At 40.3% G+C, this 144,179-nt stretch overlaps 1 protein-coding gene across 1 annotated transcript; it reads left to right on the top strand.

The window, feature by feature from the left end:
• The first annotated feature begins 47,813 nt into the window (after window positions 1-47,813).
• On the top strand, window positions 47,814-125,746 carry LOC124619399 (ribosomal oxygenase 1). The gene is made up of 9 exons (XM_047145754.1): window positions 47,814-47,945; window positions 49,324-49,438; window positions 69,775-70,009; window positions 70,092-70,520; window positions 70,602-70,815; window positions 104,167-104,416; window positions 124,983-125,103; window positions 125,216-125,429; window positions 125,528-125,746. Exons 1-9 carry the CDS (start codon window positions 47,886-47,888, stop codon window positions 125,579-125,581), a joined length of 1,692 nt encoding a protein of 563 aa, XP_047001710.1. The 5' UTR covers window positions 47,814-47,885; the 3' UTR covers window positions 125,582-125,746.
• Window positions 125,747-144,179: the final 18,433 nt, after the last annotated feature.

Below are 144,179 nucleotides of genomic sequence, written 5' to 3'. Positions count from 1 at the left end.
ATTGCTCGTGGCCTGATGCTGATTCCCACGAGAAGTTAGATGAAGAGTGCATCTGCACTAAATCATTATTAATTGTAATCAAGCTGTATATATTTAGATGTGTGGTGTTTGTTTTTTCAGACATGTCCCAAAGAAGATACACCATTCATGATCCTGCAGCTCTAGGTATACATGACAAAACTGAAATGAATTCAATGGTGACAAGTAGAAATTTGTGCCAGACCAGTACTCAAACCTGTTCCTGCTTTAAGCAGGTGGTCATCCTAAGCACTTTGGCTATCTGAGCACACTTCCTATCCAAACTAAATTCTCAGTTTGTCACACACTGCATACATAGCATCCCTTGTCCACTGCCCTCTCTGGCTGCACTTACACACTGATTCCCACAAGAGCTCAGACAAAGAATTCATCTGCACTGAATGACCATTAATTGCTATCAAGATGTACAGTATATATCTATATGTGTTGTGTCCATTTTCTTGAACATGTCTGAAAGAACGGACACCATATATAAAATTTTGTTGAAGATATTGAGGAAGCTGAAATGATTTACAATCATCTTGCGCTTCAGTTCTTCAAGAATTTTTGATAAGATAGTTAAAGGGAAATGGGATGGTAGTTTGTGACATTACTCTCATATCACTTTTATCACCTTTTTAAAAAGAGGTATCACTGCAGATAGTTTTATTCTACAGGTGCAATTCCTTCTTGCAGAACTGTATTGGATATGATGCGTAAGACTGGACTTGCATAGTTATAACAATATTTCAATATTTTACCAGAAATATTGTCCATGCCAACAGACTTTTTATTTTTAATGATTTAATTAGCCTTTCAATCTCATTTATTGTAACATGAGATCTGTGGGGTGCTTTTGCTAACAGGTTTCAATAGAAGAACAATTGCTTTGTCCTTAGATCCTTTACAGCCAGCCTTCACTGCTGCTGTGAAACATGTTTGTTCAAGAGTTCTGCAACCATTTCAGTTTTCTTTAGCATAATGTTAAATTGTTTAATTTCTGTGTGTTCCATGTTCCATGTTTCTTTGCCAGTTTCCCTGTTCATCACATTCCAAACGGTTTTTATTTTGTTTTCCACCTCCTCAGTTTCAGATTTTATGCACATACCTTCATTTGTTTATTTACTTATACTGATCTGATTAGCGACATCAAGCCCTCTATTACATTGGACCAGGGTTTCACACATAGTCACCCAAGAAATAACAATTTTAATATGGCAAATAGTATTAAAATGATTCGAATGTCTGAAGTGGCAGTGTGAATAAATAATGCTGACTACGAACTAATAAAGTTAATACTGGCAGTACATGTATTAGTACAGTTTCTGCCATTAATGGTGATAATAATAACAATAATAATAATAATGATGATAACAGCAGTGACGGTAGTGCTGGTTAGACCATCAGCGAGAGCACACCTCTAGTTCCTGCTACTAATGAGGCGAGTACACCATTCGCTTGTTACATATTTCTACGAGCTACAAATAGGAGCGACTTATTTTCAGATTTCTGGGTAGTTACTAGTTTATTTTTGTAATTTCTTGTGTGTTTGAATGCTTACTAGCCACAATCTTTTATTTGAATAACAGTGTAGCGTACAGTACTGCTGTTGCTATCGACTGTTGTATCGACCCTCGTATTGTACAGACTTTTGTTTGTTTGGTTAGAACAGTTCAGTGTCAGTTAAAGCATCAGTGAGAGAGCACTTCGATTTCCTGGTGCTAATAAGGCGAGTACACCGTTCGTTTGTTGCATATTTTTACGACCTTCAAACAGGAGCGACTGCAGTAATGGATAGGAACTGTGACTGTTGTGTACGTATGCGAGCTGTTGTGTACGTATGCAAGCTCACAGCTCCAGGCTGCTTTGGCTTCCGTCACACAGCTTGAGGCAGATGCCAAGGGGCATCACTGTGGGGAATCAAATGCGGGGATGCGAGGGACGTCGAGCACATCCCACATGTCCTCCGATCGGTCTACTGTTGTGGCCACTCGGAGTACTGCCTGCACTGAGGTTGACCCCTCACCCGTGGTGGAGTGGGAGATCATTCTAACATCTGGCAAGCAGCGAAAAATTTTCCGAGGGGCCGATCGTAGGGCCTCCCCGGTTCGTTTGATGAACAGGTTTTTTGGCGTTGTCTGTGGCTGACGATGTCTCTGAGCCGGATGCAGTCGTCCACCCTGTTCCAGAGGAAGCTTCATTTCCAGAGGGTGGGTTTACTGGTAGTTGGGAGCTCCAACGTTAGGCACGTAATGGGACCCCTTAGGAACATGGCTGCCAAGGAGGGAAAGGAAGCTAGAGTGCACTCTGTGTGCATTGTGGGGGGAGTCATTCCGGATGTGGAAAGGCTGCGTCTGGATGCCATAAAGAATACAGGGTGCAGCCAACTGCAGGTGGTGGCTCATGTCGGTACCAATGACGTGTGTCACTTTGTATCAGAGCAGATTCTGTCTGGTTTCAGGTGGCTAGCGAAAATGAGACTGCCAATATTGTTGCTGAGATTAAGGCGGAGCTCACCACCTGCTGCACCGTCGATAGAACCTACAGTGGTCCTTTGGTGCAGAGCCGAGTGGAGGGTCTGAATCAGAGGCTCAGGTGGTTCTGTGACTGTGTAGGCTGCAGATTGCTTGACTTTCGACATTGAATGGTGAGTTTCCGGGTTCCACTTAATAGGTCAGGGGTCCACTACACACAGGAGGCGGCTAGACGGGTAGCGGGGACTGCGTGGAAGGGACTGGGCGGTTTTTTAGGTTAGAAGGTCTCAGGGAACCACACAAGGGACGTCCGTCTAAAAGTGGGCAGGTAAAACATAGTAAAGCAGTTGTAGAAACAATTGGTATTGTAGTTGTAAATTGTCATAGCTGTATTGCGAAAGAATCAGAGCTCCAAGCATTAATAGAAAGCACTGAAGCTCAAATAGTTGGAGGAACAGAGAGGTGGCTAAAGTTGGGAATAAGTTCAGCCGAAATTTTTTCAAACAATCTAAGAGTGTTCAGAAAGGATAGATTAAATACAGTTGGTGGTGGAGTATTTATTGCTGTCAGAGGTAGTTTGCCTTGTAGCGAAATTGAAGTAGATAGTTCGAGTGAAATAGTATGGGTAGAGGTTATACCTGCCAATCGGACAAAACTATTAATTTGATCATTTTACCGACCCCCGACTCAGAAGATATAGTTGAGCAGTTCAAAGAAGACTTGAGTCTCATTTCAAATAAGTACAACGCTCACACAATTATAGTCGGTGGTGACTTCAATCTACCCTCGATATGCTGGAAAAATTATATGTTTAAAGCCAGTGGCAGGCATACAACGTCATCCTAAATTGTACTGAATGCTTTCTGAGAAAAATATTTTAAACAATTGGTTCATGAGCCCACTCGAAGCGTAAATGGTTGCAAAAGCATACTTGACCTTTTAGCAACAAATAATCCTGGACAAATAATGAGTATTGTGACGAATGCAGGTATTAGCGATCACAAGGCAGTTGCTGCTAGGCTGAATACTGTAACACCTACAACCATCAAAAAGAAACGCAAAGTATACCTATTTAAAAAAGCTGTTAAAATGCTCTTAACGCCTTTTTTAAAGACAGTCTTCACCCCTTCCGATCTGATCATGCAAGTGTAGAAAAGTTGTGGAATGTTTTCAAAGAGACAGAATCGACAGCAATTTAGAGATATGTACCACACATATTAATAAGTGATGGTAGTGATCCCCCATGGTACACAAAACGGGTCAGATCTTTGTTGCAGAAACAATGAAAAAAGCATGCTAAATTTAAAAGAACGCAAAATCTCGAGATTGGTAAAGTTTTACAGAAGTTCGAAAAATAGCTTTTAATAATTTCCACAACGAAATTCTGTCTCGAAATCTGACAGAAAACCCAAAGCGATTCTGATCATACATAAAGCACACCAGTGGCAAGACGCAATCAATGCCTTCACTGAGCAATAACAATGGTGAAGTCACTGATGACAGTGCCATTAAAGCAGAGTTATTAAACACGGTTTTCCGAAACTCCTTCACCAAAGAAGACGAAGTAAATGTTCCTGAATTGCAATCAAGAACAACCGCCAAGATCAGCAACATAGAAGTAGATATCCTCGGTGTAACGAAGCAGCTTAAATCACTTAATAAAGGCAAGGCCTCCACTCCAGATTGTATACCAGTCAGGTTCCTCTCAGAGTATGCTGATAAAATAGCTCCATAATTAGTAATTATATACAACCACTCGCTTGCAGAAAGATCTGTAACTAAAGACTGGAAAATTGCGCAAGACACACCAATACCCAAAAAGGGAAGTAGTAGTTATCCGCTGAATTACAGGCCTGTATCACTAACGTCGATTTTCAGTAGGGTTTTGGAACACATACTGTATTCGAACATTATGAAGTACCTCAAAGAAAACGATTTATTGACACATACTCAGCAGGGTTTCAGAAAATATCTTTCTTGTGAAACTCAACTAGCTCTTCATACTCATGAAGTAATAAGTGCTATCAACAGGGGATGTCAAATTGATTCCATATTTTTAGATTTCCAGAACGCTTTCGACACCATTCCTCACAAGTGTCTTATAACCAACCTGAGTGCCTACGGAGTATCACCTCAGTTGTGCGACTGGATTCGTGTTTTCCTGTCAGAAAGGTCACAGTTCCTAGTAATACACAGAAAGTCATCGAGTAACACAGAAGTAATATCCAGCGTTCCCCAAGGAAGTGCTATAGGCCCTCTACTGTTCCTGATCTATATTAACGACATAGGAGCCAATCTGAGTAGCCGTCGTAGATTGTTTGCAGATGATGCTGTCATTTACCATCTTGTAAAGTCACCAGATGATCAAAACTACTTGCAAAATGATTTAGATAAGATATCTGTAGGTGCGAAAAGTGGCAATTGACCCTGAATAAGGGCCAGCCAGAGTCGCCGTGCGGTTCTAGGCGCTACAGTCTGGAACAGAGCGACCACTACGGTCGCTGGTTCGAATCCTGCCTCAGGCATGGATGTTTGTGATGTCCTTAGGTTAGTTAGGTTCAATTAGTTCTAAGTTCAAGGCGACTGATGACCTCAGAAGTTAAGTCGCATAGTGCTCAGAGCCATTTCAACCATTTGAACCCTGAATAAGGAAAAGTGTGAGGTTATTCACATGAATAGTACAAGAAATCAGCTAAATTTCGATTACGTGATAAGTCACACAAATCTGAAGGCTGTAAATTCAACTAAACCCTGATGGATTACAATTACAAATAACCTAAATTGGAACGATCAGATAGATAATATTGTGGGTAGAGCAAACCAAAGACTGCGATTCATTGGCAGAACACTTAGAAAGTGCAACAGGTCTACTAAAGAGACTGCTTACACCATGGTTGTCCGCCCTATTCTGGAGTATTGCTGTACGGTGTGGGATCCACATCAGATGGGACTGACAGATGACATCGAAAAAGTACAATGAAGGGCAGCTTGTTCTGTAGTATCGCGAAATATGGGAGATAGTGTCACAGACATGATACGTGAATTGGACTGGCAATCATTAAAACAAAGGCGTTTTTCGTTGCTACAGGATCTTCTCATGAAATTTCAATCATCAGTTTTCTCGTCCAATTGCGAAAACATTCTGTTGGCACCCACCTACATAGAGAGAAATGATCATCACGATAAAATAAGAGAAATCGGAGTTCGCATAGAAAAATTTAAGAGCTCGCTTTTCCCGCGTGCTGTTTGAGAATGGAACAGTAGAGAGACATCTTGAAGGTGGTTCATTGAACCCTCTGCAAGGCACTTTATTTTGAATAGCAGAGTAATCATGTAGATGTAGAAGAGATGTGATCATCATAGATATAAAAAACATAGGCATTCATAACCAGTTCCAGGAGCCATGAGCTTCCGCGGAAAAAAGCTTTACATGATAAGATCTATGTAATTAATAATTGGAAATATAAGTGTTTTGTACAAGTGTGGTTTTCAGGTCAAGAGCGAAGAGCTTTTAATATATTTGTAGGGTGTCTTGCACATTGCAGTTACATGCTTAGTAGAATTTAAATTTTCATGCTAGACTCTTTGCTGAAGGAGAGAAGTTGATATTTGTCCCATTTAGGGTTAAAGGTAGTGGGGATTCCCGATATTTCAGGCTGATGAGCCTAGAATGACCTACCAGTACTGCTTCTTCTGGATGAGTTGAGGTTTAACCCAATATCCTGTGCCTATTTTTATTGTGCACACAACTTGATACCGGAATTCTTCATAAGCTGTCTTCAGGTTTATCAGTTTTGCACTTAGGTACAATTGGAGGTTATCAGCATACATGCAGAATTTGCGGTAAGGCAAAACTGATAACACATCATCTACATACAATGGAAAACGTTTAGGATGTAATACCAAGCCCTGGGGGACACCTATGCTACTTGCCTTCATTGTGACTTTCTGGTGCCAGACATGATCTTTGCTGGTGAGACAACAGGTATGAGCTAAATCATTGCACTGCATTGGCTGTTATGTTTGGCAAGTAAAATGTTGAAGTGTGAAAGGCTTTGCTGAAGTTTGAAAAGCATATGACATTTCTGTACATCCATGGCAAACTTCAGGTCATCCATTATATTTACTAAGGTTGATGTTGTGGCACGATAATTATGGAAACCTGACTGATATTCGTCTAGTGTGTTGTTTGTAATTATGTAGTTTGTTAGCTGGTCATATACCACATATTCTAAGACCTTGGACAGTGCAGGAAGAATGCAAATAGGTTGGTGATCAGAGGGTGCCATAGCAATGTCCATTCTAGGTGGTGGCTTAACTAGTCCCTGTTTCAAGGCCTTCAGGAAAACACTTGTGGTAAAGGACTAGCTGAGGATATCTGGGCTGTAGAGGATCAATAATAAGTTAATCATTTGGACTTTGATGCCAGCATGCCCAGTAGATGCTGATCTGAACGTCTTTTTTGATGTTGTGGCAAGTAACTTGCTTTAGATAGAGTTTTTTGTGGCTGCAGTCGTTTACCCCCTATGAAGCAATCAAGGAGGCCTTTTTCGTTTGTGGTTCAATTGTGGTTGTAGATAATGTGAAGTACCTGCTTAGTTCTTTGGTTAAGAGAATAGGATCAGGTACAGCTTTTACTTCGCCTGTACCACGAGCACACAGGTTTTTCCATAGGACAGCTGGTCTATTTTTGTTGTCGGTTAATGTATGGGCTTGCTTGAGTTTTGCATCTCTCACAGCTTGACTGATTCTATTGCATATTTGCTTGTAAGTAACATCATTTTCAGGTGTAAGGAGTGGTTTGTTTGCTTGTCGAGCACTCTCTCTAAAATTCATGAGCGGTTTTATTTCTTCAACTAGCCAAGATGCAGGTTTCTTTGCAAATATTACTATATTACAAAAATAAATTTACGGAATAAAGACATAAAGCCGGACGCAGTGGCCAAGTGGTTCTAGGTGCTTCAGTCGCAGTTTCGAATCCTGCACCCAGCATGGATGTGTGTGATTTCCTTAGGTTAGTTGGGTTTAAGTAGTTCTAAGTTCTAGGGGTCTGATGACCTCAGATGTTAAGTCCCATAGTGCTCAGACCCATTTGCACCAAAGACACAAAAATAAATACACAAACTATAGACAGCCTGAGTTGATATGTTTCTGGCTCCTAAAGTGCAGCCATTCGAGTTTATCTACCTGCAGACTTATCCAGTTCTCGGTCCTCACACTTATTCTGCCACCGTCTGTCCACACGTTTTCTAGCCCAAATCTCGAGACCAAGTTGTTCAAAATCTGTAGTCTTTCAGAAGTGAGATCTTCGCATATTGTCAGAACTGATTTGGCGAGTTTCTTCTATGCCCTGGAGATTTCAGATCCTTTCCTGTGCATCACTAACTTCACTATTATAAATCTAAGTATTGAAGATTCTGACATCTAATACTTGCTCAACATTTTTAATATGATCTAGAGTAAATCCTTCTCCTTTGTTGTATTCTTTCTGTAACTTCTATTTATCACCTTCCATACTTTTCTTAATCTCATTCATAGTTAGTTCTCTTCCTAAAATAATATTTGTGTGATATGTTAATGCCACTGTTATTGCTCTAGGACAAAAAAGATTGTCATTATTATTAATTCTTGTGACACACCTTTTAGTCTTTATATCATCAGCAAATTTTTTTTATTTTTTTACCCTTACCACCTCTGCCTCTAGAAATTACTGACATGTGTATATTAAATGTGGTGTCTGCTAGGCAAACAGACTCATTACATGATAATATATCTCTGATCTTATTGCACAAAACTTGAACAGATTCTTTGATATTATCTGATGCCTTATATCATGTAGATATTGGATAAAACATTTTTTTTTGAGTTTGTAACTGTTATATTCAACTTATCTCTTTCTGTAAAATTGACTCTTTTAAGCTGCTTGTACCATAGAATTGAGTGATTTTGGTACATAATTCGTTTCCTCACTAACAGTATCAAGTTTTTACTTATATTAGCATCATTAAAGAAAATTTATAGTCATCAGTTCAAGCTTTAAATCTTTCATTACATTTGGATTTTTCTTCTTTAACATCAAATAAATCCTATTTAGGCGATTTGTCCTTTTTTTCTCCCCAAATAATTTTCTTCGCAGTGGATATATTTGATCAAGTCTCACTATTTTTCTTGGCTTGGTGGGTGGGTTTTCTCAAAAACGTTACCATCAAATATGTAAAAGTAGTTTATATTAGGCACTTGTTTGATCTTGATCTACTCATTTGGAATAATTTTTGATGAAAAGGAAAATACTTTATCACAATCAAATTTATTGATAATAATATATTAGAATTCTTATCATTTCAAATTTGTTATAAATTATTCTTATAATATTTAGATTTGACATAGTTTCCACATACACACAGAATTCGTTTACTATTAGACATATTTTATTATACTCAGTAAGGCATTCTTTTCATGAATTTTTTTATTTGACATTTCCATATTTGTGTGAGAGAAAGTTAGCAGTTGACTTATCCACTTCACAGATTTCACACTTTCCTGGATTTAATTGCTTCCATTTACTAAGACACTTTTTCATTTGTGTAAATCAAATTATAGGACTGACAGCTAAAACAGTTTAAAAATAAATTATGCACTTTCTCCATGTAATATGAACTCATTTTTCTGTTCTCAATAAAAGTTTTCTTAAATAAATAAATCCCCTTCCTTGTTGCTGCACACTAGATACTTGTATGGATGAAAAATCTACGCTTTTAACTTTTTTACTGTCACTTGCATTTCTACTATGTGTTTTTCACTTCATTTATGAGCTTTTAGTACAATATACATTTCATGAAAAAGAAATTTGGATATATAACCACTTTTAGGAACACATTTAAAAATATTACAAAATTAGATCTAAAGTTTTATATTAAATGTAGTGAAAAATGAGATATTAATTACTAGGATTTGTCAGTGAATGGAAAAATTTCCCACTGGATTTTAAAACAGTAAAAAGATAAAATAAACTATGGGAAAATTTCAATATTCACTTCGAATTTGCCTAAAAATATTTTATCTAATATATTTTTCTATATAAATAGAATTAATTGTAGATCTCATCAACTACAACATTACATATAATGGTCTGAGTGCACATATGATTATTATAGAATGTAATAATCGTTGGCTCAAAACTACAGATGTTGCAAAACTTTCAGAATTTGCAAATACAAGAAACAGAATATAGATCATGTTAAAGAAAAATATAGTTTGAAGTATACGGATTTTAAGGGTAACAGTTTGTTACTCTTGCATTCAGACAAAAATTTTTATTAATGAACCTGGTCTACATACATTAATCATGAAATCAAAAACGAGGTAAGGAGAAGACATTCAAGACTGGTTTCATGAAGAAGTTTTACCTTCAATTCGTAAATATAGGGAATACCAAATTTTTAAATAAATGAAATAAATGTACCAGAATCAACAAGACCAAATTACTCACTAGGAAAATTTAAATAAAATACGAGATCACATACGAAACTTGCATGGAATAACTGATAATGCTGAGTGAATAATACAGGGAAAAAACAAAGAAAGAGAAATAATTTTACCATGCGTTGTACTTGAGACAACCAATTAAAATTTAAGACCGTCTTTCGTTCATTTAAACTTAGTAGATGACACCTGGCAGTGTAATTATTATGTTATTAGAGTACAAAGAAGAAATTTGCAGAAACAGTTGAAGAATACTAGATGTAAACATACAAATTTTAAAGAAATGTTAAGACTTAATTATGATCCCAACTCAATAAACTTGTACCAGAGAATGAGAGAAAGATTGAATGCTATTTGTTACCACAATTATTTTAATCTTATGGATGGCTACACACAAGAAGAACTGATTAATGATATAACAAATTTTCAACAATAAAAGTGAATATCCAACTACTTTTTTCAAAACTAAATTTTATATAATATTCTTAACAATTTTATATACATCTCATAAACCAAACATGTTAAAACCATCTGATACAATCAACTCAAATTTAAAATCCTCAAATAATTCTGACCTTATATCGTTTTTGTTGACTCTTATTTTAATATCAAAATATACTTCATCTTCTATAATAAAACATAACTAGTATTTCAATCAATACCAAACAATTTCAAAATTTTTTATAACAAATTCCATTTTTATATAAAACAGTTTTTATATATTTATCTACCCAACGTGAATTATCAAACCCCAATCATTTAACACATGCCTTATCTTCATCCTTCCTCAGGACCTTCTCCACAAAACAGACAGCAGGATATTTTATCTCATGCAAGTCTTGCTAATAAAAATTTCCATTCACTATTTCTCCATACAGTGCCTTCAATTTATATGTGATTGGATAAAAATGAGTAACACTTTCAATTTCAAAAATTTTTGTTGAAAAATACACTGTGTCTCCTTTTTCAAAAATTCATTTAAGTTTACTAATTCTGACTTCCTTTCCTTTTTTTAAGTTTTGGATTATCATGATCACAATTTGCTCATAACTTCTATCATTAACTTCTGTTGGCTTCATTTCTGTTGATGAATGTTTTGTGTCATTGTATTCATAACTAATTTTAGAACTATATCTATCCATTTATAATTTTCTTGTAACTCACATTTTTTCCACATTTTATCTTTCATTAGTGTGTTAAGTCCTTCTGCAAGAAATGCTTTTATTTCTGAAAAAGTTGGGTAATTTTAGTGTTATATTTTTTCATGATTTCTTTTAATTCTTTATTGTGTGGTTCATTTCCATTATCTGTTTGCTGATATCTTGGTGTTCTTACTGTAAATATTTCTGATATTTCTTTCAAGTTCCCAGAATCCATTTTTGTTAGATCAGCTTGCCATACATCATCTACTGAATCAAACATTTCTTCTTTTAAAATTTTTTCTCATTGGTTTATGTAGTTCGTTTATAATTTCGTCATGAATATTCAGGCAGCGACTGCTTAAGCAGTCTCTGGACTGTGTCCCACCACTAACAAAATTTTTTAAATGAATTTGCTCTTTTTACTCTTGTACACTGTGCAAAGATCTTCAATACTCTGTCTGCAATTTTTAGCTGTTAGTCTGTGAGGATTATGTCTTTTGTTTCAGTAAATTTTCTGCACTTCAAGCACCAGATATTGAAATCCACTTACATAGATTAGAAATTTAATAAATTTTAAGTTTGTTGTCAAATATAGTTAACTCTACATCTAGTGGTACAGTTGTAACTCTATCTTTTATCTTAACTGGCAGAATATTTGATTTGTCTACTATTTTGATTGATTACTATTTCTCTACTTCATATTGCTTATCAGATACACTTAGTGTAATAACATAAAATTCAAATATCAGTCTTTGTTAATATTCTCACCCACAACAATAATTCTTTTAACCTTGATAACGTATACGAAATTGTGCATTTTTTGTTCATATCCAGTCATAAAAGTAAATACAATTATTTGTCTATCATTTACTGTATTTTCTAGTCTATTAGATCAATCTAAAGCTAATGTAAAACTTGTATTTACGCTATTTTATCTTTTTGTCTGGCTGCATTATAGTCGTTATTGTCATTAAAATGTTATGTAGTGCCATAATTAGTGAATTGTGTAAAAATACTTCAGTATTCAGTTTTGCTAACAAGATTGCCTAATTCATATTCTAAGTATTGTTTAAATCATAACCATTTGCAGGATATTTTATATCCACCAGTCATCTAACTTTTACTCAGTAACACTTTTAAATGCTTTAAAAATGTTTTATAATTCGTTCTGAAAACGCTTAATGACATTCTCTATTTTTACATGGAGTAATGATTTTGATTCTGCATACATATCAAAAACATCACTTAGACTGTGGTTGAATGGATTATTTCTTTTTTGATAATTCATTGAAAATCTTTGGTTTTTGATTCCAATTCTTTTCTATTTTTTCTAAGTTTACTTTTCAGTGTTTTTTACATTTATCTTGCGGCTGTATGGGTGCACCTTATTTTACAAATGAGCACATATTATTTCATTAAAATTTTGTATTCTCTTATCAGTGAAATACAAGTCATTTTTTCACAAATAGTGGTGGTTAGTGTTTAACGTCCCGTCGACAACGAGGTCATTAGAGACGGAGCGCAAGCTCGGGTTAGGGAAGGATTGGGAAGGAAATCGGCCATGCCCTTTTAAAGGAACCATCCCGGCATTTGCCTGAAACGATTTAGGGAAATCACGGAAAACCTAAATCAGGATGGCCGGAGACGGGATTGAACCGTTGCCCTCCCGAATGCGAGTCCAGTGTGCTAACCACTGCGCCACCTCGCTCGGTCTTTTTTCACAAATATTTAACTGGTTGTTTTCGTATAGTACCAGCAAATGATCAATACAATTTTTTTTATTATTATTCTTATAATAGCATATACAATGAGTGATGACATAATCAGATGTATCTAAAGTATACTTTTTGGTTTATTAGGTAGTTCATCAATTATAAAAATGGCACAGAAGTGTTTAATATTAAATTTCAGCAAATTTTTTGTATCAAAATTACTTGATGCATTAGGGTCCATATCGATTATTTTTGGGAAATTTCTCCATAACTAAAATGCAGCTAACAGTGATGGAAGAAGAACCACCTTCATGTTTTGTTACCCCTAAATTTTCTTTATTTTTTGTTAGATATTCAGCAATTTGTTTTACATTAGACATACCTAATGTTACAAGTAGATTACCACCAGTTTTTTTATCACCCTGATGAGCTTGTAAAACTTCATTTCTGTGTCTCTTTCTTTTTTCTGTATCAGTCAAAAAACCATCAGTACTGTGTAACTGATCATTATTGATGTAATTGTAATTATTTTTGTTTAGTTTTTCCACTAGTTAGCATTTATACAGATAAAAATTTTTATAAATCCCAGCCATTATCATCTATACCCATTCATAATTTTCTCTTTCCATACATTATTCCTCTATCTACAGTTGCAGCTAATTTCTTTCCTAATGTCGGATCAGAAGCATGGACTCTTTCTTTTGCAGATAGCTAAAATTCTTTATGTGCTTCAAGTCTTTTTTCTAAATCTTTATTATCTCTGTAAGCACCTTCACATCTATTGTAAGCTTCATCTAATGGATTTATGCCTTTGTCATCTTATGCTAACCTTTTATCTGCCTTAGTAAAAGATCCATAGTATGCATAGCCTAGTAGATACTTCTCTGGCATTGGTATATTATTTAAAGTCCAGTTTACTAATCCTTTCTCATGCTTTTCACTTTTCAAATATGTCTGTGTTAAATTGTTCAAATTTCTAATCAGGTATGGAATTCCTTTTGGATTATTGATTATAAAATCGTTAAATTTATTTATTAGGATAAGCATTATTTCAACTTTTCCATTATAATAATTTTCGATTTCTGTTACTTCTTTGTCACGAATTATTGATAATCTGGCAGTTAAATCTCTAACACCACTCATCCAGATATACTCAAGTGGTATTTCTGTATTTCTTTTTTTATCTGGCATTCACCAAAACTTGATTCTAAATCTGCTTTTAATTTAGGGAAATAAATATCAACAATTTCCTTTATCAGTCTACTATATTTTGTACCTCTACTTGATTTGATTTGATTGTTGTTAAAAAAGCGAACTGGTCCTCATTCCAAAATTTATAACGTTTATCTTTAAAATCATCAAATTTTAAATCGCCACAAACAAATTCATGAAGTATGTGACTTAAATTTGCATTATCTTGTTAAAAAATATTTTAAAAAATTTAGGTTATCCCATACCAATTGTTATGATTTTTTAATATACCTGAGCTAAACATAAATGGTCTATTCATTTACGTCTAGCATTAGAAAAATATTCTCTAACTGCATCCTGATTTTCAAGAACGAAATCGTCAAATATAACAACTGAGTTATCTTCACATTCATTGAGTGGTACAATTTCATCATTATTTTCAGTAAAAGTAGCAATTTTTATCTTTTTATATTCAGTTTTTTCATCTTTTTATAAATTCTGAGTATTTCGATTGACTAAAGCTTTTGAATAAAGACACAAGCGATTTATCTTATTCCAGTTTAACGATGCTGGAGCTAGAATATAATTCAATAATTAATGCTGTTTCTCCACAAGCTTTAGGTCCTAATAATTCCACATTGAACAGAATTTGGTAAAAGCTTACGATGTTTTCTTTTTATTTCTTCTCTTGGAATTCTTATTTTTGCTTCCCAATCAGTTGTCATTTAATGAAATAAACTTGTATTAATATTACATGAGTCACCTATTTCCACTAAGTGGTGAGTCATCTCTTTTTAAAAAAATATTGACTGTACCTATATGTGAAAGTTACATCGATAACTATTAAATTATTTTGCGCTAAAGAAACAATAGAAATTCCTGTTGGCTAATATAGTTTAAAAAGTTAAGAAAAATTTATTCATTCAAAAAAGCCAAATATTAACATTAAGTAGATGAAATTTTAAATGGAATTGTTATTGAGAGCGATGTTAAATTATGTTGGAAATAAACGATAATATAAGAAGTGTGCTTTGTTTTATTGATCAAGCTATTGAAGCTAACAAAAAGCTGTTGCTAATTACTACCTAAATGTATTCCTTTCGAATTAATTAACACAATTTCTAATTTATCTGATTGAATGTCTGGTGAGTATACTGGTCATTTTCACTAAGAAATCAATATTATAGCTTCTTTCAAGTCTAATGCTGAATTTGGTGGACCACTAATTCATGAAACACGTTATCCTGTATTTATTCCAATTTTTGTTCCTGTTCAGGATTTATAAATAACTATAACCAATGAGCATGAGAATTTGATTGACTTCAATGGTGCTACTTTATAAGAGCTTAATAAATATTTATCTTTAATAAATAATGAACAAAATAGAGAGCTATTAATTTTACCGATTCCCTGTGAATGTGAAAATTAAGAATAACCTAAAAGCTTCCAACAAGATCACAGAGATTAATACAAATATTGGAGATGGTTGGTTTCATATGAGTCATGCTTAACTGTGGATGCTCATCTACAGTTAAATTATAGGAGTTGATGGTATGTATTGCCCTACATGTGATGGAAAAATCACTAAAAAATGTATTGACAAATTTGTGGCAATGCTGTTTGAAATTATCACCATGAAGAAACAACATTTTATCTACAATGGAACATCCCTTTATTTCTTCATCTGTCCTTATGCAATTGACATCGTCTCCAGCCAATGTGTTAACCATGGAAACTCATATCTTCAATAACTGTAAGATAAAAAGTAAGAAAAATTGAGTCCTTTATTCTTTATAAATATATTGGTGGATTTTTCAAAGATTATAAAGAAATTATTTTTTTGAAAGGAGATTTAAGAGTAGTTTTTACGTGGTCTTCAAGTGCTGAAGATTCCATTTATCGATGGGCTGACCATAATTGAACTTGTGTTGAAAATGTAATCACAATTCCTATGGAAGGTACTGTTGTGTGTTCCTGTGATTAGATATGAACCAGAACAGCCACTCAAGCTAAAGTAAGAAAGACAAAAAATTTCGAAGATTCCCATAACTTCCATTGAACCAAAAAGCATAGAGATTGCTGAATTGAATGGAAAGAGAAATTTTGAACTAGATGTCACCAATTACTATAATTCTGTAGAATTTGATATGCCTCATTTCATCTTCATTGTTTTCCATACAAAAAGGAACAATAATTGACCCTTGTTCGATCACATCAAATTTCACAATATCTATATAGAGAATAGAATAAATGGAGTTTTTCCTAAAGAAGTATGGAATCCACGTCCACCAAATAATTATCTGAAAGCATATGAGGCTTTCCTACATTTTGAGAGAGTCACACTATTGAATACTAATGCCAATAGAAGTCCCTTCAATTTTATTGAAAATAATTGTATACATACAATAAACATGTCCAGGAGCATGAATGAATTAACTACTCAGAAAACGACAATAAAGCTGTGTCCCAAATTCAGTAATAAAATTTCGAATGATACAATTGCTTATGTAGTCAAGTATGGCAAGAAAAATTTCACGCATGGTGCTCAGCATAGAATTTCGTGTGAAAAATTTTAATCTTAATAAATTTTTAATCTATTTAAATGGAGGCCCTACTAATAAAGCTCAATAATGCAAACAGGTCTAATTCATTTAAAAAGATTAGTGAGTTAGAAATAAATAATTTATATTACATTACAGTCTGTGAATATTTAAAAATTAAATATGGTGAAAAAAATTGTCTTTGTCTCAAGCATGATAATAAATTTAAAATAATTTCGCCAAATAGATATTTGGAATTAATTAGTGGTTGCGAATTTCAATTTGTTTAATATGGAATTATTAAACTGAGATGTAAGGGAATGATTAAACACAAAAGTAATGATAATGAAATTCAAGATCCGAAATTTTCGGTTTAATTGCAATTGGCAGCCACCATCTGTTTCTGTTACTATTTTTATAGTTTTTTAGCTATCCATTTTTAATATTTTTGGTCAATAATTAATCTTTTTGTTAATTTATGACAGTGTATGTAGTATATAGGATGTTGTTGATTCTTATGTAGGCGATATTGTTTGCTCAGTAATTTATGTCATAGTCCACTCTAGCTGCCCACTTAGTAGACAAAAGTAAAAGTCGATGAAGAAATTTAAGTGAGAAATTCAACTATAATAATGGATAAAAATACAGTTCTTTGTGACATTATTAGTCACATAACAAAAAAACGTAATGGGTATAAAAACAGACTCTACTTATTGGCTGATAGGTATTGTTTGATGTGTTTGTATACATACATTTTTGCTAGCCAATAAATGTTGATGTTCTGAAACGTTGTTTCACTTCTGAGCATTTTACCACACAAAACTGATCAATAACATATGTTATGAAATTTGCTTCGATCATTAATAAACTTTATTGTTGTTAGTTCCTCAGTTCCAATGCTATACTTCAATTTTTTGTATCATGGATGGGACTCGTAGCCTCACTTTCACTGTTCAGTACTGTGCTAAGTGTACTGACATGACATTAGAGACATTGTGAATACACCCTGATGTGATTGTGCCTTTTGAATGCTCCAGTGAATTTTATAGTGCTGCTGTTTCTTTGGTTCATTACAAGTTCTGAGAAAACTATATAGTATCTTTCTTGTTCGACTTTTGGCAAGCATTCTGTTCTCATTTATTATATTTTAGCTATTTGTTAAAATTGTACATGTAGCTATTAAAATAGAAAGAATATTTCTTGTATGCATCTGTTAAATGTACAATTACACAGTCAGTAACACTACTTTGTTTTTGATGTGCAATGAGGCATCTATTCTAGAACTTTAGCCATAGATCTGACAGCTACCTCTTGTTACCGTGATGAAGGCTCTGGCTTGTTTAGAGCAGGCTACATTTTCTCACTAGAAGCATAGCCTGCTCTACACAAGCCACAGCCTTCAAGATGACAACACCATGCAGTTGTCAAATAGGCCTCTGTATTCACAGAATGGACTTGTCACTGCACATTAAAAAAAGCTATTTTACCCTCTGATATATGTAAATGTACATTTAACACATGCACACAAGAACGAAATACTGATATCTTCATATTAAAATATCCACAAATGTCATTTTTACAAGTGTCGAAAATTATAAAACAAGAAAAAACATTGTCCAAAATGCAGAAATCAAGCACTGTGTATGACAGGATGCGCCATGTGCTCATACATGAACACAATTTCACGATTAACGAATGTGCACACGAATGAATCAATGATATTATTCTCATTTAAATGGGCAAGAATGGAATTTTAACAAATGATGAAAATTATGATACACAAAAGCTAGACACTGTGCTGCTGTCAAGTATAGTGAAGAATGTACGTATGATATGCATATATTTAATGCATCAAAAAATTTCTTTTCAATGGCAGCAAATGTAAACGATGATGATGAATTGTTTTCATATGTTAAAGGTAATGTGCAAAAAATCATATGTAATATTATTATACAATTGCTTAATTCAAAGGCCCAGGTGTTTGTATACCCAGAAACAATTACTGAAAAGGAAATCTAAAACATTTTGGAAAGCAGAGCAAATGTACAGTGTGAGCACAACTTTCATTTAAGTGGTAGGATAAGGTTTAGTGTGGAGTTGTTGAAAATGGTATATATTTCACCTTACGCTGGTTATTGCCACAGTTCTTTTGTCGCAATAACCAACAGGTAAAAATTAGAACCATATGTACAATAACAAGGTATGAGATTAGTTGAATATATGTGTATTTGATTTACTTTCAACTCTACTATGTAAGGAAATAATTTTATTACTGTCAAACCTGGCTACAGTTTCAGTTTTTAAAATTCCTTTTACTGCTCTAGAAAAATAATGAATTGTTTATTACAATATGGTAAAGTTTTCTCTTCCTACAATCTTATGAAAATTTGCACAAATGCCCATAGGTCTTTTAATCACATTTTCTGCAACCGCATTTCATTTCTCTTATGACAATCTGGCCCTTGATTCAGTGTACTTTCATTAGGATCTTTCCCAAACTCAGATGTTTGTCAGTTTATTTAAATAATATGGCGGTTTGGGGAAAATTCTTCAAATCGCATCTTTACATAATTTTGATCAAGTTCTTGGGTAATACTACTTCTTGGTTAATACTACTCTTTTACTTGAAAATCATCAAAGGTACTGTTATTAATGCACTTTTCTTTGAAATGTTTTGCATAGACCATGGCTCTCTTGGAAATTATCCAACATTTCCTTGGAATTGGTGTGTGTATGTCTGTATCTGTTGAGAACCAGAATACTACAGTGTAGCTCTTATCGTCACTGTCTCAACATCCGTGTGTGCATACTGGGACAATTTATCTGTGTAGCATGAGAAAAATGTTATTTAATTCACAATAATACCCATTTACATTAATTAAAGCTGGGTCCCCACAGGTATGAATTTCTTATACATACATTCCCTTCCACATCTCATATTAGTCAGCTTAAATGTGGAAACACTCAATTCAACTTCCACACTGTTATGCCAACTTACATGATGGATACAAAAGTTGAAAGGTGTTCTACTTTCTTGCATTATGTCGCTTCCGCCATCATCACATAAAGCTTCAGCATCTGCTGAATGGTGGGTTTGCTCTCATTTTGCTTTGATTTGTTTGATAGCACAGATCTAGAATCGTTTGTTTCTGTACATGAAAAGTTAGCATAGTACCAAAATAATGGGCTTACATGAGGGATACGAAAGTTAAAAAGTTTTTTATTTCTTGCATTATGTCGCTTCTGCCATCATCACGTAAAGCTTCAGCATCTGCTGCTGGGTGGGTCTGCTCTCATTTTGCTTTGTTCGATGGCGCAGATCTACAATCGTTTATTTGTGTACATGAAAAGTTAGCATAATACCAAAATAATGGGCTTAGTCTTCAATTTAGTAAATAAATACTTTATAAAGTGACAAAATGTTCTTAGAAAGTGTGATAGGGAAGTCATTCAAGCATACAGCAACTCTTTATAATCACTTATTTGTAACGAAGTAACACACCATCATTTGAAATGACAAAGTGGATTAAAAAGTATGTAACTGACAGTTGAACTTTAAGAGGCTGTATTATTGCACAACAATTAACACTGTAATGGTATTTTTATTTCAGTATAATGATCAAAATTTTTTGCTTGTCATTGAGTGTAAATATTATGGTGAAATGGAAAATTTTTGTGACTTAAGAGATTTACAACTGCTATTGATCTTCATTAAAATTCTATGTAAGTATAACACAGGTCGAATTGCAGCTATCATTGAATAATGATCGTTCTGCACAATAGTACAAAGTTTGTTTATGGACTTAAGTGCCAAACTGGTAAAAGAAATGTATAATTATAAGTCTCTGTGAGCTATCAGAACCTTGACTAACTCTAAAAATAAAAACAAAGCTGAACTGTTGAGACAAAAACCTTTCTGATATAAGTTCTGTGTATTGCAGATAACTTAAAAATTTAGTAATAGTGCTGTTCCTACAGAGACAGAAATATGGCTCAAAAAGATTTCAGAGTTGATTTTATTTATTCAGAAATGTTTTCTGTGTGTTACACAATACTTGACAGATAACTCCCTTATTAGCATATTGGATACTCCCAAACGATTCCTACAAGATACTCAATTCCATCTCTGGAATTTGTGGGTCGGTTTTTTCTTTGTCAGCGGCACTATAAGCTCTTCAGCTATGTGCTGCACAACTACTGTAAGAATAATATCCCTTGCCACCACCTAAGTAGCATATCCACCTTCGGTGCGTGGAAACGCTAATCTGCCTGTAAATTTAGTGGTGGGCAGATGCACATGTAAAAAACACATACCTGTGGAAACACAGTTTCTCTTACAACATTTTGCTAACATGTTGCAGCTATGCACTGTAGTCTGTCTTCACACTATCACAATATCTCTTACGTAGAGAGATCAGAGGTCTTTGGACGTCTAGGGGGAATTGCCTCAGTATATGTTGAAGTTGAAACGATAACAAATTGTATTTCCCTGAATAAAGTCTGCATCGTCAGCAAGCCGTCTTCGCAGCATTGCCACTTGTCATGCCTCCAGGTTGTGTCAGTTGTACCAGGAAGCTTCATATGTACTATGTTTACATGGGGCTCCCAAAATCGGACTTTGTAAATCGATTTCACAAACCATTTGTGGTTGGTCATGTAAACACTCCAGAATCGATTCTGGAAATCCATTTGTAGCTGCTGGTTTTCCACTTTCACAACACATTTTGTTTCCCATGTACAAGTAAACACACAACCACTTTTGAATTGTGATTGGATTGTCAGGTATGCCTTGTTTTCAAAATATTCGACTAATTCGAATGGGGTATCTTGTTTACCATGCAGTAGAAGATTAGCAGATATACTGTAGTAGACTGAGTATGAAACTGACTATCTCCAACATTTAAGTGAAGAGAAACAGCGATTGTCCTGACTAAATCAGAAACTGGAACCGCTGTTTTTCAGACGCCATATTTAATTGGGCTAGCAAATTCGATTCAGATCTAAGTATGTAAACGCAACAGCGAAAAACGATTTTTGAAATACAGTTTCCATCTTTTGGAAGATTATCGCATGTAAATGTATTGATGATGATATCGATATGAGATCCTGTTGCAAACAGAAACAAGCAGGTTAGAATAAGCATCTCCTTGGTATGAAACATTTTTAAGGGCGCTCCACACTTTCAATACTTATTGACAACACTAGTTTTCAAACCTTCATTATGATGACGCAACCTCACACTAACAATAATACTGACAAAAACTGTCAGTTGACAGCACGGTTTTACAACGTTAAGATGTCGAAAACCCAAAGGGAAGTGTGTGCTGCAATTTCATTAGCTATCAACAGGAAATGTGTCTGAATGGTTGAAAGAAGGAATTGCAGGTCACTTTTTAATTTATTGACTGAAATCAGAACTGCTGACCCAAAACATTTCATAAATTATTTTCTAATGCACCCTGTATCACACACCAAATTATTAATGCTGATATGAGATAAAATAGGGAACCAAAGTATGTTAATGAGAGAGGCAGTGGCAGTCAACAAGAGATTAGGAGTAACTTTGAGATTTATGATGACAGTTGGGTCATTTTAATGCTTGAAGTTTAGTTCTGTGATATCAGCAAACTCAATTAGCAACATTCGATGCAAATCTGTGATGCAATTATATCTGCCTAGGAAGGATATGTTCAAACAATAAAAATTAAACCTTTGTGATAATTGGGTGAAACTGACATGCATTTTTCAGACCTCTTACTATTCATTGCCGATAGGTGTATAACGTATTTTTTCTGAGTCGAGGCGTTTCTCAAAATTGCTATGTAATTCAACAGTTTTCACTACATTTTCGAATTAAAAAAGTGAGCAGTGTCATAGAGCCTCCTCCATTAATAATCTTAATGTGGCACATATGGTACAATGGATATCCTTGCACATGTCTATAAATATTGTTTTGTCTTAGAAGACTACTCATAATGTGTAGGAGAGAAAGTATGCTGACTCCCCCAATTGACTGATTCTGCCCTGAGGTGTCAGTTCCTCTGCTTGTGACTCAAGGAATCACACCTTAAGGGATCCTCACAACTTCAACAATATTATCAAATCGTGAACATATTGACATTTTGAGGGAACATATTGATATATTGTCAGTACTAGAAATAGTTCTTCAAACTATTGTTAGTATTATTAATAGATACTGAGTGTGTGAGGTCAAGTATTGACGATTTTACAATATTCTCCGTTTAGATGTTGACAGAGTATCATTAACCAGCCACATGGTGTAATGGTACACTGTTTACATTTCCAATTCGGTGTTTCATCACACCTCAGATTCAGTTTTTAAATAGTCCATAGTGAGTAGAAGAGGAAGTGTACAGACTCCCTCCATATTATCATGGGTAGCATGAGACAGGTTGACTGTGAACTAGGAGTAGCACTACCGCTTCAGACTCAACTTGATGCGCTTCTGCTTTATGGGATAGAGTATTTCATATGCATATTTTGTGTGTTTGCTTATAGTGTTGTGTGTGAAACGTTGATAAGGGTTAGTCTGTGGTTACAAAATGGTGTTAGGACTTCTAATTACTTGTATTTAAATAAGAAAAAGAAGAGAAAAGCACACATGCAAGTTCCAGCATGCAGATCTGTTTGCACAGAAAATAAAGGCAAAGCACTCCAAGTGACAAGGAAGCGGTCACATGTGTTATAAGGATAATGTTTGTTTTTAATTATTTTCTACTTAATTAAAAGAATAGTTGTTACTTTTGCATTCCGGGAGTTAGAAAAGTAGCAAGATCCATTAATTATCGTGAAAAACAGTCGAATAGCACTGATTCTATAACAAATCATTCCTGAAGCAATGCTTTCATATATGTTTATATTTTCAGCTTATTCCGCTGAAACAAGAGATTCCTGTGAACGGTCTCAACCCTAATTTTAAAAAGACCCAACACATTCAGTTATGCTCATCTAGAGGTACTACACCAATGATAAGTGTAACACGTGGTGAGGAAATAAAAAATAGGCTGGAAACTTCAAAATTCTTAGGGGTCCATAATGGTAAGAATTTAAATTCGAGAAAAACCCATTTTGGTACTCTTAAAACATCTTAGTTCAGTCACATTTACACATAGAATCATTGCAAATCTTGAGAAGAGACAAATGAGTAAGTTGACATATTTTGCATATTTTCTTTCAATAATATCATATAGACTAATGTTCTGGGATAACTTATCTTTAAGAAAGAATGTCTTCATTACACAAATACGTGCTGTGAGTATAATATGTTGTGCTCACCCATGACCGTCTTGTAGACATCTGGTTAAGGAATTGGACATTCTGACTACTGCTTCACAGTATATTTATTTCCTCATGAAGTTTGTTGTAAATAATCCACTACTGTTCAAGTGGAACAATGACATACATAATTAGACAACCAGAAGGAAAAATTACATTCATTACTCCACATTAAGGTTGTGTTTTGCACAAAAAGGGGTGCACAATGCTGCAACAAAAGTTTTTGATCATTTACACAGTGATATAAAATATCTGGATGACAGCAAAGTATAATTTATAAGAAACTGAAAAAGTTTCTCCTTGAAAACTGCTTCCATTCCGTAGAAGAATTTCTATTACTGTAATGTGTAAAAGGGTGGTGGGTAGAAACTACCGAAATTACTAACTCAAATCTGTATATCTTTGCTTTTCTTTCTGCAAAATAAATTAGAAATGTTCAAAATGTAACCATATGTACAAATTAATTTGCTATGTGAATTTATAATTATTTCTTCCACATCATTACCATCTGCTGTGCAAAATGATCCATGGAACATGTTACTAATTAACTAATTAACTCATACACTGTGAAAGTGTATTCGAAATATGGAGCAGAAGAGCATGATTTTCAAGTTTGTTCTTACAATAAATTGTATGGAGTATATTTCCCTAAATTAACTGAATCAGTAAGTTTCAACTAAGTGTAACTGAATTGCAGTTCTTGTTGGAATATTAGTTCGTGAAAAATCGGCACACATATGTGCGTATTTTCTACTTGTAATAATTCTCAGTTGCTTCCACAGAACGCATATTTATTCCATATGCTCATCTGATACATTTTAGCAAATTTCTGAGATGTTTCCAAAGGAAGTGACAGATCATGCTGCATACAATACCTGCATCATTTGTGCGACTTCGTTTTAAGAGTAGGATCCCAATAACAAACACACTATAGTACTGCATTGCTTATCAGTTGTCATCTCCTCGATATTTTGTAAACTATGTACGTTTCTTACAGAGTTTAGAATGACATAGGCCTCTTTGAGTCGTCTTATGCTTTAAACTGCAGGCTGCTTTTGCAGTAGATTTATAGGTACTTCCTCATTCTGTGTTCTCAGTTTACACAATTTCCAGTTTCTTGCACTTTTGTGTTCTTTTTACTGAAGGTACTGCTGTGTCCAGCATTGGTTTTTTCTGTGTTTTCATGGACTGAAGCCACTTTGGCGCACGTCACAACTTCCTCTCGTTTACAGTATTGTGTGCTACACCTGCTCTTTTGCGAGTGTTTTACTGGTAATTTTCTTTTGTGCAGAATTTTAGATCAGGCCTAGCAAGGCGTGGCTCGCGTGATAATCCCCTCCATTGAGCGCTTCTCCCTCTAAATACTACTCTGGCGGTGTCGTCACGGCCTTTGGCCGCAGTCTTCCGTTCGTTTGTTTATCAGCAATCGAGTGAGGCAGTGCCTCTTCGACTTCGAAGAGGCATCGCGGTTTCGTCATTGTGCTTGATCTAGGCGTAATGTTCAGATTTACTCTCTTTAACGCTATTGTACAAGTTGTTTTTGTGTTTATTACTGTGGCTACAATTCTAGTTTTGATTGTGGTTATTTCTCTGGCTAAAAACATCGAAAAAAATAATACTGGAAAGCTTGTTTTTCATGTGGAGTGCGAGATTAACACAATTCTGATGAAAAATCTCAATGTTTAATATGTAAAAAATGCTTGAGTCAAAACAAAGGCAGAATACTTACTTGACATTTCTCTTCACACCATGCAGTAATATACTGGTGTTAGTGTTATGACATTAACTTTAAAAATTAGGTACAAGAGTTACCTGAACTATCGAATTCTAAAGAAAAAAATTCAACTACATTGTATGCCTTGTGCTTAAAATTAGCAAAACCTTGGAAATGCTTCAGCAACAACTTACACGTGAAATAATCTGCAAAAGAAATGGCAAAAGCGTTTGTATTGATGATGCCACAATACATTTTAAAACAGGTGCAATGCCACGTAATACTGTGAATTCATGGTATGGGACATAACTTAAAAAATAAACAGAAATTTAGTTGCTAACTAATTTATTTTTTATGTTTGACAAGAGTACCGAACGAACAGATGATAGTCAATCATTAATTTATTGGCGTAATGAAGGATGACCTTTCTGTATATGAAAAGTTACTCGCTGTAGTTCCAATGCTCGGAAAAAAATTATTTGAACATTTTAACTGCAGTTAAAAAGTGTGCTGATAAAACTGGTGGTTTTAAAAAATTCCCTGCAATTTGTACCGATGGGGCACAAGCTGTGGTTGGTAGCGTAAATGATTTCGTTGGTCAATTAAGAATGGACGGAGTAGTTTAGTTTTTCATTGCATTATTCATAGGGAAGCACCATGTGCGAAAAGTCAGACTGATGTCTGCAAGGAAAGATGTAACGAAAATTACGAATATAATACGCTTTGGAAATCCATAACTATTTCATCGAAAATTGGAACACTTTTTCGAAAAAGTTAACGCAGAATACGTAGACATACTTCTTCATTCCGAAATTCGTTGAATCAATACAGAAGGATGTTTAACTCAGTTTTTTTTCACTTAGAATACAAATTTTCAAGTTTTTAAAGAGAACTAAAATCAAATACTAAAGAATTTGAAGATGAGCTGAATTATTTCACTTTTTTATCAGAATTAGCATTTCTAACAGATTTTAACATCATTTCAGTAATCTGAATCTACATTCGGAAATTTGGCCTTAGGTGTGAGTCTAAAATGGTTCTAATGACTCTGAGCACTATGGGACTTAACTTCTGAGGTCATCAGTCTCCTAGAACTTAGAACTACTTAAACCTAACTAACCTAAGGACATCACACACATCCATGCCCGAGGCAGGATTCGAACCTGCGACCGTAGCGGTCGCTCGGCTCCAGACTGTAGCGCCTAGAACCGCACGGCCACTCCGGCCGGCGCTTCGGTGTGTGCCCGAGGTCTCTCGGTGCCCTGGTTCTCTGGTGCTGACGTCGTGGCCGTTGCTGGTGCAGGAGTTGCTGTTGCTGGACCAGGCGGTGGTGTAGGACTTGCTGTGTCCAGGCCAGGTGCTGCACGAGGCTGTGTATGTCGAGCGTCAGTGGCGGGAGGGGATGGATGGCGGCTCGTTGAAGACGTATGCGCGGCTTGAACCTGTCTACTGTAACGGTAGTTTGCTTGCCATTGACCAGAATATTCAGAGTGCGATCTCCTCTCTTGACGACACGATACAGCGCAGTGTATAGTGGTTGTAGGGCCGGTCTAACGCCATCAGTATCCAAAATCATAAGTGTGCACATATTGAGGTCTTCGTGGACAAACGTGGCAACAGTTACGTGTCTGGACGGCTGTGGACGTTGAATCTTCTTGACATGACCTCTATGGCTATGGCGACGGTAGATCGGGCTGTGGAGACACATCTACAAATTCACCAGGCAGTCGTAGTGACTATCAATGCACCAGTTCTGCAGAGGAACTGACCAGTTCTGGTTTGTACATATTCCGTAAGCCAAGTAGAACCGTCGGAAGAGCTTCTTTCGACCCGGCGGCGTGGCACATTAGAACTGCTTTTAGTGTTCGGCCTAATGTTCTATCATTCTGTTGCTGGCCTGCTGGTAGTTGGTTGTTTTGTGCTGATTCATGCCACAGAATACTGCCAACTTGGCGAACAATTTCTATTCGAACTGATTGCCATGGTCTGTTGTAAAGTGCAGAGGACAGCCAAAACGTGAAACTCAGTTTAGCACGAAGGCATGCGCCAAAGTTTCTATGGAGATGTCATCCACAGCTACCGCTTCTGGCCAATGGGTGAATCGGTCAGTCATTGTCAGCAGGTAGTGTTGACCATTCGAAGGCGGTAGTGGTCCCACGACGACCACGTGCAAGTGGGTGAATCAAGTAGTATTGTCGGAACAGTTGCCGATCGGCGCACATACGCGCTGACTGACCTTGCAGCACTGTCGTTGTAAGCAACATCACGTCCACTCAAGGCAGTCTTTCTTCATTCCTGGTCATACGAAGCGATCTGTGACGAGGCGCAACGTACATCGCGCGCCAGGGTGACACAGATTGTGTAAAGATTCGAAGGCGTTCTTCCATAATCTTGCTGGTGAAAACGGCCATGGTTTTGCTGTTGGGCCGCCACTGTGGCCGAGTGCTTCGAGGCGCTTCGGTCCCGAACCGCGCTTCTGCTACGGCCGCAGATTCGAATCTTGCCTCAGGTATGGATATGTGTGATGTCGTCAGGTTAGTTAGGTTTAAGTGGTTCTAAGTCTAGGGGACTGATTACCTCAGATGTTAAGTCCCATAGCGCTTAGAGCCATTTGAAACATTTTGCTGTTGATACATCACAGTATAATTTGATCCCAGTGCCAGGAACGTCGAAGAATTGCAAGTCTAACGACGAAGTTCTTTCTTATAACAGCTCTCGCAGTTCCTGGTCGATGCATTGTGCTTTCGTGAGCTCTGAGTAGTCAATGGCGGAAATGCTACTGACTTGGGACAGACAGTCTATTATCACATACTCGATCCCGGATATGTGTTTAATGTCCATGTTGAACTGTGTGATAAACATAAGCTGGTTATGTTGCTGTGGCGAACTGTTGGCGTTGTTCTGCCGAAATGCATACATGAGCAGCTTGTGGTCGTTGAAGATTACAAACTCACTGGCTTCTAGTTAAGGTTGGAAGTACTTGATTGCATCGTACATCGCTAACAGTTCGCGGTCATAAACGCTCCACTTCTGTTGCGATGTTGACAGTTTCTGTGCTTTTTCTCACGTAGAGGCTGCCATGCATCATGCGATGCTGCAACACAGCACCCTCCGCCACCTGGATCGCATCTACCACCAATGCTGACGGTGCTCCTGGGTCAGCGTGCTCCAACAATGCAGCGTCCGCTATCGCTTATTTTGCTTGTTGGAACACAGCAGTTCATGCGGTCTCTCCCAGTTATATATATGCGTTCCCTTCTCATTTCGGATCTGCGAGCACAGTCGTTAATGGTTCTTGAATTGATGCTGGCCGTGGTAGATGCCGACGAAAAAATTTAGCATCCATAGAAATCGTTGCAGCTCCTTAACTGTGGAAGGCTTGGGGATTCTCAAAATCGCTTCCGCTTTTTCAGATAACGGTATGGGGCCTGATTGGGCAGTGCAGTGTGTAAAAAAATCGGTTTGTAGTTGACCAAAAATATACTTCACTGTGTTCAGAACAACGCCATATTCGTCCAGCCATTTGAAAACTTCTATTTGATGCTGGCGATCTTCTTCTGGTGAGGCTGAGAATACCAATACGTCGCCAAGGTAAGAGAAACAGAATGGCAACCCTTGAAACACTGAATCGATAAATCTCTGCCTTGTCTGTGCTGCGTTTCTGAGACCAAATGTCAAACAGCTCAAACAGTGTAATTATAGCCATTTTCAGGAAGGCTTCCTTGGTGACGGGTATCTGCATGTATGCTTCGGTGCAACCCAACATACTGTACGGGTGAACACCACTCAACACTTCGTTGAAATCGCAGAGTAACAGCAGTGGACGACGATCTGGCACTGTATGGGCTATAAGTGCTCCGTAGTCGCTGCAAGGGATCAATGCACCACACTTTTTTGGCAGCAGATGCAGCGGTGAAGACCAAGGACTTCTGGACAGTCTCGAATCATACCGTCGAATTCTACCTTTGCAATTTCTAAGCAATCCGGCAATAACCATCGCGGCCTACAAGATATAGGGGGTCCCACAGTGTGTTCAAAAAATGGGTTGAATCCTTTGAGAGGTGTCAGTACTCATCAAAACAAGAAAAATACGTCCAATAAATATGGGGCTGGAAATGCATACTTCCCGCGATACACAAGTATTTACAGGAGGTTTTCACCACAGCGTCCATCCATGACAATGCACTCCTCTGCCCTCTGGTATAAGAAGTGATGCATCCTTTGAAATAGACCCAGCTGTTGTACCTGCTGGCACACACTGAAGATGCGACCCTGTAGTGCCTGCATGTCATTGATTGGTATGGTGTAGACCAATTCCTTCAAGTGTCCCCAAGGTGTGAAGTGTAACCCGCCCCCCCTCCCCAACCAGTTCAGAAATCCTGAAATTTCTGTCTCAGATGTTTGTGCACATTTTGACGAAAGTATGTTGGTGTGCCATCATGTATGAACCACATCTGTATTCTTTGCTGCAATGGCACAGCCTCCAGCAAGGTAGGCAACACATTAATGAGAAAGTCCAGATAATGCACCACAGTTAACCTTTGCGGTAGTATGTATAGCCCTGTTAATCTATCACCAAGTTTCCCTGTCCATTCATTGATTGAGAATCGGTGTTGATACCCTCTTTCCTGAATTGCTCGGGAATTTACATCTGCCCATACATGCTGGTTATGGAAATTCACAAGACCATCTCTTGTGAACCGTGCCTCATTATTAAATAAAATCTTGAATGTGAACAGTGGATCTGTGGCACACTTCTGCAACAGCCATTGAAAGAACTGCCATCTACCATGATCATCCTGTGACCTTAGGGCCTGAACGTGCTGTAGATGATATGGGTACAAAAATTGTTCATAAAGTAACCTCCCCCTCCAGATAAGGGAGTGAGACAGCCCTTCTGCTGCTGCTAATCATCGCACACTGGTCCCAGCGGTTTCTTCCACCGAACGTAGCACACACCCCTCCATGTCAGGTGAGCAGACTGTGCAGGGCCTTCCATTGCAAGTCATGCGAGGTGTGAGGGTACCTGTGTCCCTCAGATGCTGGAAAACTCTGTCAAACAGCTTACCCGAAGGCACTCTGCGCTGTGGATATTTTTCAGTGCACAGGACATGGGCTCACAGGCTAGTCCATTTGATAAACCATATCAGAATGGCACATCCGCCATTTCACTTGTCGAGTGGTGAGTTTCCATTGCTAACAAGTGGTGGGAGAGAAAAAATGTAAATGTACTACACCATTTACACGTACGAACAGCGCAGTAACAGTAAATATATAATTTAATCCGCATTTGGAAGAAGGTAAAACTCCACGATACGTACACAGCGTTGACATCACTGTACAATAAGGCACACAAACACGACTCGAACCACACAATTGATGCAGTTCACCTAATGGTAGGTAGAATACTGTGAGTAAGACATCATAATATCCTGCCGACACATTTTTGAGTAAACTCAATCTTTTTTCGCTACCCATTTGAATTGCATCCTCTCCTTCATCATTGGCATCATCAGTGTCCTCTTCATATTCCATATTGTCTTTAATTTTACCAGAAGTTTGTCAGTGTTGGATAAATAGTAACAAGTGTTGGTAGTCATAAGTTTTCGTCCCACTATCTATACATAATATGTTGCAGGTTGCTCCTAACTCCGCTTCTGAGTATGGTGCGTCAATGAATGGTGCTTCACCAGACCGTGACTGAAAACTAAAACCAGAATTTCTCTCAAGCGTTTCCAATGTCTTCTGTCATCTGTAACTGTTCCAGAAAGTAATTTATGTGGATATTTGATGGTTTTAACCGGGGCAGAGGTTATATTTTTATTTATTTTTCCGATTTCATCCAACGTTGCCATTTTTAGATTTTTTTCTCCTTTTTGTCGGCTGTTTCTCCTTCCGTCACGCTTAAAATTTCTCATTGAGTCGCTCTGCTACTGTAAATCGTCGTTAAAATGTGAATCATCGTCATAAACGCCAAATGACCAGAATTACATGTCGCTGCATCGTCGCAGGCGAAACGGCGCTCAGAAAAGTTCGTCGTAAATGTCGTAGATTAGGCAGGAAAAGTGCGTCGTCATGTCCCAGGCGTGCCCCTAAAATTTGTAGGAAAAACGTTGCTGATGTTCATGAAGAACTATTTATTAATCTCCAAATAACAAAATTTGGTACTGAACTATGAAAAGAAAAAAAAATTAATCAACAAACTCGTTTTTTTACATGAGTACTGTTTCTCGGTGAACATACAAAATAATTGTTCACTATTGACCTTCTCTGGCGTGTCACCAATCTCGTCAGCAGGGAAATCATTAAACCGCGCATCTGGATCCCACGTTAGTAATATGATCGTAGACTTTTTGTCTAATACAGGATGGAGCAAGGAATTATGCCTAATTTTAAATTGGTACTGCGGAGAAAGAGACAGCGATGGAAGAGCGGGGATGGACTTCAAGGTCAGGGTGGCAGTGGACTTACACGTTAGTACCGTTGACAGAACGGTATTACACTATCATATTTCTATCACAAATAAATATAATAAAATATTAGTCAAATTTCTTTGACAGAGATCTTTGACGTGGCACTAAAAAGGGATATTATACTGTCGTCATATTTTTTATGAAATTTCACGATGACGGATAATAACCTGTCATTATGCGCTGCAGTTGCTAGTATCACAATTGCATTATGTGTGTATTTGGAAGAAAAACGGCGGAAAAAAGGAAACATACTTGGATGTAGCCATAGGCATACATCGAGATAATAAAAGCAGCCAGCAAAATTTGATGTGAGAGCTGCAAGTGGAAGACATCAACTCTTATATATAAATTACTTACGAATGAATGAGAATGTATTTCAGTATTTGCTCAGTAAAGCGGCTTCTCGTATTACAAAACAGAATACTCTCTTGAGAAATATTATATATGCAGGACACAGGCAAACTGTGACACCTGTATGTCTTGATACAGGAGAGAGCTACTCTAGTTAACAACACAGCACTCGAATATCACATTGCAGATTAACCAAAATAATTTCAGAAATGTGTGAAGCAATTTATGAAGCACTGAAGGGGGGATATGTAAAGGTAAATAAATGTTTAGTACACTACATGGGCAATAAGAACTATTTTTATTTTTGAATAATTTAATTAATGGGGTTAGTGTTCCACCAACTACGACATTAATGAAAAGTACGAAACAGATGAAGCGCTTATTAACTTCTGGCTCCCAGAGTTCAAAAATAGACAAAGTAGAAAGGAAAGCTAGGAAAGAATTTTTTATTTTACAGAGTGACCGCGTCCTCTATTCTGGCTTGCTGAAAAGCTGACTGGATGTTTCCAGATGTGGAGTTGGATGGCAGTAACTGCTTGTGGATATATGTCGCCTGCAACATATTCCACCTGCCCATCAACACACAATTAATAGCATGCACTGTGCCCATTGCTCACCCTCTCCACCCTAGACGAAGCAAGTTTGAGTCGAAGGAGCACACCTACTTTGAAGCCATGTTTACGAACTCATTACAGAGGCCTCAATAGCTGTATCGACACCAGCGCTCAAAGCGGTTGCATTTCACGTTGCAATGAACAGAAGACGAACGACTTTTATCATCAAATCTACGGCGAGGCCCTAGATTTGATCATATTTATTTGACAACAGGCGAGACCAGCGCTCCAAGCGGTTACATTTCACGTTGCAGTGAACAGAAGACGATCGACTTTTATCATCAAATCTGCGGCGAAGCCCTAGATTTGATCATATTTTTTGACAACAGGCGAAATTTTACAACGTTCCCTATTACACCATCAGATTTATTTGACATATCAACTTTGACAGATATGCCAGTGTAATATTGGCCTTAGTAGCAAACATGGTGTTGTGGAACAGACAATGTGCTTTTACTGTTGAAATCTATTTATCCGAAAACTGGTCCATAGGGCAGTACAGCGTGCTACGAGTACTCTATATCAAATCCTCCCTTGAAACCGTGTTCCTTACCATAAATCGATTCTGTTATTGGTAGTGAATATTCGTTGATGTGGCTATGTTATGAAAAAGAGATCTGGAGCCCGCAGGAACACAGAACTCCTGAAAACATGTCGTGTAATAAGGTCTGTATTTCAGTCCCCTAAACGTTCTGTTCGCAAGCGTCTGTCTTTGCTTGCACTTTCTAGTCGTACTGTGCGTCGGATTCTCTGCAAAGACCTCCAATTTCATCCGTATAAAATGGTGATCGCTTAAGAACTGTCACCACAGGACTGACAAAATTGACGTTCAGCCTGTGAAGATTTGACTGAAAACGTTCCTCAAGATGCGCAGAATTTCTTCAGTGATGAAGTACACTTTCACTTTCCTGGCTGTGTTAATAAACAGAATATGTGTTATTGGAGTTATGTTAATCCTGGGGAAATTCATGAGAGATCTCGTCACAGTGATGGGGTCACAATCTGGTGTGCAATTAGTGCGGAGGAAATCAGTGGACCTTATTTTTTTGAGGATAACAACCATGCTATTACCGTCAATAGTGGATAGTTTGCGAACTTGATCCAAAACATTTTTGAACCACAACTTCAACAAATGCCTATGAAACTCGTTTCATTTCAGCAAGATGGTGCCACAGCCCATCTTTTGAAGAAGATCTTTTTCAGTCATTTGATCTGTCTGTTTAGCAACATTCCATGTCCTTCATGCTTGCCTGATTTAAGTCTGTAGTACTCTTTCCTTTCGGGTTATCTCGAAGCTGAAATTTATAAACACTGTCCAAGGACCCTGAGAACCTTGAAGGATGCTATACACAGGGGCCATGTTCCACAACAGACGCTCTACAGAATGATGCAGAAGCTTAGAAACCGTCTGCAGCTGTGTATTGACAACGAGGGACACAGTGGCAACTGATCAGAGGAGGCAAGGGTCAGGCCTCCTCACTTCAAAAAAAATGTGTGTGTGTGAATTCATAAGGGACCAAACTGCTGAGGTCATCGGTCCCTAGACTTACACACTACTTAAACTAACTTAAAGCTAAGGACAAGACACACACCCATGCCCGAGGGAGGACTCAAACCTCCGGCGGGAGGTCCTCATTTCACTGTGGTAAAAATATGATAGTAGAAGTAGTAGTAGTAGCAGTAGCAATAATTATTTTACTGTAAAACTTTATGGCCTTTTGTCAATGAGCGCAAAAGACATTAGCTTGTGTTTTTTCTTCTAAACCACCAGCACAACAGAGTAAGTCAAAGTGCGAAAGCTTAACCCTAATCTAAAGCCGCCCATTCGTAGCCCGACTATTGCACCAACTTGCTCACTGACCCATTTGATTGTGTGTGGGCAACGGCGACTGCTTCGCGGACTCTAGGCCTGCCTGCTCTGATGGAGTGTGGGCTGGCAGGTAGAGCTTGGCCAAGGAGGCCAATCACATGCCGGGCCATCTGTGAATGCTCAGTTGCTGTGGTAACCTTGATGTCGTTACTAGTAACGGAAAAGGGGGAACAGACTGTCGCAGCTGTGTTATTGCGTAATTCCATGACAAAGGAGGCCAATAACTGTGGTGCCACTGCTGTAGGTTGTCTTGTGTGCAGTAGTTTTCTCATGTGCAGAGAATATGGATGGAGCCCAACCTTGTACAACTACTAATGTAACGCTTTCGAGCGACAAAATCGTTACTGCAGAAACTGACGTTTTCAAGGAGATATGAAATTGAATGACACGAAATTTTTAAGAAAGGACGTCCAACACCGGCACTGCACCTTCTTCCGAAAGATAAGTCCAAAAACATGTGCATTCCAAATTCCATGGTATGAGCAGGACAAGTGGTTATGTGCTAGCCACACAAAAGGAAAATTATTCTACTGGCCATGTTTGCTCTTAAGCACAAGAAAAACTGTATAGTACGCTCAAGATTTCGACGACCTGAAGGCTCTGTGTAGAGGTTTAGCATGGCATGCTTCTTCTACACCACATCTAAGTAGTTTCATTGCACATAGAAACTATCCAAATAACTGTTTAGTATTACAATGAAATGAATACCCCCAGCTGCATACAGGCGTTGATGTAAGTGAATGGGGACAGTTGAAAATGTGTGCCCCAATCGGGACTTGAACCCTGGATCTCCTACTTACAAGGCAGACGCTCTATCCATCTTTTTTTTAAATTGTTTACCTCATTTTGTTCTATATCGTTCGTGGAATTTATTCGGGTCGGACGTCCGATAACATTCGCTTAGGTTCTTCGTTGATCCGTTCACTCAGTTTTTTTTATTATTGTTACAGAGTGTAGCCAGCCCTCTGACCGAACACGCTGAGTTACCGTGCCGGCATCCATCTGAGCCACCGAGGACACAGAGAAAAGTGCGACTGCAGGGACTTATCTCTGGTACGCCTCCCGTGAGACCCACATTCGCAAGTTATCGTCCCGCACTATATTCATAGGGCCCCTGTCCATTATACTCATTACTCGCGGCTTTACTGCCGATTCCCATAAGAGTTCGGGCACTGTTTGTGCATCTGCACAGAAGAAGATGGTCAAATGGCTCGTCAGCCTTAACTATATATATATATATAGATTTCGGATTCGAGTCCTGGTCAGGACATGCATTTTGAACTGTCCTCGTTGACTTACATCCACGCCTGTATGGAGCTATGGGTATTCATTTCATTGTAATTTCATTCTAACGAGCTGCTGGTCTGAAAGAACAGATACCATCTTCATATAGATATAGTTAAAGGCTCACCAACCACATGACCATCTTCTTCTGTGTGGATGCACAAACAGTGCCCTAACTCTTACGGGAATCGGCAGTAAAGCCGTAAGTAATGAGTATAATGGGCAGGGGCCCTATGAATATAGTTCGGGACAATAAGTTGCGAATGTGGGTCTCACGGGAGGTGTGCCAGAGATAAGTCCCTGCAGTCGCACCATCCCCTGTGTACTTGGTGGCTCAGATGGATGAACGTCCTGCCCTGTAAACAGGAGATGCCAGGTTCGAGTCCCGGTCAGGGCACACATTTTCAACCGTCCACGTTGACTTACATCAACGCCTGTATGGAGCTATGGGTATTCATTTCATTGTAATTTCATTCTAACGAGCTGCATGGTCACTGATGGTATTTGTTCTTTCGAACATGTCCGAAAGAATAGATACGGTACCATCTTCATATATATAACTGTTTAGTATTTCAAAATTACTTAATGAACATCACAAACTGATGAAAATCAGCCACAACAGTGAACTGAAAGCTAACAGAGACATCATGAAAATTCTGACTGATGTCACAAGTCTTTTCTGGTAGCTTTAACATGTCATGATGACAGAAGATTCCCTGAATCCCAGAAATTTCAGAGAAATTTTTATCCTCGTGTTAAACAGAGAAGACGAGTTGAAAGCACACTAACAGAAAATGGGATATTTCCATGGATTTTTCAAAAACTATACAGAATGTATTGATTGAATGTATACATGAGGAGATTTGTGACTATGCAGAGTGAGTCAAAAAGGACTTTCCAGCTTCGAATGACATAGAAATTTATTGAGATAACTCATAGAATCAGTAGATGTGTCCTGTTGTAGGAAACAACCTCAAGTTTGATTCATGTAGTGTATTAATACCCTGTTCGGCCACCAGGAGCGCCAGAGTAGTCCACAGTTAAAATCGCTACTTTCACTGGTGTGGAGCGTGCTTGCTGTGCGTCGGTGTGTTTAGGTTTCATGAAAGGATCTCTTCATCAACTATTCGGCGCAAATTTCGCACCGAAGACGCTAAAGAACCTGCAGACAGGCCTACAATTTACCTTTGGCACAAGAACTTTGTTGAGATGGGTTTATCACTGCGATTTAATAAATCACCAGGTCGCCCGTGTACTGATGGTTATGTCGATCAGTTTAGAGAGAGCCTTGCCCACAGTCCACACTTTTTAATTCTGCAGATCGGTGAAGATGTCCTTGTGGGATGGTTCGCTACCAGTAAGATGGTGCACCGCCTCATTTCCTCACAGAAGTTCGAGGTGTCCTTGGTAATCGCTTTCCAGGTCGGTGGATTGGCCGTGAAGTGCCAATTGCATTGCCACACCGCTCCCTAGACTTGACACCACTGGATTCCTTCCTCTGGGATTTCATTAAAGACCGTTTGTCTGTTCCTCCCCTACCAAATAGTTTAGCCGACCAAAAAAATCGAGTCTGTGCTGCCGTTGCACAAATTACGCCCGATTTGCTGCAACAAGTGTGGGAAGAAATTGATTACTGGTGGGATGTTGGCCGCATCACAAATGGTAGTCACGTTGAACCAAAATGACACTTGAAACTCTGACGTGAAACTTGCTGCTGTTTGCTACAGAATGACACATCTAATGATACTGTAAGTTATCTCAATAAATTTCTATATCGTTCCAAAGCTGTAAAGTCCTTTTTTCCACCCTGTATACATTCAAATTTGGATAGAACCTTATTTTATGTCTGCATTGTGGACAAAGCAACAGACGCTTCAGACAAGTCCCATTGCTCTATTGTTGCGGAACTAGTACATTCCATCTGCGACATTTAAGAACATTTTCTTAGTTTTCATGATTTTAGTGAAATTACAGGGTTATTACAAATGATTGAAGCGATTTCACAGCTCTACAATAACTTTATTAATTGAGATATTTTCACAATGCTTTGCACACACATACAAAAACTCAAAAAGTTTTTTTAGGCATTCACAAATGTTCGATTTGTGCCCCTTTAGTGATTCGGCAGACATCAAGCCGATAATCAAGCTCCTCCCACACTCGGTGCAGCATGTCCCCATCAATGAGTTCGAAAGCATCGTTGATGCGAGCTCGCAGTTCTGGCACGTTTCTTGGTAGAGGAGGTTTAAACACTGAATCTTTCACATAACCCCACAGAAAGAAATCGCATGGGGTTAAGTTGGGAGAGCGTGGAGGCCATGACATGAATTGCTGATCATGATCTCCACCACGACCGATCCATCGGTTTTCCAATCTCCTGTTTAAGAAATGCCGAACATCATGATGGAAGTGCGGTGGAGCACCATCCTGTTGAAAGATGAAGTCGGCGCTGTCAGTCTCCAGTTGTGGCATGAGCCAATTTTCCAGCATGTCCAGATACACGTTTTTTTCGCAGAAGAATAAAGGGCCGTAAACTTTAAACCGTGAGATTGCACAAAACACGTTAACTTTTGGTGAATTGCGAATTTGCTGCACAAATGCGTGAGGATTCTCTACCGCCCATATTCGCACATTGTGTCTGTTCACTTCACCATTAAGAAAAAATGTTGCTTCATCACTGAAAACAAGTTTCGCACTGAACGCATCCTCTTCCATGAGCTGTTGCAACCGCCCCAAAAATTCAGAGCGTTTGACTTTGTCATCAAGTGTCAGGGCTTGTAGCAATTGCAAACGGTAAGGCTTCTGCTTTAGCCTTTTCCGGAAGATTTTCTAAACCGTCGGCTGTGGTACGTTTAGCTCCCTGCTTGCTTTATTTGTCGACTTCCGCGGGCTACGCGTGAAACTTGCCCGCACGCGTTCAACCGTTTCTTCGCTGACTGCAGGCCGACCCGTTGATTTCCCCTTACAGAGGCATCCAGAAGCTTTAAACTGCGCATACCATGGGCGAATGGAGTTAGCAGTTGGTGGGTCTTTGTTGAACTTCGTCCTGAAATGTCGTTGCACTGTTATGACTGACTGATGTGAGTGCATTTCAAGCACGACATACGCTTTCTCGGCTCCTGTCGCCATTTTGTCTCACTGCGCTCTCGAGCGCTCTGGCGGCAGAAACCTGAAGTGCGGCTTCAGCCGAACAAAACTTTATGAGTTTTTCTACGTATCTGTAGTGTGTCGTGACCGTATGTCAATGAATGGAGCTACAGTGAATTTATGAAATCGCTTCAATCATTTGTAATAGCCCTGTATAAGTGCTGCTGCGTTATTTACTGTGCTGAGTCACGTGTTTCGGATTCATGATACGGAGAATACACTTGTTGCCCACACCTATGATGGTGCTTCCGTACTGGCAAGAGAATTAAATGATCTGCAAGCTAAGATCGGTGAAATCGCCTTCCAAGCTCTTTTTACCTTTGTTTTGCACATCGTTTAAATTTACTTTTGCAGCAGAGCTGTTCATGTATAAAACCAATAAGGATTTCGTTCTGCACATTTCGGGGTATTCCTGATTTCTTCCACGGTGTTCCAAACGTATACAGCATGTCTGGACAGTATTGTTGGTAAACGCATTCTGTCGAACAGAGGAAAGATATGAAACTAAAACGCCAGAATATTATCTAGCGTTCACGAAAACCGTTCGGGGCTAACTGAGATATCAAATGCAATAATTGACAGGCCAGACTCTAGTGCACTGCCTACAAGAGAAGCCTGTGGTTTGAAAAATTGCGCCCTAGACTTTGACTTCGTTTTCCTTCTCTCTATTTTTCAAATAATATTATTAAAGAGTGAACTGCTTTGCAATATTCTTCAGAAAAAAAACAGTGATGCGTAGTTCAGCAACAATGCTGTCTCAGAATGCATAGCTTACATGAAAAACTTAAATGAAGATAAATTGATCGACTTCTACAATACTGCCCATTAAAATTGCTACACCACGAAAATGACGTGCTACAGAAGCGAAATTTAACCGACAGGAAGAAGATGCTGTGACATGAAAATGATTAGCTTTTCAGAGCATTCACACAAGGTTGGCGGCACCTACAACGTGCTGACATGAGGAAAGTTTCCAACCGATTTCTCATACACAAACAGCAGTTGACCGGCGTTGCCCGCTGAAACATTGTTGTGATGCCTCGTGTAAGGAGGAGAAATGCGTACCATCACGTTTCCAACTTTGATAAAGATCGTATTGTAGCCCATCGCGATTGCGGTTTATCGTATCGCGACATTGCTGCTAGCGTTGGTTGAGATCCAATGACTGTTAGCAGAATATGGAATCGATGGGTTCAGGAGGGTAATGCGGAACACCGTGCTGGATCCCAACGGCCTCGTATCACTAGCAGTTGAGATGAGAGGCTTCTTATCTGCGTGGATGTAACGGATAGTGCAGCCACGTCTCGATCCCTGAGTCAACAGATGGGGACATTTGCAAGACAACAACAATCTACACGAACAGTTCGACGACATTTACTGCAGCATGGACTATCAGCTCGGAGACCATGGCTGCGGTTACCCTTGACGCAGCATCACAGACCGGAGCACCTGCAATGGTGTGCTCAACGACGAACCTGGGTGACGAATGGCAAAATATCATTCTGTCGGATGAATCCAGGTTCTGTTTACAACATCATGATGGTCGCATCCTTGATTGGCGACATCGCGGTGAACGCACATTGGAAGCGTGTATTCGTCATCGCCATACTGGCGTATCACCCGCCGTGATGGCATGGGGTGCCGTTGGTTACACATCTCGGTCACCTCTTGTTCGCATTGACTGCACTTTGAACAGTGGACGTTACATTTCAGATGTGTTACGACCCGTGGCTCTACCCTTCATTCGATCCCTGCGAAACCCTACATTTCAGCAGGATAATGCATAACCGCATGTTGCAGGTCCGGTACGGGCATTTCTGGATACAGAAAATGTTCTACTGCTGCCCTGGCCAGCACATTCTCCAGATCTCTTACCAATTGAAAACATCTGGTCAATGGTGGCCGAGCAACTGACTCATCACAATACGCCAGTCACTACTCTTGATGAACTGTGGTATCGTGTTGAAGCTGCATGGGCAGCTGCACCTGTACACGCCATCCAAGCTCTGTTTGACTCAATGCCCAGGTGTATCAAGGCCGTTATTACGGCCAGAGCTGGTTGTTCTGGGTACTGATTTCTCAGGATCTATGCACCCAAATTGCGTGAAAATGTAATCACATGTCAGTTCTAGTATAATATATTTGCTCAATGAATACCTGTTTATCATCTGCATTTCTTCTTGGTGTAGCAATTTTAATGGCCAGTAGTGCAAATTTCAACTAATTTGCAAGCTGAAGGCTCCATGTATAGAGCTGAAATGATGGCTGAATGCACTGGCAATCCATTGATGTCAAAATACTAACAGACATACTTCGAGGTATTGGATAATACAGGGTGTACATAAAGTCTGGGAACTTTTTTAATTATTTATTGCACAAGAATTGAACATTGTACAGATGTCATACATACTGCACTTTGAACAAACATTCGATATGCAAACCATGAGTAACCCGGCAGATGTCAATAAGGTAATCGAATTCTTGCTATACCCGTCCCAGCAAGGCTGTAGCAGTCGCTTCCCATATTCTCACCCGGAGCTCTGCAACATCACATGGTACATGCGGTACGTACACCAGATCTTTAATGTGTTTCCACAAAAAAAGTCACACGGAGTGAGATCTGGTGATTGGGGAGGCCATTTCATGAAACAGCTCACTCCGCACCTGAATTCGCCATGTTTGCGACTAGCACTGACTATCGGCAAATTACCGAACTACACTGTGGTGTTATATATTCTCTTCAAAGTGACTCATCTGTGATATCTGTACAATGTGTGGTTCTTGTACAATAAATAATTGAAAGCATTGCCAGACTTTATGTACACCAGGTATTGTAACACAACTTGAATCAAGATTTTCTCATTGTGAGAAACTTCTCTTCCTTAAATTAGGCAATACTACTCAGTTCGCCCTTTATGGTCAGCATTTCCCTGTAAACAGGGTGGATTCATTATTAGAAACATATAGTGTCTCCTTCAGTAGCTCGCAGTTGAATGTAGAACTGAAGACTTTTTTATTCCCAACATATGCATTTCACTCCAATGGCATACCAATTATTTCCTTAGAAGGGGGGGGTCAAGCAAAACCATTTACTGATTTCGTCTTTCAGCAAAACTTTTAGGAATACATGCACACCGATAGTGTGGGAAGGTGTGTTAGGTAACCAGCACTGTGTTGTTCTACAGAGAGAAACAACTAGTTAACACTAACATGGACTCAGTTTATAGATATTGCTCTTGAAAGCAATTTCGTTGCTTTAATTTTTATAAGGACTTCATTTATATGAGATGACATTTGTCCTGCTTTGTTTTGAAACCATCTACAAAAAGGAATTTATGTTAACCCATTTACTGATTTCGGCTTTCAGCAAAACCTTTAAGAATGCATGCACACCGATAGTGTGGAAAGGCGTGTTAGGTAACCAGCACTGTGTTGTCCTACAGAGAGAAACAACACGTTAACACTAACATGGACCCAGTTTATAGATATTGCTCTTGAAAACTATTTCGTTGCTTTAATTTTTAAAGAGACTTCATTTCTCTGAGATGACATTGCTCCTACTTTGTCTTGAGAGCATCTACGAAAAGGAGTTCATGTTTACCCATTTACTGATTTCGTCTTTCAGCGAAACCTTTAAGAATACATGCACACTGACAGTGTGGGAAGGTGTGTTAGGTAACCAGCACTGTGTTGTTCTACAGAGAGAAACAACTCATTAACACTAATATGGTCCCAGTTTATAGATATTGCTCTTGAAAACTATTTCGTTGTTTTAATTTTTAAAAAGACTTCATTTATCTGAGATGACATTGGTCCTACTTTGTTTTGAGACCATCTACGAAAAAGAGTTCGTGTTTACCCATTTACTGATTTCGTCTTTCAGCAAAACCTTTAACAATACATGCACACCGACAGTGTGGAAAGGTGTGTTAGTTAACTAGCACTGTGTTGTTATACAGAGAGAAACAACACATTAACACTAACATGGACCCAGTTTATAGATATTGCTCTTGAAAACTATTTCGTTGCTTTAATTTTTTTTTTTAAACTTCATTTATCTGAGATGACATTGGTCCTACTCTGTTTTGAGACGATCTACGAAATGGAGTTCATGTTTACTATAGATTGCAATATCAATCGGCCAGAGAGAGACCCTTTGTTAGCATTACTATTTTACAAACACTGTGCGTCACATCTTAATAAAAACAAAACATGATTTGTGTGAAAAAGAAGAAGACATTTTTTTTGTATTTAAATTAAGAAATTTTACATACAGTTTCCAAATGTAGTTTTCCTTTTGGCAGTTCTGGAGACATATTCATTCATGACATCCATTAAGATAAATTTTTCTAGCCCTATATTAATGAATGCAGAGGAGGAGTAGATGGGTGAGTCTCGACTGAGTCAGTGTTGATCTGAGGCAAGTTTCAAGTCGTCTCAAGGCGCTGAATGACCTCCCAGAGGATGCTGACGATACTGGAACTGTCAGAATCAAAATGCACCCCATACCATCACGCCGGGTGATACGCCAGTATGGCGATGACGAATATATGCTTCCAATGTGCGTTCACCGCGATGTCGCCAAACACGAATGCGACCATCATGATGCTGTAAACAGAACCTCGATTCAGCTGTAAACGTCGTCGAACTGTTCGTGCAGATGGTTGTTGTCTTGCAAACGTCCCCACATGTTGACTCAGGGATCGAGACGTGGCTGCACGATCCGTTACAGCCATGCAGATAAGATGCCTCTCATCTCGACTGCTTGGGATACGAGGCCGTTGGGATCCAGCACGACGATCCGTATTAACCTCCTGAACCCACCGATTCCACATTCTGCTGACAGTCATTGGATCTCGACCAACGCGAGCAGCAATGTCGCGATACGATAAACCGCAATCGCGATAGGCTACAATCCGATCTTTATCAAAGTTGGAAACGTGATGGTACGCATTTCTCCTCCTTACGCGAGGCATCACAAAAACGTTTCAGCGGGCAACGCCGGTCAACTGCTGTTTGTGTATGAGAAATCGGTTGGAAACTTTCCTCATGTCAGCACGTTGTAAGTGTCTCCAACCTTGTGTGAATGCTCTGAAAAGCTAATCATTTTCATGTCACAGCATCTTCTTCCTGTCAGTTAAATTTCGCTTCTGTAGCACGTCATTTTCGTGGTGTAGCAATTTTAATGTGGCCAGTAGTGTATTAAGCAGGTGCAGAGGATAACTGTTAACAACGTAAAGAGACAGCAAAACCAGTTTTTTACAGTTAAGATTTCTGCTTTAACTGTGGTGCTCCTCTCCTAAAATCGGCGCACTGGCTACTCTGTAGTAGAGATGGGGGATGCACTCTTGAACTAATTCATAGAGTTGAATCTTTCAAAGGAGTGAACAATCAGTGATTCAGAAAAAAAGAACGGTAGCTCCAAACGTTTCCGACGGCAGAGAGAGAGAGAGAGAGAGACGGAGCATATCAGCGGCGCCTCTGCTGGTCACAGCACAGTGCACGCCACACAACACAGCCAGCGCCGGCCTCTGCCCTGCTTCTACCTTGGCTGCCTGCATTGTGCAGTGCCCCATTGGATTTTGTGTTTCACATATGCCGTGCCGTCTCTGTGCGTCGTCTGCCGCGCGCAGTGTCTGGCGCAGCTTGACTTCGCATCGCACTCTGTCGGCGATCGTTTCAGTCGCACGTCCTGCCCTCTGGGCAGTTGATGCGAGCAACAGGACAGAGAGCCACCTAGCGGATAACATAGGAACTACTTGCAACAACCTGCTCGCAAGAGAACAGACGATTTGTCTCGGAGCGGGTGAGTTCACCGCTCCCCCCACCCTCGGAACTCGCCCGCTCAACGCTCACTCCACCGTCTCGACTCTAGCCAGAGCGTTGAGCAAAGCGACTCAGGTGTCACTCTGGTCTCTGCGGTCTCGGCTCACGCAGTAATACAGCTCGCGGCTCGACCTGCTCGACTCAGCGGCTCTGCATCGGAGTTCGCCTCTACTGGATATTGTTCTTCGTAGTAATACCGCTACGTATATTACATTATTATGTTATGTATACATCATTTGTTTTTATTTTATTTTTATTTGTTTAAACTGATTAGATTAGGTTCCTGACGACTCCTCTTACTATAGGATTTTTATTATGGACACTCGAATTTACGCTTTAATTACGAGCGAACCGATAAACGTATCGCAAAATGTGATACACCAATATTTTCCTTGTTTTATTCTGCGTAAGGCTATATGCAGCACTTTCGTTTCACAGTCAAATTTATAGTTTTTTTCTTATTCTGGTACGGATTTTGCGATTTTAGGCGTGTTCGGAAGGAAATGTTCACTTTAAAAATATATGGCTTGCGATGTATTTGTATGAGGTTAATGAAATTTTAATACATTGTAGCCAAATATATTGTTAATGTAAATCTGAAGTTACAACATTTTCCGATCACCCAAAAAACCACGATAGTGCAAAATAAATCAATAATCAAAAACTTTGTCATATCGTGGAAATTTCAATAAACAATAGAAAATTCTTACTCATTATCTGTGTTACTTCAAAATAGGATCAAATAAGATCAAAATACAGGTATAGTAGTGGAATAAACCAAGTTTAAAGGGCAATGTGCCTTCCATTTATTTTCTATTGTAAATGAGTGGTGAGTCATGAAAAAGAGCTAATTCATTTCAGGGAGTGAACAGTTCTGATCCGATCTCTGAAAAGAACAGTTTTGCCCATCTCTACTCTGTAGTTCGCCCGTACGACTTAGGCCTTACGCCTATACGACCTGAGGACCCTATCATCTCAACTACTGTTCGAAAGTGCTGTGCAGAATTTGTTACACATGCATACAGAGGTCCCATTAGGAGCCAGATTGAAAAATGGGACGAGGGGAGAGGACAGAATGTAGTAGACATTATAAGATGCTTCGTCAAAAGCAAAACTGGTGCCAACAAAAATAATGATCCTATGTTTCTTGACAGCAACAGTTTATTCACTGGCTCTGCCTGTAGATCTAAGAAAACTCCAAATTAATTTTGAGGGGGGGGGGGGGCAGAAACCGTATCTCACCCTCCACACAGTTGAAGCAGTGGTGGGGGGGGGGGGGGCGACTGACCCTCTTGCACCCTCCCTCCCCCCCCCCCCCCGCCCCCGATTGATATGGCGTGGTTTCACTCTCTCAGTTTGGGAAACATTATCAAAAGAATGATTGTGAATGAAATGGACTAAATTCTTCCAGAAGCTTTCAAACTATTTGCCTAATTGTTACTATTCCTGCAACAAGTGTTTCAGTTGAAAGGAGTTTTGCTTTCCTGAAACGTGTAAAAAACTTATTTGAGGAACAGTGTGGCCTATAATTGCTGATCAGCTCTTGCGTGTACCTCTACTGGAAAGTCAGTTCTGAAATGCTTGAAGACCAAGACACATGGTATGACGATGTCATCAAAAGATTCGAGAAGAAGGACTGTCGAGTTAACTTGTTTTACAAGTAACAGCGCTCAAACGCCCAATCTGCCAGTAGTAGTGGTGGTGGGGATGGTCGTTAGAAACGTTAGGTATGCACATTTCAAAAGAGAAAAAAGGGGATTTTCCAACTTGTTTCTCCAGAATGTAGGCCCATGATCCGCTACTAGAGGGACGTCACTTGCGGAATTTGGTCTCCAGAATCAAAACTTAATAAAATTAAACTTCCAACTGAACTTTATTGAGGTAATAAATAAATTTTTCTAGCATTTTTCGTTTCTGTTTTACTAACTTTTAGCGCTAGGGGAAATTCCCTACCCTACCCTATATCTTGACGCTCAGGGCACCACACTTCATATTTTTATTCAAATAATCTTTAGAAGCGGCATTCCATATACTTTTATTAGTCTGTAATCATCTATAAAAGTCAGCGAGCTTCCTTTGGAGACAACAGTCTTTATTGCACATAAATTGCTTCACAGCATAACCTCGATACGGTACACTGGAAAATCACACATGGGCCCCATCTGCCTGTCGTCTGCTAAAATGCGCAAAAATTTCCACCGACAGAGGGAAGCTAGGCGTTTCACGCATGGTCTCCCTTTCCAGTAAAGCACAAATGCGCATGTGTTGTTCCACTCCTGAAAATTTGTGCGCATGTGCACAGTTAAACACGAAAGATGCGTCGTGCGGACGAACCTATGAACCGCTTACAAATTGAATGTGAGGTATGATACAAACAATGGTGAATTAAAAACTTAAACAGTGCACAGCACACTAATGCCGTGTGGCTGGTTCATGAGAGTCTGTCAACATCTAAATGCAAAATATTGTCAGACCATCAATACTTGACTTCACACGTTCAGCATGAATTATTTGAGGGGTTATAATACTGCTCGTCAATATTTCTAGTATTGGCAACAAGTAAATTAAGCTCCATCCGACGGTCAGTACATTGACAGTTTTACAATATTATTGAAAGTGAGAGGACCCCTGATGTGTATTAGTTTCGACCATTTAGTATCTATGGTCGAAGTGTCCTAGCTATTTTTGAAGATCTTAGGACATTTGTTTGCACACTAAAACAGCAGGACCGCGTGTTGTTATGGTTCGGAGATGGCACCTGTGGACGTGAAGAGAGCGGTGTCAGCTTTTTCTGTTTACTCCAAAAAGAATGTAGGTTACTCAGATGAATGTGGAAGTCTGTTGTTTATATGACTGGATTTTTCAAGGCAGTGGATAGTTCTGTAAATAATGTTGAAGCTTATAACTTTTCTGTTATGCGTTCAAGTGATCACAGAAATAATACCACAAATTTAGAACCAATAACAGTGCTATTAACGATCATTCAGTGGTAATTAAGCAAAACTTGTATCGTGAATGTATTTCAAAATTCTACCTTTCGTACAGAATAATTCCGCAGGGAACTCTGTGCTAGTTGTCAATCGTTCACCTCTCCAAGATTTTATTTAAATTTACAGTCAGCGCGCACATGATTTGAGTAGATATCAGGCTTGTTTACATAATCGTGTTACTCATTTATTGTCTCAGTTTCATTTCCCAGTACCTTTAATGAAGCACCATAATTCATATCCGTTTGCAATAGTGGCTGTTAGTGAGTGATACAGTATGTGATTTCAAAGTGGAACTAGTTTATTCTATATATAATTAGTTGGAATAATTTTTTGAGAGGGGGAGACTACAAAGACAAACCTGGTGTTCTAGAAATGCCTCGAGAACAACTGTTTGCAGATAGATTACATATCATGGTTAGTTTCATTTTTCTTCACAAATATTTCTCATTTTTTAAAGAAATGTCTGCAGCGCCCTCAAGGGATTAACATTAAATGGGTACACATCTATTGAACAACTTTCCAGATGTGTTATAGTGATGTGATGAAACTTAAGACTAAAAGGACTTTGTTGGGCAACTCTAGTGAAGGGTATCTTCACAGAAACTCTCTTACTTTTAGTTTATTTTATAATAAAACTTAGCCCTGTAATACAGTTATGTGTTTTAATGTTAAGTTATTGCATCACACATAAAGAATGCACATATTCAGATTTTTCCTCATTCCAGTGGCCCACTCCACAGAACCTGTGGAATATGATTGGTCTATTCTAAAATATTATCATGATCTTCTTCATAATGTGTTTTATTGACTGTAATGCAATAGTGTAATGTCAGCTAGGGTAGTGGAAAAGTCAGTTTTCATTGAAACATTCCCAGGATATGAATTCACCATTCTTACCTCATGATGTAACTGTATTACAGGCAATGGTATTGGCTTCACATGAATATCTATTTTCTTTGCTGTAATACCATCCCTTTAATGGGGTGCATGCGAAGGAGACATAGATTTACATCTTTGTGTATTCTCTCTCCCCTCAAATTTTTGCAAGGAACTTGGACTTGGTATAGGAAATAACGTATTTACGTGGGAACTTTTCTTTCATGACCTCATTTCTACAGAATATAAATGTGAGATTTGTTGCTTTTCTTACAGGCACTTACTGCCAATTTCTATAAAACATATAAGTTTTCAAATTTCAGATTGTGAAAAAGAAGAAGAAACTAGATGTACTTAAGAAAGACAACAAAAGACTAGAAGTGCCAAATCAAGATGCCTTGGAAGACATCTCTGTAATAACTAAGAGGCAGTCCTCTGGTAGGTATGAAATACATTTGTGTATATTTAAGCGCCACCATTATTTGAATTTGAAGTTCTGATAGCACAGTAAAGTGAAAAAGTGACTGCCAAGATTGCTCAAACCACAACAGTAAGCTACTTGGGCCGTATTAGGCGTGGTTCTGTGAGAGGTGGTATGCCCTTTCCTTCTCTGACATGAAAAATTAGCTGACACAGCCACTGTTTGTCTGAACTCTCTAACTTGGAACTTCAATCACATGTTGAGCAAGCTAGTGTAGTAGTTGCCTCTGTATACATCATAGAGGAGTGAGATTAAACCCTCTTCTAGTTATCTAGGTTTTTGTGGTTTACTGGACAAGACAGGAACCAATTTTCCATTCCAAGTTTGTGCTGTGATGACATCATCACTGAGACATTACAATCTTACTTACTTCCGTTGTCATTTAATATTTTTATAACTAAAGTTAAGAATAGTGGCTGTGCAGCCTGGGCACTTTTCTTGTATGTTACATAAGTCTGCAGTGTGTCAGTTTTGTGTAACTAATGTGAGGATAGTTTTAGGCAAGAAAGTGAGCAAGATATATTCTTTATGACTTGATGAAATGTAGCTGTAAACTTTTAATTGCTTCAGATTGTTATTGTTGAGCAATTTGCAGTGTAATGGGAATACAGTGGATTAATATATGCAGCCCGTATTTACCAGAAACAAGTGAAAGTGTGGCAAGTACACTGCAAACAGTTAACAGTCTGATGATATTTGTTGTTCTGTTTCACACAATGGAACTAAAAAATGGTACAAATGGGTGTGAGCACTATGGGACTTAACATCTGAGATCATTACTCCACTAGAATTTAGAACTACTTAAACCTAAGGACATCACATACATCCATGCCCAAGGCAAGATTCGAACCTGCGACTGTAGCGGTCGCGTGGTTCCAGACTGAAGAGACTAGAACCACTCGGCCACAGCGGCCGGCCACAATGGAACTGATATGTAGCATAGTGAAAGGTGGACTGAAAGGTGTGAGGTTAGTTGTGTATTGTTTAAGCTAGTCAATGTACTATCATGAGAAACAACTTCGCTATAGTTACTGAATAGTTCAGGTAGTGATTCAAAGGAAAGTCAGTATCAGGGGTTACACACATTTCTTATTGCTCTCCATTGCATGTTTGGCTTTATATACCATGTGACAAAATTATATTCAATGCAATGACAACATACACTATGTGATCAAAGGTATCCCGACACCTGGCTGAAAATTTGTGGTGCCCTCCATCGGTAATTCTAGAGTTCGATATTGGTGTTGGCCAACCTTAGCCTTGATGACAGCTTCCACTCTCATAGTCATACGTTTAGTCAGGTTTCTTGGGGAAAACAGCCCTTTCTTCATGGAGTGCTGCACTGAGGAGAGGTATCAGTGTCAGTTGGTGAGGCCTGGCACGAAGTTGGCGTTTCAAAACTTCCCAAAGGTGTTCAGTAGGATTCAGGTCAGGACTCTGTGCAGACCAGTCCATTACAGGGATGTTATTGTCGTGCAACCACTCCGCCACAGGCCATGCATTATGAACAGGTGCTTGATCGTGTTGAAAGATGCCATAGCCATCCCCGAATTGTTCTTCAACAAGCAAGAAGGTGTTTAAAACATCACTGTAGGCCTGTGCTGTGATAGTGCCATGCAAAACAACAAGGGGTGCAAGACCTCTCCACAAAAAACATGACCACACCACAACACCACCGCCTCAGAATTTTACTGTTGGCACTAAACACGCTAGCAGATGACGTTCACCAGGCATTCGCCATACCCAAAGCTGCCATTGGATCGCCACTTTGTGTACCATGATTCGTTACTCCACATAACGTTATTCCGTTGTTCAATCGTCCAATGTTTATGCTCCTTACACCAAGCGAGGCATTGTTTGGCATTTACCGCCCTGATGTGTGGCTTATGAGCAGCCGCTCAACCATGAAATCCAAGTTTTCTCATTTCCCACGTAACTGTCATAGTACTTGCGGTGGATTCTGATGCGGTTTGGAATTCCTATGTCATGGTCTGGACAGATGTCTGCCTATTACACATTACAACCCTCTTCAGATGTCGGCAGTCTCTGTCAGTCAACAGACAAGGCCGGCCTGTACGCTTTTGTGCTGTATGTGTCCCTTCACATTTCCACTGCACTATCACATCGGAAACAGTGGACCTAGGGATGTTAAGGAGTGTGGAAATCTCACGTACAGACGTATGACACAAGTGACACCCAATCACCTGACCACATTCGAAGTCTGTGAATTCTGCAGAGCACCCCGTTCTGCTCTCTCACAATGTGTAATCACTACTGAGGTCTCTGATGTGGAGAACCTGGCAGTAGGTGGCAGCACAGTGCACCTAATATGACAAACGTATGTTTTTGGCGGTGTCCAAATGCTTTCGATCACATAGTGTATATCTTGTGAACTACTGGGATTTTGACTGCCATTTATTTGAATAAATTGTGCATTCCATGGTTATTTTCCAGTCAGTATTTGCTACATCGGATCTGGCCACTCCTAGACTACTTACAAGTTCTGGTTGACACACACCGTTGTTCATATCACATTTCATGTTGGGTGCTATCAACACTGCCGTGCAAAAAATGTGATAGAACCGTCCCCATTCTAGCGTCTTACTGTTATTAATTACGAAAAGTTCAGTCAAGATGAAAGTCACTTTATAATTTGACAATGAGGTATGTGCCAGCCATCAGGGCAGGATTACGCTGTTGTGTAATGAAAGGAAACAACTGTAATAATCTGTGTGCACCATGAAGTCAAATGTGTAACAAAACAACATATATAACTACTTACTCGATATTCATTTCCACACAGAAGAAGGAAAATGAGAAAATAAAAATCAGAAATGCTCTGAATTTCCTAGATCTCATGTAGTTCCCCAGTGTACCATTGGACAGAATAAGGACTGATCCTCAAACCATTTGTGTGTTTGGATCAACTTTGTCCCACCAACTCACATCACTGAAATACTTTTGATGAAGTGCATAACAAGCACAATATTTTAAGTTGTCAAAAACAAATCTGCCATCAAACCACACTGATTTCTCTTTTGATTAGATTAGATTAATATTTGTTCCATAGATCATGAATACGACACTTCATAATGATGTGGAACACGTTAGTTTCTGTACATGTCACAATTAAATTTTTTCATTGTTGCAAAATTATAAATGTGTATCAAAAAGTTTGTCTATTGAGTAGAAGGAGTTGCCATTCAGAAATTCTTTTAATTTGTTTTTAAATGCTGGTTGGTTATGTGACAGATTGGTAAATGAATATAAACTTTTGTGGCAGTATAATTCACCACTTTCTGTGCTGAAGGTAGATTGAACACAGACTAGTGAAGATCAGCCTTTCTCCTAGTTGTAGTTATGTACATTGCTATTGTTTTTGAACAAGGAGTGATCTCATAAGTGAATATTATATTTCAAAGCTCCTGTGAATACCCGTTGTATATGTTTGCAAGATGATCTTGGGTCAGCTCCAGCTGTTATTCTGATTATATGCTTTTGTGTAGTGGGTTACCCCAAGATATATTGCCATACAAAAGCAGCGAGGCATAATAAGCTAATTTACTGCTATGTTTATCACCAAAATTTGCAATAATCCTAAAAGCAGCTGAACTCAAATGTTTCAGTAAATCATCAGTGTTTCTTCCAGTTCAATCTCTCATCAGTACACACACTCAAAAATTTTGAATATTCTACCTTAGCTACAGACTCGTGTGCAAAGTTTATGTTTATTAATGGTGGTGTGCCATTTAATGTACATAACTGTATATGCTGTGTTTTATCAAAATTTAATGAAATATATTGCTTACAGTTTCCTCAGTTATTTTTTGTTGTTGGCTGTGGTCAATATATTTGTAACATCAGCAAAAAGAAGTAGCTTTGAATCTTTGTGTGGGGTTTCTCCAGGAACATCATGTAGAAAATTCCTCACACAGTTAGGAATACTGACAGCAAGAAGTCAGTACATATGCTCTCTGATGAATTTTGTCATTAAACTATGCTCATAATGAAATAAATTGTTCATACCACAACTATAACAGTAGGGGTAAAGATGATCTCCATTTTGAACTAAAAAATTGTCACTTGTACAGAAGAGAGTAAAGAATGCTGCTATTAAGACTTTTAATGCACTGCCTAATTATATTAAATGTACAAGAGAAAAGGAAATGCTATTCAGATGTATGTTAAAAAATCCTCCTTAACCATCCACTGTACTCCTTAGATGAATTCTTTTCCAGAAATAATTAAAAGTTCCCATATACAGTTTTAACGCACTCCTTGAAGAAAAAGATATATCTTGTTATTCATGTGTTAGATGACAGATACTATACTGTGTTAATCTCAGACAGTGAATTACAATGCTAGATAAATGTTAGCTAGTAAATAAGAAAAAGTTATATTATCGTACTAAGTTGTTATTATTCTGTAGTATTAATTGTATTTTTATAATTGTATTGACATGCTCCACATCCAAGTGTATTACTTGCGTGTATGGATCCGTGGAATATGCATACTAATTACATAAATAAAATTATAATTTAGCAAGTCATTAATGTATGCACTGATGGGGAAAAACTCCCCAACATTAAAAAGTAATTAATGCTGTAATGAAACTCCAGGAATACAGTTGACTAGATGACATATTTAAATGATCCATAAAATTTCTGGCATGCTGCCGCATAAATTTGACTTCTTCTTCTGCTTTTCATGCACCCACAGTTGGCTTCATTTGTAATGCCTAAGTGCTGTGGAGAGTACCTGTTGGCTTCAAAAACTCTTCTCAAGTGTAGAAGCTCTTCCTCCAAACCAGTCCCATCAGCAATGATGTGTGCTCTGTGTACCAGAGTTTCGAGTACACTCATTGTCTGCAGAGGTTGGTGGCAGCTATTTGCACATAAATATAAATCCTCATGGATCGGTTTTCGATATACTGCGTGTCCCGAAGTGCCATCATCTTTGCACCATACTAACACATCCAATAATGGAAGGCACCCATCTTTTTCAATTTCCATCATGAACTGAATTTGTCTGTGGATGGAATTCATCATGGGACCACCCTACAAATGTGTCATGAACGTACCTCCAAAACAGTGTGGGCTTCAAGCTAGCAGATTTCAGCATCTTCTCTTCAAAGTCCTCCCTAAGAAAGTTGGCTAGCAAAGGCGAAAAGGGACTACTCATGGCAACAATGTCAGTGTGTACATAAAATTCGTTATATAATAAAAAAATATGTTGAGGTCAAAACACGTTCAACCAAAGCTGAAATCTCTTTATCGAGAGTTTTTTCAATGAGAAACAGTGATGCTACATTGAAACTGATGAACATATCAGAATTGCACAGTTTGAGTGATTTCAGTTTGCCGATGAAATGAACGATTGCCAGGTGCAAGTCTTTTGAGGTGACGCCACTTTGGTGACTTGTGTGTCAGTGAGAATGAAAGAATGATGATGAACACTATATAAACACCTAGCCCCTGAGTGGAGAAAATTTCCAACCCAGCCGGGAATCAAACCCGGGCCCACTGGCATTAAATGCTGGTGCGCTGTCCCCTCAGCTACAGTGGCAGACAGTTTGCCAATAATTCCACAGAGATATGTATGTCATGAATGCATTTTCGCACCAGGGGTCTTAATAATTATGCTAAGTGTTTGCACAATCATAGGTAGGAGAGCCATTGTTACTCACTATCGGATGCAGAGGAACACCATTCTTGTGAATCTTTGGAAGTCCATAAAGTCTTGGAGGAACCACACAACTTGGTTTCAATCTTCGCACAACTTCTGGTGGAAGGGAGGTGGTGTTCAGAAACGAAGCAGTCTTGGTTGGTGGGGTCTTTACTAATCTTCCAGTATGTGCTGTCACCCAGAAAACTGTTCATTTTATCATGATAGTCATCATGTGACATTAAAACAGTGGCATTTCCTTTATCAACTGGAAGAACTACCATCATGGTATCCTGGCAAAGTTCACGTAGTACAGCCCTCTCTGCCACAGATATGTTACTTCTTTGTGGGCGAGCCTACGTAACTGCTCGACAAGATTTGCATCTTATTTCTTATGCTGAATCCATAGAAAGAGGATGAACAGCTTCTTGAAAGGCACTGATGAAAGCTGGTGTTGGTAAAACCTTCGATGTGAGTGCAAAGTTCAGTCCTTTATTTAAAACCATCATCTTATTGTCATCCAAATATTTATCCATTATACTAATGAGGGAGTGTCGAATAACGGTTTCTAGATGTGAAGACGTCTCAAACCGGCTAAACTTTTCCTTCTGTCTCGATGTGTGTACCTCACAAACCCAGTCTGACTTAGCCCACGTTGTACCATCAATCCAGTGCCATGAATTGTAGGGTAACTCCACAGATATCCTTAGATGTAGGTGATAGTTGTTCCAAAACCAGGTTCCGTTAAAGATGATTTGGTGCTTTGGAAGCCTGGGGTTTACAAGATCCCCCGTGAATGCAACCATTCATACATCGGACATACGACACGTACTGTCCAGGAGAGGTGCACAGAGCACTGCATGTACACCCGACTCTTACAACCTAATAAATCAGTGGTGGCGGAGCACTGTATTGACGCTGGGCACACTATGGTGTACAGTACCATCACTATTTTAGCCTCAACTTCATCTTTCTGGGACTCAGTTGTGAAGGAAGCAATTGAAAATCGGTTGGCAATCAATTTAATTAATAGAGATAGTGGCTTCAGCTTGGAAAAATCATGGACTCTGGCAATTTCTGTAATAAAATCACAAAGACGTCGTGACAGTTCAGCTCGCAGCGATACATCGGTGCCACCTTGTGGATCGACTGCGCAGCCGTAGATCTAATTCCATGCATATGTCATACCTCTTTGCCGCCAATCAATGTCTCTGGTGCCTTGTGCATGTTTGGCCGCATGCGTAGTGGTGCGGTCCGCTGGTTTAAAAGGATGGAGCAAGTGCTGGAGCGTCAGTCACCTCAGCTAACTCTGAAGGGGGCTGGACGGTATTCAGCCAAAATATTAGAAGAAGAAGTAGAAGAAGAAGTCGAATTTATGCAACTGCACACCCAAAATTTTATGGATCAGTCTTTGCAGCACGAAAATATGAAGACATATTTAAATGATCAACATTGCAAGATCGCAGGTTAATGTAAGAGCATGATAAGCCATTGCAAATTTGAAATGTTGGTATACTAGTAACTAGTATAACCATTAGAATGTCGAATGCAAGCATGCAAATGTAGATGCATTATGTTGTACAGTTTTCAGATGCCAGCTTGTATAGTGGAGTTCAGCACCTGTTGCACTTGGTCGACCAATAAAGGGATGGTTAATGCAGTTTGTGGATGACACTGGAGTTGTCACCTCATGATGTCCCACATGTGCTCAACTGGAGCCAGATCTGGAGTTCGAGCAAGCCAAGGCAACATGTCGACACTTTAGAGCATGTTGGGTTACAATAGCGGAATGCGGGCAAGTGTTATTCTGTAGGAAAACAGCCCCTGGAATGCTGTTCATAAATGGCAGCACAACAGGTTGAACTACCAGACTGCTGTACAGATTTGCAGTGAGGGTGCATGGGATAACCATGAACATGCTTCTGCTGTCGTACAAAATTGCGCCCCTGACTGTAACTCCATGTGTAGGTCCAATATGTCTAGCACGCAGACAGGCTGGTTGCAGACCCTCAGCTGACCTCCTTCCAACCAACACATGGCCATCACTGGCACCGAGGCAGAACCAGCTTTCATCAGAAAACACAATAGACCTTCACCTTGCCTTTCTGTGAGCTCTCATTAGACACCACTGAATCACAAATAGCAGGGGTTTGGGGCCAGTGGAATGCACGTGACAGGGTGTTTGCCTTCAGAGGTGACCTTGAAGTAACCAATTTGTGCCAGTTCACTGTGTCACTGTGATGCCAACAGCTGCATAGTTGCTGCTGCAGATGTGATATGATGCACCAGAACGATATACCGAACACAGTGGTCTTCCCTCTCAGTATTGCCATGTGGCCATCTGGAGCCTGCTCTTCTTGGGACTGTACATTCTCATAATCACCGCTGCCAGCAGTCATATTCAGTGGCTGCATTTCTGCCAAGTCTTTCTGCAGTATCACAGAATGAATATTGAGTGTCTCGTAGCCCTATTACACGACCTCATTCGAACTCAGTGAGGTGTTGATAATGGCATCTTTGTCCCCGTAAAGGCATTCTTGACTAATATCAACTCACCACATCCAATCTCAGAGGTAAGTAACACTCCCTACTGTTACAACGTGTATTTAAAGGGAACGTGATTTGCATCCTCAATGTGGTGCTACTAGTGCCACTCTTATGCGACTGGCACAAAATTTGAACGATGTAGGAAAAGACAGATTGCTACTTACCATACAGAAGACATGTCAAGTTGCATACAGGCACAATTAAAAGACACTTGACGTGTATTATTTATGATATATAGCAAGCTGTCTTTTCATACATTGTTGATATTCTCACCTGTAGTTTCCATGTTTCGATTGGCTTAAAATTTGAATGGATATCATCTTTCGGATGTAGAAACACACCTACCAACACAACTTTATCTTTGTGTTGCAATATAATTTATTTACTTTTCTGTCAGTCTGTTAAGAACAATAAGGGACCAAAGACTAATTCGTGTGGGACCCCATTCTTGATATCTCCCCAGCTTGAAGAATCTGCAGATCTTTGCACATTATATGAACTTTCTATTTCAATATTGTGCACTCTCCCAGTTAAATATGAATTATACTGTTTAGGCACTGTCCCAATTGGATCGCAATGTTTAAGCTTATCTAGCAGAATTTCATGATTTACACTATCAAAAGTTGTCGAGAGATCACAAAAAATCCCAATGAGCGATGTTCAGTTATTCAGAGCATTTAATTTTTGATCAGTGAGAGCATACATAGCATTTTCTATTAAAAGGCTTTTCTGAAAGCCAAATTGATATTTTGTTAGTAACGTATTTTTATGGATTTTTTAAACTAGTCTTGAATACATTACTTTTTCAAAAATTTTGGTTAAAGCTGTGAGAAGTGGGACTGAGTGGTAGTTGGCATCAGTCCACTCCCACTTTTTTTGTAATGGTTTCAAAATAGCATATTTCAGTCTATCAGGGAAAATGCCCTCTTTCAGTGAGCTATTATGTACACAGATTAACCAAACGTTATGATCACATACCTAATAGCTGGTATGTCCACCTTTGGCACGGATAACAGCTGTGACATGTCATGACATGGAAGCAGTGTGTCATTGGTAGGTACTTGGAGAGAGCTAGTACCACATCTGCACACGCAAGACACCTAATTCCTGTAAATTCAGTGGAGGGGGCAATGATCTCTGATTTCACATTCAATCATATCCCAGATGTATTTGGTTAGTTCCACATCTGGCGAATTGGGGAGCCAACACAACAATTGGAAGTCACCACTGTGTTCCTCAAACCACACCATGTCACTCCTGGCCTTCTGACATGGCACATAATGTTGTTTAAAAATGCCACAGCCATCGGGAAACATGCTTGTCATGAAGGGGTATATGTGGTCTGCAACTAGCATACAATACTCCTTTGCCATCATGGTGCCATGCGCGAGCTCCACTGGAACCATGGATGCCCACATGAATGTTTCCAAGAGCATAATGAAGCCGCTGCCAACTTGTCTCCGTCCTGCAGTACAGGTGTCAAGAAGCTGTTCCCCTGTAAGAAAACAGATTCGCATCCTCACATCAGCATGATGATGAAGTTATCAGGATCCATCAGACCTTGCAGCACTCTGCCAATGCACCAACATCCAGTGGCAACAGTCACATGCTCATTTCAGTCAAAGTTGCCAAGTGGTGTTAACATTGGCACAAGCATAGGTCATTGGCTGTGGAGGCCTATTGTTAGGAGTTCTCAGTGTATTGTGTGTTCAAACTCTTTTGTGCTCTGCCCAGCATTAAAGTCTGATGTTAGTTCTGTCACAGTTCGCCACCTGTCCTGTTTTACCAATCTGTCCAGCCAACAACATCTGACATCTGTAAAGAGGGGTGGCCGCCCAACCCCATGACCTCTGGACTTGATTTCAGCATGTGTTGAAGACACTCACCACAGCACTCTTCGAATACCCAACTTGCTGTGCACTTTCCAAAAATGCATGTTCCGAGCCTCCAGGCCATCACAATCTGCCCTCAGTCAAACTCAGATAGGTCACGCGCCGTCCGCATTCGAGACACGGACAGCATGCTCACTGATGTTGCCTGGACAGAGTTATATCGATAGTAGGTCAGTGGTCATAATGCTCTGGCTGATCCGTGTATGTGGCTGAGAATGCTACTTGTCTGTTGGGAACAAGCTTTTGGTACTCTGTTGGAATAACTGTCAATTCCATGCAAGCTTTTGCTTTTGAATGAGTTTATTAATTTTGTTATTTTCCTAGATGAAAAAGGAGATGTGGGTAGAATTTCAGTTTTATCAATTTGCATAGGTATTGCCTCTTTCATACATAGCCTTGCCTTTTATAATGAACACCTGTACCCCATTTTCTCCACGACATTTTAAAAATGATTATGAAAAATATTTTCAACTTTTGACTTTTTGTTGAAAAACTTTTCATTCATTTTGTTGATAATACAATCTTCATGCACTTTTGGTTGCCCTATTTCCCTTTCAACAATGTTCCAGATTGTTTTAATTTTATCAGAGGTGATAATCTCAGACATAATATGCGTACATCTAGACGTAATACGCGTTCATCTGGCCATCTTAATGTAGTACAGAAGTTTTTATAGTATTTGACTCTTTCTGAGTCATTACACTTTTTTGCTATTAGATACATTTCCAGTTACAACATTATGTTTGTCCCTTTAGTAACCCATGGGTTTTACATGGTTCATTACAATTACATTTCACTGTTTTGTTAGGGAACCTGTTTCCAAATATACCCAAAAATGTGACATGAAATAAGTTTATTTAAAATTGGTGTCAGGCTCCTGGTACTCCTAATCCCAATCTAACTGCTGCAAGCTCTTCTGAAAATTTGCAATAGTTAAATCATTAATTGAATGCAACATTTTAGGAACTTTTTCTCACTACTGTATGGAGCTACATCATGCACTGTAATTAGCTGTGTGTCGTGATCAGAAAGACCCTTCTTAATCCTAGCTGATTAAATTTATCTTGGTCTATGAAAATATTATCTATCAGTGTGCTGCTTTTCTGTACTACTTAACTACAAAAATCAATAACTGACGTCAAATCTGAAGAACCGCGTAATACTTCAAGGTATCAGACTCGTTCAGAAAATCTGCACTGAAATCCCCACAAATAATAATTTGCTTCCCATGTCTGACAGATAGCACAACAAAGAATCCAAGTTTTCAGAAATAGCTAAAAATTTCCCAGTAGGGACCTGTATATAGTTACAATTATAAAAGTACCATTATTTTGTTTAAACTCACAGGCACCTGCTTCTAAATGTTGCTACACTTTTTTTTTTAAGTGTCTAAATATTTCACACTGTGATAACATTTAACATAATATATAACAAGTCATCCTTAATCCATATTCTCTCTTCTTATACATATCGTATGATGATCATATAGACATAGTATATTTGTTACATCCTCAGTTTCTAAATCTTCCGAACAAACAAGAACCTCATCTACTTTGTTTTTTAAATCTCTTACAAGAGTCTTGTAATATTTTAAGATTACCTGCTTGCCTCAGCTTCTTATTAAGCTTACATTCTTTTCAATGTTGAATCTCTAAAAATTTTGCTATCACCCAGCCAATAAACCCTTTCCTTTCCTGTTGAGAAGCAGACCATGCCTAGGGAAATCCCATCTACCAATAGCATCAGCAGGAACCAAACCAATATCAGTTTATACATCTTAATTATTCCTTGAGTGCTGGCAGCCTAGAGTTTAACTGGGTACTGGATTAATGATTAATTGCAGGTGGATATTCAGGAACATGTAAGAGGAGACCATCATAACTTTAATGAAGTTTGGGAAGGTAATAACTGTGTGTAAGGGGGCGGTGTGTAAGGGGGGGGGGGGGGGATGCATCTGATCATCCATACTTAGGTCTCATTGCTCTTGCCAAGTTACAGAAAAATTAAATGTAGAGATTGTTAAATGCAGACATTGTTTTAAAAATGGCTCAGCTAATTTAATAAGCTGTTATTGTCCTACTCATGTTTGTGCTCCTTCTCTAATGACACCTTCATTGGCATTATGTTGAACTATAATCTTCTTTCAATTAAACAATGTGTATATCGTTTAGTTGTACACCATGATTTGGATTTCCTGTTATGCCACTAACAATGTAGCCATGGCCACTTCTATGCTCATAAAAACTTGGAGTTCAGAGTTATGCAATATTAACGTAGTCACCACCCCAAGCTTTCCTAGCCACTGTAGGAGACTAGAATTAGTTGATCCGAAGATCTCACTAAACGAGGGCGTGAGAAAATAACAATTGTCCAACCATAAAGAACATATGTTTCAGAGATGATTATCAGTTGATACTTGTGTCTGCTTGAATTTTAATTGACTGAGCGCAGCTGGCATCTGACCTCGCAGCATCCACTGCACATGTTGTAACAGGGCAAACTTTGTACAGAAGGCTTCGGCAGAGTGAGCTTTACTGTCAGAGACCTGCTGTATGTGTACCTCTGCCACATCTGCACAGAAGGCAATGTCTGGACAATTCAGCTGCACAGTTGAACAGTAGGCCAATGTTCTTTCGACTGATGAGTCCCAGTTTGGTCTGGGGAGTGGTTCTTGATGAATTTGCATCTGGAGGGAACATAGAACACAATTTTGGGACCCAAACATTGTGGAAAGAGACTGATATCAAGGAGGATCCTTAATAGTGTGTGCAGGGATTATGTTGACCACTCAAACACCTCTTTGTGAAATTGTACATGTCAATCAGCAAGGCTAAACTGCTGTAAGGTCTCAAGACTCACATGCAGTTGTTGTGAGGCACTGTGGGTCCAGTCTTAGAGCTGGTGGGCAGTAATGCTCAACCTCACAAAGCACAGGTGGTTGATGTTTTCTTGGAAACTAAAGATATTTGCACACATGGTGTGGCCTGATTGCTCTCCCGATTCAAATCCCATAGAGCATGTTGAGGGATGTACTAGGCAGACAGGTTGCATCTCGTCAGCATCCTCCACCTGCGCTTAAAGACTTGTGAGCAACTCTGCAGGAAGAATTGCTGTTATTGGCTCAACATGAGATTGATGACGTCATTCACAGCATGCCCTGTCGACGTAAGGTCTGTATTGCCGCCAGAGGTGGTCACAGCCCATACTACTGAGCACATTAACCAGTTGTCAGAATGTGTGTGCAATCTGTTAAGTTGGGAAAAAAGAACATTATTTTTGTGTACTATTATGCATGGCACAATTGCTTACATTCTGTGTTCTTCGTTTCTGCTTTACTATCACCCATTTATAATACTTTGTGGCAAAATAAATACAGCCTTCAAAATTTCTGTTTGTTGCTTTAGTATTGGAGCCAATGTATATTGATGACTGGCAAATCCATTTAAAAACAAAAACTGGCTATTCTTTCCTCTTAATTGAGCTCCCTACACAGCAACTCTATCCCCTCCACAGCACTGTATTACTTCTTGGCTGCCCCCCTTTATGTAAAATGTTCCCATCATCTGCTGTGGCAGACTGATCAAGTCGTATCATCAACTACAAGGTGTGGTTTCGTGTCCTTGATAAGACACTACTGGCCATTAAAATTGCTACACCATGAAGATGATGTGCTACAGACACGAAATGTAACCAACAGGAACAAAATGCTGTGATATGCAAATGATTAGCTTTTCAGAGCATTCACACAAGGTTGGCGTAGGTGGCAACACCTACAACGCGCTAACATGAGGAAAGTTTCCAACCAATTTCTCACACACAAACAGCAGTTGACCAGCGTTGCCTAGTTAAACGTTGTTGCGATGCCTTGTGTAAGGAGGAAAAATGCGTGCCATCACGTTTCCTACTTTGATAAAGGTCGGATTGTAGCCTATCGCGATTGCGGTTTATCATATCGTGACATTGCTGCTCGCGTTGGTTGAGATCCAATGACTGTTAGCAGAATATGGAATCGGTGGGTTCAGGAGGGTAATATGGAACACCGTGCTGGATCCCAACGGCCTCGTATCACTGGCAGTCGAGATGACAGGCATCTTATCCACATGGCTGTAACGGATCGTGCAGCCACATCTCGATCCCTGAGTCAACAGATGGGGACGTTTGCAAGACAATAACCATCTGCACAAACAGTTCGACGAAGTTTGCAGCAGCATGGACTATCAGCTCGGAGACCATGGCTGCGGTTACCCTTGATGCTGCATCACAGACAGGAGCACCTGCAATGGTGTACTCAACGACGAACCTGGGTGCACGAATGGCAAAACGTCATTTTTTCAGATGAATCTAGGTTCTGTTTACAGCATCATGATGGTCGCATCCGTGTTTGGTGACATTGCGGTGAACGAACATTGGAAGCGTGTATTCGTCATCGCCATACTGGCGTATCACCCGGCGTGATGGTATGGGGTGCCATTGGTTACACGTCTTGGTCACTTCTTGTTCACATTGACAGCACTTTGAACAGTGGACGTTACATTTCAGATGTGTTACGACCCGTGGCTCTACCCTTCATTTGATCCCTGCTTAACCCTACATTTCAGCAGGATAATGCACAACCGCATGTTGCAGGTCCTGTACGGGCCTTTCTGGATACAGAAAATGTTAGACTGCTGCCCTGGCCAGCACATTCTCCAAATCTCTCACCAATTGAAAACGTCTGGCCAATGGTGGCCAAGCAACTGGCTCGTCACAATACTCCAGTCACTACTCTTGATGAACTGTGGTATCGTGTTGAAGCTGCATGAGCAGCTGTACCTCTACACGCCATCCAAGCTCTGTTTGACTCAATGCCCAGTCGTATCAAGGCCATTATTACAGCCAGAGGTGGTTGTTCTGGGTACTGATTTCTCAGGATCTATGAACCCAAATTGCATGAAAATGTAATCATATGTCAGTTCTAGTATAATATATTTGTCCAATGAATACCCGTTTATCATCTGCATTTCTTCTTGGTGTAGCAATTTTAATGGCCAGTAGTGTATATGGCTTGGTTGGGGATGCACAGTCATATGACCATAGACAGTGTTCCATCTCATGTAAAGTAAGTTTCACTGATTGATCAGGAATTAAGCAAACAGAACTTTTACAGGTTCCTCTTTTTTAGCTTGTCATATATATTTGTTTTGTAACAGTTCTGCTCGCATTTATCACGTAAATTATGTCATACATTGCTTTCTACTGTGAGAGTTATCTGTAAAAGATACAAAAACAGTTTTTTAAAACCAGGATATGATGCACTAATGTGCTAATATTTATCGTGATGTATTGAAGGTGTCCATGATCATTGATCAAGCTGTTGTTATTCTCATTTGCTACCCGCTCTGCAGGAAGTACAGTATCTGTCTTTATCCATCCACCTGACTGCGAGTGGCATGTGAATGTTAGATCTAGGCATCCCGGGGGACCAAGGAGGACTGAGGATATTGTACCGATCTCTGTAACCAAAGAGTTTGAGGTGCTGTCTTACTCACTTCAGCTATTCTGGGGAAACTTGTTTTGTCAGGAGGAGGGAAACGCAAAAGGGTCGGGGTCTATTAATCATCAGCAGGTCAAATGTATAGTGACTGTGCAACCCGTTAGGGAAATGGCAGAAAGGGACAGGAAAAGACACCGTGCGCACTCAGTGTGTATGCCTGGAGACCTCATACAACTTGTTGAAGAGGCTGTTCTGGAAGCCACTAAGGGAACGGGGTGCATCCAACTGCAGTTTGTGGCAGATGTCAGAAAAAGTGATGCCTGTCATGTGGGCTCCAAGGTCAGTCATGCATCATTCCAGCGACTGGCAGAGAATGAGGAGACCAGTCTTGCATGTGGAGTTTCAACAAAGTTCACAATTTTCAGTATTGTCCCCAGAACTAATCATGGTCCTTTGGTTCCGAGTCAAGTGGAAGGACTGAACCAGAGGCTTCAAAGGTTCTGCGACATGCTAGACTGTGACTTTCTGGACTTGCACCATAGGGTTGAGAACTGTAGTGTCCCCCTAAATAGTTCAGGTGTGCGCTACACAGCAGAGGCTGCAACTCGGATAGCTAACTGTTTGTGGAGAGCACACAAGGTTTTTTATATTAGATGGCTCTCCATCCAATCCAGACAACAATAGCTGTAGGAAACCTAGAAGTATCAGTGTAAGATAGAAATAAATTCCTCCCATAGGTGAGAGTATTAAAATCCTAATGGTAAACTGTTGAAGCATTCCAAACAAAGTGCCAGAGTTTGAATCGCTTCCCAAAAGCAGTGAATACTAGGTACAGAAAGCTGGTTGAACCCTAAAATTGATAACTCTGGTACCGCGCGCCGCGGAATTTGAATCCGCGCCAGACGTCATGGACATCGAAGACCCATAGAGACCTCTGCACCATAAGCTTTGGTGGCGCGCGCCTCCTGGCCCGCTTTTAGTGTGGGGGCGCCACAATGGAACACGTCCCAGCGGCCAATAGCGGGGCCCCTGAGAGCGTACTTAAACGCCGGCCACTTGCTCATCCGGTCAGCCTAATCTCGCTTACGTCAGTTTACACCTCGCTTGCGCTAGACTGCTTTCTTCCTGGTTCATGTACGAGTTTGTTTCCTTGTGACTCTGTTGTTCGGTCTTGTCGTATTCGTTCTGTCCTACGTTGATCGTGTTCGTCCTTTTATGTTGTGTTGTTGTTCGCGGGTATCTCTGCGGGTCCCGCCATGCCTTCTGTCAGTAATACCCCGTGACCGTCCTGGTCACAGTTACAACAATAACAGTGAGATTTTTTGGGAAAATTTAAGCATATATTGAAAGGACAGGCAAATGGGAAATGGAGGTGGTATTTTTGTCACAGTAGACAAGAAACTCAAATCCACAGAGGCAGAAATTGAAGCTGCATGTGAGATTGTTTAGGCAAGACTCAGTATTAGGTGTGGGCGCAAAGTGAAAATTGGATCCTTCTATCACCCACAAGACACCTATGTAACCGAAAACTTTAGAGAAAACCTCAGTTCACTTGTCTGTAAGTTCCCCAATCACACTATAATCATTGTTGGAGACTTTAATCATGCAACAGTTTATTGGAAAAATTACAGTTTTGTTAGTGGTGAGCATGATAAGACAACTAAATGCCTTCTCAGAAAACTACATAGAACAGATAGTTGGGACCGTCACTCATGATGGAAATATATTGGATGATCTAATGGCAACAAAGAGACCTGACATCCTTGAAGATGGCCACATCATAACCGGTATCATTGACCATGACGACATTGTGGCAGCAATGATTACCAAAGGACAACTAAAACAAGCAGAAAGATGTATATGTTCAGTAAGCTAGATAAAAAAATCAGTAATGTTATGTCTCCGTGAGGAACTTGAAACTTTCACCACAGGTTGGGAGCATGTACAGCAACTCTGGCTCAAGTTTAAAAGAATAGTTGACCACATACTGGATACATTTGTACTGAGTAGAATAGTTAATAATGAGAGAGGACCTATATTGTATACACTCACTGTAAAGAAACTTCTAAAGAAATAGAGATTACTGTGTAACAGGTGTAAAATAAAGTGTAGGGCCATAGATAAAGAGATGATGGATAAAACACTTTTGGCTATCAAGGGAGCTATGCGTGATGCCTTCAGTGACTACCGTAGCAGAGTATTGTCGGTGATCTTTCGCAGAACCCAAAGATATTCTGGTCATATGTAAAGGCTATTGGTGGCATCAGAGTTAGTGTCCAGTCCCTGGTGAATGAGACAGGAACTGAAACTGAAAGTAGCACAGCAAAAGCTGAAATGCTTAACTCCATTTTCAAATGTTCATCTACAAAGGAAAACCCAGGAGACTTGCCTCCATTTAATCCTCGTACTGCTAAAAAGACAAATGAAATAAGTATTAGTGTCGGTGGCGTTGAGAAACAGTTGAAATCATTAATATTGAACAAAGCTGCAGGTCCCAATGGAATCTCACTCAGATTCTATACTGAATTTGCAACTGAGTTAATCTATCTTCTAACTATAATTTATTGTAGATCATTCTAACAAATAATTGTGCCCATTTCTTGGAAAAAGGACAGGCCACACCAGTCTGCAAGAAATGTAGTAGAAGTGATCAACAAAACTACCGTCCAATATCCTTGACAATCTATTTGTTATAGAATCTTGGAACATATTCTGACTCCAACATAATGAGGTATCTTGAACAGAATGACCTCCTCTGTGCCCGACAGCGTGGATTTCGAAACCATTAATCATGTGAAACCCAATTTGCACTTTTCTCACATCACATACTAGAAGCTTTGGATCAAGGCAACCAGGTAGATGCAGTGTTTCTTTATTTTCGTAAAACATTTGCTTCAGTACCCACTTATGCTTATTGTCAAAAGTACAGTCATATGGAGTATCAAGTGAGGACCTTTTGGTAGGGAGGACACAGCATGTTATCTGATGGAGAGTCATCATCAGATGTAGAAGTAACTTTAGGTGTGCCCCAGGGAAGTGTGTTGGGACCCTTGCTGTTCGTATTGTATATTAATGACTATGCAGACAATATTAACAATAAACTCAGGCCTCTTGCAGATGATGCAGTAGTCTAATAATCAAGTTCTGTCGGAGAGAAGCTGCATAAATATTTAGTCAGATCTTGATAAGATTTCAACATGGTGCAGAAATTGGAAATTTGCTCTAAATGTTCAGAAATATAAAATTATACATTTCACAAAATGAAAAAAAAAACGTGGTATCCTATGACTACAATATCAGTGAGTCACCGCTGGAATTGGCGACTCATACAAATGCCTGGGTGTAATGATTTGTAGGGATATAAAATGAAATGATCACATAAAATCAGTAGTGGGTAAAGCAGGTGGCAGACTTTGGTTTATTGGTAGAATACTGGGGAAGGGCAATCAGTCTAAAAAAGATATTTCTTACAAATCACTCGTGTGACTGATTCTAGAATATTGCTCAAGTGTGTGGGACCCATTCCAGGTAGAACTAACAGGGGATATTGAATGTATATGGAGAAGGGCAGCACAAATGGTCTCTGGTTTGTTTAGTCCATGGGAGGGAACTGCACTGGCAGATTCTTCAAGGCTGACAAACTATCCCTAGAAAGTCTGTTATTGAAGTTTCAAGAACCGGCTTTAAATGATTACTGTGGGGATGTACTACAACCCCCTAGGTATCGCTCACATAGAAACTGTGAGCATAAGATTAAAGTAATTACTGCACACAGGGAGACATTCAAGTAATCCATTTTTCCCAAACTCCATTCATGAATAGAACAGGAAGAAACTCTGATAACTGGTACAATGGGGCATACCATCTGCCATTCACCTCACAGTGGTTTGCAGTGTGTAGGTGTAATGCCCAAGGCTTGTATCTTTTTGGATTCTGCTTTATCCCTCTTTTTTTTTTTTAATGAAATTCCAAAACACATTACCTGTTAATTTGATCCTTTTGTTCATAAAACTTTGCCAAACCAGTAATAAACTGCAGATCCCCATAACAACTTCTTCCACCTGCACCTACAACAACTACTTAACAATTCTCTCTCTGTGATTAGCCCAACATAGTCCCTTATGTGTTTATTTACAATGTGTGCTTTCTGACAGTACAGTTGTAATAAAGACTTATCATAATTTACAGTGGATAGAAACTAGTTCAAATGAATTTATCTATGCAGCATGGTAAGCAGAAAGTACAAATATTTTACATAAATTGTTTTGTGAAATGCAGATTTTTGCAATGCCAAACTTCTTAAGATTAATATTTTGACATTAATAGTGATCAATGTAATTGCAATAATGATGATTGTTAATGCTAAAGCTTTATCATTTTATATGAAATACACTGTTCCTGTGTGTATAAAAGTCTAGTAAATTGAAGATTGTTCACAGTGCAAACAAATAATGGCCTTTAATGTAATGTATAGAAGTTACTTTCCTTTTTAGCATGATTATCACTGTTCATGGCATACAGTGATAGGTGTAAATTGAAAATTATTACTTTATATGTAATGTAATTATTGTGTGTCATGATGTATGTTAGTCGTATTTTACTGGTCAGCAGGCGAATCTCTATTTCATTACAATGTACACTTAATAACATTATCTGGACATGTGACTTTTCACATATTTAAGAATTATAAGCAGCATTAATATGATACTGTTTGCAGCCAACACTGAGAGCCTTAAATCAAAGAGAAAAAAGAAGAAGAAAATCTCAAATCGTACTGTAGAGCTGGAAGAAAGAGATGGAGATGAAAACAATGAAGAAGATACGGCTGTCAGTGATCAGTATCTTGAAAAAACAAATGGGCATGAGGAGTCAGAAAACATGGGAAGCATTGAGGAAGGAAAAATAATGTTTGAATGGCTTGTTCATCCTCTCCGTTTTGATGAATTCATGAAGTACGTATGTATAAACACATTAGCAGTCTAATGTACATGATAGACCATTGTTTAATCAAAGCAAATTTCTTTTTGTCACTAGGGATCCATGGGAAAAGAGGCCATATCATGGACAACGGAATAATCCATCCTATTATTCAGCTGTGTTATCTACAGAGATGATAGATAAAATGTTACGTAAACACAATGTTAAGTTTACGAAGAATATTGATGTAACAACATATTCAGATGGAGTTAGAGAGACTTTGAATCCTCCAGGGAGGGCAACTGCAGAAAGGGTGTGGGCATACTATGAAAATGGATGCAGTGTTAGATTATTAAATCCTCAGTCATTCATTCCACAGGTTGGAATGATGGTTGCAACACTCCAGGAATTATTTGGATGTATGGTGGGTGCTAATGTGTATCTTACTCCTCCAGATTCACAAGGATTTGCACCTCACTATGATGACATAGAAGCATTTGTCATGCAGATAGAAGGCAAGAAACACTGGCGTGTCTACTCACCCCGGTTGGTTCTACAATCACTGTGGATTTTACAGAAAGTTCTGATGTACTGCTGAACATTTTCAGTCAATATTTTATGTTGCAGGTCTGAAAAAGAAGTACTTCCACGATTTTCAAGTCAAAATTTGACTCAGGAGGAACTGGGTGAACCTTTACTCGATGTGGTTCTGACTGCAGGGGACATTCTGTACTTCCCTCGTGGCTTCATCCATCAAGCAAATACTGTTCCAGGAGAACATTCATTGCATATCACATTATCAAGTTATCAGCGACATTCATGGGCTGATATTCTTGAAAAGGTACTTTTTTTAACTACCTCTGTTAATTTTTGTCCCTGTTTTGTACTGTATATTAAAGGTGCAGAAATATTCACACATTCAAACTTCACAGTGTGATTTCTTCTCTGCTGGCTGTACAAAAATATCCGTGACAAAATTACATCCCTTGCATATTTTGAATAGAAGATGGGCATCAAAGAATAGTAATTTACCAGCAGTGTAATCACATGTATGTTAAGTATCTTAATTCATCTTAGGATGACAGCACTGCCCAGTTAGTGCAGTGGGTTAGAATACTCGAGGTGGAAAGATTGATTCCAGATATAGGTGTAATTTTTCCTCATCATTTGCTAATTTTAGACTCCACGGTATGGTATCTGGCTTATTAATAATTGTATGACACTTACAGCAAGTCTTCAATAGCCACAACACCCACTATTTCAACCAGCACAACTCCAAAAACTGTATACATCAGTTCTGCTTTAATGACAACATGTTTCCTGCATTAAAACGACACTTTGGTTGACAGTATTTTTGTAGCTTGTTTATTATACTCCATCGACAAATGTCGAAGAAACTGGTAGTGCCCTTGCTGATCCTGTAACTGTGGATGCATACATGTTGTGAGGAATTCAGAACAGCATGATGTAGCAAATTGCTACATGTTTAGAGATTAGGAAGTTTGTTTAGTGCATCTGTTTTGAAGTCAGTGTATGTCTTGTGAAGACATGGTGCCACTGATAGTGGATTTAAAATATTTTAGGAGATTTCTGATGTATTACATTTAGCCAATCATACTAAATATAGCAATGTAATGAAAAGGATGGTTGCTACTCACCATATAGTGAAGATGCTGAGGCACAGAAAGGCACAACAAAAAGATTGTCAGAAAGTTTGCTTTCGACCAACAAGGTCTTTGTCAAAAAAATTCGACATACACTCATAGAACAAAGATACTTATATCTACCTTATGTTCAAAAGTTGGCATAATCACTCTGTTTAGGTGCTACACAACTTTCAGAAGACTAAAAGCAAATTTGGGAAATCGTTTTTTGGTCCTCATGTTTACATGTTACAGACTGAAGTTGTTTAGCTAGACAGGTCAAATATGTATTTCCTTTGGAAATCAACTGTTATGATTTTTGATGTAGTCTGCACAAAGCTTGCACCTGTTCAGTGAAATATTAGAGGTACACAGCTTCATATTCAGTCTAATGTTTCTACTTTTTCTTCATTGGACAAATAGTCACACCGTGCACATTAGCTGAAATTTTTAACAAGTCATACGCGCATAATCCAAGAATATTTCAAAGTTAGTTGTATGTTTACATGGGAGCAAAAATCGATTGTGGGAGTTGAAATCCAACAACTAGAACCACGTTTCCAACATTGATATTGGAGTATTTACAGTTCATTATAGTAAAGATACCATGACCAATCACAAGTATTTTCAAACTGTCTGTACCACGCCACTAGGTGGTAGTTGTGACTGTCATGATATCATTGTGTTACACAAACACATATTCTGTTTTTCATTGTCTGGCCACCTGCAGTGTGAACCTTCTTTTGATGCCATGATGGATTTCATTGTTTCGAAGCTAAAGTGCGACATTTGGTTATCACCATATTATAATTTGTATACTAAGAAAATATCATTAATAATGGCACTTACACATAAAAGATCTATCAAAATCACATGTTCACATTATTTTTGGTGCAACATGTTGCAGTAAAAATGTGGAAATGCCATGTCGATGTATAAATGTGTTATCTCCATCTGCCAGATGAAGCTACTTTTAAAACTGTAAAGCCTGATTCCATATTTGCATGTGTACAGTAATCATAGAATAGCTACAGAAAGCAGGTACAATTGCAGCACAGTTTTAACAGGTCAGAACAATGTTCAAAAACACATTTTCTTTGTACTGCTATTTCTCTTTTGGTTCTCCAAATCGTTTTCTGAAAAGATATGCACACCTTGATGTACCCAAAGTGTGCGTATTAAGATATGACAGGTGTCACAATAGATGACAGTGATTTCATGTGATGATAAATCCATAATATTCATGGAGCAAACGAGATATCACATAATTATGTAAAAGGCAACAATTTGTTACATAACAGAAATTCACTCACATAGATTTTGTACAATTGCTTATATCTTTTATTCTCGCATTTGCTAATGTCATATTTCTTTGATCTTATATGTCAATAAAGATATATATTTTAAAAACAATTAACAAGCAAAAAGGCTTTAAGATTATCACTAAAAAAAGAATGCATTTTATTTATTTTGAGAAGTTGTAAATTTTTATTTTTGGTTGAAGAGGGCTATTTTTATAAAGATAAACATTTCTCTTGTGTAAACATGGAGATTCATTGTATATTTTTTACTTTACTTTGGGCATTCAGTTGATTGTTATTATTTCCAATCACTTTAAATGTTCTCAGTATTTATACACAGCCAGGATATGAACTATGAGAGTATTGAATGAGAGATGCACTATGTATGTATGTATGTTGACCTTGTACTGGTAATTGCTCTCATATTTCTTTTCTTAGTGAGGTGATTATCATCATGATAGAACACTATACACTGCCAATCCATAATTCATCAAACAATGACATTCTGTATATTTAAGATGTAAACAACTCTAATTAAGAAGTAACATGAGGCCTAGAAAATATAACATACAGGTATCAAAATGTGTCTCGTGAACAGGGTTTTATTCCATGTTGCTGACTAATTTTGACTGCTTGGTCACTTTCAAATAAACTTGCATCCATGTTCTTACATGCAGTAGTAACATCTTACATGTCATACAAGAAACAGAACTTGAGAGAATACTGCAAGAACAGTGGAATTTCAAGAACCACATTAAAAAGCACACCAGTAATTCAGGTTACAGTGTGCATACATATGGACAAATTCACAAGAAGGTGAGCTGTCTGATACTGTGCTTTACATTGTGGTTTTTGGAAATATTCTCTCATACTTCATTATTTATTACAACATCACAAATGACATGTTAATGCCATATGAATGAAGAAATGAAAATGGATACTTGAAACTGAATGAACTGTTGAAACTGAGGAATAGTGCAGAATGTAACATTGTATTTCAAATTGACAACCTGAATAGGCCATTTTAGTTGATTGATGAAGCCAAGTATGAGAAAAATCAAATTGGTAACAACACAATATCATTACCTGCTCTGGTTTTGGCTTTTGAGGAAGAATGGCCAGCCATTCCTCCATAGACATTCAGATACCTCACTGAAAAACTGTAGGGGGCCCACCATTCTCTGGTGAGTCTGTTCTTGGCTATCACTGGTCCTCAGATTTTGCAGCACCTCATCCCTTTCTGTTCTTTAAGTCTATCTTCATGCAGGAAAACATGTCCTGGGTATTTTTGGGAATACGTTCAAAGTTTCGGTAGCCTGGCATCAAAACAGTCCTTCATCTGTATTTTCTTTCTTTCTTCATTCTCCATCTTTTCTCCTTCCTCCACCTTGCTGCTTGAGGTCTCTCTTTGTTTCTTCTTCCTCCTTGTGCACTCCGGAAGAATGGCCCATGCGTTTGATACATAACGGGTGACAGGGTAAGGCGTAATTCCCAGCTATGGGTTAACGGGTAGGGATCACATGTACCCGCTGTTATAGGCCAGGCCCAGGGAGGAGTTGTTACCTGAGCAGTTACCTTCCCAGTTGCCAATTGGTCCCTCTGTCTGGAGTTCAGAAGGTGTGAACAATTACCTAAGGTGAGTGAGGCCCCCATATGAAGGGGATCCCCAGACAGAAGGTGCGTGCCATTGGAGATGCTGGCAATCGTGGGAGATTTTTTCACAGTGAGCCAATCATCTTCATCTCAATCCCATTGAACAAACGTAAATGGAATGAGGCTAAAGATTCAATTGTTCTCCCAGGTGCAGCTCAATTCCTCTTTGTCACATACCGAAGGATGTCAGTCTTCCATTACAGTTAATCTGTTTTTATTTGGAAAGGTGTTGATACAAGTACAAGCTCTGTGAAGTCCTGCCCTCGCTTATGTATTGGTACTTTGCTTTTGGAGATCAATTGTGATTTTCATGCACAACTACTGCTTATTTTGCTTCTCCATGTCTGTACTGTTCGTGTTGATGTCCATTGTATGCTGAATTCTCTTCATGTGGTGTTACTTATACTCGGGTGCTTGATGGTGTGACTGAGGGTGAAATTCAACATTATCTCTCTCATCAGGGCATCACTGTGGTCCATCAGGTAGCAAAAAAGGTTGATGCAAACTTAGTGCCTACAAGCACTCTTCTTCTCACATTTGATCAAGTAGTGCTTCCATTGAAGATTAAGGCAGGCTATGAAGTTCGCCCGTATATTCTGAATCTGATACATTGCTACCAACATTATAACAACACTTGTGTGTCCTGTCAAAATATGGCCAAATGTGTTAGTTATGCTAGAGATGCTCACGAGATGCGATTGCTCGCCCTCTCCTCCCAGCTGTATCAGTTTTAATGGCAAACATGCTGCTTCATCCCGTGAGTCTCTCTCTATCTCAATGAGCGGGCCATTCAGAAGGTCTGAGTGAAGGAAAAAGTACCTTACCCTCTCACTTGCAAGTTGATGGCTAGTCGAAAGTCCTGCATTGTATCATCTGGCACTTAGTACTATCATTGACATGCCTCAATCCACGAAGGAGCTCCAATTCAGTACTGCAGGTATGAAATCACCCAGTATCCTGGTAGCATTGCCGTCGTCTTCTCCAACAGCTGCACAACCAGCCCCCAAATCTTCACTCCCAATGGAAAAATGAATATCATCCCAGATAGCCGAAAGAACCTTCCCAGTATTTCAAGAAAAAACAGACCTCAGCTGAAAGATGTCAACAACAAATTTACAGAAACTCTACACAGCAAACCAAATAAAACAGACTGCAACAGAATTAAAGAAGCCATGGTACAGCCAGCCACTGAAACTATACTGACCAATAAAAAATACAAACACCCGTGGTGGAACGAAGATTGTAATGAAGCAATTGAAAAGCGAAGACAGGCTTGGATAAAATGGAATAGCAAGGAAACCTCCGAAAATCATGAAAACTTCTTGAAGGTTAGGAAAGATACATCAAAAGTATTGAGAACAACTGAGAGGCTATTCAACAAAGACCAAATCGATGAAATAGAAACGAATTTTAGAAGACATCACACTCGGGAATTTTATAAAGCCTTTAAATCGCAACTATTGCTGTTTAAACCTCCTACATTACATATAAGAGGACTTGATGGAAAACTAAATTTGAATGACAAATCATGTGCTGCAGCTTTTGGAAATTACTTTTCATTCCTACTGAATGCTGAAAATACAAACAAAAAGCTTGATTTCTATCCTACAGTTCCTCCTGCAGATTGTCCTCCTCCCACATTAGATGAAATCATGAAATCTATACAGGGCTTGAAAAATAACAAATCTGGAGGTGAGGATCACATCTTGGCTGAAATGTGGAAATATGCAGCTCATGATACAATAAAACATCTCCATGATATCATAGTGAAGATTTGGGAAACTGAAACTCTACCTCCAGATTGGACCATAGCAATTATTCACCCACTTCATAAAAAAGGCGATACGAGTGATCTGAATAATTACCAAGGAATCTCTTTGCTACCAACGACGTACAAGATCTTTTCCAGACTGTTGTTAAACAGAGCTGAATCAGTCTTAGATCAACAGTTGGGCGAATATCAAGCTGGTTTCAGGACATCACGATCCTGTGCAGAGCAAATCCATAACCTGAAATCTGTTATATCATACGCCAAATTAAGATCAAAAACGTTTGTTGTGACCTTTGTCGGCTTTCAAAAAGCATATGACTCAATTGATCGAGAAACAAAAAAGAACACACTTGCCGAATTTGGTCTAGATAGGAAAACAATCAATCTGATAAGTGCCACTTTAAATAACACAGTGTCAAAGGTAAAGTTCAGAGGCGAACTATCAGAACCATTTGAAATCTGTACAGGGGTGAGACAAGGTGACCTGCTCTCTCCGTTGCTTTTCAACTGTGTCCTGGAAAAGATAGTCAGAGTGTGGAAGACAACCGTACCGCCAGGTTATGGGATTCAAATTGGACACAAAAGAAATGGCCTCAGTGGAAACTGTTTGGCTTTTGCTGATGATCTGGCACTCATTGCAAATAATATTGACGAAGCTAAGGTTCAAGTGTCCAGCCTACAATCAATTGCTGCTAAGACTGGCCTAAAAATAGCATTTAACAAAACTGAATTCATCACAAACGTCAAATACGCTCCTCCTCATATTGAAATACAACAAGAGAAAATCAAGCAGTCGAAGAAATTTAAATATCTTAGAGAAATAATTACACCTGATGGTTCAGAAAAAAGCAGCTGTAGAAAGTAGGTGTTCTAAACTAGAAGGTGCTTTTCATCTGTGCAAAGACTTATACAAAAGCAAAAGCCTGTCTTTAAATCTAAGACTGTCATTATAACACCGTAATTAGGCCGTCAGCTTTGTATGCATCAGAATGTTTAAATGTGACAAAGAAAGGACCACTATGAAAACTTGAAATAAAAAACCGAAAAATTTTGAGAAAAATCCTTGGCCCTATCAAAGAAAATGGAGAATTCTGCCAAAGACACAGCTGTGAATTATACAAACATACAGAAGACATTGTTACCAGCATGAGGAAGCAGAGAATGATGTTTTTTGGTCATCTGGAAAGAATGAACCCGCAAAGACTTACTCATTGCATACATTCATCAATTTCAAAAACAAAATCGCATTCAAAATGGGCAAGCCAAGTTAAAAAGGATTTACAGGAAGCTAAAATTTCATTTGATGACATTCAAGATCGAGAAATTTTCAGAGAAAAAGTCAAAATTACTAAAAACCTTATTTTGCTTACTACACCAGTTCCACGTCCTGCCTGCAAATGGTCAAAACAGAGAAAAGAAGCACAGTCAGCCAAAATGAAAATCTACTGGCAAAGGAGTAAAACACAATCATCAGGGAAGAGAGAAAAATCTTTGTGGTCTGAAGCAGGCTGAAACGACAGAAAAAAAAAAACCGAGCCAACAAACATCTGGGTCTTCGTCTGCCCACTGTAAGGATGTAAGAAATCAAATAAAGACAAACGGTATTCTTCTTTTCCACTTGTAGATTCTCTTCGCCGCATGATACCCTTCCCCGGCTGACCTGCATTTCACCGGTGCACACTGCGAACTGTTTTTCTGCCCTGGAATCTGCAATTTGACCAAGAGAGACTGCAAACACCTCTGTTGATTTCATGGAACAGGACCCTCCGGCCTCCTTGCGCCATAGCAGTGAGTCTTTGAAGGCTAGCACTTGGCAGCTGTCGAGGTGATTGCCCTACATTTGTTTCGATTAGATTAGATTAGTACTTGTTCCATAGATCATGAATACGACACTTCGTAAAGATGTGGAACGTGTCAGGTTAATAAAAGGTGTCTATACAAGATATTACATTAAACAAAATATTACATGACACTCAGTATTATTATTATTATTATTATTATAACGATTGTTCCTCTTTAGGAGAGCGATTGAACTTGAATTCATAATTTCATCTTCGGATGTTTTTCTTCTTTGCTTCCCAAAACCTCCTCATTCTCTCAGAATGCTCCTTCTTCCGTTCCTCTGTCCATTTTTTACCAGGCTGACGCGATGTTCTTTCCCCAAACTTCACACTTGCGATTTTATGCCGGCACTCAGTGCAATCTTCGAGATTTTTTATGTTGATCTGCTGTAGATCCCTCTGGACTTGTTTCAGCCATTCTGTGCCACATTTACTCCTTGTTATAATATTGAATAATTTCTTTGCTGTTCTGGAGTCTTCCATCCTGTAGATGTGTGTATAAAATTTGGCTCGGCACTTTCTGATTTCATCTGTCACTATGTTGATCTTTTTAAGGAGTTCGTTTTGTGGTCTCTTCATCCAAATGCCATTTTTGTTGATTGGACCATAAATCTTCCTGAGAATTTTTCTTTCCTGCTTTTCTGTTTCCTTAATTTTTGAATGACCATCAATCACCATTGTTTCAGCTGCGTAGATTGCTTCTGGAAGAATCACTGTTGTATAGTGCCTTAATTTTGCGTCTGTCGAAATGCACTTCTTGTTGTAATGCGTCCATGTTAGCTTGTAGGCCTTCTGGAGCTTGGTGATTCTTTGTTCATTGGCAATTCGGTTTAATCCTGAGGACTGTATAGTTTCACCGAGGTATTTAAAATGGCAGACTTGTGCAATTTTACCATATTTTGTTATTAAAGGGGATTTTTTTTCTGGCTGCCTTTCCGTATATTGGGTTTTTTCATAAGATATCTGTAGTCCGTTTTTTTGTGAAATTTCATGTAGTATTTCCACTGCGTGAATCGCTCCTGTTCTGTTATTGGTGATAATTGTAATATCGTCAGCGAAAGCAAGGCACTTGACTTAATTCGGTTCTCTTTCTTGATACCAATTTGGATACCCTTTACGTGAGGTTCCCATTCCCTGATTATCTTTTCTAGAACAATATTGAAAAGGATTGGGGATAGTCCGTCCCCCTGTCGGACTCCAAATTTGATTTCGAAGGGTTCTGATACTTCGCCCATGAATTTCACTTTGGCCGTTGTTCCTGTAAGTGTCTGTTCTGTGATTTTTTGTGTCTTTCGGTCGATCCCAAATTCTTCCATGATTTTTGGGAAACATTCCACGCGGGAAAAATATATTTAAAAACAAAGATGATGTGACTTACCATACGAAAGCGCTGGCAGGTCGATAGAAACACAAACAGACACATACATACACACAAAATTCAAGCTTTCGCAACAAACTGTTGCCTCATCAGGAAAGAGGGAAGGAAGTGGATTTTAAGGGAGAGGGTAAGGAGTCATTCCAATCCCGGGAGTGGAAAGACTTACCTTAGGGGGAAAAAAGGACGGGTGTACACTCGCGCGCACACACACACACACACACACACACACACACACACACACACACACACACACACACACATATCCATCCACACATATACAGACACAAGCAGACATATTTAAAGACAAAGAGTTTGGGCAGAGATGTCAGTCGAGGTGGAAGTGCAGAGGCAAAGATGATGTTGAATGACAGGTGAGGTAAGAGTGGCGGCAACTTGAAATTAGCGGAGATTGAGGCCTGGTGGGTAACGGGAAGAGAGGATATATTGAAGAGCAAGTTCCCATCTCCGGAGTTCAGATAGGTTGGTGTTGGTGGGAAGTATTCAGATAACCCGGACGGTGTAACACTGTGCCAAGATGTGCCGGCCGTGCACCAAGGCATGTTTAGCCACAGGGTGATCCTCATTACCAACAAACACTGTCTGCCTGTGTCCATTCATGCGAATGGACAGTTTGTTGCTGGTCATTCCCACATAGAATGCATCACAGTGTAGGCAGGTCAGTTGGTAAATCACGTGGGTGCTTTCACATGTGGCTCTGCCTTTGATCGTGTACACCTTCTGGGTTACAGGACTGGAGTAGGTGGTGGTGGGAGGGTGCATGGGACAGGTTTTACACCGGGGGCAGTAACAAGGATAGGAGCCAGAGGGTAGGGAAGGTGGTTTGCGGATTTCATAGGGATGAACTAATAGGTTACGAAGGTTAGGTGGACGGCGGAAAGACACTCTTGGTGGAGTGGGGAGGATTTCATGAAGGATGGATCTCATTTCAGGGCAGGGTTTGAGGAAGTCGTATCCCTGCTGGAGAGCCACATTCAGAGTCTGGTCCAGTCCCGGAAAGTATCCTGTCACAAGTGGGGCACTTTTGTGGTTCTTCTGTGGGGGATTCTGGGTTTGAGGGGATGAGGAAGTGGCTCTGGTTATTTGCTTCTGTACCAGGTTGGAAGGGTAGTTGCGGGATGCGAAAGCTGTTTTCAGGTTGTTGGTGTAATGGTTCAGGGATTCCGGACTGGAGCAGATTCGTTTACCACGAAGACCTAGGCTGTAGGAAAGGGACCGTTTGATGTGGAATGGGTGACAGCTGTCATAATGGAGGTACTGTTGCTTGTTGGTGGGTTTGATGTGGACGGACGTGTGAAGCTGGCCATTGGACAGGTGGAGGTCAATGTCAAGGAAAGTGGCATGGGATTTGGAGTAGGACCAGGTGAATCTGATGGAACCAAAGGAGTTGAGGTTGGAGAGGAAATTCTGGAATTCTTCTTCCCTGTGAGTCCAGATCATGAAGATGTCATCAATAAATCTGTACCAAACTTTGGGTTGGCAGGCCTGGGTAACCAAGAAGGCTTCCTCTAAGTGACCCATAAATAGGTTGGCGTACGAGGGGGCCATCCTGGTACCCATGGCCGTTCCCTTTAATTGTTGGTATGTCTGGCCTTCAAAAGTGATGTTGTGGGTCAGGATGAAGCTGGCTAAGGTGATGAGGAAAGAGGTTTTAGGTAGGGTGGCAGGTGATCGGCCTGAAAGGAAGTGCTCCATCGCAGCGAGGCCCTGGACGTGCGGAATATTTGTGTATAAGGAAGTGGCATCAATGGTTACAAGGATGGTTTCCGGGGGTAACAGATTGGGTAAGGATTCCAGGCGTTTGAGAAAGTGGTTGGTGTCTTTGATGAAGGATGGGAGACTGCATGTAATGGGTTGAAGGTGTTGATCTACGTAGGCAGAGATACGTTCTGTGGGGGCTTGGTAACCAGCTACAGTGGGGCGGCCGGGATGATTGGGTTTGTGGATTTTAGGAAGAAGGTAGGGGTGCAGGGTGTCGGTGGGGTCAGGAGGTTGATGGAGTCAGGTGAAAGGTTTTGCAGGGGGCCTAAGGTTCTGAGGATTCCTTGAAGCTCTGCCTGGACATCGGCAATGTGGTTACCTTGGCAAACTTTGTATGTGGTGTTGTCTGAAAGCTGACAGAGTCCCTCAGCCACATACTCCCGACGATCAAGTACCACGGTCGTGGAACCCTTGTCTGCCGGAAGAATGACGATGAATCGGTCAGCCTTCAGATCACGGATAGCCTGGGCTTCAGCAGTTGTGATGTTGGGAGTAGGATTAAGGTTTTTTAAGAAGGATTGAGATGCAAGGCTGGAAGTCAGAAATTCCTGGAAGGTTTGGAGAGGGTGATTTTGAGGAAGAGGAGGTGGGTCCCGCTGCGACGGAGGACGGAACTGTTCCGGGCAGGGTTCAATTTGGATGGTGTCTTGGGGAGTTGGATCATTAGGAGTAGGATTAGGATCATTTTTCTTCGTGGTAAAGTGATATTTCCAGCAGAGAGTACGAGTGTAGGACAGTAAATCTTTGACGAGGGCTGTTTGGTTGAATCTGGGAGTGGGGCTGAAGGTGAGGCCTTTGGATAGGACAGAGGTTTCGGATTGGGAGAGAGGTTTGGAGGAAAGGTTAACTACTGAATTAGGGTGTTGCGGTTCCAGATTGTGTTGATTGGAATTTTGAGGTTTTGGAGGGAGTGGAGCTGGAAGTGGGAGATTGAGTAGATGGGAGAGACTGGGTCTGTGTGCAATGAGAGGAGGTTGAGGTTTGTTGGAATGGTTGTGGAGGGTGAGTGAGTTGCCTTTCCGGAGGTGGGAAACCAGGAGATTGGATAGTTTTTTGAGGTGGAGGGTGGCATGATGTTCTAATTTGCGGCTGGCCTGGAGGAGGATGCTCTGAACAGCCGGTGTTGATGTGGGAGAGGAAAGATTGAGGACTTTTATTAGGGATAGGAGTTGACTGATGTGTTCATTGGCTGAGTTGATTTGTAGGTGAAGGATTAGGTGGGTGAGGGCTATGGATTGTTCGGTTTGGAACTGGTATAGGGACTGATGGAAAGAAGGGTTACAGCCAGAGATGGGAACTATAGGTGTGAGGCCTTTGGGGGTAATGCCAAATGTCAGACAAGCCTGAGAAAATAGAATATGGGAGCGTGATCTGGCTAGGGCAAAGGCATGTTTGCGGAGGGAATGTAAATAAAACTTAATGGGGTCGTTGTGGGGGTGTTGTTAGGGTGACATGGTATTAGAAGGTGGAAAGTGTAACATGAGGCTGAAATGAAAATGAAAATAAAAATAAAAATATATGGGGAGGGATAAAGGTGGACTGGAAAGTAACTGGAGATCTGGTGTGAAAAAAGGCGAAAAGGTGTTGGTTACAGCTGGGCTATGTTGGACTTGAGTTGGTAGATAACGATGTGCACAAAGGTTAGGTGGTTGTGTTGCCGCCAAAACACGTTAGGGGACGGAGAAATTCGGGAAAATTTCGAAAAAACTGCGTGTAATATATTAAAAGGAGTGGTTTTGTGGTGGCACATTATGAAAATGAGGCTAACAATTGTCTGACGAAGAAATAATGACATTAAAACCTGTGGGAAGCGGCTAAAAATTATCAGTGATGTGGGAAAAACGGAAATGGAAATAAAGCGAAAGTTATTAGAACTAACCGAAATGGTTGTTTAAAAGGTGAATGGAACTGTTTGTGAACTAGAAATGGTGGATTTTATAGCGGCGGTAGTGTTGAAAGCGGCAAAAAAAATTTTTTTTTTGTTATGGTGTGGAAGTGGGTTACGTATTATTGAGTATATATAGGCGGGATAAAATTGTACAGCAGATTACGGTAAAAAGGAGAAAGGTGAATACAAAGTGAAACTACAGGCAAAAACAGAAAGAGAAAATAAGACGACAGAAAAGATTTCGAAATGCAACAGTGACAATAACAAACGTAATTGTTGGGTTCAAATTAATGATATCAATATAATAATGGGGAAATATTCCACATGGGAAAAATATATTTAAAAACAAAGATGATGTGACTTACCATACGAAAGCGCTGGCAGGTCGATAGAAACACAAACAGACACAGACAAACATACACACAAAATTCAAGCTTTCGCAACAAACTGTTGCCTCATCTGGAAAGAGGGAAGGAGAGGGGAAGACGAAAGGAAGTGGGTTTTAAGGGAGACGGTAAGGAGTCATTCCAATCCCGGGAGCGGAAAGACTTACCTTAGGGGGAAAAACGGACGTGTGTACACTCGCGCACACACACACACATATCCATCCACACATATACAGACACAAGCAGACATATTTAAAGACAAAGAGTTTGGCAGAGATGTCAGTCGAGGCGGAAGTGCAGAGGCAAAGATGATGTTGAATGACAGGTGAGGTGTGAGTGGCGGCAACTTGAAATTAGCGGAGATGAAGCCACATGTGAAAGCACCCACGCGATTTACCAACTGACCTGCCTACACTGTGATGCATTCTATGAGGGAATGACCAGCAACAAACTGTCCATTCGCATGAATGGACACAGGCAGACAGTGTTTGTTGGTAATGAGGATCACCCTGTGGCTGAACATGCCTTGGTGCACGGCCAGCACATCTTGGCACAGTGTTACACCGTCCGGGTTATCTGGATACTTCCCACCAACACCAACCTATCCGAACTCCGGAGATGGGAACTTGCTCTTCAATATATCCTCTCTTCCCGTTACCCACCAGGCCTCAATCTCCGCTAATTTCAAGTTGCCGCCACTCACACCTCACCTGTCATTCAACATCATCTTTGCCTCTGCACTTCCGCCTCGACTGACATCTCTGCCCAAACTCTTTGTCTTTAAATATGTCTGCTTGTGTCTGTATATGTGTGGATGGATATGTGTGTGTGCGCGCGAGTGTACACCCGTCCTTTTTTCCCCCTAAGGTAAGTCTTTCCGCTCCCGGGATTGGAATGACTCCTTACCCTCTCCCTTAAAACCCACATCCTTCTGTCTTTCCCTCTCATTCCCTCTTTCCTGATGAGGCAACAGTTTGTTGCGAAAGCTTGAATTTTGTGTGTATGTTTGTGTTTGTTTGTGTGTCTATCGACCTGCCAGCGCTTTCTTTTGGTAAGTAACATCATCTTTGTTTTTAGATATATTTTTCCCACCTGGAATGTTTCCCTCAGGTCGATAGACACACAAACAAACACAAACATACACACGAAATTCAAGCTTTCGCAACAAACTGTTGCCTCATCAGGAAAGAGGGAAGGAGCGGGCAAGACGAAAGGATGTGGATTTTAAGGGAGAGGGTAAGGAGTCCTTCCAATCCCGGGAGCGAAAAGACTTACCTTAGGGGGAAAAAAGGACAGGTATACACTCACGCACACACACATATCCATCTGCACATACACAGTCACAAGCAGACATTTGTAAGCGCAAAGAGTTTGGGCAGAGATGTTAGTCGAGGCGGAAGTACATAGGCAAAGATGTTGTTGAATGACAGGTGAGGTATGAGCGGCGGCAACTTGAAATTAGCGGAGGTTGAGGCCTGGCGGGTAACGAGAAGAGAGGATATACTGAAGGGCAAGTTCCCATCTCCGGAGTTCTGACAGGTTGGTGTTAGTGGGAAGTATCCAGATAACCCGGACGGTGTAACACTGTGCCAAGATGTGCTGGCCGTGCACCAAGGCATGTTTAGCCACAGGGTGATCCTCATTACCAACAAACACTGTCTGCCTGTGTCCATTCATGCAAATGGACAGTTTGTTGCTGGTCATTCCCACATAGAAAGCTTCACAGTGTAGGCAGGTCAGTTGGTAAATCACGTGGGTGCTTTCACACGTGGCTCTACCTTTGATCGTGTACACCTTCCGGGTTACAGGACTGGAGTAGGTGGTGGTGGGAGGGTGCATGGGACAGGTTTTACACCAGGGGCGGTTACAAGGGTAGGAGCCAGAGGGTAGGGAAGGTGGTTTGGGGATTTCATAGGGTTGAACTAACAGGTTACGAAGGTTAGGTGGAGGGCGGAAGAACACTCTTGGTGGAGTGGGGAGGATTTCATGAAGGATGGATCTCATTTCAGGGCAGGATTTGAGGAAGTCGTATCCCTGCTGGAGAGCCACATTCAGAATCTGATCCAGTCCCTGAAAGTATCCTATCACAAGTGGGCCACCCTTGGGGTTTGTGTGGGAGGTTCTGGGTTTGAGGGGATGAGGAAGTGGCTCTGGTTATTTGCTTCTGTACCATGTCGGGAGGGTAGTTGCGGGATGCGAAAGCTGTTTTCAGGTTATTGGTGTAATGGTTCAGGGATTCCGGACTGGAGCAGATTGGAATGGGTGGCAGCTGTCATAATGGAGGTACTGTTGTTTGTTGGTGGGTTTGATGTGGACGGACATGTGAAGCTGGCCATTGGACAGGTGGAGGTCAACTTCAAGGAAAGTGGCATGGGATTTGAAGTAGGACCAGGTGAATCTGATGGAACCAAAGGAGTTGAGGTTGGAGAGGAAATTCTGGAGTTCTTATTCACTGTGGGTCCAGATCATGAAGATGTCATCAGTAAATCTGTACCAAACTTTGGGTTGGCAGGCCTGGGTATCCAAGAAGGCTTTCTCTAAGCGACCCATAAATAGGTTGGCGTACGAGGGGGCCATCCTGGTACCCATGGCTGTTCCCTTTAGTTGTTGGTATGTCTGGCCTTCGATTTGTGTGTCTATTGACCTGCCAGCACTTTTGTTTGGTAAGTCTCATCATCTTTGTTTTTAGATATATTTTTCCCACATGGAATGTTTCCCTTTTTTTTTTGTGGGAGGTTGGGAAATTACCCACTTTCTATATCCAGAAATTCATCTAATGAGTAGAAGGAGTTGCCATTAAGAAATTCTTTTAATTTCTTTTTAAATACTATATGGCTATCTGTCAGACTTTTGATGCTATTAGGTAAGTGACCAAAGACTTTTGTGGCAGCATAATTTACCCCCTTCTGAGCCAAAGTTAGATTTAACCTTGAGTAGTGAAGATCATCCTTTCTTCTAGTGTTGTAGCCATGTACACTGCTATTACTTTTGAATTCATTCGGATTGTTAATAACAAATTTCATATGTGAATATATATATTGTGAGGCTACAGTGAAGATTTCTAGCTCTTTAAATAAGTGTCTGCACGATGATCTTGGATGAGCTCCAGCAATTATTCTGATTACACACTTTAGTGCAATTAACACTCTTTTACTCAATGATGAGTTACCCCAGAATATGATGCCATACGAAAGCAGAGAATGAAAATAGGCGTGGTAAGCTAATTTACTCAGATGTATATCACCAAAATTTGCAATGACCCTAATAGCATAAGTAGCTGAACTCAAACGTTTCAGCAGATCCTCAGTGTGTTTTTTCCAGTTCAACTCCTCATCAATGCATACACCTAGAAATTTTGAATATTCTACCTTAGCTACCGATTTCTGATTGAAGTCTGTATTTATTAATGGGGTCATTCCATTTACTGTGTGGAACTGTATATACTGTGTTTTGTCAAAGTTTAATGAGAGCCCATTTGCAGAGAACCACTTAATGATTTTCTGAAAAACATCGTTTACAATTTCACCAGTTAATTCTTGTCTGTCGGGTGTGATAGCTATACTTATATCATCGGCAAAAAGTACCAGCTTTGCATCTTCGTGAATATAGAATGGCAAGTCATTCATATATATTAAGAACAGCAGAGGACCCAAGACCAAACCTTGCGGCACCCCATTCTTAATTGTTCCCCAGTTTGAGAAATCACCAGTTTTTTGCATATTATGTAACTGCTTACTTCAACTTTCTGCACTCTTCCAGTTAGGTACGATTTAAACCATTCATACCACAGCACTTGAGCTTATCTAGAAGTATTCCATGATTTACACAATCAAAAGCCTTTGATAGATCACAAAAAATCCCAACGGGTGACTTCCTACTCCCATTCCCCATTATGACTCTTCTCCAGTGGGAACATTTGTGGCATTAGATTCAACAAGGAGGAACTACAGTTGCTCTTGGAATCATATCGTCCAGTTGTTTTCTGCTTCCAGGAAATGAAGCTGCATCCTCACAACTGCTTTAACCTCTTGCATTTCCTTCCAGTATGCTTTGACCTCCCCCCTGCCCCCCACTGCCTCCCGCCCCCCCCCCCCCCCCGCCCCACTTTCCCCTTCATATGTACAGTCGCAAATGGCACTTTTCCCCAATGCAGGCATGAAGCCACTGTCGTACACATACCTAAGCCCTGTAAAGACAAACCCCTTCCTTCTAGCTATCACCCCATTTCCCTCATCAGCTGTTTCGCGAGATGATGGAACATATGATTCACTGTCAGCTGGTATGGTGGCTTCAGTATCACAGTGTATCAACCACTGCACAATGCACATCTTATGCGCGTCGTTCTGCAGCTCACCATCTCATCACTTTGTAAATCCATGTCATGAACGGTTCTCTGCGGAAATACCAGACTGTGGCCATATTCTTTGATTTGCAGAAAGCCTAAGACAACTGCTCAAGGACTGATATCCTCTGTACTCTATACACAAAATATCCTCTGTACTCTGTACACAGAGGAATTCCAAAGCCACCTGCCCATTACCTTCACAAACTTTTAAAAGACCAGCCTTATCGCACATCTTTTTCCAAGGGAATGGAATGCCTCAAGACTCTGTACTGGAACATTGTTCTCTTTACTACAGCCATTGACCCTACTATGGCCTCTACGCCGCCAGGCATTGCTGGCTCCCATTTTGTGGACAACTTTGCAATCTGTTGCAGTTCTCCACGGACTTGTCTTTGAATGGTATCTTCAGCGAAGTCTCGATCTACTTTACTTGTGGAGAATCGACAATGGCTTTCGCTTTTCCACTGACAGAACAGGAAATGAAGCTGCTGTCCTGCTGCCAAGGTTGTAGTTCTCCTCCCTCAGCCTGCTAGTTTTTCCATTCCTTCAGATGATCACCGTGTTGCCATCTGTTGGCAGATGGTGTCACTTTGGCATCACTACTGGTCTTCTCTTCATGGGAACGAGCTACGGGGGATTAAACCTCTCCCAATGGCTTGGCTGACCTCCTCTCAGCCCTCAAGTCACAAGGAGATCATTTTAGTTAATTTGCGTATTGGGCAGTCTTTTCAGCCATAACAATTTAAGTGGTGATCCCCCACCACTTTGTGCTCATTGTCATCAATATTTCACAGTTCGCCGTATCCTGACCCAGTGCTCTTTTTTTATCCACTTACATTTCAGTGTGTGTTTGTCGGCTGAGTTGCCTGCTGTTTCAGTGATCAACATGCAGGCTGTCTATTGCATTTTACTTTTTATCCATTCTAGCAATATGGCAAAGGACATTTAATTTTTGGTTTTACTTATTGGCATTGTAAGGTTATAACATAGGTGCTTACGGCCTCAGTTGCCTAAAAGAAAAAAGAAAAATGTATTTTCCCCATCACGACATTCGTCCACAATGTCACCAATGGCATTCAGTCTAGTGGTGGGAAATGGTCATAATGTTTTGGCTCATCCGTGTGTCTCCAATGACAATATCCTTGTTTCTTTATTCCCCCTGTACATTACAAAGTGTAAGGTCACAAGTGTTCCTATGACTGTTTACATTGAATAAAGTGGAACTAATTGCAGTGCAATCCCTTGTCGAAATTTTTATAATATTGTGATCATCATGCTCGTCCAGTACTTTCCGTATTTTCTGGCCTTGTGTTTCAGTTTTGGGGGAATGCTTTTCTGAAAATGGTTCCTGTCTTGTTTTGCAGGTTAAGATCATGAGAGTCACTTTATGTACCAGTGTCCAGTGATTTTAATAACACTGATGCTAATTTAATTCGCTCACTTTTGCTGACTTCTTTTGGCTCAGATCATTACATTCTCTTCCAGACTTTGACCATTTTATTGAATCACTGTTTCTTCCATGTAAATGTCCTTTTCCTCTAGCAAGCTTTCATGGTAGCTCACCTCAGTCCTACAGACTTTTGGTGTGCTAGTGCTAATTGCCTCAGACTCCAGTGTCTATGCTGAACAGAGGTTTTCTGTCTAGTTTAACACCTTTAAATTAATTTTTGAGAAACAGTTTGTGTACATTGTTAATTCTGTCAATTACAATATCTGTTTCAATTTCTTTACAGCTCCCTGAAAACTATTCCAGCTATGTTTATTTCTGATTCCTGTTGATCTCATTCCCAAGTAATCTGTGCTGCAGGATTTAGATTGTGTACTTTGCTTTCTTCTAGTTTCTTATAAAATTGAGAATGGAATATCCATGATTTCTTTCTGTCCTCCTGTGGTTTCTGTACCAATGGATCTATTTGACCTAAATTGTTCCCATCTGTATTATATTCCACTCTTCTGCTATGGTTTTACTTGGCTCATTGGTCATTGCCTCAAAGAATTTCCACTTCATCGCAATCCTTTTTGAGTTTAAAATATAACTCCTTGTAATGATGTTAAAGTTTGGGTGGAATTCAAGTAATCAAAAAAGTAGTCCAAATTGAGATATGAAGTTCCCATATAAGTGAGCATTGTGCTGAAATTGAGGAACAGCCACAAACCGGCCATTGTCATGGTGCAACATGATACATATAAGACCTGGTCAGCCCCAGTCTTCAACTGCCAATCTCTTTTCTAGACAGTCAGTAGAACACCCATCTCGAATGCATAAAAAAGGACTTTGTCTGGAAGCTAAAAATATTTCTAGTGCTCTTTTTCTTTGTACCTTTCTGTGACTCAACTACTCCTCTGTGGTGTGCAGCCTTTCCATAATGTTGTTATTCCCTCATGGACTTTCCAGTGCAAGAAACCAATGAGGCAGTTTAAAGTTCAGTCCCGGGAATAAGACATCTGTGTTTGACAAAGCTGAATTTTCAAGATAGAATTGGAACAAATATCCATTTTTCCTACTAGTGAGTTGAAGGTTGTTTCTGACCTTGGCCAAGTGCAAGCAACCTTATATGCCAGGCTATTATCTTTAAACAAGGCTGTGTAGACGTTTCAGAACAGAAGTACATGATGAATAGCAGAATTAAGTCCATGCAACTGGGGACTCAGATGGAGCATTCCTCTTGTGCTGTCTGTTGAGTTCTCAGTTGATAAATAGACAAAGGCACTCGTATTGAGAGAGGGGAGCTGTGAGAGAAAGTAGTGATGTCCAAATAAGTGGCCCAAGAGGTATCACAGATAGGGCTTAAGATTGGAACGGATACCTAACTTCAAGCCACTATCCTGTTTTCCTTTCTCAAAGTTGATAATGACAACCAGTTCTGTTGCCTATCCTACAGAATCAGAGGCCAGTTGAATATGAGGTTGTTTGCATGCTTGAGGCCCCCACCTACACCCAGAGCATGTCCTCTTGTGATAGTGAGGGGCAGCACCAGAGTGGCAGGTGTGCGAATATGTGATACCATGTCTCCCATATTCAATCCTGCAATGACCAAGAATGTAGGGTAACCTGGGCACGACTTTGGGCTGATAGTAGAGCTGATAGTGGGTGGGCAAGGCCAACTCAAATCCTGTGGGTTCTTTGATAGTGCTACATCCTCAGGGTACCCCATGCTCATCTGTTAGCAGTTTTATGATTACTAGGTGTGACTAAACATGCTCCTCTTTTGAATATGGATTTTTTGTAAGTGACAGGCAACAGACAATTACCCAAGATGAGCTATTTATAAAACTATTTAAATTGTTTGGACTATTGTCTCATATGACATTCAGGGGGAGGGAGGGGAAAAATCGGTTGTTTCTGTTTAAAATTCTATCTACATTCTCTAATTGTGCTTGAATCCATATTAAGTCTTTGTTCCCCAGGAAAAAGTCCAAAGAAACTGTGTAAAAGTGTTTAAGCAAGTTTTTAAAATCACAGTATTGTCTTTACTGTGTACAGTTTTCATCTCCAAAGTGAGCAATGGTGACTGATTAAATTGAATGCTATTGAGGCCAGGTGAAACAGTTCCTGATATGGCACTGTAAGGTTTTGATAGCAATGCAATTTTGTTTTTGTTTTAAGCATGTTGCAAAATGTAAATAGTGTGAGTGTGATCTTGATAATAAGATTCCTTTTAGAACATTGTAAAGTAGCTGTGGAATGCAGTACCATGGCAACATTCTTCCTTTGGGTAATATATCACTAGGGACCTGAAAGAATCTCATTTGCAATAAACTTGAATATAGATGCAAGTTCTGCCTCAAAATGTAAGAATGCGAGTTTACCTAATAAATAATCAAAAAATCGAGGATGGAATGTAACAATGTAATTCAATCTATATCTGATAAAATAATTCATCTGGATACAGTCTGCTATGAAATAGCATTTACTATGTAAAGGATAGTTGTTACCATATAGCGGAGATGCTGAGTCGCAGACAGGCACAACAAAAAGACTGTCGGAAAGTGAGCTTTCAACCAAAAAGGTGTTTGTTGAAAATAGACACACACCCCCCTCCCTCTCCCCCCCCCCCCCCCCACACACACACAGACACACACACACACACACACACACACACACACACACACACACACACACACACTCTCTCTCTCTCTCTCTCTCTCTCTCTGTCTGGTCACGTGTGTGTGTGTGTGTGTGTGTGTGTGTGTGTGTGTGTGTGTGTGTGTGTGTGCGTGTGTGTTTTATATTTTCAAGAAAGGCATTGTTCACCAAAAGTTTACTTTCAGACAGTCTTTTTGTTATGCCTATTTGCGACAGCATCTCCACTATATGGTGAGTAACTATCCTTTACATAATAAATGCTATTTCATAACAGACTCTATCCAGATGAATTATTTTATCAAAGATAGTTTGAAATACTTCTATTCTCTGTGTATAAATATCAAAAAAGTAACCAGTTTTCAGATACTTGTTTTGACACGTCGTCTACCAAAGCTCAATTCTGATAGAAAATGTGCGTAAGATTGCAAAATAAAGAGCACACCTGTGCATAAACACAGTGATGTATTACTGAGTCATTAAATTATGCTCTGATGCCATATCAGCTGTGCCCATTGAATCATCAATATAGGCACCCTTGCGTGCTCAATAATTACTACACAATATACTGTACCATGTGAGGGCAATATTGTGCAATACATGTCACTTGCATCACCGAGGGAAATTCTGTTTGCTCTGAACACATTTTCGCAAAGAACTGAGAAAAGGAAATGACAGAAGATTAGAAAGTGGACTGGAAAATGTATAGAAAAGCACCAGGTCATGCTGTGGATAGATTAAGTTCGCGATTAATCTGAAAATGACGGATACCTCATTGTCCGCAACAGCAGAGGAAACTGTAGATCATGATGTTATGACAGTTAGCAGAAATGTCTGCTTTCTTGAAACTGTTGTTACAGCACAGGCATAAGATCATGTACGTTATCAATCAGCACAGTTGTTACAACAGAGAGCAATACATAGAAAATGGTATACATGCAGAATAATTTATACAGTTCACTTGTTTAATTTCTAATTAGTTTTTGGGGTTATGATTCTTTGCTGCCTTGAGAGAGTTCCTGGTCCATTGAAACGTTCACAGAAAGCTTCTCAGACTTGTTCACTCATTCTGCATAATTTCTCCTGCGTATTGCAAGGCATAATATTATGCCCTTCTTGGCCTTGTAATTTCACAAGATACATTGACACAGCATTATCATGTCAATAATTTGAGGCTGCAAGGGCCCTTAAGATACATGTCAAGTATGGCTATGTGGGTCTCAGCTGTGGGATTTCTGCCTGTGTGAGAATAACAACATGACTGACAACTAGCCATGAAAAAGGACAGTGATTATGATTCACTGTTATCCTACGCCAAAATGGTCACGGTAGCAGCAGATGTAAAATTTAGTGCTGAAGTCCACTGAAAGTTTACCGTTAATCAGCAGTGATAAGTTTCCCTTGTCAGATCTTAATAGCCTAATCACTCTGCTTCTCATTTTGGCTATTAGCTGCAGACATTCTTGTGCATATTATAAAGAAGTTAACAAATAGAAGCAAAGCACAGATGAAAGCTAATCACCACAGTTACTGTGCATTAGCAGCCATAATTGTCATCCACAGAGTGATATTACAAGGGCGAAGCTTACTGGGAAGTGATGTCCAAAGCATTGTGTATCTCTCCAACTCATTTGTAGACTACTACCGAGTTTTGTTGTCTTGTAGAGTTTTACAAAAGTAAGTTGTGTGAGTGGTCCCTCAGAAATTGTGGCATTTTCAGGGAAAAAATAAAGATAAATGCTTGTGACAAGCAAGGATGTAATTATCATTGTTGCACATTTCAATCACATTTTGATCTTTCATTTTTTAATCAGACTAAAGTTACAAAATAGAACAAATACTCTCCTGAGAGAGAACAATCTTGAATGTAAACAACAATGAATATTGCAGGATATACCTGTGTTACAAAAATAAGAAAGTCCTAGAATCTTTCAGAAATGTAAAGATGTATGAAAAAATATTTGAGTATAGCACAACACACAACTACATCTTGCGGCTTCGTAATTCCATATCTCTAATCGCACACCACTGTGAACACACACAGCACCCATCAACAATGTCTTTCATCATAGAATATCCAGGTTTTTGGTGCTGATGTGTCATTAACTGACATCTAATTAGAATAAATAGTACCACGAGTGACATGTTTGTGATAAATCTACAATGTATAGCTACCTTGAAATGGCACACTGTAATAGCACACCAGTTATAACATGAAAATAATGATATCCAATAAGAAGTCTCCAAGGTTCTTCATTACTTGAGTGCTATGGATTTTAATGTTTGTATTTAGTTTTATGGAAGCATGTCATTTTAACATCACTTCACAGGAAGCATTAAGTGGCACTAGTTTCCTCTGCTACAGCAATGAGGAACAAATAGATAATGCGACCAAGCTCATACTCTGACCGATTTTTGCTGTGATAGCTGTGTAAACAACTAGCTGCCTAATTGAGGTATAGCATTTTAAAACAAATGAATACATATCTTTGCTAGTATGCATGAAAACATGGCAGGTTTAGGGTGGGAGAGGGATGTTTTGAACCATGATTCTGAAAGATACCATTACCATGGAAGTAGAAAAGGACAAAAAACTACCACTTCTAGGTGTGCTGGTCACAAGGGATGGTGAAAACCTGGGGCACAATGTGTATCAAAAACCGACATACACAGACCAATACCTGCATAAACTATCAAATCACCACCTGAGCCAGAAAAAGAGTCAAATTAATACACTCGTAACATGAGCAAGGCGAATAGGTGAGCCGCAGCACCTCTGATGCGAAATACAACACTTGGAAAATGGTCTGAGGTGCTGTGAGTATGCCACAAGTTATATTAGAAGTATAACAACCAAACACTTGGTGAAGTGAGAAAATAGAAGAAAAAAAAGTCAGGTATGGCCTTTCTGCCATACATTCCCAGAGTGACAGATGGAATCAGCCATATATTGCACGAACATGGCATAAAGACTATGCCCAAATCAACAAAGATCAAAGAGTGTCTCAGATCAGCAAAGGAGAAAAGAGACCCACTTCCAGTGTTGGGAATACAGGGTGATTCAAAAAGAATACCACAACTTTAGGAATTTAAAACTCTGCAACGACAAAAGGCAGAGCTAAGCACTATCTGTCGGGGAATTAAGGGAGCTATAAAGTTTCATTTAGTTGTACATTTGTTCGCCAATAAAGTTTTTGGTCCCTTTTTCTTCGAAGGTGCTACTGTAACTGGACTGCAGTATCTGGAGATGTTAGAGAATTGGCTGTTCCCTCAGCTCGAACAAGAAGCACAACAATTCATATTTCAGCAGGATGGAGCGCCACCACATTGGCACTTATCTGTCCGTAACTACCTGAACGTCAACTACCCGAGGCGATGGATCGGCCGCCAGGCAGCCTGTGACAGAGCACTTCATCACTGGCCTCCAAGAAGCCCTGATCTTACCCCCTGCGATTTTTTTCTTATGGGGGTATGTTAAGGATATGGTGTTTCGGTCACCTCTCCCAGCCACCATTGATGATTTGAAACGAGAAATAACAGCAGCTATCCAAACTGTTACGCCTGATATGCTACAGAGAGTGTGGAACGAGTTGGAGTATTGGGTTGATATTGCTCGTGTGTCTGGAGGGGGCCATATTGAACATCTCTGAACTTGTTTTTGAGTGAAAAAAAAACCTTTTTAAATACTCTTTGTAATGATGTATAACAGAAGATTATATTATGTTTCTTTCATTAAATACACATTTTTAAAGTTGTGGTATTCTTTTTGAATCACCCTGTATATTGCATACCATGCACATGTGGAAAAGTTTGTTGGAATGACTAGACGATCAGTTAACACCAGAATCATGGAACATAAGTGACACTGGTGATTGGGGCAGGTGGGAATATCAGCTGAAGCAGGGCACCGACCACATAGTAAAATTCACTGAGATGGAAGTTCTGTCTGTAGAGAACAACTATCACACCTGCTTGTTCAGAGAAGCTATAGAAATACACGAACACTAGAATAGCTTCAATAAGAAAGTAGAAAGCCTCAAGGTAAACGGATCCTGGCCCCCTGTGCTGCAGCGTATGACCATTACAGGTAGGAAGAGAACCACGCCGGAAATGACAGAGAAACACTTGGACCTGGCGTGCCAGATGCATATAGTCTGCGGCTGCTAGCTCGACTCCAGTCTACAACCAGAAATGGAAAGTGAAACTTCGACAATGCCAGCCACTCATGCTGTAAAAATGTCGGAAAAATGATTAGACAAACGTCGACTGAAGAACCCGAGATAGAAGCCAACAGGCAGTTTGTCAACAAGTGGCCACGAAAGCCTTAACAATTTTGTATACTAGTAGAGGTCGTGTCTGAACTATGTCATTTATGTCACAGCCAACCTCAGCAAGCAGTCAACCTGTAACCGTTACCAAGTGCTTTGTGCACTCCATTTTGCCGTGGGTTGTGCATTGCTTGTTGTTTTGTTATTTCAAGTTCAATGCCCATGGCACCAGAAGGGATCAGTTATCCCTATGGCAATGTACCAGCTCTGCTTTCACAGAAAAATAGAATGTGATTTTAGGCTAGCCGGCCTGCGAGAGGGAGGCTGGATTTGTTCTCCCGCGCTGCTCCTCTCACTTCAGCCGATCAAAATACTCATTTGTTTACATTTGTGGCTGACTGCCATGTTATAGTGTCTGCACTTAAAGCGACCAGAAAACAAAATTAGTCAACATTCTTCAACCAGCTGAGGATAAAAGTCTGCTTCTCAACAGGAACAATCAGTTGTCAAAATCTTAAATAGAGCCAAAAGTAGACGAAAAGCAAAGACCATTTTGGAAAAAGCTCTTGAAGTTTTAACAAAAGCAAACAATCCACTTATTATAAAGATGAGAACTGTTTATCCTCTTTCATTGTTATTTTTTTACCTCCAATCGTTTTTCATGGCCAGTTTCATCTTCAGGCACATAGAATGACACTTTTTTGAATTTATACCCTCAGTTATTTACAAAAAAAATGCTAATTTTGCCAAAAACAGATGCTATATTTTCAGGTCCCTATATCACCCGTTGAAATTATTCCTAATTGGAAAAGGTTTATAAGGAGTCAGTTCTGTCATGTTCATCATTGAAAAATTGGGCAGCTGAATTCATCTTGGCTGTATACGTCTTAAAGATATTCACCTGATAAATGTCCCATAATGGTAACCAGAGATGGAAATATCAACACAGTGCACAATATTCTGTTGTAAAATGGGCAATTAAAGTTGTATGCAGTAGACGACATCACATGCGTATCGAGATAAAGATTACAATACATTTTGCATGGTGGATTAACTAAGAGGAAGTATCATGCAAGGTGGGCACTGCAAATGTTTATGCTAGTTGTAGAAGAATCCAGTTGTATTTGTAATTTAAAATGTTACTGTGGTAGATATGCTGGTCTACTGCTTCACGCTAAAAGGAACTTGTGATACTAACGGTTCATGAAAGCCAGTCGCTCTGTGCCAGAAAATGAGTAGTAGATTTCATTTGTCAAAAAAGATGGCTGGTGTTTTCTGGGATGCTTTAGAATCTTTGTTGTTTACCTTGCAGTGCCTAAAACAAGTGGCAGATACTATAAAAATGTTTCCAACTAACTATGTTCATTAAAAAGTTCAATGGATGGCATCTGCATTGCCTTAGAAAGAACACAAAAATCATCTTTCATGATAGCAGTTAAGATACCTCACCACTGAAAATACTCAGAATTTGAAATAAAAGTTGTTGGGGACATTCAGTCTATTCACTTGACTTGGCACTTATTGCTTTCCAGCTATTATTAAGCTGAAGAACTTGTCAGCTGTATGTGGGTATTTTACATAAGTAAACAGCTTTAATACAAGTGTAGCAAGTACAATTTATTTGATGTTGTATGTTCCTTAGATTCATAGTAAATTCAGACAGTGTCCTAAAAACAAACTACTTTTTGTGTTCGCAAAATACTACTAATAATGTAGAGTCATTCTTAGTGCCAGCCTATGTAATCTATGAAAATCTATTCAGGGTGATGTGGGTGGTATGTGCCCAAGTGACCCAGCCCAAATTGGCTGCTTCCGCTCATTTCACTTATGGTTTACTTGTGAAAATATGGGCTACTTAGAATCTTTCCTTAGTAGAAAAGTGCTTGTAAGGGGATAATGACAAGCTACATGTGTGTTTGGATTCATGGCAAACACAAAGAACCTCACAGAGTTCAATCATTGTTATCCTTATTCAGGTTTGGAAAAATTGGGCTTTCTGTGTATGCCACCAGTCCATCATTACCACAAACTCTGGACATGCTTCAGTGATCACTGCATATCTGACACAGTCATGTAATATTTTGTCACAGGAAAGCTAGATGTATGCTTACGTTGTAAGTATATTACAAACCTTTAAGAAAGTATTATTTTAAAAAAGGAATTCAACCTCAGAATAAGCTTCATTCTGATATAGTGCCATACGTGACCCATCATAGTGTCAAATGTTGCATCCTTGTTGGTTTAGGCTTACTCAAGTATGCGTGGATTTACCATTGGTAGCTTACATATCTCTCATTTCTGTAACATCAACAGAGTCTACTGTTCCAAACAGTAACATACCAAAAGTGTTTACTATTATTACATGAGAGTAGAGTTTTTGGGGGAAAAAGCAATCTTTCTACATTTGGAAAGTGTTAGTGGCACATGCTCACTCGGAGGTTGTATAAAAGTACATAATAAAGACAGTTTTCAAGTTATATGAGATTGTCTCCTCCTGCCACAGCAACAGGGCAAGGATGTGTGATTCTACTGGATATAGGACCATATAAGAATTTTTGAAAATCATTGGGAGGAGTGGCAACCAAATGACCATTCAAGTTGGTTTGTAGAATCTGCAAGTATGGAGACATATCATCAGGTTTTTGAAAAAAATCCACAAAATCTCGAAGATAGCGAGGACCTTATATAGTCAATAACCTCTTGTCATGGAATGAAAGATGAAAATTTTTTATCTTACTTCGATAGGCACAGAACTCATATTCAGCAAGTTTTCTCTTCAGATTGCATGGAAAATCCTCTGTAGAAGGGATAACTGCACCTGTTAGATGAAACTTCATTTTGTACAATTCCCGAGCAAGTTGAGGGCTTTTGTAGAACCTGTTGGGGGAAAATATGATAGTGTGACCCACCTGCACAGGCTTGCAATTAATGTGCCAAATGAGCTACTATTCACTTTGCAAAATATAAATAGGATGAATTAAACTTTCTGTAATTGTCTTTCCATAATATGGAATGTGACAAAAAACATAAACCTTTCCTGAATCATACAGACATTCTATATAGGCAGGTGATGGTGAAGAAACTTGTAAATGATATCTGGGAATAATTTCTGTAAATAAGTGTGAGTGAATCAGCAGGAGGTGTAATTTGTTATAATAGGCCAGTAGAGCAAAATTAAAAAAGTAGATGAATCAGAAGTAATTGCTACCAAAGGTTTTATTGTTTTAATGCCTTCATTTGCGGTCCAATATGACTATGCGGGTTTTCACCCTTGGCAGAGTTGTGCTTAAGTGGTAGAGGGTAAAAATGTTTCCCCAGAAGGGATATTTTTGCGGTTTTACAGTTATACCTTGTAAAGAACTCAAAATATCAAAAGCATGGTCCTGTTAAAATTGGTAGGGCATTAAATTCTGCATTGAGTGAGACCAGGCACGTATTTTGTGGATCTCCTGTTCCCATGCTAATGCTCATCAAAGTTGGACAAATATTACATATTTATGAAAAATTTTCATTTTAACTTCTGCTCTTTGGTAATATCATCTGAACTAACCCTCCTATCAGTGGTCTTTACAAAAGTTATAGAGAAATAAATTCTGTGTTCAATGAGGCCAAAATTGAATTTTTCGGACAACCTGTTTTTGTACAGCACCACCTTAAACTTGGACCATTTCATATCATTAATGAAGACTGTTTAAACTGTAGTTCTTCAATAAGTGTTATTTACCGTATATTAAGCATAGCTGTAACACTCCATGGTACTTGCATTGTACTTAGTAAATATAATAATACAATAAAATATTAAAATTTTAGCATATATGAAAAGATAATATTAAAAAATGGTTTCGTATAGAATGTGATGAGATCTATTCAATTGATGTGAAGATGGAGGCAGAGAAAGAAACACAATTATTGAAATCAATTAGTGATCGTATTTCATAGTAACAAAAATTGTAGTTAAAGATATGAAGATGAAAAGGGGAAAAAATAGGTAAGTACACAAATTTCACAGATGTCGATGTTTGACTGTCGTTGCACCACTGGACTCCTCAAAGTCTGTAATTTCCTATTCGGAGTCTGTCGCCCAATCACTCAGCTCCTGAAGGTCTGTAATTTTCGCTGCTCCATACATGCAGTCCAATGTCTGGTTCATCAATTTCATCTGGTTTGGAGGGGATTTGTACAGGAATTCTGCCAGCCGCAGTGGCCGTGCGGTTCTAGGCGCTACGGTCTGGAGCCGAGCGACCGCTACGGTCGCAGCTTCGAATCCTGCCTTGGGCATGGATGTGTGTGATGTCCTTAGGTTAGTTAGGTTTAATTAGTTCTAAGTTCTAGGCGACTGATGACCTCAGAAGTTAAGTCGCATAGTGCTCAAAGCCATTTTTGAACAGGAATTCTCATTGTAGTTGGTACAAATCAGTGAGCACTTAATCCCAGCCTTCCAACTTCCACAACCACCTGCATGCCCTTGTTGCATTTGCAGAAATTTGTGGAGAGAAGAGACTGTGGAGCTGGCACCTTGTAGGTAGGAAAGGGTTAAAGACCAAACTCTGACGCCTCCCATCTGCAGAGGAATGAATTCATATGGTGTCCTAACCACATGTGCACTTGTGGGTCAGTTCTCAAGCAATGTTGGCGGGCTGCTTCTGATGTTGGTGGTAGGGACACCAGGTTGAATTTGGATTTCTCGAGATCTTTGGAAAACAGGTCGAATCCCAATTTATCTAAAATACCTCCTGCCCTACCTCCGTAGGGGTTGTTAGTCTTAGCCCAGCTTTGGCAATAGCTTCAGATCAAGCGTCGAGCTCAAAGAAAGGTTTGATTTCTTTTGGAAGACATTTATTTTCAACCAACAGCTTGACCAACTTCTTTGCCCTACTTGAAGAATGCTGAGGTCATACCACACACACTCATGGTGTGGAGAAATATAAGTGGCCTTCTGATGTCGTCTGCCAATTTGAAGCGTTTGCGACCAAATACTTGTTGTACCTCTTTCAAGTTTTGCGAAATATTTTTGTTGATGGTGTGACTAGGGCATTGAGCATGATGAGAAGTCTGCATCCTCATCAACTGTCACAACTGTCTCATGCTCGTGTGATACCTCAAAGGCTGTGGCAGAGTTAGGTGGTCTGTATCTTCATTGGCTTGCTTTACTGAGAAGCCTTCACCTTCAGGCCTCTCGGTAAGCAAGTTAATGAGAAGCACTTTATTTCTATCATTGGAAAGGAATTGCTTCTGCGTCATGGTCAGCATCATTAACTCGATAAAGATGATCCCAGGAGCAGTGTGTCTTTGGCTTCGACAGAGATGCTCAGCTTATTTGATGCTCTTGGTGGGCAGGTCTTCTGGGTAGCCCTCAAACACCACACTTGTCACACTTCGTTTGTAGTATCTTTTTAGGTAGTCAACATATTTAATTGGAATGTTTCACCATTCTTCCACACAACTCTGTGGAGAAGAAATCCATCATTGATGACAAAAGCTGCTCCTTCCACGTTTACCTCATTCAGTGGTGTCATATAACACTAACTTGGGAGTCTTACTCAGTCCCACTGCATCAAACAGAGAGAGGGAATAGGGTGTTAGCTCATGATGGAAGAATTCTTTAAGCTATTCATTGGTTTTCTTGAGGAGTACTATCTAATGGAATACTGTTTCAGTGTTCGCTGGTACATTCCCCAATCAATGGTCACCTGAGATTTGAATCATTGTGTTTTTTTTTTTTTCTTTTTTTTTAATATACAAACTTGTCAAAGGTTTGTCGAACCAGGTTGAACATTGACGAATTACCAATTTCAAAGGCTCTTTGGCAGTTGATTGAGTCATCTCTGATAATTCCTGTACTGATGGACATAACAAAATTAGTAACAGGGGAAGGATCCTGGGATTGAAACCACTCAATAAACTTCTGGAGGTCTGCATTATCACTCTGCACTCTAGCATTCCTCACATCAACATGTTGCTCTGAAGTAGTGAGTTATACGCCACAAAACTCTTCCACCTGCCGAGTCACAGTAATAACAGTTGGCATGGTCAGGATCCATCTACTCTGTCTGAAATGCTGCGACCATGACTGGGCCCTCTAGAACGTTACAGTGAGTGCGTTAGGGTCTGCCAGTCATAATGTCAGACCATAACCCCCTCCAAAACTTACCAGACCTTCTGACTGAAACCACCTGTTGAGTGCAAACTGTGTATAGTCTTCCTGAGATATTTACTTTTCAAGGCCCACCATGTCTTATGAATAGAGTTTCGCAAATTTAGCATACAGAAAAAGCCCACTAGCCTGAAAATAGGGTAGCATTTTCTTATCAGTGGTGAAGTGCAGTTCCCAGTTGCCACTCCACTCAGCCTGGATGAATTGCTTCATCAGAGTAGTCATGTCAATGCAGAGAGTCCATTCAGCTCCAGCTCTTAAAGTTTCTGTGCAAATATCTGCTTCAAAGTTTCATGATCAAGGGCTTCCAAGGGACTTGTTGAGGTAGACCCCTCTTCAAGGTGCTGATCTCTTCTCTCATTGTCACTCATTCTTGTGAGTATGACACATTGTACCCTTTGCCTGACTTCAGTATGAAACAGGCTGCAACAAAACAATACCCTATTCTTCATTACAACCTATACAATCAATGTGAGTTGGTCCAAATTTAAGGTGGAGCTATGCAGAAACAAGCAGTCCAAAAAAAATCCCTTTTTGTCTAGTTGAATGCAGAATTTACTCCTCTGTAACTTTCATAAGAACCACTTTATTGATAGGTGGGTTAGTTCAGATGATGTTACCAAAAAGCAGAAAATAAAACGAAAATTTTTCATAAATGTATAAAATTTGTACAACTATGTTGAGCACTAGTGTGGGAACAGTGGTCCAAAAAATATACATCTGGTCTCATTCAATGCAGAATTTAATGTCCTACCACTTTTAATGTATTCTATATAATAGAGGGAAACATTCCACGTGGGAAAAATATATCTAAAAACAAAGATGATGTGACTTACCGAACGAAAGCGCTGGCAGGTCGATAGACACACAAACAAACACAAACATACACACAAAATTATAGCTTTCGCAACAAACGGTTGCTTCGTTAGGAAAGAGGTAAGGAGAGGGAAAGACGAAAGGAAGTGGGTTTTAAGGGAGAGGGTAAGGAGTCATTCCAATCCCGGGAGTGGAAAGACTTACCTTAGGGGGAAAAAAGGACAGGTATACACTCGCGCACACACACACATCCATCCACACATTTGGTGTGTCTTAAATGTGTGGATGGATATGTGTGTGTGCGCGATTGTATACCTGTCCTTTTTTCCCCCTAAGGTAAGTCTTTCCGCTCCCGGGATTGGAATGACTCCTTACCCTCTCCCTTAAAACCCACTTCCTTTCGTCTTCCCCTCTCCTTCCCTCTTTCCTGATGAGGCAACAGTTTGTTGCGAAAGCTAGAATTTTGTGTGTATGTTTGTGTTTGTGTGTGTGAATAACGACCTGCCAGCGCTTTCGTTCGGTAAGTCACATCATCTTTGTTTTTAGATATATTTTAATGTATTCTTTATGAGATAAACCATAAAACCTCAAAAATACCCCTTTTGAGGGTATATTTTTACCCCCCCCCCCCTTTTTTCCCCATCCCCACCATTTAAACACATCTCTGCCAGGGAGGAAACCTAGGATAGTCATATTGGGCCAAAAATGCAGCCATTAAAACAATAAAACCGTTTGTAGCAATTATTTCTGATTTGTACTTTAAGCCTACTGGCCTATTAGTGCATTTTTTAAGTGACTGATTCTCTTGTGACAATGTGTAACATGAAATGCTCCATATCCCTGAAATTTCTCCTTCATGATGAGATTTATATGTTGATATTGCAGATGCTGCCTGCGGCACTTAGCGTTGCTACTGAGGAAACTGTAGATTTTCGGCGAGGCTTACCAGTTGATTATCTGCAGTATATGGGAGTTGCACACAGCGATAAAACTGGAGATCAACGTAGAGAAGCTTTCATAACACAGCTGCATCAGCTGTTTGATAAGTTGTGGGAACATTTGCCCATTGATGCAGCTGTTGATCAGATGGCAAAGGAGTTCATGCATGATGCATTTCCTCCTGTTCTAACAGAAGGTGAAGTTCTAGCCCACACATCATTGATGATTCATTCATTCATTCATTCATTCATTGCGCTTTTCTTGCAGTGTGGTCTATTACCAGATCACAAGATATGATGATAAGTCAGCTCTGTACTGTCGTGAATACAGTTTATCAGCTGTTAACATAACTTTTCTCTATAAATACTTCTATTGCAAAGTGTTTTAGTAAGTAAACAAACATCTTGTTGCCATTTTTTATGTTTTCCGCTGTAGCTAAGTTGCTTCTGTACTCTTGGAATGTGACTCATCTAATGCACCTAAATAAAGGCAGTTTTTATTTTGCGGTACTCATTTTACATCATTTTATCTGTGAAGCATCTGCAGGTGCTTGTAATACAGTTTGTTAATGTGTATAATATTTGTTACATAATAATTATAGATTTGTTACTACATTACAGTTTTTTGTTATTCTATTGTAGTTAGGTGAGAAACAACTTTTTGTAGCACAAGTTTCGTTCTGTTAAATTAATATTTGTTTCGTAAAATGCTGAAAATTGGACATCTTGGGTACACAGACCACCTAAGTACAACTCCAGGTGACACATATGCACTAATAAGATCAGAGATATTGTAAGCAGATATAAATATTAATTTAATTTCACAAAACTTGTGCAACAAAAAGTTGTTTTTCACCTAATAACAAAAGAATAAGAAAAAACTGTAATCAAGTGACAAGTCTGTAATTATTATGGAACACAAATATTATATATAAACTATATTACAGGTTACAGAAGATGCTTCATAAATAAAAAGAAGTGAAACATGTATGGCACAATAAAAACAGCTTTTCATTTAGTTGCATTAGATGAACCACATTCCAAAAATATCTTCTGTCCACAAAAAATTACTAGATTTCATTTTATAACAAACTGAAATACTCAGTGGTAAGCTGATCAGTATTTGTAGTTAGACTTGCCTTGCACTTACAAACTACTTTCAATTTGTTAACATGCTACTATTTTGCATACTTTCAATCCTTGCTCTTTCACAGAATAATTAAGTGTCTTCAAGAACATTGTGATTTGAAAATGACATGCTTATTGTTTATGTTTTAATACAATTTGTTGCTAATAGTGAGTTAGTATCATATAATCTGTTACATACAATCACAACATTCTTTATAAAAATAATTATAACAATATGTACTGTAGAAGAGAGGCAGCTACACGTCAAATGTCACGAAAGGAACTGTGGAAATTGTACTGAGCAACAAAAGTGTAAAAAGTAATTGAAATTGTTTTTTTACCTCCAGCTTCAAGAATAATGTAGCAAACAAGAAGGAAAAAGATAATATCTGCAGACACCAAAGGAAGAAAGTCAGTCACAAAGTTTAGCAGTTACAAACAGTCTTAATTGGCAGCAACTTCTATTTTCATGCATAATGTTTAACGTAACAGCCAGGGTACTTCATAAACCATTAAAATCATTTGGACCTGCTCCCAGTATTGTGCTTCCCTACTCAAGAGATTTGTACTCTCTCTCCAGTTATATTTTGCTACTACAATTGACATAAGTTCAATTTACTCTAGTTTGATTTACTCCATTCTCTTCCAAAGGCTTCATTCCTCTAATTTTCTGTTTGCATTCTGCATACTTTTCCCCATCTCTTCACCATTGTTACGTTCCTGTTTGATATGTTTGTATCTTATGTACAAATTGTAATTTCCATAGCTTCTTCTTTGTATATTTTTTCGTTATAGCAACCACGAATATAAAGAAGTCATTCATAAGCCATGTAAAACTTACATACTCAAGTTACCAAGGATCATAATATTGTTTTCATCAAAAAAAGATAGAAATCAGAATACCAGTATGTGCATTGTAAGACTTCCTTAAATTCACAGAGGCCATTGCTACTATCATAACATTATCACCAGTTGTAAAAGGTCATACAAAATTTTTTAACTGGGGCTTGTCAGTGATGATTAGCAGTCACTTCAACCACTGAATAAAACTAAGACAGTTTGAGAAGTGTGCTGTCTCAGAAAACAACATGACAAAGGAACACAGAATAGTGTTTAATAGCACTAAACTCCTGTGATGCACATGTACCTAATATCAGCAAAATTTAGCAATTGCATTAGAGTGCCAGACTAGAAATACATCTATACCAGCAACCCCAAAAGAGATAGTCTGCTTGTGTTACATGGAACGAATTGCTTGGTGTAGTAGAGCATCAGAGGGGGCAACATGAGACTAAAATGATCCTGGTGGTTGTGGCCCTGATACTGCGTCTCTATCAGAACTAAGCCATATTTTTCCAGCTTGAGTACCTGCCTGTGGGCACATTTGGCCAGTCAGGAAACTAGGCCATAGCCTGTAAGATTGTATGTACCAGCCATGTGCCCACTGGCAGGTATGGGCAAATGGCCCATACACACAACAGAACAAGATGTGAACATCATTCAGTAGGGTGATGTGGAAGATAGTCTGTCTTCTGCACCTGCCCTCTGAGTGAGCTGTGGGTGCTTGCAGACATCTCTGCCTCATGGGGTAGAGTTGAAACAGCCTGGAGTGAGATGTGGGCATACTTATATGGATATGCTGTCTGTTCTTTCGGACATGTCCGACACCATATCCATATAAGTATATAGTTCTGGCAATACCGGCCATGACCTCCTTCTTCTGTGCGGATGCACACACATTCCCGAACTCTTACGGGACTTGGTAAGAATGTCTTCCATGAGTAGTGAGTGTGTTGGGGTGGGACACTACGAATGTAGTGTGTGGACATACAAGGTGAGAATGTGGGTCTCACGGGAGGTGTGCACGAAATAGTCCCTGCAGTTGCTCTATCCTTGGTGGCTCAGATGGATAGTGTGTCTGCCATGTAAGCAGGAGATCCAGGGTTCGAATCCCGGTTGGGGCACACATTTTCACCTGTCCCCGTCAGTAGCTGAAGGTATTAATATAATTCTAATTTTGAGCCGTGGGTGGTCATATATGATCAATCACAGTGTAAACAGGCAGCAGAAATTTGAATTTGGGAAGTCTATGACTTCTGTGGAGTCTCTCTCAAACACTGAGTTTTAAATTTGACTTGTATTATATTCTGAGTTTATCCTGCCCCATCCCTCCTTCTTTCTCAGTTGACTGTGCCTCCATGTATTTTTTATTTTTCTGCATTTAATTATGATTTGTTTCTGTTTGCAATTCATTATTTCTTTAGCATGTCATTTATCATCTTTTGACCTATCCGCTAAAAGCATCTTGTCATGTGTAATACTTAATATTTACTGTCAGTTCATTCTCACACGCTTATTGTTTCTTATGTTAGTCCCTGTCCTGATCAGTAATTTTGGGGCAATTTCATCCCTCTCGTAAGCACTTATGCAGTTCAGAGTTCAGCTTTACTATGTTTATGGTATGCCTCATTAGTTTGTTTATACAGCTCACATGTTGTCCCCCCTCCTCTCTCTCTCTCTCTCTCTCTCTCTCTCTCTCTCTCTCTCTGTGTGTGTGTGTGTGTGTGTGTGTGTGTGTGTGTGTGTGTGTGTGTGTGTGTGTGTCACAAATCTTGGAAGTCATCACCCTTTACTTTAATTTCAAATTAAACTATTTCCCTCCCTCAATGTTGATCATGGTGTGAAGTTAAGAATAGAATTCAGTGTTGTGACGAAATAAAACGCCTACACCCATCCTTATGATTTTATTTTATTTTGTTGCAACCAGTTTCAATCCATCCAGTAATGCTGGCAACTGATGTGATGTATATAGGGATCGTATCAACCTGTACAGCTTCAACAAAGGCCTGAAGATGACGCATTGAAGCATTGAAACTGGTTGCAACAAAATAAAGTAAAATCATAAGGACGGCTGTAGGTATTTTATTTTGTCAAAATAGTAAACGGCCATCAACAAAATAAAATAAAATCATAAGGATGGCTCTAGGTGCTTTATTTTGTCACAATAGGAAATGGCCATCGTCCCAGAGATCTCCTGCCAAAAGGATGGACATACAAAGAATTCACTGTTGTTATATCTCTCCAAATAAAAGTAGAAAAGTATTTCTATTAATTGATCATTTCACACATAACTTACTTAAGCTTATGTGAAATGGTTTGTACTCTTTATAAATAACACTGACTGATACCAGTGATAATTGATCGTTTATGTAGAATTCAGATACAGTTGATGGTAGCTTGAGTCGTATTTATTTTGCCCATAAAGGGCAACGTCATTACAACAGCAATGATAATTGAATATAAATAATACAGTTTATTGCTTCACACACTTGTGAACCATCAGAACTTGTAGGCATTTTAATGATTCACTCAATTGTCTCCAGGTAGAGAATTGTGGGCCCCCGGGACAAACTCCCGGGCGGCCAGCTGCTCAGCTGTAGTTGACGCAGTCTGCAGCTCCTGGTCTAGTGACTAGCATTGCTATCTCTGGATCATGAGGTCCCGGGTTCGATTCCCAGCCAGGTTAGGGGATTTTCTCTGCCCGGGGACTGGGTGTTTGTGTTGTCCTCATCATTCCATCATCATTCGTGAACGTGACTAGATTGGACTGTGTACATATTAGGAATCATCATCATCATCATCATCATCATCATGTGTGGTTTCATTCCTGATATTAGTGCAGAATACACACACCTGCTACTGTGACTTCAGTGCTGTGCACTAATCCCGAAAGTGTAACCAAACAGTTCTCCATATGAAGATGATTGTGTGGACCAATGAAACATGTACCAGTACAATAAACAAGTAAAAGACACAGTAAATGTTCCATTTGTAGCTTGCCACATCCTATATCTGCATTTTGTGAAACATAGTGTATGATGTTAAGAGTGTCAAGGAATCAGCTACTACTGTTGCAGTTGGACTGTTGTTCGTTTTCCAGAGTACCATATCTTGCTGGCATCGGAAAGTGGATTCACGTGTGAGAGGAGCAGGTTTACAATTCTTACATTGATATCGTGATTTAAATTTTTTCTCTTCAGGAAGACCACAAAAGATTCCTTCCACCACCTCTCTCAATAATAGTTATTGATTTATGGCAAGTTTTCTATTCATTTTTATATATACAGTAACTTCCAATATCTTGCTGGTAGTTAAAAGCTGAACTTATTCTAGAACTTAGAATAGTGATAGTAGAATAGTAAATATCATTATTGTAGTTGTAGGACGGCCAAGAATTTGGCACACGAGCGGTGCTCCTGTTTACATCCTGTAGCACTCTCACCTGGGTGCACACTTCCCCCACCTCTACACTGCACTATCTGAGTGTGAGGAAGGGAAGACAGGAAAACTGCAAAAGCACCACATTTAAATGGCAGTGGGTTCACGCTGTGTAAGACTGGTTTTATATATCTCAGCAACATAGATCCAAAGCAAAACAGATTTTCAGTATTATTTATTTTGTTTACATGGAAGACAAAATAATTTTTATCTGCTACAGACTGTCAGCATACAGACAGACGAAGACAATTTAACCATTTTTCGCACTCAGGTTCTGCACTAATCATGACTTTTTTAGTTTCATAGTCAAACAAAGCCTTTCATATGCATAATTTGACTGAAATATTTTATCACATTTGCAACCTCATCATTTGGACAGTTTTAATGTAAAAGACTTTGTCTTGTAAGCAGGAATTACCCTGTAAATCAATCAGTTCCAGCTGCAGATCACAGGGTCTCTTTCAGCTAAATGGGCTCGAAAACAGCTTGAAAACAAATGTAGCATTGGCAGTGTCCTAAAACATTTAGAAAAATATTCTTGTAATTCTTTCAGGACCACAATGAATTCTTCAAACTTGTGTTAATGCCGTTGAGCTTAGAGAAGTGGGCAGTGTTCATTTTCAGAATTTATTCCTTCCACTGTACGATTTTTGTTTTAAATGTAGCCCCTTCAAATAAGAAATAAGTTGTTTCCCACCTTGCAATGTCTGTGGGCTGTGTAGTCAAGTCTATTTAAAATTCGAAGCCTGCAACCCATTCCAGATGTCCTAATTTTCATACCTGCTCTCCTTTTACCTTTATAAATTAAACTACTGGGTTTAAAATTGAAAAATCATTCCAGGTGTGCCACTTGACTTAACCAATGCACTTCACAGAAATATATAAAGTCTCCTTTCTCCATACTTGATCAGTGCCTCCGAAAAGTTTTGCAACTAGCAGTGGAACAATGTGTGCAACCACAGAAAATGTGCTATCTGTTTCACCAATTTGATCATGTGCCTCATACCTGCAAATTTAGCACAAAGTGCTTCTTGATGTTCATAACAGTGTGAAGGATTTACAGTTCTGTGTCGTCTTGTCAATCTTGGCTGATGCCTCGTGCCAGTGACATGGTGAAATTCCTCTGACTCCCACTGTCAGCTCGACTGACAAGACTGCTACTCCAAGTAATCCAGTTGAACTATTGCAGGATGACATCTGCAGTCTGCAGGCAAAGCCATAGCAAGAGATTATCCCCCCACACTGCATTAGAAAGTCCTCTATCCTGCTCCTGAAGAAGAAGAAGAAGAAGATAATGATGATGATGATGATGATGATGATGATGATGATGATGACTGTGGTGAACCGTCAGGAAGTACTGTGTTGTCGGAAGTTATGTAGTCAGCTGATCCTGGTCCCACTGGACAGGTAGGCTCCGCTTGATCGCTCAAGATCTCTGGCTTTCTGAGACAGCATGCAGATTAAGCAGAAAACTGCTGTTCCTGCAGGGACCTAATATTGGAAGTAGGGACCTCTCTCATTGGATTGGCCTGTGTGAATGTCAAGAGACATTTCTTTGCATTGCCTCTTTGCTGCAGGAGGCCTTCTTCCCGCAACAGGTCAGGCCAACGTCTGGTCAACCTGTGGAGAGCCTGGTGGCCCAGCTCCCTGAATAGGTAGGTGTCAGTGTGTTCAGCCATGGCATAGAACACCCTGGCAGTCTGTCATAAGTGGTCCCACAAGAATGGGATTCCAGCCTCCTCATGTAGCAGCTTCATTGGTAGTGAGGCAGCTTATACACAACGTGAGTCACTGTAGTGTGCAATGTGTGAGGCAGCAGCATTACTACCCCACAACATGGCTGCATACTCGTGTGCCAGCTTGAAATGGGGCCAGGTACGTGGAGAGGCCATGCTGTGGGGGGGGGGGGGGGGGGGGGAAGGAAGGATTGAGCAGCAGTTAGAGCACACAAAGACATCCTGTTGCCCTCCCCGATTTCTCTAATGCGTGGCATCTGTCTAGTATCACCTCTAGGTATTTGCCTGTCTGCAACAGCGGCAGGTCGGGAGCCAGACTCTTCCACGAGGAGGTAACCACCTGACTCTTTGCTGCACTGAATGTAAGGTGCTATCTGGTGGATCAGTCACAAGGACATCACAGTCAAGCCGTGGAAGTGGCATTGAATCATGACCACATTCATGCTGCAGGTGAACAATTCTGTGTTATCAGCATAGAGTGTAAACTACATGTGTGCCACCCATGGTGCATTGACCATGTACAGGGAGTAAAGCAAGGGGCCAAGAATGGAACCTTGTGACATCCTCGCATGTACTGGGGGATCGGTGGAAGTCCTTCCATCTGCTCAGTCATGGAAAGTGCATTCTGAAAGGAATGAGCACAGCAAGACCACAAGCAACATTGGTACCCCCGTGCACAAAGAGTTTGTACACGATGCTGTCTTGCCACATGGAGTCGAAAGCCTTGGAGATGTCGAGGAGCAACACCCCTAGGTACTCCCTCATCTCCAAGGCTTGCATCACCTGCTCCAGCAGGCGCAGCAGCTGTTATGTTATAGAATAGCCACTCCAGAAACCGAAGTGCTCCTCTAGATTGAGCTGTTCAGCCATGGCATGGCAGAGCAGCCACCCTGCATACATCTTCTCAAAGACTTTGGAGAAGGGCGCAAGCAGGCTGATCGACCAGTAGTGTTCTGCCTGTCAGGGGTCCTTGCCGCTTTTGGTGATGGCAACCACTTCCGCATGTTTTCACATGGAATGAAAGACTCTGGAGCTCAGAATACTGTTGAAGATGTCCACCAGGGGCTGATAGACCTCTGGTGGCAGTATCTGCAACAGACAGTTGCCAATACTTTTGGTGCCACCCACATTCTTCACGACGAGGCGGCAAAGTTGTCGATCACAGTACATGGCTGTTACGGGTACGATCATGTCATCATCGCACCTGCCTGCAAGGAAGACCAGCAGTCAGTTCTTGACAAGATGGACGTGATCGACATCAATCACATCCACGGCTGGCTGGAAGTTTTTGGCAAATACGTTTGCAAGGATGCTGGTCTTAGCATCAGGCTTGCAGGTGGTGTTGCCCCCCCGCATGGAGAGGCAGGACTTGGTGATGGCAACAGAGGAAACACGTAGCAATCGGTCAGGCACTGCTGTCAGTTATCTGTGGGGTAGCCACAAGGCCGCTAATTCATGGTTTCAGTGGTCATCAATGGTGGCCCAAATCTCGCACCATGCCCTGTTTAGGCAGTGCTTCATCACAGGGAGGCAGAAGAGGCGATTCTTGTCAGTAATCATCTGTAAGGTGTGCCATGGAAGCTGGCATGACATCTCACCTCCAGGGAGTGACCACCTGTGCAGCACCGATCAACTGCCAGGCGAAGAAGGGCAACACTTCATCTGTCCCCGCCAGGTCAGGATCAGGCACATCATTAAGTCAGCCGAGCACTTTGGCTCCGAGTTGAGACAGCCAGCTGGCATGGATGCACCAATTACCTCCATGTCGAAGACCACCAGGAGATGGTTGGATGACAGGGCGCATTGGGCCATGGCCAACATAATTGTCTGACACCTTTGAATATGGTGATGTTGAGCATATGGATTGGCCTTGAGCGAGGAGTACTACGTGGTCATAAGTCCCTAAAACCATTGCATAGAGCAGCATGAAGCAGGTTGACACCCATTGGTGTTGGTGAGGCAGGAGTTCCATTGCATGCCTTTAACATTGAAATCACCCGCAGTGAAATGTTTCCTTCACAGTGATAGCAGGATGTCGAGGTCTGCTTCCTGTAGCAATACCTTCAGTGGCCTTAGGGTCCAACGAAGTTGATTACTCCCTAGCCTCCATCACGGCGAGAGGCGGCAGCTGGACCTTGTAGTAGGCAGCAGTCCCTCCACCGGCAATCAGTTAGTCTCTGCGATAGCACTGATAATTGGCTACCCTTACCCGTATTCCAGGTTTCAGGAAGGTCTCGCACATGAAGCAGGTGTTAGGTGCCTCATCCCACAAGAACTCCCCAAATTCCCTTTGCTAGGACACCAAACGGTTTGCATTGAATGCACAAATGGTAAGACCATTCATATGTAAATTATCAATGTTGCGTCTTGGAAGCAGTCGCGGTTACATATGGAGGCCACACGCGCCCCACTTGTGGAGCTGCCCACATTACCACCTGCACCACCCCCGGCAGTCAGCCCACACGCTATTCGTTCATTTCTTTCGTCAGTCAATTTGACTGAATTGAGTTATCGAGTAGTTGTACTTTTCTATGTAGCATGCATGTCCATGTCATTGTATTTTATACGTTTCCTTCTAATTCATCATTTAAGGAAGAGAACCACAATTAACTTTTTTATATCATAAGAAGGCACTGTCTTGTATATTAGTATAATCAGTTTAGATAAAACTTTCTTAAACTTTACCTGTACGTGATTATTTATCATTATGGTGAAAGTCAAGGTAGCTTAAGATATCTTTAGCGCCCCTCCTTGAGGTTTTTCTGCACCTGCCACTGCTCGGAAGTCACAACGCAGGCCTGCAGGACCATCCTAGCAGAGATGACTAGTGCCAGAAGCTGTTGGAGCAACTGGCTCAATGATCACAAGACTGATCAGAGCTCAGCTGTGGAGGCCGCTTGGGCGGCCTGCACCATGGAGGCAGCTGGTTGTGGCCGCTCAGCATGCGGCAGCTGCTGCACGGCCTCAGATGCTGGCTGTGGCACATCACGTGGAATGGGCTGCTACCACAGCAGCACATCAGTTTCAGGCTGCCATGGGTGTGGCTTGCATTGCGCGACAGTGGCACCTGCGGGGAGCGGCAGTCTTGGCTGCGGGAGAAGCCGCTGCCTCAGGTGTAGCCACAGACGCTGCAGGTGGCTGCCGTGACTCATGCCTCTGGGTGGAGGGTCAGGCGCCCCACCCTTAGTAGCAGCAGCGAAGCTAGTGTGAAGCTACACCCTTCTGTAAGATGCATCCGTGCCTCGCTGTTGTGTTCACAGCCTCTGCAGAAGGGCAAGCACCCTCTTTAGCTGGCAACATGTGCATTTCTGCCATCACAGCAAGTCAGCTGCTTCTTGCGAAAAAGCCCACGGGCCTGAGCACTTGATGCAGTAGGCCAGGATAGACCTGTACCTCTGGATGTAGTTAAGCTGCTGGCAAGAATAGCATTGCACTGTCTCACCTTTGGCCCAGAGTGACTTTACTGTGACATTGACACGTCCAACATATTGCACCCATAAAATTTTGCGATTTTTCCAGGTTGTCAACGAGGACAACCTGGCACAGCGGCATGTCTTGGTGTTCATGCAGTGACTTCATCAAGCTGGTGGACCTCATGCTAAAGCCCATGTCCTCAAATTTGTCTTGGAGACAGATAGACTCCTGGCACCCAGAAGTAGTACCTGTAGTGATGGTCAGGCACAGGGCACTGGATGGCCTCTCATCCAGCAGTGATGATGATAGTACAGAGAGCACCACAAGACATATTGGTGTTACAAGGCCCTCAGTCTCCCCCTCAGCATCGTGTTAAGAGGCTAGTGTGAAGTTCCACAAGCAGCAGATAGTGGTTACTTGGATGTTGTTATCTCAGGAATGGCAAGCAGTGTGATCATGAGAAGTGCTGGAACACCTAATACATGGATGTCACTACATTGTAAAAAATCATTGAATTGTGTGCTTTGGTATGAGTGCCATCAATCCTAATGACAAATTGAAATGAGAGCTAGAGAACTGTGGTATTTATGGAGACAGGTAGAAGGCATTTAGGTGATGCTCTGTTCATTATCTCCAAATGTGGCATGCTTTTTTACTAGTGGTCAGTGACTCTCATTCTGCTGTGTTTGCTTAACAATTTGTTACAGTCTCTTAACTGCTCTCTCAAGTCTCTGATAGGTGTTATTGCATCTGAGATATAGCTTGTTTCTCCACATTACACATTAATAGAGCTAATGAATCTCTCTCTCTCTCTCTCTCTCTCTCTCTCTCTCTCTCTCTCTCTCTCTCTCTCTCTCTGAGTCAAGGTTCTACTGAACGAGTAGCTCGTGCCTGGGAATTAGTGCAGATGCAGCAACGTTTGCTCACGTCCGCAATTGATCTACAGTGTTGATTGTTTCTTTCTGCTGCATTGTTAAGTCACCACCTCTGCCTAGTGTTGCCTGTGGCAGTACCAGCGTGAGCTTTATAAAAAATTTGATTCCTTCCCCTTTTCTACTCTGTGGTGTAACAAATGGTCTCATCTCTCAATAGTTGCGGTACCCATCAATTATGCAACTGTATAAAACACAATAGATGTTGAAAATTCTTATTGTTCTCTTCTGTCAGTCCAGTTCATTTTTAAGGGCTTGTAACAATAGTTCACCAGACTGACACTTTTTGTGCAAACAGTCACTTGATCTGTGAAATTGATTTATACCATGAAAAAGTAGCGAAGCATAAGCAGCGGTGACACGATGATTGTGCCAAAACAAACAAGGTCATAGCGATAGAACAATGCCGCACTGCAGTGTTAAATAAAATGTCATGCTGTACTGTGTACTTCATAGATGTACCAAGCAAAGACAAGACAGGCTGAGCCTTAGCCTGCACATCATACTCGTGTCCAGTTTGGTGCATTGTGAACTATCCTGTTGTAGCTTGTTATGCTGTGTATTGCAGAACTTGCCCAAAAATTATTAGGTTGGCAAACACAGCATACACTGTTGCAAGATGTTTGTTTCAATCTGTACAGTGTCTACTTTAGTGTACTAACAATGTATATAATTATAGCTCATTTCTTCGGTTTCACAGAACAATATCCTGTAAAACAACAGGAAATGGGGAAACATTTTTTATGTCCCATTGGAAAATATTTCATGTTACAGATCAGTCTAAATGTCATTTATGGAGTATAGTTTCACCTATGGTTACCATTTTTGTTTTAAAGAATACAGAAATGCAAAGTATTAATTCAGTGCCTGTATGTTTTCACCAGTTTTTGTGCTGGTAATCATTATTTAATTTTTGAGGTTAAAGCTTCAAAAAATCAATCAATACACAGCTGCTGTTATAGTAAGGAGCTTTGAAAATTCCTGCTTTTGCACTATTGAAACTAAGGTTGCGCATTCTATTTCTTGAAACCTGCTTGTTCCTTGTGGTTGCTCCCAAAGGCCTAGCATTGAAAGCCTCTGTTTCTAGATGTAATCCTACTCTACACCAGCCTCTTTTACAGTTTCAAATACAGTTATCTTTTGCACATAACCAGCTAATCTGTGATATATATGCTCTGTCTGCCAATTTCCACTCCACCAGACTAATCTCATTCTACAAAATCCTCTAATTGTGTGCCCCTCTTGTTTCCTGCCAAGCCAATTTCAAACTGCAACAACATGCCTGACTTCTACTCAGTAAGCTATCTCACCTTCTCCTAAACTACCTGAACAGTGGTGTTTCCCTTCCTGTCCCTCTGCAGCTCCATAAACTGCCACATCACCAGTCACCACCCCTCTCCTACAAACTGAGCTAGGCCAGCCTCCATAACATCCCTCAGCCTTCACCACTGCTTCCCAGACCAATAAAAACTCATAATCATAACAACAAGTCATAACAGTACAGTGTTCTTAACCTCTCACCTAAAGCACTCTCCCCTTATGAATTATCTCTGTTACCCAAGGGTCTCACTTTCAGCCCTAAACCTGCGTTTAATCATGCTACTTTGGTGAAGGGCCAACTTTCATTTAAATATAATGTCAACTGAAAATATCACTTTCCAACCCAATTCCAAAACCATTCCCACAGCAAACCTGACATTGAACGCCTACAATCCCAACTTAATCCACCATCAGTACCTCAGAATCATCCATTACAAACCTTCCAAGAATTCCTAACATCTAGCATTGCTTCACAGCCGTTCAAGTTCCTGCAACATGACCCTAACTTGTCCTATCCAGAACTACAGGCTCTTCAGTCCCTAAGAGCTGACTCTATCCCTATCCTCTCTGCAGACAAGGATCTACTGCTGTGGTACTTGACCAATGGGGGTATGTAAGTGAAAGTCTCTGCCAAATGTCTGACACATCTATGTAGTGCTCTTGCCATCAGGGTCCCATTCCCGTGGTTGAAACTGATGTGCATCCCTCCCCTCCCCCCCCCCCCCACCCCCCCCCCTTAAAAACTCAGGACCTTCACAAGGACTTACACCTCAATCTATTCTTCTTACCCCATCCAAACCATGTATCCCCACCTTTTACCTTCTTCCTAAGATCCATAAACTCAATTACCCTTGCCGTCCTATAGTTGCTGGTTTCAAAGCACCTACCAACTATATATCTACCTTAGGTGATAAACACCTGCAACACTACTCCAAAGATTTCCCTCCTATACTGAAGACACCAACCATTTTGTAGATCATCACAACTCTGTGCCCATCCCACTTCCACCACACACCTTGCTTGTCACCAGTGATGCCACCTCCCTCTGTGCCAACATCCCCCATGTATGCAGTCTGTCTGCTGCTGAGCATTTCCTCAGTCAGTACACACTCGATTCAGAACCTATGACATACTTCCCGCTCATGTTAATCAACTTTATGCTTACCGACAAATACTTCCCCTGTGAGGGGCAGACGTACAAACAGACAGAGGCACAGCTGTGGAAACTAAGGTGTCCCCTTCTATGCTAACCTTTTCATGGGTCACTTGGAGTGGGCTTTCCTGGGATCTATAAGCCTTCAGCCCCTGGTTTGGTTTAGATACATTGATGACATGTTTGCCATGTGGACTCAAGGCAAGGCTGACCTATTATAATTCCTGGAATCTCTAAATAATTCTCCCAGCTAAATTTCACATGGTCTTATTCCAGATCCCATGCCACTTTCCTTGGCATTGATCTCATCCTCACCGAAGGTCAGGTACACACTCCTGTTCACGTTAAACCTATTAAAAAACAACAGTACTTACATTTTGACAGTTGCTATCCTTTCCATGTCAAACATTTCCTTTGTACACCCTTGAAATTCTAGGCAAACATATTGGTTCAGATGCAAACTCTTTACAACAATACACCACTATTCTCACCCAAACGTTCTGGACTATCACATACAATCCTGATACTGCTGATCCCTCCAAGAAACAACTTACGAGTACACAACTTATCACTCAGTATTATTGTGGTCTTGAATGTATTAATCAGCTACTTAAACAAGGCTTACCCTAAAAAATGAGGTTCGTTGTGTCAGAGATTATGCCCACCACATCTAGAATAGCTTTTTGTCGCCCTCCCAGTCTCCGCAATATCTTTGTCAGACTGTTTGCTCCATCTACACCCATCTTCCCTACCCTATGGCTCCACCCATGTGACCGTATCCATTGCAAGGCTTGCCCTATACACCCCCCTACCACCACTTATCATGTTATCAAATTGAGTGAATGGGCATAGGCAGAGTGTGCATGCAGGCAGCACACAATATTCTGTTGCAGAGCATGCTATACAGTATGACAGTCATGACGTCGATGTGTGTTTCACCACACGTGTCATCTGGGTTCTTCCCCCTCTCCCCCCCCCCCCCCCCCCCCATCTCAGGCCACCAGTTCCTCAGAACTCCACAAGTGGGAACTGGTGCTGCAACATGTCCTTGGTTCTTGCCACCCATCTGGCCATAATTTAGATTAATTTCTTTGTCAGAGCATTTCGTCACAGTGACTATTCCTTTCTTCCATCCCATTTAGTTTTCTGCTGTAATCTCTGTCCTGCATATTGCCCCGTCTTCCACCTTTAAGCTCTCAGGTTTCCAAATCTCTTCCTGTGCAGTCCCCAACAATCAGTCTTTCCTATTCATCCCATCCAGTAAGTCTCCCAGAATCCGGACTTCTGAACAACTTTTCCAAGCTCTACCCCTTTTCCCAAAACTCACCAGTCCGTTTACTTCACCCCTCTTCCTTTCCCTTCAGCTCTTCTGCCAGGAGGAGAAGCAGCCACTGGCTCTGAAAGCTTGCAAACTGTAATATCTTTTATGCATGTGTTCTCCTGCTGCCACATGGTGAGTAGACTCTGTCTGTCTAGTTACATTATTAGTTCCTTTTTGGTAGATAAATTAGTTTAAAGGAGCAAAATGGTTTGCTGATTGTTTTAAAGTGGTCTTAAAGTTTTTGTCTTTGGATAAGATTCTAGCCATGTGAAGTAAATATGCCATTAATTCCATAATGTTTGGTCACATGGTCGTCGTCATCTTCTTCAGTCCAAAAATTGGTTTGATACTGTTCTCCACACTAGTCTGTTCTGTCTCAATATCTTCTTTGTTGCGTACCTACTGCAACCAGCATTCAGTTGAACTGCACTGCAATCATATTTCATTTTATCTTCAATGATTTCATCCCTATTGATCCATTGTTTTCATTTCAGTGCATTTAATCCATTTGGTATATACCCCTTGTCACAGGGAAAGTCACAGTCTTCTACTAACTCCGTTCTCACAATGAACTCCTGAAGAACCTCTGATAGTAGTGTTCAAAAACCATTGTGGAAACATCACTTACAATGAAAGTTTAAATAGGGTCTGGGGCATACTCAGATAGCTTAATGGTTAAGGCAGCTGCTCGCAGTAAGAAGGAAATCCAATTGCAAGCCTGTTTGGCACAAATTTTCAGCTGTCACAGTAGGTTTATTGTTAGGATTAAATATGCAGTTGTCAGTTTGTGTCAATAGATAAAACCACCATGTTGCGAAAAGGGTCCCCATTACAACACTGATTTTCATGATTAGAGAACTGTGTTTTTCGGGTGTCATTAACATATGCAATTCCCAAGACCTAAAACAAGCTATCTTCTGTTAACCTTTTATTGAGTTTGTGATCCCTGATTCTGACTATATTTGTCATCTGCTTATTCCCCCTTTGTTGTTGCCCGTGGTGTCTCTTCTCTGCCCCTCTTTACCCTTTTCCATACATGATATTATTCAACATCTGATGAATCATAAACATGTTTTCTCATTGTTTCTTACTTACAGTACCCTACATATAAGCTTATGTATTTTGTATTCAGTTTGTTAATTGTGTCTGCTAGACATCGATTTGCCAAAGAACACTGTATTGCCTTATAGTACAAAATCTGACAAAATAACCAGTCTGCTTACCTTACCTTACCTAGGAATTGTTTGTTGTTTGATATTTGCACATGTTGCATTTCTGATATACTGAATCCTTTCACTGTGGATATGTTTGGGCTCAGATTGGCTTCACTTTGAAGATAATGACCCTGAATTGAACATATTTTGTAAGTAAACATGATCAGTTTAAATTTCTGGGTCAGACCTCAAACACATTTTCTTTTAGAATGCAAGAACACAATTGCTTGTATGCTGCTGCTGTGATGGTAAACCAAAGTGAAACTTGTCATAGCACGAAGACACAGTTCAAAGTTGAAAAAGTCATACTCCAATGCTCGAAGACAAACAGATTCGACTAATGTACGTAGTCTCATTTCTGTTTTGTCAGACCTCACATCATTATATTTAACTGGAATTGTTAGTATTGTGTGTTTATGAATTATTTGTCAGTATAATACTGGGTGTTCATAATTAAACTGAGGGTTTTGAGAGTGTGACAGTGCAGACACTGAAACATTGTAGGTATGTTTGTTAATCAGTGCACTCATGGAGTATGTAGGAGAAAAAATAATATTTCCACTTTCTGTCACAAGATGAAAATATGGCACTGTAAGCAGTCAGAATACAAAATGTTTGGGTTTTGATGTCTCTATGCAAAAAGGTGGGAATTTAAGGAGATGGGACCTGGATAAACTAAAAGAACCAGAGGTTGTACAGAGATTCAGGGAGAGCATAAGGGAGCAATTGACAGGAATGGGGGAAATAAATACAGTAGAAGAAGAATGGGTAGCTTTGAGGGACGAAGTAGTGAAGGCAGCAGTGGATCAAGTAGGTAAAAAGACGAGGGCTAGTAGAAATCCTTGGGTAACAGAAGAAATATTGAATTTAATTGATGAAAGGAGAAAATATAAAAATGCAGTAAGTGAAACAGGCAAAAAGGAATACAAACGTCTCAAAAATGAGATCGACAGGAAGTGCAAAATGGCTAAGCAAGGATGGCTAGAGGACAAATGTAAGGATGTAGAGGCCTATCTCACTAGGGGTAAGATAGATACCGCCTACTGGAAAATTAAAGAGACCTTTGGAGAAAAGAGAACGACTTGTATGAATATCAAGAGCTCAGATGGAAACCCAGTTCTAAGCAAAGAAGGGAAAGCAGAAAGGTGGAAGGAGTATATAGAGGGTGTATACAAGGGCGATGTACTTGAGGACAATATTATGGAAATGGAAGAGGATGTAGATGAAGATGAAATGGGAGATATGATACTGCGTGAAGAGTTTGACAGAGCACTGAAAGACCAGAGTCGAAACAAGGCCCCCGGAGTAGACAATATTCCATTGGAACTACTGATGGCCGTGGGAGAGCCAGTCCTGACAAAACTCTACCATCTGGTGAGCAAGATGTATGAAACAGGCGAAATACCCACAGACTTCAAGAAGAATATAATAATTCCAATCCCAAAGAAAGCAGGTGTTGACAGATGTGAAAATTACCGAACTATCAGCTTAATAAGTCACAGCTGCAAAATACTAACACGAATTCTTTACAGACGAATCGAAAAACTAGTAGAAGCCAACCTCGGGGAAGATCAGTTTGGATTCCGTAGAAACACTGGAACACGTGAGGCAATACTGACCTTACGACTTATCTTAGAAGAAAGATTAAGGAAAGGCAAACCTACGTTTCTAGCATTTGTAGACTTAGAGAAAGCTTTTGACAATGTTGACTGGAATACTATCTTTCAAATTCTAAAGGTGGCAGGGGTAAAATACAGGGAGCGAAAGGCTATTTACAATTTGTACAGAAACCAGATGGCAGTTATAAGAGTCGAGGGACATGAAAGGGAAGCAGTGGTTGGGAAGGGAGTAAGACAGGGTTGTAGCCTCTCCCCGATGTTGTTCAATCTGTATATTGAGCAAGCAGTAAAGGAAACAAAAGAAAAATTCGGAGTAGGTATTAAAATTCATGGAGAAGAAATAAAAACTTTGAGGTTCGCCGATGACATTGTAATTCTGTCAGAGACAGCAAAGGACTTGGAAGAGCAGTTGAATGGAATGGACAGTGTCTTGAAAGGAGGATATAAGATGAACATCAACAAAAGCAAAACAAGGATAATGGAATGTAGTCTAATTAAGTCGGGTGATGCTGAGGGAATTAGATTAGGAAATGAGGCACTTAAAGTAGTAAAGGAGTTTTGCTATTTGGGGAGCAAAATGACTGATGATGGTCGAAGTAGAGAGGATATAAAATGTAGGCTGGCAATGGCAAGGAAAGCGTTTCTGAAGAAGAGAAATTTGTTAACATCCAGTATTGATTTAAGTGTCAGGAAGTCATTTCTGAAAGTATTCGTATGGAGTGTAGCCATGTATGGAAGTGAAACATGGACGATAAATAGTTTGGACAAGGAGAGAATAGAAGCTTTCGAAATGTGGTGCTACAGAAGAATGCTGAAGATTAGATGGGTAGATCACATAACTAATGAGGAAGTATTGAATAGGATTGGGGAGAAGAGAAGTTTGTGGCACAACTTGACCAGAAGAAGGGATCGGTTGGTAGGACATGTTCTGAGGCATCAAGGGATCACCAATTTAGTATTGGAGGGCAGCGTGGAGGGTAAAAATCGTAGAGGGAGACCAAGAGATGAATACACTAAGCAGATTCAGAAGGATGTAGGTTGCAGTAGGTACTGGGAGATGAAAAAGCTTGCACAGGATAGAGTAGCATGGAGAGCTGCATCAAACCAGTCTCAGGACTGAAGACCACAACAACAACAACATGTTCTTTTTCACTTGGCGATGTTTGTTGATTTCTTTTGTGAAATGTCTGTCAGTGAAAAGGTTTAAGGAGGTTGAAATTTTCCATACGAATGTAATGGCTGTTGAGAAGAAAGACCGTGCACTCCTGATAAAGTTGTTTTATAAGAACGGCAGCAATAGCAAATCTACATTGCAGGAACATCACCGAAAGAAACAGCTGCAAAGAGTCCCCATGTCAGTAAATGAGCTAAATAATATGATCAAGAAGTTGGGAAAAACAGGTGAATTAAGTTGTGCAGCAGGGAGAGGGAGACAACTCATTCCCATGACAGTTGTTGACAAACTTTCTGTAGCTGTGGACAACGGTGCAGCACATGCCTCAGATTCAGATGCCAGTGCTTGAACTGTGTCACAGGAAATCTCTCTGCCCTGGTCAACAGTTCAAAAGATTTTGTGGCACATTTTACTCTGGTATCCCCCCATGAATACTCTGCCACATGTTGTGCAGGAACATTCACTTCAGTCAGTGTATGTGACTGTGTGGTGTGGTTTCACAAGCTCCTTCATTCTCAATCTGTATTTCTTCAAGGAGATGACATCTCTTGGGCCTGTTAGGTGTACAGTGACATGTGCATGTTATAAGTATCTCCTTATGCAATGCATGATTCCAGGTTTGCAAGAACACAACCATGTTTGCACCACTATTTTCATGTAAGCTGGGGCAACAGCACATGCTGTGACAGGTGAAAGATTTGCTTCAAGAAACATTCTGAAATGACCACATCATCTCTAGAGAATTTCAAGATGTGTGGCCCTCCAAATCCCCTGACCTAAATCCATATGATTTCTGCTTGTGGGGATATCATGTCCATTAGGGATGTATCTGTACTATTTCTGATCAGAAGGAAAGCACACAACATATTGCTCTGATTACACCAGATATGCTGCGAGCAACTGTCAACCACACCATCTTATGGATGCAGCATGTTGCCGAGTCAGGAGGCCGTATTGAACATATGTTATAACTTGTGACCATATCCTGACAAATGTTTAAGAACCACCGTTATCATGTGTTTATTTCTCCCCTTTTCCTGCAACCACAGCACATTATGATTTCTTACAGTGCCATATGTTCACCTGGTGGCAGAAAGTGGAACTATTCCCCCACCCAACATACTCTGGGAGTGCACTGATTTATGAACATACCTAGGATATTTAGGGTTAAGAATTTGGCAGCTGTAACGTTAATAAGTGTTTCATATATTTATCAAATTTACTTTTTAATTTTTTTTATGCAATTTCAAGGAAAAAAGGAAACATATTACCTCTTCTCTACACTCAGAATATTGTTTTCCTGTTAATGAAAGACAACACTGTTATAACAGAGTATTAGATTTCAAATCGTGTTTCTTTAAGTTTTCTTTGTAATGCTCTGTTCACAATGAATCACACATTCATTACAATAATAAAAGTGAAGCACTCTCTAGTATTTGTATAAATTAATTTTATTTCTGAATCATATTTACAGAGGAAGTGAAACAGACTGTAACAGGTGGAGGGTTAAGAATGTTAAGTGATGGGAAGATATCGAAGGACACCAAACTACAGCTTACAACAAAAATAAAACTGCTCCGTGCACACATACTAAGGTAATATAAGTTTAGAATATGGCAGTACTGATAATAAAGTACTGGTTGAACCTGTGAGAGGCACTGAAAGTTTTATTTGCAAATTGACTCAGTCAAATCATTATTCTGGCAGGCTAGTAATGGAAGATGACAATGATGAGGATAATGATGATGAAGATACTGTCGACATTTTTCATTATGCTGATAATTCTATGGAGTACCATGGAGAAGATCCACAATCATTCAAAATTTCAGCAGACTTAGCGCCAGGTGTTGAATTTCTCATCAGCTGTTACCCACAGTTTGTCAGTATTTCAGACATACCACTGGATACTGACAGTGAGAAGGTATGCAGTTGCTCTCAAGGGCATAAAATTGTGTTGTATTTGTGATTCACTTATTTTATACTGCATAATAATTAAATTATATGCTTTTTTTCCTTTAGATAAGCCTGGCTTCAGACCTTTGGCAGCGTGGGCTCCTCCTCAAGTCTGATTAGAGTTCCCAACTGGTTACTTGTAAAACATTTCTGATCTGTGTATTTGACTGAGTATCTTAGAAAGTGTGGCAGATTGTGACATCCTACTCCACCTCAGCTTGTGATGCTTGTCCTTTCTGTAGCCAGATTAAACTTTTAATAAACTGACTTCACTTTGTTGCTGAATTATTATCTAGGTGAATTTGTCATCATTACATTTTTCCAGCCTGTTTACTTTATCCTGTAATTATTTTATGATAGCATCAGCATGTATCTTCTGAGAAAGAAATTTAACATAACAACTTAATCATCATCATCCTGTTGTGGTAAGGAACTGTCTTGAAAGAACTCACAAGCACTGCAGAATGTTAGAATCATTCAGGAAACAAACCTTAATCTGTGACCATTACCCCAGCCAGGTATGAAGCTGAACTGCTCAGAAGTTTCAAAACTAGAAGAGAGATATTGGCGGAAACTGTAGGACGACAGATTGTCCATTTAACGTGGATACTTGGTTGCTTAGACATTGTCCAGGAGATGTAAGAGTGTGGGCTGAAGTTCCATTCCAGCGTACAGTTTTAATCTGTTAGAAAGTTTCACTACAACGCCCACACAGCTTTAGTGAAAGGTTCATCCTGAAATTTGGTGGGAACGTAAAACTGTCTCTAGCAACAGTGTAGTAAGAGATGTGGCAAAACAATGATAATTTTTATGACAAATAATGAGTCAGTGAAAGAGACTATGATTATTTTTTCTAATTCTTTTGCAATAAAACTTATTGTCATACATATAGTTTTGGTTGTTACAACTAAAAGAATTCCAGGGTCATTTCTCTTCTTGACTTACTTTTGCTATGGCTGCTCATATGCCTGATGATACTATGTTAGTAAATTATTGTACTTTGATAATTGGTTGTGGGGCAATGTTTGTGGTTGGCCGTTGTGCTAATTTTGAACTTGATGTGAAGAAGTTTATTACTCTTTCTATATTAAGACAGTTTAGTTTAATGATAAGAATTTTTGCTGTAGATATGATAATGGGAAGTTCTTGATGGAATATAAATATTGAAAGGAAGACACTGAACCGTCAAAAGGCACATTACACATCAACACCTACATAAACACTCCGCAAGCCACCATATGATGCATGGAGGAAGGTACCCTGTACCACTACTAGTCATTTCCTTTCCTGTTCCATTCGCAAAAAGTGTAAGGGAAAAAAGACTTTCTATATGCCTCCATATGAGCCCTAGTTTCTCATGTCTTATCTGTGTGGTCCTTACAAGCAATGTATGTTGTAGGCAGTAGAATCATCCTGCAGTCAGCTTCAAATGTTGATTCTCTCAATTTTCTCAGTAGTGTTCCTCGAAAAGAACATCGATTTCCCTCCAGGAACTCCTTTGAGTTCTCGAAACATCTGTGTAACACTAGCATGTTGTTGGAACCTACCGGTAACATATCTGGCTACCCCCTCTGAATTGCTTCAATGTCTTTCTTTTGTAGTTGTAAATTCTGCCACAGAATGTATCAGGATGACCAAATGTAGCGGGAAGATGTAGAAGGCACCATATTAAGACTCATCCGAACTTTCCAAATGATTGACTTGTTTCCACTACAGTGCCACATTCACCTCGGTCCACGTTGCAGGTCCCCGATGCTGAGGCCACCGACCCAGTGCAACGCACTGCTGTGTGTTGGCCTTGTAGGGCTGCGTCGTCAGGGCTGCACTGGCAGCTGGCTCAGCGGTCTTCTTCCCCGCTGACTCAGCACTGCTCCGCTGGGAGCTGCTGAGCGGCCCTCTGCTTCCTTCCTTGCTGGCGTAGCTGAGATCACAGTGACCACAGGCGCCTGCGATCCGGCACCCTAATTTGCAACCCTCGCCTTGGGATGCCTCCGGCGTGTGTTGGAAACCACGACGACTGCCCGCGGTAACAAACCATGGAGTGGCCTGCCGCTGGCTGGCTGGCTGGCTACATACCCCGTGTCGGCCTCAGAGGGTCAAACCAGCAACCCATCGTCGACTGGCGCCCCATCTGCTGCTGTGTGTAGCTGGTGGTGTGACACGCTCTGCCGCCCAGGAGAGCTGCCACACTTGAATGAATCTCGTTAGAAACCCGCACCTATTTATACGGGGCTGTATGTGTCTGTTTTGCTAAAGCGCCGCTCTGAGTCATGTACTCACAACACCTAGATTGCAGCAGTGGGGTCCCTTCTGCCTGTAACTTGCGACATGCATACCACTGCGTTTACTCTTTTCTACTTCGCAACCACTGGCCAGCGTCACTTACTTTCAACAGGCCAACGCCTGGCTGTAACTTATGCAGTCAGAAATGTTGCACCGAATCTAACTTTCCTATTTTAAACTGTGGTGCCGCTACATTATTCCCCTCTTCGGAAAGTGCCGGTCCCCGGGTCGACCCTTAACTAGCTCTTAACTTGTTGGGGTCGGCACCCGTGGTATATTTCCTTACTATTGGAAAACTTAAATGTGGTCTAGTGCCCCTTAAAACCATGACATGAAACAAAATGTAAAAATTCCGTACTGGACAACCACTGCTCAATCAACCCCTTACTTGCTCATCTCATGCCCTCGGTATCCAATCCACTGGGACTTTGACTACCCTTGGTTCCCTCTTGGAATTAGTTCTCCGCCTGATTAGAAAGAAAACAACATATAACAAAGTTAAGGCTGCGATGACACTTGGCACAGAGGTGTTCAAAATGATCGTTCTTTGCTGTTGCCTTTCCCCTATACTGAGCAACATGTTCCACAAGCTGTTCGGCTGATATGTGCCCTCTTGCTCTAAAATGAACTGGTTTATGGATCTCAACAGACATGGCTCCAGAGTATGTTTTAACAAGGTCAGAGTCTGCCTTGGAAAAACTCTAAAGTGGCATCTGGCCAGTACAGCTGTGGCTGCGTAACATTCAATTGTGTGACACCTGAAATTGTCGCTGGCAGGTAGAGGGTTGGTCCTATTATGTCACACTTAGTTCCATAGATTAAAATTCTGCTCCCCTCAAGCTCTGTACGTTTCACTTCTGCAAATACTCCCCACTCAAAACACTTTGCTACTACTACCAAATTCTCGTAGGTGGAGAAGATCCAATGCATCCCGACCCGTTGCAAGCTCAATTTTTGCTCCATGATGTCCCTTGGACAGTCTATTACTTTTCCCCTGGCTAAAAATAACTGCACCATGAATGTGTCCCATATTTGTAGCTTCACAGATTTTCCTCCAACATTCATTATTTTTTATCCAAACTCAGCACCGATTGTGAGACTAATTTCATCCTTAAATTTACATTATACGAAATGGTGCAATAAACACGACTTTCCTGACCCAGCACTGTCAATAACTAAAAATTTAAACTGGAAATCGTACAACTCTGACATCGTTCAACACATATTTATTACAACTTTGCGGCAAAATGTACTGCGACGCATTTATTTCTCCAGACCCGCGTTTGATTTCGCCTCCAACAACACTCCACATATGTCAGATGCTACACTTCCCTTTTCAGTGACACGAGGTCAGGGATCACCATCACCCTTCCTCCCTCTCCAAAAAGACTGCTGCCCCTATTAGGCTCACAAAACTCGAAAACTCATACAACATATGAAAATACAATGCCTAATTACTCTACACAAACCCAATGATACATGACAAGAAAACAAAACAAAACTACAATTATCCTACTACTTTCTGGATCGCAAAGCATACGGTACTTCATGCAGTACTCTATCTTCCTGGTTTTCTCTGTGCTTAGCACCTCTCTTCACTCTCTCTTTCTTCCTCTTTCCTTCCTGTGACACGCCTGGAATCACATCCTGGCAACCCTCAAATGGCCATAATCGCCCAGTGTGTACTACTGCCGTTCTAGTTGGCAGCTGAAGCTTAACATTAGTGGGAGATGTGGTTTCAACAACTCGGTATGGCCCTGGATACCTCGTGAGGAACTTCTTTGTTTTCCCTTTTTGCGTATGGGGGCTGGACAGCATTACCCATTGTCCCACTCAATACTGCGGTAAACTTCCTTTCTGCTTTACTGCATCTTCCTGCCTTTCCAAAGCCTTTGTATTCGCCTTTTGTATCCGTTTCCAAATATCCCGAATTGTCCTTGTGAATTGACGTACAGATTCACCAGTCCTTCCTTTCTGTATCCTCACCAAATGAAACAATGACGGCATTATTCGGCCGTACACTACCTCATATGGAGATAAACCAGTATTTGTATCGACTTCTGTATTATATGAGCATACAACATGCTTCAAATACTCCTCCCACTGATTGTGGTGAGAATCCACATAAAAACTCAGCATCTTCCCAATTGTTCTGTGTACTCGTTCTGTCCTTCTGTTGGCCTGTGGATGCAATGCGCTCGTCCTCAACTTCTTTACGTTCAACAATTTACACAGTTCCTTCATTAAATCCGACATGAAGTTGGTCCCTTGGTCAGTAATTATTGTCTACGGTACACCAAACTTCAATATCCAGTTGTTTACTAACGCTTGTGCGAGCATTGCTGCCTGTTGATTTGGTATAACCACCATCTCCATATACCTTGAAAAATGTTCTATTATTGTCAGGACGAATCTGTTCCCCGATGGTGTTCACGTAAAAGGTCATGAGACATTAATCCCCAACAAAGAAAATGGACATGTCGCTTCTGACAATTGTTGAAGCTGTATCTGTTTCTGACTCAAATCTGCTCTCTGTGCACATGGTATACAATTCTTAACATACTGATCCACATCTCCTTTCCTACCTCTTCACCAATACCTCTCCGCTACTCTCCTATTCGTCGCTCTACACTCTCCATGACTGGATAAGACGTGATCATGTGTTTCCTTTAAAACCTCATCTCTCAGCTTCCCTGGCACTACTACCCTTGGCCCCAACTTCATTTCCCTGCACAGAAGACAGTCATACATATTAAATTGTGGCTGTGTCCGATACAGTTTACAATCATTGTCCACGTCCTGTAATTCTTGCCATATGGCTAGGTCATAACTATGACTTCTACTTTTGCCACCTTCCTACTTAGTGCATTCGCATTACTGTGCTTCTTCCCAGGCTTGTGCACCACCTCATAGTCAAATTCACTAAGCCTCACAGCCCATCTAGCGAGTCTAGTGGACGGATCCTTCAACCCCAACAACCACTTCAACGCAACATCCGAAATCTTCTCCCATATAAATAACATTTAAAATATGTGATTCTGTAGATTATGCTAAGCATCTCCCTCTCTGTTGTTGAGTAATTCCTCTCTGCTGCATTCAACTGCCTAGACGCATGGGCTACCGGATGCTCTTTCCCACCAATTTCCTGACTAAGAACACACCATAATGCTTGATTCGATGCATTGCATGCTTGTATAAACTCCTTTTCAAAATCTGGAAATGCAAGAACCGGACTTGACGTTAACACTTCTTTCAGTTTGTCAAATGCTTTCTGACACTATTCTGTCCACTCAAATTTCCCACCCTTCCGCAACAATCACGTCAACGGCTGTACTAAATCTGCAAAACACTTCATGAACTTTCGATAGAAATTGCAAATTTCGATGAATGATTGTACTTCCTTAACTGTTTTCGGTTCCCGAAAATCCCTTACAGCCTGTACCAATCTCGGATCTGTTCGCACTCCGTCCTTACTGATAATATGACCCAAATATTTTACTTCTAATACAAAATTACACTTCTCCCAGCTCAACACCAAATAAGCTGCTCTTAACCTCATAAAGACTTTCCTTAACTGCTGTGTATGTTGCTGCATACTACTTGAAAACAATATAATGTCATCCAAATAGACAAGACACTGCTGTTGTTTCAAACCCCTCAAGACACTGTCTAGCAACCTCTGAAACGTTGCCGGAGCATTTTTCAAACCAAATGGCATTCTAATGTACTGGTAATGGTCTCCAGGCGTAGAGAAAGCAGTGTTTGGACGATCCTCTGGAGCCACCTCTAACTGATGATAATTACTTGTCAAATCCATTGTAGAAAAGTACTGGCTTTGTCCTAAGTGATCCAAAGTGCCCAATATGTTTGGAATGGGGTATGCGTCTGTTACTGTCTTATTATTGAGGTATCGGTAGTCACAACAGAACCTGTATTTCTTAGTTCCATCTGTAGTTTTTTAGGCACAAAGACAATGCCCGCTCCCCAGTAACTATTATTATGCTCTATAATACTGTCCGCAAGCTGCAGATCAATGAAATCCTCCACAATCGGCTGCAAATACCTCGGTATTCTGTATGGTTTATGGTAAACAGGTGCTTCATTCCCTGTTGGTATCTTGTGTTGAACTAATGTAGTTTCTGATAACGACCCTTGTGAGAAAAACAAATCCTTAAATTCCCACAATAATTCTTCCATATGCTCTCTTTCTCCTCCTTTCAAATGCTTAATTTTGTCACACAATGCAGTTCTATCGGCAGTTAGTGGTTGATCGCTTCGTCTACCTCTCGAACACCAGTCTTTGTCATCTGGCACATCCAAATTTGCTACTAAAACTCCTTTTCTCAAATTTGCGTGTACACTGCTAAAATTATCCACATTCACGGGAACTACTTGCCCATTGTTCCCCTCCTGTACGCGTACAACACTACGTTTCACAATACAACCTAATGGATCCAAAAATTCGTTATCCTCCAATGGTTCAATAACACATACTGTACCCACAGGTAGATTTGACTCCACACTTACCCAAAGCGACTTCCTGGTGCCACTAGACACACACTAATGCGAATTAAGCCATAATGCTGATGTACGCGGTTCAATTGGTTTGTTCATTACGTTGAATGCCCCTCGCGACAGCTCTGCATTGACAATGGTTTCTCCTAGCTGGAACAAGTTCCACAGTTTGTTGTCCAGGGTCAATTTTGGCATGATGTTGATGCAAGAAATCTACTCCTAGGACCATGTCGTGGCCCTCGCTTACCCATGGTACTACCTCTATGCATGCATTAAATCAGACATTCTCTGTTCAAAAGTCAACTGTACCAACTCCAAAGGCATGACCTCCTTATCCCCCACTCCACACAACCTATAACATGGTGGGTCTAGCTTCCTTCGTCCCATTATATTCCTAGTAGCCACTGACACGTGCGCCCATGTATCCAACAAAATCTTAAACTTCTTAGTTCCTACGGATCCTACCACTGAACATTGCACCTTTGCATACTTATTCGTAGCATTGAAATTAAATGGGAGCTCCCTTAGGTGGGTCTTGGCTTCCTCTGCCGTTTAACGATTGCCCACCTCTCCTATCCCCACTTCTCCATCTTCGCTGCTGCCAATTTCCACCCTTTCCATTATTCCTTGGTGACTGGGTGCTTTGCCTCTGCACATGTCCCATACGACCACACTTAAAACATTTCACTCCAGCTGTAAACACTGTTTGCCTCTCGTGTACCCCTGTTGCCACGTCTATTTCATTGAATTGCCAGCTGAATGGCCGAATACAAAACTTTCGGAGTCCATTCACTTTCCGTGACATATGCGCCAGTAAGCCTTTCAAAAATACATCAAGCGCCCTCTGCTCGTCCTCCTGCCTGACTTCCTACAGCTCCGTATCATCACACTCAGTGTCATTATGCTAACACTTACTCTGATAACAAAAAATACTGCAGCAGCATAAAACATCTAAAATGTGGCTTGCCAGGAGCCATGCTCGAAAAAAACAAAAAAAAGGTAAGAAAAGTCCAATACTCTAAAGAAAAATGGTCAAAACTCAGCACATCTTGTGACTGTAATGCAGGCGGTGAGCTCGAACGTCGTACTGTACAGACGACGTCCACTATTCTGACACCAAATGTAGTGGTGTCGGACACCAAATGTAGTGGAATGAGGCAGAAGGCACCGCATTAAGACTCGTACGAGCTTTCTAAATTATTTATTTGTTTCAACTACAGAGCCCTATTCACGTCAGTCCACATCGCAGGGTCCCACAATGCTGAGGCCAGCGACCCAGTGCAACTCGCTGCTGTGTGTCAGCCTTGTAGAGCCGCATCGTCAGGGCTGCGCCAACAGCCAGCTCGGCAGTCTTCTTCCCCATTGACTCAGTGCTACTTCGCTGGGAGCCACCGAGCGGCCCGCTGTTGCTTCCTCGCTGGTGGCCTGTTTGCCGTATTTTGGTGCCATGTCATCAAGAAACCAAAGAGTCCTCGGAAGATACGGAATTAAGTGTGTTTTTCAACCATCTGCAAAACAGAAACCTGTTGGGTTTGGTTAAGGATGACTTTGGACTGAGGAAATGTGGTGTGTACAAGATTCCTTGTCAGTGTGGGGCAGCGTATATATGCCAGACATGCCGCACAGTACAAGAACACTGCGATGAACATCGTCATACACGCCTTTGTCAACCAGAAAAGTCGGCAACTGCGAAGCACTGCCTGATACAGGACATTGTATGATTTATGAAAAGACGGAAGTTTTAACCCCGGCATCATCTTTCTGGGACTGCGTCATTAAGGAAGCAATACATGTCCGTACAGCCGATAATCTCATCAACAAGGATACGGGATTTCAGCTGACTACAGCCTGGAACCCTGCATTGGCTACCATTAAATCACAATACAAAAATCAAGATTCTTCGATAACAGGCCCGTCATAACACTGGCCTAGTATGGCAGTTGGTGAGTAATGTCTGGCTACACTGTTGACAAACGCAGTGTGCAGTGAACGTGCGGGAGAGCCGCTCTGCAATTTTCGGCATAGGGAGTTTGAATAGGGCAAATCACTGCATGCACAATTTTCACAGCTGCGCGTTCTTCGCGCTCGTGTTATAAAGACGGGACATCGGTGTGCGGATGCCATCAATCATACCTAGCCTCGAGCAAGGTTGAACCACCTGAAGTTGTCGGACAGTTGCTCCGAGGAAATATTGTGGAATTTGCACAACGTGATCCGGCGGCAAACCCGTGAAGAATATTTACAAGATCTGACCTATTTGTAGCTACAAGGTCTAAGATATTTCCAATATGTGTGGATAGCTGAACTAGCTGCTCAAGACATCTTTCAGAAAACTTCTTCAAAAGCACTCCACACGACTGTCTGTTGTGGGATGGCGGCTCGCTGAGATTGAGGTAAGGACTATGGGTTGAAGGAAATGTGTTTCAAGGAAAATTTAAAAAAGCTGATACTGGAGGAAGTATCCAAAGGGCACAGGATGTGAAGCAACCATTGAAGTTGAGAATGCTGTGCTCAGCGCTATGTTCCGCTGCTGGCTGGACAACTCTGATCTTGCCCACAGGTGGTTGATGGTGGCCATGCCCACATAAAATGTGCAGAAGTTATAGCAGATCTGGTGTATGATATGAAGTAATATGGCAGCCAAGTCAGTCACAGGGTGCTGTAGCTCCGTATTCAGACGTCATATTCATAAGTTGAAACTAATTACAGAAAGTTCCAGTATTTATGTTTGTGACTGCTGGGAATGTTTTGTGGCTTACTGCGTTTCTTGTTTATCCCATAAGTAGTGTAATTTATAAATAGTATAATTTACACAAAGTGAATGATTAAAGTTTTGCAAAGCATTCATCCGTCGGCACTTGTACGACATGTGTTGCTCTTGCATTCAGCATCTCAGGTCATGTCAGTTCTTGTGTCTGTATGTAGCACAGCACTACACTCCCATCAGCAGTGGTAGCCAATGTAGCAGGAGCCATCGTTCATTACCCCTAGTGGCCGTGCCCACCTTGACGGCTACCTCAACAGACAGAGGCAACCTTTGGTCTTCCAAACAGTGCAGCTTCGTACTGCTGCTTTACTAATGAAGAGCCCCACAGAAGATGAGTGGACCTTCAATCTGTAAGCATGGCCACTATGGAAGTGTCAAGTGCTCTCTACCACAGATCTGAGGAAAGACTGTCATAGGCAGAATAGTAGAGGAAGTGTCCAGGGAACTTTAATAGAGAAACATGAGAAAATTGAGCATGATACTTACCACAAAAATTAAGAATCATCTACCCTATGCACTTGAAAGAGCCAAACTCGAAGGTAATAATGAGGAACTCTTAGCTGAGAGTCAGAGGTTGAGGAACATGCATGCATAAGTAAATGTTCCAGATGTGGTCAAAAAATGTGAAATCTACAAGCCGAAACTGACAGATGTGTAGGAAATGAAACATTGCAGACATTAGTAAGCAAGCAGGTTCTCTCCTTTGCTTTTATAGCAACAGAAGAAAAGAGCAAAGAACAGACTAAACAGGATGTGAATGTTTTGCAGCTGAAGGCCCATCTGGAAACCATCCTCTTTATAAAATTTGTTGATGATAGGGTCACAAAGACAATGAGGAAAGAGGTTTTAGGTAGGGTGGCAGGTGATCAGCGTGAAAGGAAGTGCTCCATCGCAACGAGACCCTGGACGTGCGGGATATTTGTGTATAAGGAAGTGGCACCAATGGTTACAAGGATGGTTTCCGGGGGTAACGGATTGGGTAAGGATTCCAGGCGTTCGAGGAAGTGGTTGGTGTCTTTGATGAAGGATGGGAGACTGCATGTAATGGGTTGAAGCTGTTGATCTACGTAGGCGGAGATACGTTCTGTGGGGGCTTGGTAACCAGCTACAATGGGGCGGCCGGGATGATTGGGTTTGTGAATTTTAGGAAGAAGGTAGAAGGTAGGGGTGCGGGGTGTCGGTGAGGTCAGGAGGTTGATGGAGTCAGGTGAAAGGTTTTGTAGGGGGCCTAAGGTTCTGAGGATTCCTTGGAGCTCCGCCTGGACATCAGGAATGGGATTACCTTGGCAAACTTTGTATGTAGTGTTGTCTGAAAGCTGACGCAGTCCCTCTGCCACATACTCCCGACGATGAAGTACCACGGTCATGGAACCCTTGTCCGCCGGAAGAATGCCGATGGATCGGTCAGCCTTCAGATCACGAATAGCCTGGGCTTCAGCAGTGGTGTAGGATTAAGGTTTTTTAAGAAGGATTGAGAAGCAAGGCTGGAAGTGAGAAATTCCTGGAAGGTTTCGAGAGGGTGATTTTGAGGAAGAGGCAGTGGGTCCGGCTGTGACAGAGGACGGAAGTGTTCCAGGCAGGGTTCAATTTGGATAGTGTCTTGGGGAGTTGGATCATTAGGAGTAGGATTAGGATCATTTTTCTCCGTGGCAAAGTGATATTTCCAGCAGAGAGTACGAGTGTAGGACAGTAAATCTTTGACGAGGGCTGTTTGGTTGAATCTGGGAGTAGGGCTGTAGGTGAGGCCTTTGGATAGGACAGAGGTTTCGGACTGGGAGAGAGGTTTGGAGGAAAGGTTAACTACTGAATTAGGGTGTTGTGGTTCCAGATTGTTATTTATCCTGCACACCCAAAATAAGGTTTATCTAATGCGTTATATGACCCATTGTGCCTGTCGCGCAGGGCCTGGCTACTGCCACAGTTACCACTTCGCCTTGTTTATGATTTGCGACCCATGCAAACTCCTGTACTCCAACACCCTCAGAGCATCCCATTTGTTGTTGCTTTGGCGTGCAGTACACCGCTTGCTAGTGTAGTCGTGCTTCAGAGTAATCTAGTGACAGCACGGAGGTAGTACACATTGTGAATAAACGTTGTGTTGTGGAACTTATACTGTACAGTATAATGTACACACATGAAGATATGGTAGAAATGCTGCTGATCTATGGAGAATGTACGTTGACGGCAAATACGTTATGAGATTGCTTGTTAGTTGATAGTACTGTTAGCGAACATTATGATTATTAAGTTAATATATCTGTTTTCTACCCCACTCTACATACCTGTACTGTACCCTGTTGTAGGTGGACAAAATGCTGTTCAGGCAGAACGACTGTACAGAAGATGATTCCCTGACAAGCCATCGCCTTCGCGCCGGATGTTTGGTCGTCTCACATCTTGTGATTGGTCCACAGACAATCCAAAATGGCTCCGTCAGGTAGAGCATCAACGTCCGTGGAAAGTTAATGTTTGGTGTGGGATTATTGGAGATACCATTATCGGACCTTTCTTTATAAATGGCATCTAAAATGGTAGACAATACTCCAGATTTATATGACACAATCTTCCTGTTCTCTTGGACACCGTACCTCTGAACCGGAGAATGGTCACGTGGTATCAGCATGACGGATGCCCTGCACATAATGCCTTACGAGCAGAACGACTTCTGAACCGTAAGTTCCCTGGTAGGTGGATTGGACGAGGTGGCCCAGTTAGGTGGCCTGCCCGGTCTCTGGACCTTACACCGCTGGATTATTTTCTTTGGGGACCTGTGAAGGATGCTGTTTACCAACATGAACCAACAACACCAGAGGACATGAAGCAATGCATTATTGATGCTGTACAGCCATCAAAGAGGAAACAGTTGCACGAAGTAGGGCATCCTTTATCCACAGAGTGACCCTATGTATGCAGGCCAATGGGCATCACTTTGAGCATGAGATGTGAACACTATGTTTAGTATGTAGTGCTGGTATCACAGTGGAAGTTTCTACAAAGGGCCATTTTACCCAGTGATGTTAAGAAACATTTGTTTGCAACAATTTGTCATTTAACGCATTAGATAAACATAACATTGATAATTATGTGATAATAAAACTAATTGGTTAAACATGTTTACATTCATCTTCTATGTCCTACCTGAACTTCTCAAATCAAAACATTTTTACCTAAACAAGGGTAAAACTTTTAGTCCACTTGCTCGTTTCACTAAAACCATCAACATGAATTTTACTATTACGAGTGAATGATTAACTGTCACTTGCGCTAGATCTACAGTAAAGTAAAGTTTTAAAGTTGAACGGCATTACGTTTTTAGTAATGGATTAACGATAAGCGAAGTTAACTTTGTGACTAACGTTGCGGTACGCAGATATGTTACATAACCGCATCACCCATAGCCTATGGGATAAATACCTGCTGGAATGTACGACGTTAATGCAGGATGGCAGCAGACTGTATTATTCGTTTCAGACCTCTTGATAAGTATGGAAGTGTGATTACGCATGTCAATCGCATCGCGATTACGGGCAGCATGGGGTTCATGCCTGAGCCTCAAGACGTGTGCTAGCAGCGCATGTCGGGTGTTTCAAGCGTCAACTTCGCGTCTTAATATCTCGGGATGTAATGGGAATATTGCGATGCAATTAACGGCATTGTGTATGTGCTTTGTGATGCTATGGATTGCTGAAGAAAAAATATAGGAGGACCATTTAAAAAAAACATAAGTTTGTGTTAAAAAACACATATGCTTTCATTTTAGAATGTTTCCAAATATGTACATTCATGGGCCCCAGCCCTACATTGATACCAGTGAAAGTCGTTTTCCAATAGCTGTTATTGTTCCAGAGATATTTTGGGTGGACAAGATAGCTGGGACACTCTGTATATATACATACACACACGGGGGAAAAAAGGACAGGTATGCACTCGTGCACACACACACACACACACACACACACATCCATCCGCACATATACAGACACAGGCAGACATATGTAAATGGTATAAGAATTCAGTTGTTACGGTGACCATTGTGGATACTGGAAAGGTAATAGATTGCCAGATTTTAACCAAACATTGTTATAAGTATAAATCAGGGAATGAAGATAGCACATCTGTGACAGAAATTATGAAGGAACAAGTGGTGGTAGAGACACCTCTGCAGCTATTGAAATTTTTAGTCTATCTGTGAATGAAAGGGGGAGTGTGTTACAGTAAGTTCTTAGGTGATGGAGACTCGAAAGCATATGACAGTGTAAAAGCCATTCAGCCTTATGATGAGAAGATTATCACAAAACTGGAATGTGTTGATCATGTCCAGAAGATGATGGGCGCCAGGTGGAGGAAGTTGAAACAAAGTTTGAGAAACAAGAAACTTTCTGATGGTAAAAACCCTAAGGGGCAGGCTGACAGACAAAATGATTGATGAACTACAGCAGTGAAAACACCTTTAAAATTATGAAACAGTTGTACAAAAATGGATGCATAATGTACCACTGTATTATGTCCATTAGAAATAACACTGAGGATTTGTTGAAAATGAAGGAGGTAGTATGGGCTACCTTCTTCCACAGACTGTCAACTGATGAAAAACCAGTACACCATCTTTACCTTCCTGGACCTGATTCATGGTGCAATTACTGCAATGCCCAGTACTCGAACAGTTCATACAGCCATAAACATTCCATTCCAGCAGCAGTCATGGATATCATAAAACCTATTTACAGAGAGCTGGCAAATCCTGAATTACTGAAAAAGTGTCTGCATGGTCAGACTCAAAATCCCAATGAGTCGTTCAATAATCTTACACGGACTCGCTTACCAAAAAATGTTTTTGTTGGAATGAAGACACTAAAGTGGGCGGTCAGTGATGCTGTTACTGCTTTTAATGATGACAACATTGGTAGGGTGAAAGTGCTACAGCATATGGGAATTAATCCTGGAGCAAACTGCATCAGAGAACTTGAACAGATGGACAGGGTCCGCATTGATTAAAGCAGAGTCTGCAACACAGTTGGCCACTAAGGACTCAAGAAAGAAGAAAAGAAGAAAAACTCCAAAAAAGATCAAGAGGATGATATACAGTATGGTGCAGGGTGCTACTGAGTGACTAAAAATAAAAAAATAAGCATATATTGAGTGAGTTACAGTCTTTTGAAACTTAAGAAGCTGTTCCAAGAAATTTACATTTTCTGTTGCATTTTTCCCTAAATCTCAGAAATCACGTTGAGTAGAGTATTCAAATTTTCAGGGAGTAATGACATACATATCCTGAGTCTACTGAACTAAAAGAAGAACATAATGTTGTGTTTAATTAAAATTATTTAAGATAACATACAAAAAAAGTGCACAAAATTTTAACTGTGTAATTAAAAAACTGCATTTCCAAAAGCAGTGGCTGAAAAGCAATTATTGTAGTTCAGCAGACTCAGAACATACAGTTTAATGTCCTGTAAAAGTTTCATGTCAATGGCTACAGTGGTTCCTGAAATACAGGTAAGCTAAGTCACTAAATTTAACATTGTTGGGAAAGTGTGTTCCAACTCCCCTGAACTGCTCTGGACGTGTTAATGCGTACGCCTTTGTACCTGTCCCTGTGTACTCTGAACATGTTTACGCGTGCCACCAGTCCCTTCTACCTGGTACTTTGACGTGTCTGCGCGTAGACACGTTCAGAGTACCAGGTAGGACGACTAGTGGGGTGCGTAAAAACGTTCAGAGCACACAGGGACAGGTACAAAGGCACGCACGTTAACACGTCCAGAGCAGTTAAACGGGTTGATGTTAATATCACAGTTGAAGGCTGCTCCACTCATGTTTTTGCATCATTGCAGAATTAATGGTTTTGCTGCCTCTGGATGCATCACATGTGGCACTGGGAGGTGACGGAGGGACTCACCCACAGGAATTACAGTTGATCCTAATAGATATAAATTCTTATACAGAAATTCAGATAACATCTGAGCTACATGTTCATCTGTGCGAGGCAGATGGGGCAAAGCTCCATGACGTAATATCCTCTTTCCCAATGCATGAAATAGAAGATAGTGTAGAGTAACAGCAACACATTTTCGGAGGTGACAGAAAACACATTTAATGTTTTGTTGAGCCAAAATTCCGCTGATTTTGTTTGATACAAAGGGCTGAGAACACTGCTTTACTGAGCCCATGATACTGAACCGAATCAGCAGAATCCTGGCTTGATGTAACATTAAATGCAATTTCCGTCCATCTCTGAAAACGTGCATTGTTAGGTATGGTGAAAGTTGACATGCGGCTCCATGAAAAAGATGTCTACGATATCCAGTGCAAGTATGGTACGGCTTACTTAGAGCTGACTGTAAGTCATAAAACATATGGCATCATTAAGAGGCATTTAGAGGCGTTTACAAAATCACATTGTAGACACATGAAGCAGCTGTACATAATACAGTGGTACATTATGCATCCATTTTTGTACAACTGTTTCATAATTTTAAAGGTGTTTTCACAAATGCATGGAAATGAAATACAAACTTCACATGTTGTACTCAACTGCTGTAGTATGTACAAACATGCCCAAACAAGAAATGACTGGGATTAACCCAGGACACCTTGGAGACCATTATTCAAGTCTGCCTGAAGGTCAAACAATGTGTATTTGAGTAATGAAGGTAACATGTGGTATGCTAGCTTCACATTAAGGATGTAAAATAGGTAGTTATTTTGGATTGTCACTCAATACATACTTATAATAAAATAGTATACTGATAACAGTATTTCATAAAACTAATGTACATTCAGATTACTAATATTAACACTTTCGCTGCGGCATCGGTGCAGGCGCGCAACTCTCCAGTGCGGCCCGGCAACCTGCGAGTGCGGGCCGGTAACACTCCGAAAGTGCAGCTACCGCTCGTAACCGACGCTCCTAAGCACACCTGAGTTACAGGCTGACGTAAAGACCTTGTAAGATCTGTAGGGTCATGTTATACACAGACTTAAGGATGACACCTTAGATGCATTACTTCAAATAAGCTTCGACTGTATTGTGGTCTTGTTTTAAAGTCTGTTTGCTGTCTGACACCTATACGGTCACACAGGCGTCATTCAAACGTTCATTAGCCGCCATTACGAACAATATACATTCGATAACTGATCACAGAAAACAAAAGTTTACAGGCTATGATGCTAGCTTAGACACTGCAACTAGACTGAGTAATCCGATAGTGAGCGCGGACGCTTATAAGCGTCAGCTGCACTGGCTCATGGCTTTTTGCGGCGCTTATAAGCGTCAGCCGCAGCGAAAGTGTTAAAACATGAACTTTCTATACAAAAATTAATTTCAGTCCTAAAACAGCATGTGTATGTGTTATGTCATTTAAATCTTGTTGTTTCATACAACATAGTAAAATATTGTACAATACCCATATGTAACCACAATACTGGAGTTTAGTTACAGGTATGTAATGACTTCCAAACAGAATTGATTGCAGAATAAATCAAACACTAGACATTCATTAAACACTTGCTAGGTGCACTTTATACAGCACGCGTACAAGAAATTAAACTTGGTAGCAGAGATCCCACCCTACACTCTTAACAATTGATGTTTTGATTGCCAAAGTAGCTACACCAGCTCCCCCCTCCTTGAAACCTGGAGCACCAGGAATGGAAGAGAACTGGTAACTTGATGGTCTTGCCAGTCCATGTGACAGCGATTGCTCAAAGCATTATCCCGTTCTTCGGAGTTTGTAGGCATTTGGGGTTTAGAAAGATGTGATCTCTCAGTGTTTTGGAGGAGTCTGCACTAAGACAATGGGTGTTTGGTGTGTGGCTTTTGTTTCTACATGTGCCGGTTTGAGGCTTTCAGTTGATACTATCTTTTCTCTACAGTTTACTCTATTTTGGTGGAGCACTTTGTAAGGTCCTGTCTAATATGGCTGCAAGAGCTGTCGTACACTGTTTTCTCTCACTCAGACTTGCAGTGTCGACTGCAGCTCTTTGTGTACAAAAACCCGTTTAGTCCCCATGATTCTGCAGCTTATGCCCTTCTTTTCTGTAGCAGTTAACTGAATTCCATTGTGGCTTCTGGGGTTGGGAGTTGCTGGGACTTAGTGGAGACAGACTTGGCTGGAAGTCATAATTTTTTCACCATGCACTAGTTCTGATGGCTGCCGTTGCACATTAAAGCCTCTATGATAGCTTTGTGGAACCATTCTATCATCCCATTACTAATGGAATGGTTGCTGGTGGTTCAGAACATTTGTGGAAAAACACCATTCCTCTGACTTGCTGCTGCAATGGCTTTCTTGCTGGTGTCTACAATTAATGCCAGTGGTGTGTCATGATGTAAGTGCGTAAGAAGCACAGCATGAGTTTATGGAGTCCATGTAATGGCACCTGTGTCACTTCACTGTCCTCCTTCCAGATGAATGTTTTCCTTCTAAAATGTCTATCAGTGGTGCTTGCAGGTCAGTGGCTTTGGGCATGTACCAATGGTAATAGATCAGCATTTCTAAAAAAAAGTCTCAGTTGCTTGTATGTTTATGGAACTGATGTGTTTCAAATGCTTTGCACTCTCTGTGGCAGTGGCAAGATACCTGCAGCTGGCACTTTGAGACTGAGATAGTCCACTTCTTCTTTGCTCAGAGAGCATTTTCTTTGTTTATGACTATTCTGTAGTGTTTTAGTTGCTTGAAAATTTGTGTGAGGTGCTTTTCACATTGCTCTGGTGAGACTGAGAACATTAAGCTGTCAAAATACAAAGTCCAAACCTCTAAGAACTTTGTGGAAAAATAGTTGACAATATTTGCCACATACTTAAATCCATTTTGCATGAATTGGTAGTCGAACAAGCCAAATGGCATTACAATGGCTGTTTTCTTGACATCTAGGGCCACTGGTATTTATTTAGTAAACTTTCTCACAGTCGATGATGCTAAATATCCAGACATCTGCAATTGTGTTGTTGAAGTGTGCTGTATGCAGAATCAGGTTGTGTCCAGCACAATCTTTGCATTAAATGCTCTGGAGTCACCGCATATGTGCCATGTGATGCAAAAAGAAAGGTACGAAGTGGAAAGGTCCCTGAGGTGCCCTTATACGGTCCTGTATTTGATGACTTATGTCCGCACCTAGAATTGGCTCCATGATTTCAGCTACTAGGAAGTT

Source organism: Schistocerca americana, chromosome 6 (assembly GCF_021461395.2).
Source record: "Schistocerca americana isolate TAMUIC-IGC-003095 chromosome 6, iqSchAmer2.1, whole genome shotgun sequence".
NCBI classification, from domain to species: Eukaryota; Metazoa; Arthropoda; class Insecta; order Orthoptera; family Acrididae; genus Schistocerca; species Schistocerca americana.
Note: the sequence above shows the minus strand (reverse complement) of the source record. Positions and strands in the feature narration are given on the sequence as shown.

Coding starts and splice junctions, on each gene's coding strand:
- LOC124619399 (XM_047145754.1), top strand. CDS start 47,886: ATGGCACCTGTGGACGTGAAGAGAGCGGTGTCAGCTTTTTCTGTTTAC. Junction 70,010..70,091: donor CGTTTTGATGAATTCATGAA/GTACGTATGTAT, acceptor TTTTGTCACTAG/GGATCCATGGGAAAAGAGGC. Junction 70,521..70,601: donor TGGCGTGTCTACTCACCCCG/GTTGGTTCTACA, acceptor TTTATGTTGCAG/GTCTGAAAAAGAAGTACTTC.